We start from the raw sequence: 109799 nt of genomic DNA, 5'->3' as shown, positions 1-109799 counted from the left end.
CACCCACAAAATTGTGGAATTTACATAAAATGGAAATAGAACAAGAATGGAAGTACAGCAGCTTCATTGCTATGAGCAACATCAGCAGGAGTGTAGGAAAACATTATCATCTTTACCATCTCGTCCTCTAACCTTGCTTACAGGCAGTCTTGAGGACTGGAAGGAAAACACAGCTTGCATCCAGTTTACGTATTATTTATGCTGGACCTGCACTGTCTCAGACCTTGTACTGTTCTAACAGGAACTGTTAAGAAAGGAAAGCTCTAAAAAGGATTTAGGAACAAACAGCTGTCAGCTGGTGATGCTTAGTAAGATGTAATTAGTGACACTGGATCAGATGGGATGTGTTTAAACATTACACTTGCTTCTAAAAGCCATTGTGTATCCACAGAGAAAAGAATAAGCCACATTTCTAAGTTTACCAAATTTATAAACATACCAAAATCATTCTTCTTCTGAAGTTTCCCTGCCTTTTGCCATGACTTAGTTCAGCAGTATGGATGATATGAGAGAGCAAACTGGACTTGTATGTGCAGGTTGTGAGGAGTTACATATTTAGCTTGATTAATATTTGCTATTGCCAAAAGATATCTGACCTTTTTTGGAGGCACTCAGTTGCTACCTCTGCCTTGTAGTAAGCCTTTGCGGTCTGGAGGGTGGTGGTGACAAGTGCTCTGCCTGCCTTCCATGGAGCTCCATTCAAGCTTGGACAACAAACAGCGTTTTTCAGGTCACTGTGGTCCTTCTGCCATCTGCATTTGCACTGCCGAGATCCTGCCAAAATAATTGAGCACAAGCCCTTCCGAAGGGGGAGGATGGAGCGTGCTACCACGAACAACTCATACAGGGATCCAGAGTGAGACCCTGCTTACCCATCTTCCTCACGGAGGACTTGTATGTGTAAGTGCTTATCGATACAGAGATAATGCTTACCAATATGTATATATGCTTGTACATACAGCACTTAGATAATATGCTCTAGACCAAGGTTAAACACTGTAGAATTATAACTGACATCTTCCCTATTGCCTTAATTTGGTTCCTCATGTATGTGCAATGGAAGATAACCTTTAATTAAATGTCATTCTTTTTTTTTTTTCACAGGGATCTTGTCATATGATGAGAACAGCCATAAGAAAAAGAAGCAAGATTGGGAATTAATGAGGCTACTTGCTTCATTTCCTCCACCATGTGGGAAATGCAACTTCTGCAAAGAGCAGAGGCAGGCGACTGCAGGAGACAGGGTGTCTTTTGGACTGTTACAAAAAAAAACTCAGCCGTGTCCCCGCCGCTGCTGCAGACTTCCTCCCTGACCGTAACCACAGTTCCCCCAGTCTGCTTCACGGACAGCGGATCGACAGCTTAGACACGACAGGGCGGAAAAGAAGGGTGCGGGTCAGGATAACATGGGCCGACATCACAGTGCCGGGCAGCTTTGAAAATCGGAAAAGACTGAGTCTTTGTAAGAATAGGAAGGCACAGAAACAGGACATGGCACCCAGCAGGATTAGGTACCTATTAATATCCCAACTCTATGTGATATGATATAGTTCTTCCATGATAGAAAACTTGCATTTGGCAAAATTCCCCTTGGGACAGTTTTTAAGCTCCACTCCAACACGTGAAACACCCAAGTTTTCTGAAAGACCAGTTGATCTACTTGAAAACAAGAGAAAGTACCTCCCCGTTTTTCTACCCATTACCACCAGCACGCTAAATTACTTCATTTCTGAGCTGAGCCAAGGAGCAGCTTAGCAGCTTGTTAGAAGGAATAAACTAAAGATCTGAAAGCATCTGTGTAAGTGATCCTGACCAGGAGACCGCTGTGCATCGAGAAATCCGCCACCCGCATGGCAGCGAACAGGAGCAGCCCCAGGCCTGTGCCGCGCCGCACGTCCAGCGCGGCCTTCAGCCGGCGCCGTGCTGCACAGGTCCCTGGGCCGCGGGACAAACTCGGCCACCTCGTCTTAACAGAGGAGCCTGGGGGCTGCTCCCGCTTGGTGCCAGTGGCTGCGCTGCCCGCCTGGCCTTGCCTTTTCCTGAAAGCGCAGCGAGAAGTTCTCCTGCAAACTCCCCTTCGGAATGGAGTTTTTTTTCTTGTAAGGAAACTGTTAAATAACTTGAAGGACCGAAAAGGAGGAACCTCTCCTCGGAGGGATCTGCCACGGGAAAACCCATCTGGGGCCTGTCCGATGACGCGCAAAGGCGGGATGCCCAGTGTCTGAAGGGACAGAAGAATTTCTCACTATCTATGTTCCTCTCTCTATTCTATCTTATCAAAATGGCTACTTTATTAATGTGTTTGTTGTTGGGCCTTTCTTACTGAGATCCAGAAAGAGCCCTGCACCATCTTTCTCTCTCCATCTCTCTCCCTCTCTCTCACCTCACCATCACCCCTGGTGTAAAACATCGTCTTACACGTATTTTTTAAAAAGCTTTTTGCTGTATTGGTGGGAAACAAACTCTGACAAGAAAAAATTATCTGGAAAGCTACTAAATGCAAGTTTAGATGATACTGTCGTTTGCACCATTACATCGGTAAAGCAGATGTTCCAGTCAGGACTAGGTTAGTGGTGCATAACTTGGGTGGACAAATTCACAGAAACGATACTTACTCTGGAGAGTTTCCACCAAAAAGCCCCGGTGCTACCTGGAAAGCCACAGGTAGCATCTGTGATCAGATGCCTTTACAAGAGCCTTTTCTAGGATTTATGGGCTAAGACCTCTCAAAAGGTTATTTTGTCTTATGCAAAGATGGAGATACTTTGCCGTACAACATGTAGGGTTATGCTGCTTGGGCTTTAGGGGATGGAAGAGAGCAAGGAGGGATGTAACGCTGTTTAATGTAAATGTTTACCTTAGAGGTATAAATTAAACCAAGAGAGACCTGTGAAATGGACTGCTGTTGTTATAGAGACACAATCTCACACTGTACTTTCTCCAACGAGTGCAGAGACAGTCACCCTTCCGGGTAGTCACCCCAAAAGCCACATCTCAGCGCGGTGGGAGGCGGAAGCAGCACGCCCACCCCTTGTACTGCGGGCCGCTGAGCGAGGAGGAGCTATTTTGGGTGGGTGTTTCCCAGGCAGAGACGGCAGTGTCCCCGGAGCGGAGCCCCATCTTGCAACCCTTGGCAGGACTGGGCTGAGCACCCAGCGGGTCCTCAGGCTCACTCAGGAGTTTCAGCCTGGGCTTCTCCCCCAGGACGGCTGCCTACCCGCAGCCGGGGGACCAGGTCGCCCAGCAGCCTTCACACCTGTACGACCCCAGGGAGCCTTTAAACCTGAAACACACCTCATGCCAGGTTTATTTTTGTAAACAGTAATGTTAATGGGTTAAAATGGTTATAAAAACCTCTCTCACGAGACAAACCTATCTAGAATATGACTGTATGTCCAAAGCTGTGGCCTTGGTACCATCTGGTCAATGGTATGGTGTCACTAACTGCTGCGGTCATGGAGGCACAAGATCATGACGTTATACCTGGATGGCTCACAAACTACCTGTGCTGGCGACGGGAATGTGCATAAATAGTGAGTGCAGTGATGAGACCTGTGATTTTCACACTGATTGCCCCCTTGCTTCTATAGCCACAGCCATATACATGGCTTGGTCGCCCATGAACTGCCCCATCAACTCCTAAACATTTGCAGAAATAAAGGTCCTATGAAATGCAGAAAGATTCTTAGAAATTTGGTGCAAAAAATGTTTTTCTCTTGTGGCCACACCTTAAGCATAGAATACCCTTAGATTTAGATTTAATAAAAACCTTACTCTTGTACTTGAGACAGTGGCTTGGAAATATGACCCATTCACAGCCAGAAAAAAGGAAGGCAAAGAAAAAGCACCTCAAGCATTCTTTACAAAAGATCTTTCCAAAACCTCATCTTTACATCAGCCTCTCGATATTTTCGCAGCCTGACTCATAAAATGCTGAGTGTGTGTGGGAGAGGTAGAGTGGGAGTGAAGGGATGGCACTGCCATTTTAAAAATTATTATAAATAGATAACATGCCAACTGTCTGCATTTTACCCTCAAGACATCATTAACTGGCCAAGATTATTGCCACCATCTGTAACTAATAATGCAAAGATGCCTAATTTTGTTTCTTAAACTTAAAGGAGAGTGTTGTAAGACTTGACAGCAACACATGCAACTTGCAAGGTACGGCTCGAGTCAGGATTTTTCTAGGCAGTTTCAATGATAATTCTTTTTTTGTTTAAAATCAAGATTATGAATGCAACAATTTAAAATATGTGCTTGCATGATCATGAGCAGTCCGGATTGCAATAAAACAAAAATTTGCAGTATCATTTACTTTGCACTGTTTATACCATTTACTTCCTCTTGCTTCTGCTGAAGTGAACTGGTTTTGTTTTCCTTTCTGCAGAAGCCCAGGGCGCGTTTCTCCCCGGCTGTCACCCGCCGCCGCATCCTGCCAGCGCTCAGGCTGCAGACCACAGAGGGGAAGGTTTGACTTTTACGTCCAAATGCAAAGCCTGTTGTCTTTGGCTGTTTTGGAAATGTAAGGGAAGCATGTTGGGTACAGGCCTAAGCTTAGTGATGACAGTGGGACTATAGTTTTGCCATATTTTTAACGCTTCATTTTCTGGGCCACATACTGTTATACTTTTAAGATGAGATGAGTTCAGTAATCTCAACAAAGCTGGCAAGACCCTTACTGGGGCACATATCTATGAATGGGGTCCCGAGCATGATCAGGAGCTCTTTTTCTCGCTCTGCAAGGTATATGAGACATATAGATACAGCAAGCTGATGTGTGCTACAAACTTATGGGTCCCTTCCAACTTGAGATATTCTATGACTCTATAAACTGACAAATGTGTTTATAGAGAAGAAAACAATTCTGAGAAGTCCCACTACGGCAGTTCCGCACTATCGGGCCAGCTGGCTGGGCTTGCCCGAGTGTGATACAATACAAATGTAAGCACACAGAGCCTGCGTCATTTCCCGCAACGCAAAGTAAGACACAGGTTAGGGAATCCCACTCTTGGCTCTGAGCAAACTGTTCCACCTCGGCGTTGCTAACACGGGAGCACAGACCAACTTCCCAAGGAGCCCAAGGCACAGTTTTTACACAGTGATTTCTCTTCATCTCCCGACGTGTTTTTCAGCGCGCCGCGTGCCGTGCAGGGGGTGAGCACACAGGGCCTAGAAGCGACCTGCACTCACCTGCTGCGGGTGCTCCCAACCCCTTCCAGCCAGAACAATTTGCCAAGATGATGAAAGGTTTCTTGGTGGACTCTTAAGAAGAAAATTCCAGACATTTCTGTACAGGGCTGAGGACTACTCAGTGTCCAGTCTTCCCAGCACGGATCCTGGGGGAGTTTAGGCACAAATGTGTGCCGACGCTCTGTGGACACAAGTCTGGGACAGGCACTTTGGTGTTCAGCACAGACAAGGTGGTAATACCTCTGGGTATATAAAGGTTTGCATGATTTTAGGTTCCCAGCAAAGTTTTCCAGTCAAACCTTAGATGCTTGTGGACTTGGAGCGACCCGAGTGCCTTGCAGACGTTATGAATCACGTACTTGAACTTAGGTACTTGAATACCACCGAAGGTGGCATCATAATGCAATTATTTCCATCTTTGGATCTTGACTTCTGTGTCAACTACTACATAGTGTTGAACTCCTGCTGAACAGTGGTGAGAGTCTTCAACTGCTGTGGCCTTTGTCCTTTTTTCTTTTAAGAAAACTGAAAGCAGATTTCCAAGAAAATCATGCTGTGCTCTAAAATAAAACTTTATAAAGGAAGCTTTTTAGAACATTAGCTACAGAGACAGACCAAGGCCTCCAGACTAATGAAGACCTGGCAATAATATGTCTTCTATCACCAAAGCTTCACAAAAGACCTAATTCTGCAAGATGCAAACTTTCAGTTATTCTAACATGATCTTCTGTGGCATTTATCAGACTTAGCAAAGACCATGAAATGCAGCTCACTATATTCCCATTCAAACATAATTGTCATTTACTGCATGTTTCCCCACTGGGAAAAAATAGGCAGGTTTCGAGTACATGTCATACCAATACACATGCATAACATGCATATAGAAATACATGGTACATACTATTGTCCTCTGTGGAGAACAGCTTTAAGGATGGCAAGGTGGCCGTAAGACTCTTAGTGTCACTCAGCTTGCAGTTGTTGTGCAGGAATAACCTCCAAAAAGGAGCAAGGTCATGGACATAATGCTGCTATATTTGTGAAAACGCTGCACTGGAAAATGCCCAGGTCTGACTCCAAGCATTCCTCTGAAAGGACGTTTGATCTGGATCTGATCTGACAAGACTCTGGAGCGTGTCTGTAGATCGCACTACTCCCTCCCCAGGTACCAGCCTGGTATTTAATCTCCCCGAGTCGCTCAGGTGCTCTGGTGGAGATAAGCATAATTTGCAATGACATCTAGGCTACACCGCAAAATAACGCTTCTTCTGGTGCGTTATTCAAAACACCTGCCAGGAGGCCAGCTTCAGCTGCTTCAACATGCATCTCCAGCGCATTTGCGGCCAAAGCTGTACTCAAAGTGGCAGAACTAAACTGAGCTGCCACCCTCAGGAAAACGCAGAACAACTTCGCATTAAGCAGTTTATGTAACTAGATCTTAAATACACTGGCTTTCTAGAAACACTGTCAAGCACTTATCCTTTATCAAGCCAATAAACTTTTTTTTTTTTCCTAAAAAAAAAGGAGTACCTGGAAATATTGACGATACAGATTCCTTGAAATCATTGCACTGGAGCAACTCTTCAACCTGCTATTGATTTTCTTTGAGAATGCCATTTCAGATCAAAAAGCTGAAGGCATCTTGCCTCGAAAATCAAATCCTTAGGAGATCTAAATTTGTACGGGTGCTGGGCCTTTGAGCAAAGACAGACTGTTGTTTCTTAGCGTTCTCTGTAACATTACCAGTCTTGACTTGGATCCTGTCTGCATGTATTGGAGAGCGCTTAGCAGTTCTTTTGTCCTTGTCTTTTTCTCCAGTTCATAATAAATGCATCAAAGGGGAGAGTTTGGGTCCTTATCATAAGCTTAATGGACAGTTTCCAAAGTAAAAATTGACTGGTCTATAGGGAAGCAGAAAAAGTAACCAGAGTATTTTGACATATATCATCACCTTTTGTGTCGCAAAACAAAGTATGTCATACTGACTTTTGTCCTGACAGGTATTCAGGCTCAAATATGTCACGGGGTCATCAAAGTCATATTCTTCAATCCAGCCAAATCACCTGTTCCAAATAGCTGTGAGAACACTGAAACATATTTTTTGGTCTAGGGGTTCACTTTCTTTCAAATTGCTTTGTTCATATCTAGTTCTACCTTTTGTGTCTGACTTTGGAATTAATTTTTTTCTCGCATGTCAGAAAAAAGATCCATTACAGAGCAAATGTCCCATATTTGCTTGAGAAGGACATAAACAAGAGCACGAATTTTGCAAAATTATTGACTTTGCCAGCTTCCAAAAGAGATGCATGTTGGGGTGTTTGTTTGGGGGTTTTTTAGGTCCTTGAAACCATGATTCCCATCACACAATTATCAGACAAAGGAGTTTCAGTCAATACTGAACATGAATTAGGCTGCAGGTCGTAGACCAATCCTTTAGGAGTGTTCTTGTATACCAGGTGGAGGTAATACAAAGATACCGTTAATGGTTAGTGTTTTGATATGGAGCCATAAGGCCAGTCCTGTGGCATTCACTGGTTCATGCTGCATCATCTTAGCAAAGGCTCTGCAAGTGTTTAAACATAGAATCACAGAATCATTAAGGTTGGAAAAGACTTTTAAGATCATCAGGTCCAACCATCAACCCAACACCACCAAGTCCACTAAACCATATCCTGATGTGCCACATCTACACATTTTTTAGAACATGCTTAATAGTCACTTTGGGCTGCTGCAGTAGAAGAGAATCTCAGCCTATTTCTGAAACATCTAACCATTTTTAAGTAAAACTGCTAAGTATCAGTGGCAATATAATCAGTTTTCAGTGTTTAAGAACTTCCTATTCCTCTTACTCTTGTTCTTTCATTCAAATGCTTTTTTGTGATAAAGAAACTGAGTAAAGATAACCAACTTTGCATAGATATGAATGGCAAAAGTGATTGCTGCTACTGAGAGAAATCCCTTCAAGTGGAAAGAACATCTCCAGCAAAGTTTTGGAGGGGAGATAAGAAATGAGCAAAACACAACGTGCATTTTCAAAATTAATTCCAACATGAGAGAGGCATGGAAAAGATAGTATCGCATACGTTTCAACCCTTCTTTTGCTCAAGTTCCCACCAAAAACCTATGCTCACAAGAGAAACAGCTGTGAAGTTAAAGATGTGGCAACCCCCTGCCAGAGGTGACACCAACCTGTGCCTCAGCACCTTCACAGCTTAGTGAAAACCACTTTGAAAAGCATATTTATCTCCAGCCACAGGATTTTGCATGGAAACGGCCGAGGTGACTGCATACACTCCACTCCATCAGTTTCTCTAACAGTCCCTGCTGAAGGCATACAGTGGTAACATCTTAAACTGTACCAGCTAGATTTGCCTGGAGCTCATCTAACCTCTCTTCACGGTTCCACCATGCTCTTGGATCTTATGTAGGTGGAAACTGAATGAGCTAAGCTACTCTTTCACTAATTTCCCAGCATTATCATAGGCAGGTAACCACCCTACTGACAACTCAGGCTGCTGTCAAAGATTTTTATATCTTCCTACTTCCCATTAGTCAGGAGAATGACTTGCTATTTTGGAGTCATTGGTGCTCCTGGCTGACCTACAAACTTCCTTCAGACCCATGGTGGGTAAGGTCACGAACACATCACAGGGCACTGCTGACTGCCCTACTATTTACAAAAATAGGTAATGCCTTCCCCATAGTTAGTTTTTCTATTATTGTGTCAAGTGCTCCAGGAACTACATCTTGTGTGCAGGCCATTTGTTGTGGTAATTACTTCCTTCACAGAGGCGTGGTTCCACACATGTGAAACAACATTAGTATTTGATTTTCTCTGAAAAAAATATTTAGAAATCAGTGCTTGTATGTAACCTGAAGAAGCCTAACACAATTCTGGGGCCAGTAGACACATTAAGCATTGCACTGAGATCAAGTTCTTGGAGATCAAATTCTTGGACATACATCCTTGCTCATATTGTACCTCCTCTGCTCTCAGAAACAGAAGAAAAATAAAACTCAACTCCCCTGGGCAGTGGTACACAGTCACACGCTCCTCTGGTTGTTACAGATTTGGTTTAGTGCAAAGTTTCTCTGCTTCTTGCTACACAGTGTTCCCAGAAGCCCTGAATGCATTTATTAGCATTGTTAAGAGGATAAATCCAAAATGAGAGAGACATAAAGGCCTCTTCATAGTCCTGTCTCAGCTCCCACCCAGCACCGAGCCTTAAATTTACTGGTACCTAGGTTTTCAGGATTGGAGGCCCCTTCAACGCCTTAAAGAGCTATTGTGAACACGCACAGAAAACCATATCCTGGCTGGGACAGGCTGATGCCCTCCCGTACCAAAACTGGCACCTCCAACAACCACAAAGCGCTCGGTACCTGCCAGCACGCTCAGGCTATCCTGTGAACCCAATGACTCAGGCTGTCAACAAAATAGAGGCAGAGGAAAAAAACAGCTGTGGTGATCTGGTAACAGAGCGCTGCCTGGTCACACCCCTAATGCAGAAGGCCCGGGGCTCAGTCTTCCTTCTTTCCACCGGTGGGGTGCAGGGGTACAGGTACCTGTCAGCTCTGGAAGCAGAATAGCGGCATTCAAGTGGCAGGGTACCGGAGCCAGTAAGCTGTGCCGGGCTCCTGCGCTACTCCTCCGCTCCAGCTGGCTTGGACCCAGGCAGCTTAACTTTCTCTGCTATCACTTCCCTGCTCTCCAGATTCTGGAGCCAGCACAGGCAGAGCCGGCCGGGATCTGTGTGCACACAGGATTTAAGTTGTTTTCCTGCTGCACGAGACAGAGCAAAGAGAGACGAAAGGGGCAGCTGCTAGAATTACACAGCTTCGTGGAGATTCCGTAACTGTGCATGCATTTCCTGTATCTGGAAATAAGGAGACACTTTTCAAGCATTTTGCACTTGTAAAAGGCTGTGAGTAAAAGGAAATTCACCCATCCTGCAACTTTAAGGGTTGCAGCTGCAGCCCAGAAGCACAACGCAGTAAGCGGTTTGCTTACCCACGGCTGCTTTCCCCATGCAGCAACTCTTTCTCTCTACCACAGGGAGCACTTTTGCCTGCTAAGAAGAATTAGCAGTAAGCTAGAAAACAAATCAGGGCTTTTTTTCCTGCCCTCCCACTTTCTGTCTGGAGTGATTGAGAGAAAGTATGATTTCTGTGAGGGAAATAATCACAACCTGAAGCTGCTTGTACCATCTTCTGGTTACACTGCATGAAATCATTCAAGGAGCTCCTCACCCACTTCCTTCAAAAGCTTAAAGGACAAAACAAATGACAGCATATTACACTGCCAGAGATGAATGAGGTACATCTATCATTTGTGCCTTTTTGTGCACAACCTGGTCACTCCACAGGATGGTCATTCTTCAACTGAATCATGCTGCAAAATTATCTCTATCTCACCATCATGTTTTCTGTACAGTTACTCAACTATGTTCCTTACAGTCTGCTTTCATTTCAGATTGCAAACAAAAATGGAAACAACAGCAATAACAACTGCATCAGGTATGTGCTTTTATTTTATACTTTCATGGCACATTTTTATTTGTAAACATTAAATTACCAGTCCCTTTCTTCATATGTTGAAAATAACCACCAGACATTTGAGAGTATTACCTGAGATTTTTTTTTGGGGGGGGGAGAGGCAGGGAGTGGAGAAAGAAACGCAGGAAAGAGCAAGAGATCTGGCATCTTTTACCTTACTCATATACAGTACCATTTTAGGAAAAACTACAAAAGGGAATGCTTTCCAAAATAGGACAGTTTCCTTTTGACTATAAAGATATAGAAAATACATCAAAACACTTAGAATGATCAGCCTTATTCAGAGAATGCTGCAAGTCACTGTCTCAAACAATTCGATTAATGCATAGCTGAAACACTGCATCAGTCCTGCAGTAGCATGATATCAACGTTGTCATGAACACCTTGCAAAAGTAGCTCCCCTTGATAAGTGACGATCTTCCGTCGTTTTGCAGCCTTAAGAGTTCCCACTAGGGCTTCAAAGAGGTTGGCACACTTTTCATCAGCAAAGAGCACACCAAATTTCACGCTCACTTGTCCATCAGCATCTAAATCAAAGATATAACATGAAAACACATGCAGATTTTTTTTTTTCAGTTAGGATATTACTGGAGAAACAGTGACACGCACTCAGAACACTGAAAGTAAACCCCACGGTGTTTCCCAATTTTTTGGGGAACATATTATGAATGCTGTTGATACCTAGTAGGCAAAACTCCTGCCTCATATGACTTTCCTTTTTTTCCAGAGACTCATATCAAGGATCACATATCTGGAATGCTTATTTTTCCTGATGACTTTCTGAAACCTTTGACCAGCACAGGCTACTGAACCTCTTCAAATCATAAGGAGGAAATTAGTTTTAAATAATTAAAATGTTCAAGTATTTATTTTCAAATATTTTTTTCATTTATTAATATTTACATTTCACATTGAAAAAGGTGCAATGTGAATTCATTTCTCACACAAAGCAACAATTTTAAAATATGTGTTAAGGTTAGCTAGGCTACTACTAAAAGGCAGATGCAGTCATACAAAATGCAATATGTACATATCTATTTAGGCTTTGAAAGACAAATGAAACTGAATCAAACTGCATCAGAACTGAAATATATGAGCACGTAACATAACCACAAATTGCATTAAATATTTGTAAAGAAAGAGGAGTTCTAACAATGAAAAGCAATCTTCAGAGAAAAGGCTACCTTCTAAGGAAGTTTAAGGAAGGTTGGGACTACGCCTATAGTTCCTGGTTTAGTTTTATGCATACAGATCAATTCCTTCCAAAGAATACTATGATGAACAGAACTGAAGTGTATGAATTCTGAAGTTCAGAAGTTACCAAGGAAGGAGTGGAAGGAAAAGGTGCACCCTTCCTTGATGGCTATAGCGAGTATTGGAAGCCTAAAGAAAAGGGTAATTTTGCAGTTGATGTTAGTGGGAGCAGGATTTCAGGCCTACATCCTCTCTGCTTGCAGAGGCTTAAACGTTTAACTTCCTAACAGGACTACTTTAAAGGATGGGACATAGGGAGTACCACACAGTTCAACATTAAGTGTATATACAAGTTTTCAGGTTACCTGAGCCTGCTTAATTAAATTTGTGACATTCATAGGTTGATATAACATGACTACATCTGTTTGGTCAGAGATCTTACAATACTTACTTTTGGTTCCCAACCGCTGAATCTCCTCAACTAAAAGGCTAATTTCGTGTTCCACATTCATTGTGGTCTAAAAAGTAAAATAAATTTTGACAAAGTTATTAGGAGACCTGCAAATCCTTCATGCTGTCCCAGCCTATTCTCAGTTCATCAGGAATGTCACAGTAACCTGGAGACACATGGCTACAGGATAATCTGAGATTTCAGTCTTGAACGGATAAATAGCCTCCACATTTGAGGGGAAGTGAACAGAAACTACAACCTTGGTACATTCTAAACACAAATATAAGGAGCTGATCTCAAAATATGAAAAACGTGGGAGGGTTGGGGCATGGGGAGGGGTATGGTGTTTGTTTTAAAGAATGAGCTAGCTTAGGCTGCCACAGAATCAGAGTATCCTGGTAACGTCACAGGTCTTCAGGGGCTTTGCAATTTTCTATCAATGCCCTCAATGAAAATGGAACATCTTCCTTTAAATTCCTCTCTGGAATATGGAGTATGTGGTAGATTTGTTTTTTTAAACGACACCACAGCTTTCCACTTATTCTGTCAAGATACCACAGACATCCAGCTGGTTACAGCAGGTCTGCAGCACATGGTGCCTGAAAGGACAGCAGCTACCACAGGCCTGCTACTGAGAGCGGAACTGAACCAGAGAGAAACTACGCAAGTGTCCTAAGGCGGCCAGCATTTATTTCCATTCACAGTGATCCCAAGGGACTGCTACCGCCAAACACATCCTGTGCACCTCATCGCTGTGAAACACTGCGATTTCCACCAACGCGCCTTGCAACAGTTCAGCCATACACAACTCAGCAGATGGCAACACCACCCTCGCACAAAACACTATTTGGCTACAAAGCATCCATGGTTAATAACTGCAGGCACCTGGAAGGTGTTTCCAGCTCCACGCTCTGCAAAGCAGCGTCAACACAATGAAACCTTTAGATGTGAAACTCTTTAAGCAAGAACTGGCATCAAGGTAAGCACAAGAAGCTGGACCCCACAGAGGAAGCAAAGTGTCAAATGCCACTTCCACAGGTGTCAAGAATGCAGCCCGGAACAAAAGCTACAAAGAGAGCTTCTGGAGCTGCGCGCTGTCCGAAAGGCACTTAGTGAGCGCTGAGATAGTCTCTATTGTTCAAGAAACCAGGATTTCTGCACAGATCTGGTAAGTAAGCGGAGTTTAAAAAAATTGACATCTGGATGCACAACAAACTCTTCCTATGAGAAAAGCTTCCCCTCCTTTCTCTTATCGAGTTAAATTAGTAAGAGTGACACAGTTCCACCTCCTGACCCCTCATGATTTATCCAAGAGGCAAAAAAACCTTTGTAACAGAGTCTGATTTTCAGATCCCAAATTCACTTGCAAAAATCTGTCTTTTTAACATGCAAAATTGAGCAAGCTTAGCATCAGCATGGGTTTCAGGCAAATTCCCATCCAAACCACAGTCACATCCCTAACGCATGGTGACAACACAAGCTCAGTCGGGTGTTAAGGGACAAACACATAACATTGCAGGAGGATGCGCTGCCTCAGTACCAGCTGTGCAAAGGTGCCTGGAAATGGGAGGCAGAATTTTGATTGCCTTAGATGAATTCTACAAACTTTTAGATTTTGATAAACTGAGCGCTAAATATATTGTTACAAGTCACCGAGGAAAATATTACCCATCTACCAAAAAGCTTATGCTATCATGATTAATTTGACAAACTGCCAGTTTTAATATCGGTCATTACAACGGCATAATTAGCTTCTCTTTAAAGATGTTCCTTTAAAGGCTTTTTTACTTTAACTCTTCAAATTCACGTCAATTTAAAATCCTTTTCCCTCAAACACATACACTGCCAATCGAAACAGAAACATTTAGAATTTACAAAAAAATATTTCTACGTTATTACGCAATGCTTCTGAGCTCAGAGAACCGTGGCTATGTAAGGAGTAAGGAAGAAGGGATTCCAGGTATTTTAAGAACACTTAAACATTTACGTTACATTGTCATAACCAACTAACGTAAGTGCACGTCAACTGTTAAACTCCAGTATTTCCGATGCCAATACATTGCCGGAAGCCAACATGATTTTGCAGTACGTAGTCTGAAAACTAAATTTGTCTTTATTTACTGGAAATTCACCCGACCGTTAGCATAAATACAGCTTGCTAAGCAACCGCACCCCTTGCAAATACCGCAGATACCTGAGAAGATGGCTCCTCGGCAGGCCCGCCTTCGCGGGAGGAGCGCGGTCCCCTTCCCACCGAGGCACCCCCCGGCAGGACCTCCCCGCTCCTCCCCGGGCTCTGCCGAGGCCCAGCCGCGCCGGGGCTCCCACCGCCGCCTCCGCAGGGCGCACCGGGAAGCGGGCCTCCCCCACCCGCCGCTGCCGGCGGCTGCGCGGGCAGTGCCTCTCTCTCCCCGCAGCGGAGGGAAGGACGGCTCCCCCCGCCCGCGCCGGCTCCCGCTCCCCGCCGCTCACCCGCTGCCGTCGCCGGTCTCGCCGCGAGAGGCCGCCGCCAGCGGGAGCCGCCTGGGGCAGGCGGCGAAAGGCGGGGGCAGGGCCAGGGGGCGGGCAGCGGTTACCCGCCCTCCACCGGAGCCTCGCCCCTCTCCCGACGCTGAGCTCTTCACCGCCCCGGTGTGGCGCCTGCGGCCATTTTGGGTTCTGCTGCTGCTGGTTGCAGTAGGGGCCGCCCTGCCCTGCCCTGCCCTGCCCTGATTCCGCCCCCCGCCAGGCCCGGCTCTCTTTCGGCCCCCCGCGGAAGGCGAGCTCGGAGGCCCAGCGCTGGCCCTTGCGTGCTCAGTTGAAGGGCCATGTCGTTCTTCTCGCTCTGAGGGCCTCGCTCTGTCCCACATCAGCGACTCTGAGGTTTGTGCCCTCTGCAGCTTTCGCCAGCACACCTTGTTCATCTCGCAACAAGGGCATTGGTGAGTTCGTTAGGTAAAATGCCTTCCACAGCCAGCCCTTCAGGAACTCCCTCTCTTCCAGTAGGTGAGCTCTCAACGCAATATGCTGTGTTGCTTTGGTCACTTCTGCTACTTACCTTGCCTCATATTCTCCATCTCCACTGGCTTCCCTGGGTGACAGCATGTAACGTTCTCTCCTTTTGCCCCCCACATTTGTTTTCTCCTAGGAAAACAGTTCCCTTTCCAGAGAAAGCGAATGAGCTAGCTTAACATAATTTGCCCTCGATAAAGTCACGTTGCAGTTTATCTAATTTTTCATTCAGCGCCATGTCCTTGCACTTTACGCTGTGGAGAGAATGCAAGTTAATTTCTTCTGTCTTGCCTCTTGGTATTTGCTAGTGCTCTTGTCTCTCTCGCTTCCTCGTCACCTCACAGAAATGTTTACATCTCTCAAGGACACAGGCATTAAAGGTGAGAGCTGCGTTAACACCTACAAAGCAGTGAGCCTGCCACCAACGTGCTAGTCACAGAATCACAGAATGGTAGGGGTTGGAAGGGACCTCTGAAGATCATCTGGTCCAACCCCCCTGCCAAAGCAGGATCACCTAGGACAGGTTGCACAGGAACGCGTCCAGTTGGGTTTTGGTCTCCAGAGAAGGAGACTCCACAACCTCTTTGGGCAGCCTGTTCCAGTGCTCTGTCACCCTCACAGTAAAGATTTTCCTCACCTTGAGGTGGAACTTCCTGTGCTGCAGTTTGTGCCCATTGCCCCTCATCCTATCACTGGGCACTATTGAAAAGAGACTGGCTCCATCCTCCTGACAGCCACCCTTCAGATATTTATATAGTCAGAGGCAAGGCTTATGCTAAATGTCTCTAGAAAATTCTCACTGGCACAGCTCAAGGCATTTCTTTTCCCGGCTTTCTCTCCCACCTCCATGGCATGATGGCCATAAACGAGAGTTGGTATGAGAAGCTATTTCCAGCCCTTGCAATTAACTTTTTCATGCATTAGCTTCTGAAGGTGAGGCTGAGATACTTGCCCAGACTGTGATCTGTGCCAGTTAGGTCTGGCCATTTACTACATTCTCCCATCCCTGGTGTAAGGATGAATAAATAGCTAATGGCACCTTAAACCACTACTGCAAGCTCTGCTAGGACTCATTTGGCAGAACCTGCAGCTAGATAAATTGATTTGCACAGCGGAAATAATGCCAAAAAGATCACATTTTTATCACTCCAGGGATGTATAACTGGAGTCCAAGCCCTTTGCTTTTTTGAGGGATTTTTTTTTATGTTGGTGTTTTTATTAAAAGATTAACTTTTCCTTAGAATAATCACTATTTATCAGTAACAGAATCTTTGGTTAGACAAAAAACCTCCATGCTGCTTTCTGCTGAAGGAGCTATATATTCAGCAGGTGATAGCCTATCAAAACATTTTCCCAAACATTAGCTGTATTTATCATCAGGAAGGGGTGCTCTTTTCAAAAAATAAACCCTGATCATTAGGAAAACAAGTTAAGATTGAAAGGGCTACGTTCCTAAGTCAATAATGAAATTAATGATATTTAAATCTGTCTGAATTGAATCAAAAGCCAGTGGAGAATTCTCACGAAAATGTAGTATCTGAAGAGCATTGACGCTATGTGCATATGATGGCATATGTGCTTCTATTAAGGCACACTGCTTTTCCTAAGGTCTTTGTTTTGTTGGCCAACACAATGCTAAATAGTACAGTAAAAAGGATAGACTTTTAACGAAAATCCAAGATAAACCTTTTAAAAGAGAATCTAATTAGCATGTTAGCAAATATGGCAAATATTCCAGTTATTTAGCAGCATAGAATAAAAGTGCTTATCCTTTGTCTTTATTGTTAACAACACGCTTTCAGTTGTATCATGCACATACTCTAGATTTCTTAATCATCATAACACCATTACATTTGCACAAATAATGTAGGCCTTTGCTTTGCATAATGTGATTGTTATTATGGATAATATATGTTTGATCAAGTAATAGTTTGGGACTTACCAGACCAAAGACATTATTATGATGATGATCAAATCTATGTTAGAAATTCTTTTCTAGGTCTGTTTTGAATCATAGCCCCAAATTTACAAGAAGCAGATCAACTATACTATATATATACTATATCATCTGAGAAAGATGAACAAAAATCTGTAATTCTTTATCTTATTTTCTTTTAACTCCCTTTTTTTGAGGAATTACAATTATTTTTTTAAAATACTGTCTTTTGAAAAGGAAGTGTTAGGTACCCAAGTATTGGTCATATCAGGAACACATCAGGATATTATCGAAATATGGTATGCTTTCATTACTATTTCTTCCTTGTCATGTAATGTTAAAATAATTCTAGGTAAATAAATAATCAAAACCATCTGTTACCATGACAATTAAGAGAACCGTGATGCTACCAAAGTTTGAAAATGAGCTGGGCAGCATCAGGACTAAGTGATTGATTATGCCCTTACGGGGCAGCAGCAGGGAGCAGGAAATGTGAAAATTATGGAGATGGTGATTTTCGGTTGTTCTGCTTTCACAGAATGATATGTCAAAAAAAAAAGTAGTGCAAAATTGTCCTTTACAGGCACACAGGACAGACATGGAAATATTACTCATACATATTTCAAATCACTGGTTAAAGTCATCATTAGACTCGTAATTCATTATGCATTTTAGCTGCATTTACAAAGAGTGCTCCCCAAAAGTCATGAGATTCTGCCTTAAAACAGACTATTCTCATTTGACCTTCCTTGGCACATCACTGTACTGTTACTGTCCCCCCAGATGCACAGCTTTACATCAAGGCAGCCAAACAGAGGAATTATGCAATGCAAGATTTAAAAAACACCACAGTAGACATATTGGATCTGATCAAACAATCAATTTAACCCAACATTTTGCTTCAAGCAGTGACCAAGAGCAGGCATTTGGAAAACAGTAGAATCAACAAAAACTATCAGTTGACCCCCTGCTTTCTTTCTGGCACGTCTTGGAGCAAATAATTATTCCCTCTTCTCCTTTCTCCATCACGTTCATGCCTATAGCTCTCCCATCGCTCATCTTATTTTCAAGCTGAAGAGCCAGAGTTTTATTTAATCTCATGTAAAATGACTGCCTTTCTATTTGCTGATCTTTCTTGTTGTTCTTTATAATTTTTCAAATAATTCACTGTTCTTTTTTGGGATTGAATTAGTAGAATTGTCACCATTATTCAACACGTGGTATAGCATATACAATGACATAATGATGTTTTCTGTTTTTTTCTCACTCCTCCTAACTCCCAGTATTTTACTGGCCTTTTGGAAAAGTGCTGAGCACTATCCACAGTGGTTTCAAGAACTATTTCCAAAGTGGTAGTAATTAATTGTTCTGTTACAGGTAATTAGGATTATTTTCCCCTCCAGTGCATTACTTTGCATTTTTCAGTACCATTGGCTGTTCTACTGTGTGATTTTGAAACAGGATCACACAAACTTTGTTACCTCTTTTCCCATATCATTAATGACAGATTTGAACAACACAGGTCTCAACAGAGACTTCAATATTAATATAGAATTACTATTCACATCCACATCAAATACAGCTGTAGGTGTAATATCTTTCTTTATTAGTTTCATATAAATTTCCTTCCTAAACCTCAGGCATTTATAATGACTCACAACAGAAGTACATCATATTTTTTCCTGAAGGAAATCCTACTGAAATGGAACTGTGGATTGACATTTGTCAGAATGCATTTACTTAACATATGAAATCTTGTCATGGCAAAAGTCATTACATTAATTTATTTTTTTTAAGTGAAATGTCAAGACCTCCTGCTGGCCATGCAAAGCGTGGTTCACAGAAGTTTATAGTTGACTAAAAAACATAAGAAAATTTTATCACTGGATTAATGACAGTTAACAATCATTTAATATGATTTATAAGCATTTTTAGGGATGAACCTGTAATTTTACTAGTCTACATTCCAGGTTCTCAGCTCAAAAACCGTGCTTAAGGTGCATATTGGATCATATGAATCTGATAATCTTACCAATTACATCAAATTTATACTATATTTTGAAGTCAAGTACAGGAGCACTTTATTGGCTCCTGCATAAGGGGATGTGTATTTTTAGGGTCAAATTTATATATGAACTGCCTTTTAAGAATTCTTTTCTGGTTTCAAGATGCAATGCTGGCTCTGAAATCCAAATAAGGTTCAAATTCATAACTGATCAGACTTCATTAATTTCACTGGCACTGCACACACAAGTCTTTTGATCCTAAATCATTTGATTTCATGCTGTTTGAAACTGCAACGCAGAACAACGATCAGACTCCTAGTGCAGCATCCCACAGAGCACTGCTAATGGTCTCACCTATTGACCTAATAGCCTAGAAGGAATTTCTGTCATGGTGTAGAAGGTCAAACTGTATGCTGATTTCAAACAGTAGACAAATATCTACCAGGGAAGTACTATGAGAATATCAAATTAATTTACACTTTTAAACACACCATATGATTTAATTACAAATGATGTGCCAGTTTCCTCCTTCATCTAACATCTATTTTTTATGAATTTTCATGAATTTTTCATCTGCTAAGTTAATTGTACTTGTGAATCCCAAACTTCTATGATGACTTACCCTTTTCTATTTTTCCTTGAGGAAATTTTGTCCAAGCATCTCTGACATGTTGGAGAAGCTTAGATTTAAAAATGTAGTTAAGAAAATTAAGTACAACCATCTTCTTGTTTGATTCGCAGTTATCCTTTGTAATTGTGTTACATGTATATAAATAATACTTCTCAAGGTGTTGTGACATCGTATTTTGAAGCAAATGTTATTTTTTCTGTCAGACAAATAGCACAAATGAATCTCATTTTCCTTATGTTTACTGAAGGAAGCACAAAAGCTCTCTTGCACACAGACAAGTGTTTTCTTTGCAAACTGTTGCAGAAAATTCCCAATACACTTCCTCTGAATCCAAGTCTTCCTGACATAAGTTTAGACCAGCTTCAACTTCCTTCCGCTATTAGGAACCAGCATATTACTCCATTTTAAAAAGTTCATCTCCATTTTGAATTTAATAGAAGCTTATAAAATAATACTAGATGACATGAAAGTATGCATTTGATGGTCTGTAAATTTGGCAGAAACAATGGGGTGGGGTGATGATCCCAGAATTTATATATGTATTTCTACTCTAAAAACCAGAAATAACTGTAATTACAGTGCTAACAGGAAACAGAAATGGGAGTGGTAGTTTTATTTTTTCTTTAGACAATCAATCAGCTGCATCATAGACTAAGCAAAGTAAGTCAGTGTAGGCTGAGGAACTTCCCAGCTACACAAACAAGGTATGCATGTCCATCAGAGGGAAAAGGTACATGTGAGCACAGTATTTGGGACAAGGTACAGAGGAAATACTAGCCATTTTTCTCGGGAGTGCATTCAGGAGAGGTGGGGACTTAAAATAGAAATAAAAAACAGAACAGGGACTTATTCTCCATTATTTTACAGAGTCACATAGCTGGAGCCGTAAGAGGACAGTTGACAGAAGTCTTCTGGGTGGAGGAAAACTGGAGAAACAGTCTCTAAAACAGAGGCAACTGATCACGAGGTCAATCAGTGGATCGATCAATTCTGCCTAGCACCAGGGAGGCATGCAAAGCCAAAGGCTCCAGCCAGCCAACTTTCCCTCTTTCCTCCTGTTGAATATTTCACTTGCCAGTGGAAGCAAAGGAGAAAAGAAATCTCATGGGAGAATGTAGTGAGAGCCTAACCTCTTTTTTTTTTCTTAAAAGGGTGGATTGTGACCACTCATGCTCTAAGCCTTTAGACTTCCCTTGACCTCAGCTGACATCTTCTCAGTGCACCTTTCAGAAGAAAGACTGACCATGATGCGCAATGTTTAAAATGGCTGGTGTTACACTAGGATGTACATCAGCCATGGAAAACTGTTTGTCTGTAGATGGTAGTGAAGTAGGACTGCTGTGAACTTCATAAAGAACAATTAACAATCTCTCTGAAAAGTCAGCAGGCATGTAAGAAGTCATTGGGTAAAGTGCAGTGGCTAAGGGTTTGGGTAAGGAGTTGAAAGATCCCTAATTCTCAGTCAGACTTTTGAATTGTGTTACCTGTGCATACACCTTACGCCAGTATTCATCTCACCAGACTTTAGCCACCTGAAAGTAAGGTGTCTATTTTAAGTTAGTCACTTGACTAACTCTCTGCATGTATACATAGTTATGTCTCTATAGTAAAGAAGAGAGATAAGGACCTCACCTTCCAAAAAGCACCACTATAGAGAGAGCTTTAATAAATAGGTCAGGGATGACAACTAACTTTTAGACGACTAAAGACACATGGAACAAATAATAGTTCTTTGGTCACAGCTGTAGGCTGAGACATATAAACTAAACTACCAAGGCTGTATTGTTGACCCTATTCTATCAGTTAACCAAAGATTCCCTAAGCAAACACACAAATTATCCTCAGTATTAACAGCTTCTCACAACAGCAAATAGTCATCAATAAAGACTTGGTACGTCAGGTAATTAGTTACTACAGCTCAGAGTGTTTCCACCACAGAAGCAAACAGAAGGTGGAAAATCTAATACCTCACCAGAAGAAATGCAGGCACTTTTTCATTCACTTACTTTCTAAGGAATACACATCCTTTATTTCATTACTGGGAAATAGAGTCTGTATGTGTTCCCAAGCTAAAAACTGACAGCACAGGCTATTTTTCTCACAGGTCAGATGTGAGGAAACAGAGCCATTTCACTTCCTTCAAAATCTCTATATAAAGAGAAGAGGAAAATGGGACCAGACCTATTGTTCTTACAGTTTCCTGCCTCCTTTTTCACTATGCCTCATTCAAAAAAGCAAGGGTCTGCCCCTTTCAGTGCATCTTCTCTGTTTAGTATATTTGGATATCTAATAATGTATGAATGGTTCTTGTAGTAAGTACACAGACAATATTAGAAAAGCATTTATTTGACAAAAAGACTGTACATCAAAGGTAGCTGCTGCTGCTGTTTTTCTTTTATGTAAAATATAGTAGTTCTTCATTTACAGTGTCCTCTCTCTTCCAAGAGAATAAGATCAAACAATAAAAATAAATAACCTGCCCACAAAATCCCAATAAACTATTTTGGAGTTTCTTTTTCTCAGCTGTTTTATTACATACTCAGTCCTTCGAATGGCTGGAGTATGATGATCAAATATAAACAAGAGAAAGGTCTGAGTTACGAAGTACATTTGGCCCACTCTTGGCGAACCCTAGTCCAAGGCTTTTTGCCAGGGTTGCAACAATTCCCATTGGAATGAACAGGGAAGTCGTGCAAGATGTTTCTGCTCCCTCTCACCGACGAGCTGTTGCTGGAGATCCAGGGAGGCAAGCACGAGCTGACTGTGCGCTCCCAGCAGGCCCTGCCTTGCTGTCCAGCACTATTTCTTCCATCTATACAAGATCCTCCGCAAAGGAATTGCAGGGATCATGCCTGAGGCTCGTCCTTTATCAGTCTCTCAGCCATCTGTAAGATACCTATAAAAACAAGCAGTGCCCAGACATTTCCCAAAGCTGGCCAGGAAGAAACCTACTAGTACATCTCGCTCTGTGTTGGGAGAGGAAGAGGAGGATGAGATAACCTGCTACTTTCTGGCATCTGTTCAGGCTAGAAGATCTAGACTGCCACCTTAGCCAGGTAACAGCAGTGCTTGGAGTCCTGCAAAGGATCAGTGTTGCCTTTTATCACAACCGTTGTTTGACTGTTGGGGAGTACAGAAGAGATACCAATTCAGGACACTATCTTTCAGAGGGGTGGCTATACATTCTAGTCCCTTCCTAATTAAATTATTTTCCCTGTAAGAGAGCCAAACTGCTCTTAGCCAGAAAGAAAAGGCACGTGGGAAGAGTAATGATGCAAAGAGCTGCTTTTCTTCACCTTATATTTCACCCTCCAGTAAAAAAAAGATACACGCTTCATGCACTCCGAGTATTCTCTCCCTTCTGTCACAGACACAAATCCTGGCAAAGGACTTTGGTGGGAAGCACACACAAGGGCACACACCAGTTAACAGTTATATGAAGATAACGTGTGGACAGCAAAAGTTGCAATTGTCTCTGTATTTATGCACGTATATTAATTCCATCCTGCCAGCTTCTAATATGCTCATTTTATGATTAATTTCAAGAACTCTAAGATCTGAACCTTTTTCTAGATGGCACAGGGAGAAATAAAGTACTTGGCAATGATTCTACTTAAATTCAGAGTGCCAGAGCACTATGTAGGCTTAGCCCCAATTCTACCAAATATAGTATCTCTAAAATGACTGGAACAGAACATGATGTTTCAAAAATAAAGAAATGTAATTTCTTTAGAACATTTGAATGTGTGTTAATGTTAATTAAGTATATTTCCACTCTGCTCAAATAATAGGTTCAGTTCAAATAACATGTATTGATTTTACATTACAGGACTGTCATTAGCATTTGCTAACTGAGTCAGGCTTAGCAGGAAGTTATGATGGTAAGAGCTTTGCTTCAGGAATTATTTATACGCTAACAGGAGAACTACATCTTTCTTCTATGACATCTTCAGTCTCTTAATGCAAACAGAAGAAGTTTCAGTTCTGTGTATGTTGTATGTGTCTTACTGTCGAACTCAAAAAGCGGGGTTTCTGTGAATAGGTACAGTAGTGCAATGAAAATGCTACCATATTTCAAAATCAGTTTCTGCTCCAAGTACACTGATGTAAATGCAAAGCTATAGTCATCAATGTGATGGAATTATTGTAGCTTTTACAACAACATATGTAAGTTGGGGACATGAGGTCGGTGGCCTAAAGCTAAGTTGGGGCTTTGGCGGCAGGGGTTGGGGCCAGCTGCGAGCCGGTCCAGTTGTCCTACTGCAGAGTGTGGGGAGAGTCTGCCGGAGGTGCAGCCCCAGCCAGGGCCGACCTCATCCCATGGGACCTGCCTTTATCTGAGGCTCTGCTGTGGGGCCTGGCCGGAGCTCCAGCCCCACTGCATGGCAGCCCTGCCTGTCCCTGGCCACAGGCCGCTGGGCCAGACCTCCCAGCCCTGTCCGGTGCCCTGGCTGTGGGTAGCGGGGTGGGACTTTTGTCAGCAAAGATGGCCACTGCCCGTCTCATTGTCACGGTCGGCTCCTGGCTTCCCTTGCTCATCCCTGACAATAAACATGGGTAAAGAGATGTAACTGGAAATAGATCTTCAGAATAAGACAAGATGTTTGGAAGAAAAAAAGAAAAAGAAAAATACAAGGCAGGGGACAGAAAAAAATAACATATAAATTAGAAAGGGTGAAGAAATGAGAGTCTGTAAAACATACTAAAACAAAGCTATGTACAGAGAGAGACCTTTAATTATTAGACTCCTTCCAACAGCCACCACAGATGGCGCATATAATATCCCTCCTATACCTCACTCAAACAGAACTGTCATTATAAGCATTATTTTTAACAAAAGAAGCAGATTTGAAAGCACACTGGGGTGTTTTTGATCTAGAGGACTTCACGAAAAAGAAATAAACTAGATTATTGCTATCTTAAACAAATATAAGACACAGAGGGAGTTTTAAATTTTATTTATCTTAGCATATCAAGAGCACCCCACATCACCATGGAGAAAAAGGAAGGAATTAAAATCCTTGGGAAACTGATCTTAATGGAAAACAGCTAAAAGAACAGGCTTGAGTCCAATTCTGACCAAGAGTCAGAATCACACTGTGAAATAACAAACTGGTGAATCCAGAATGGAGAAGGTACTGAAGCACAAGGAAAAGGCAAGTTGGAGTACAAAACCCAAGACTATCAATATTGTGCAGGTCTGTATTGCTAGTGTGAGGAAGAAATATGTAGAAAGAAAGTTTAAAGGGTGAAACTAAAATCCTTGAGTAACTGATTATAACCGAAAATTTTTAAGGTAAAAAATAGTAAGATGGAAGCTAAAATATAAGTGAAATAGGAAAGGAAAGACACATTTATACACACAGATAAAAGCAATGAATAGGAAGAGGAAGGAGGGGTGAGTATGTTTGTAATATGGGAAACAGAGATGCGAAATTTTGCTTTCAGCACTTCTTCCCACATCATAACTGACAAATTCAATAATCCGCCAGCAGTTTCCTGAAGTAGCCATTAACAACCTTCCCAGATGGAGATCCATTATTCAATGGAATAATGATCCATTAGGAAGGGATAACATCCTCTTCCATCAGCAAATTACAGTGCACTTCCACATTCAGGGAGCAAGAGGAAAGTGTAAAAAGTATGAGAACAATGAGAACTGCTCAAGAATCCAGGGAGATGGGAGCTAAGGAAATAAAGGTAGTGAAGGAGGTATAAGACTGTTTTCAGACTAGCTGGGGCTTCAGTAATGGAAATCTTAGGGCTTCAAAACAAAGATAGGTATTGAGGGACTGCAAAGGTAACACAAATCATTAAGAAAAAGTAATCTGAATATAACCTTATAATACGTCAAGGCAGTTGTTACCAATTTATAAATAACTCTATGAAGAATTACATATGTTAGTGCCACAAAGTGCAAAGAGAAGTTAAACTGTCTTACTCCTCCTGACTCTATGAAACTATAGAGAATATATTTATAAAAGAGGATGTAGACACTGTCATGAATAATCTGTAAATAAATATGACAGCAAGACCAGATGGATTTATAGTTAAATGTTGAAAGGCTCTAAAAGGAGATTTAATTTCTATGAGAGACTTATTTGATAGTATCATGCAAACAGGAGACATTCTCTTCTTTTGGAAGAAACAAGGACAGTTTTAAAAGCTAAAGAGAGGTGGGATTTGACCAGCTGCTCAGGCTTTTGAGGTCCTCTCTGTTCCTCTCTGGAACCTACCAAACGCATACAGCTGTGCTGGAGTGAGGCTAGGTGCCCCCAACTTCTGAGATGCGGAGATGAAATCTCATGTAGAAATCTGCCAAAATCACAAAGGACTAAAGGTTTCTCCTTTCCAGTATCTTCTACCTGGACTTTTTTTAATCAAAAAACTTTTCCTTTAGAGGTTTTCACTTGACTGCTTAGTCCTTTCAATCAATTGATGTATTTGGATGAAAGGGGACAATTTTTAAAATACGTGCAACTTTTACAAGGACCACGATAGATATATCAAATTAAAAGCTTAACAGATAGACTGGGGAAAACCGAGCAGGTGCAATAGTGAATAATATGGAAAGGGTATCCTCCTTTGAGGAAATTTACACAGAGAAATATTATTAAATACTCCACAGATAGTAAGTGTCTCCACTAGCCAGGATCCCATACATATTTCAGTGGTGACACAACACGCCAGGGAGGCTGCTGAGAAAGAAGTTATTATTTTCGCTTACGGGACGTGCCTGCACAGAGGTGCAGGACAGACCAGAATGACCACATTGTGGTGAGTAACAACATTGCTTCATATCCACCGTTTGCTTGCTGAACACTCCTTGCAAAGGCACTCTCCTTGTACAGAAGGAAAAAATGATACCTTCCTTGTTGTTACTGTCTGATACCTGTGTGGTAGTTCTGCTTGGAAAGGATTTTTTCAATCACCATGGAAAATCTCATAGCCTTAAATGTGGGATGATCTTTTAATGGAGAAACAATCCCAGCAGGACTGGTAGAACAGAGGGTAGGTTCTTTCAAATATGGATGCCATTTTGTAGAAGGTAAAATCAGCAGCAGGTAAAGCCTGACTGTATGTCAAAACTGATGTTTTTCAAAATTGCAAGAATGTAAACATCAAAGCTGGAAAGCAGTTTTAAACCGTAACACACAGAACATGCAGAAATTTACAGAAGTATGGGTACAAACATCTGTAAAGTGGCTACATCTGCATTAAACTGTTGCTTCTATACAAAGGAAATAAGGATGCTTTTAGAAAAGCGGAACAGGGACTTCTTTTATTTGTAAGTGTTAACACCATTCTCAAAATAGTCTTCTGTCTGGCAGCGAAGTATGTACCTTCTTTTTTGAAAAGATCAGGCAGTAACAATGAAACAGCTCTAAAGCCTGAGACAGCAGGTTTCTTTAAACTTCTCCCATTCATTTCTAGCCTTAATCTACTTGTCTTTCCACCAAAGAATCAGGATAGAACAAGTTCCCATAACTGCTGATGAGCTGCAAGTCAAGGAGTATATTGACAGAGATTGTAAAACCTGCTCCACGGCATTATGTATGCGGAAGAATTTAGAAAGGCAATGATAAATAACCTTAGGGCCTTTTTTCTAAACTTGGGGAACCAGGTACAAAATGGAAAGTGGACCCAAATACATACTTTATAAGGTTGAAAGTTATTTGAAGGAGTTTTAATTAATAAAAAAAAATCTGAGCATGTAACCTACTTTAGGACAAATAAGGTAGTACACGAGACCCACTAACTGTAATAAGAACTCAGAGATTCAGAGGCGCATCAAGAACAGATAGACGCTAGACATGGCACCCCCACAACACTTGATGAAGATTAGACCCTGCATATGTGTACGAGTATTTTCAGAAATGAGTCTCAGCATGTGCAACAACTAGGTTTTAGAAACCAGTTGTAATTTCACAGCTGATAAAAGATACTGAAACCTGAGCAGTGTTTTAACTGGCATTTCCCTTAAATGAATAAAACATTACTTTTTGTTTTTTTCCCTAGCAATGGACATACATATTTCTGGTCACATATTAAGTTGTCAAAGTATTCCTTTTCTAAAAAAAAATGTTTTATTGATGTATAATTTGGCTCTGATTTCAAGAGTTGTTATGGGCAGCAAAATAACTTTGCACTTCCTTCCATCTGGGTCATTAGACTTGGCCTTCCTATAACGATGATGATTTTCTCTGACTTTGATCTCTTGAAAGGATGACTGCTGTGGTATCAATATATGTCATCTAATAGTTGCTTCACAGAAAATAAAATACAGTAAAATTAGGCACCATGTGGAGAAGAGCTTAACTCCTAGCTATTCAGAGCTCTGAATTCTAAGAAGATGCATTAAAAAGAGTGAATAAAAGGCACAATACCCCAAAAGCCACGTTAAGTTCCTCTGTTGCTCTGTTTAAATCATAATTCAAGGCAGTTAAATCAAGTTTTTCATGTACCAGAGGCTGAATCTACTATATCAAAAGTGTATCACTAACAATACATTTTGGTCGGTATTTTGCCATAAACTTTCTTCTTTGCATATCTGAACTCTGGGAAATTATGTGATACAAATATTTCCAAACCAAAAGAACTAAAATTATAGAAATATTGTTTCATTGTTTGGGTCAGTTGCACTGAAAAGTGCAAATACAGAGAAGTTAATATATCTTACAAACATGCAGGAATACTATTTTCCTCAGTTCATTCTGTAGCAAACAGCATATTCTCCAGACAAACAAAATGAATCCTCATTGAGAATCCACTGAAAAGATTTTTTTTTTTTTTAATCTCAGTAGATGCTAAGTCTGGCGTGGTGGGAACAGGTCATGTTCTGAATCCCTCCTCAGCCTGGAGGTTTGCAAGGGGCCAATCGGGGGCAAGGGAGATCCCATAGCCAAACATAGAAACATTGTACTGGAACTCTCTGAGGCAAAGATGCTTCTCCCAGATGTAGATCTTGGGAATTAGAAATTAACTTGCTACATGTCATGTCATTCTTATTCTTTCTTCTCAGTCTTTGAACTAGCACAAAGCAAGAAGGTAAGTTCATGGTACAGGAGTTGGAAATGAGACTCAACAATCTGTTTTCCAAAATAGCTGCCTGAAAGGTTTCAGAGTGGTGCTATACGCAGTGAAAAGCCCCACATATTCCCCCAAAGCATTCAACTCTCCAGTAAGCAATGACGTGACGTTTTCACAAGACATATCATGTTTTTAGTGAAATGTACAGTCATTAAACTTACTTCAGAATTGTTTGGCAGTTGGACATGTGGGAATAGTCTGTACTAGGGAACCTCCTCTCTGTGTTATTCTTTGTGTCTTGTATAAACTGTTGCAGCCAAGTGATCCGCATTAATCTCAAACGAATGCTCCTGCTGAAAAAATGCAAGTAATAAAACATCAACTCAATTAAAAGAATAAAATCTTCAGATTACTTTTATACATAAAACTAAAAAATATGCTGCAAATAAAAATATTTTGGGGTCCTTACACTAACTTATGAAGAACCTTTTAGCTACAGATTTATACATGTATTCATCTTTCAAACTCCAGTGCCCAAACTAGCATACAGTCACTGAACCTGCAGAAGCAAAAGCACTTGAACCCAATCATCTGCTAATAAGTGATTTAAAAGCCTTTTCTACAAATGGCTCTGTATAACTAATAGAATGGCAGTATGCAATTTAGGTGTGGAGGAAAGGTTTACATTCGTTTTACTTGCAGAGATACTGATGTGACAATAGCTCCAATTAAATGACCTATGATGCTAAGTTGGCCTTGTCTAAGTCTATATATAAATCTTAATAACTAGATATAATATAAAAAAGTTAATTATTTCTTCAGTATATTCTATTTTGAGGAATTTAACTAACTGAGAAATGTGATCAATCTGTGTGTTTTCATCATTAATTTCATTAAGGGTTGCAAAAGCTTGATAATGGTGTATTTCTGGGAAGATCCTTTTGTCTGTTATTTTAACTATAAGCTAACATGTCAGTGGTTTTCAGAAACTTTAGTTAGTGACAAAAGGATATACCGGGTGTTTCAAATAGCAAGGAAGATGAATCTCTGCTTTACATTCAGAACATAACTATCTTGAGGCGGAAAGGATGAGGTGCTTAAGGGAAGTAGAACAGTCGGCAACAGCAATCCAGAAAGAGAAAAATTGGAAGAGTTGTGAACGAAGGTGAAGTGGAAAAAGGGAAGAAAGGTAAATTAAAACTGAGAGGATGCTTCTAAGTATGTACTGCACTGCGACCTCAGCAGGATTTTAATCAGATTAGGTAGTCAAAAAGGGTTTAGCAGGAGACCATGGCATTCTGCACAGGCCCTTTACTCTGTCAGGGATGTTAAGATTCCCTCCAGATGCCAAAGCAGCTTGGAAGAAACTTTGTTAGTGTACTGCAGCGAGAGCCCAACGAAACACACTGAATCCAGGAAAATCCAGCCAAGAGAGACATGCAGATCGAGAGCTCTGGCTGAAGAGCTACGTGTGCTCTTGCCAGTTCTTTCTTGTGAGACTGCGGTACGGAGTTGTTACCCAGGCACTTCTTGTTGTGTGTTAGGTGGTGTAGCTGCATCAGGTATTTATGGTGGAAAGCGGCAGCATCCTGAGGAAGGCAATCATTTATAGCAGGGCCTACGTGGCAGAATGAGCGATCCTTCACCAGCTACCAGGACAACCTGCGCTGGTGGCCATCCTGCACGCCCCGCGGAAGGCAGGCTCAGGGAGCCGCTCGGCACTGCCTCGGCCTCTCACGCGACCCGCTGAGCCTCGCGGGACCAGGACGACTGCGTGGGCTGGGCTGCCGCGTATGCCCGCGTGATTTACTGGGGAGCTTCTTCAGGGGCCTGCGCACACGGCGGCCGAGGCACCTGCGCCACTATCTCCAGGAAAGAAGGGTTGCCCTGCGGGGAGTCGAGTGCCTGCGCACCGGCACTGCAAGCCCGGCACCCCAAAAAGAGCTCAAGGGGTGCCTGAGGGGAACTCCCAGCGCAGAGCCGCCGCGGCCCTGCCCGGCCCGCCGCACCCATAGGGGGCGCTGCCGCGCACGGCCGCACCGCACATCCGAGCCCCGGGCTGCCACCGATCCCCGGGCTGCCACCGATCCCGCCCCCCCCCCCCGCCGAGGTTGCCGCCGATGGCGTTGGTACCGCGTCGCAGAGAGGGGGCGGGCCTGCAGCCGGCGGGGAACGCTGTTGGCCCTTTTCCCCGCTAACCCCGCCCCCCCCGGCCAGGCGCTTCCGCCGCCGCTCACGCGGAGGGGGCCGGCTCCCCGCGGCTCTGGGCGCTCTTCCCCCGCCTCCTACTCCAGGGCGCGCGCTCGCCGGGCGGTCGGCGCAGGCGCGGGAGAAGGCGCGCAGGCGCGCCGCCGTGTGGGCGGGAGGGCGGGGCGGGTGGGCGGTTGGTGGGGGAAGGTGTGAGCAGCCGCTCGCCGCCGCTCGCGCGCGGCGGTTGGCTAGGGTGCGCGGCGGCCGGCGGCGTATTCCACCACCCCCCTGCCCCCCCCACGCCCGCCAGGGGCCGGGCGGCGCGAGTCGTCAGCCTCGCGCGCTCTCCGGTGCCGTCCCGCCGGCCGGACCGCCGCCGGTGGATGCGGGGCGGCGGCGGCGGCAGCGCCGCGCGGAGCCGGGGTGTAAGATGGAGGGCCTGACGCTGAGCGAGGCGGAGCAGCGCTACTACTGCGACCTCTTCTCCTACTGCGACACTGAGAGCACCAAGAAGGTGGCGTCCAACGGGCGGGTCCTGGAGCTCTTCCGCGCCGCGCAGCTTCCCAACGACGTGGTCATGCAGGTAGCCGTGGCGAGGCCCCGGGGGGCGGCGGGCCCGGGCACCGCCCCGCCGTTAACAGCCCGCGGGGAGATAGCCCCGTCCGGTGCTGCCGCCCCTCCCCTCCGCCGCCCTGGGCTCGGCCCTCGTCCCCTTGCCCGCCCGGCAGCCCTTTGGCGGGGGTCGTCCCGCCGGCGAGGCCGGAGCGGGACCCACCAGGAGGCTCGGGAACTATTGTCCCGTCCAGGAGCCGGCCACCTGAGCCCGGGCAGGAGGGGGAGGCTGAGCCTCTCCGGAGAGGGAAGGGGGAGCTGCTGCGCTGAGCGTGCCTGTCGCAGGCCCCCGCTTAGAGACTTGGGGGGCCTCTGGCTACAAGGCTAGGAAGAAGCTCTTGATAATCTCTGCTAGCCACGTCCAGCAGCTGGTAGGAAAGTGTCTTGGTTGCTTCGTGTCGGCAGAGGCCATCCAAAGCATGAGAACTCCAAAGCATTTTGGGGATGTGAGGGAGGTTTGTCCCGCAGTCTGCTGATGAAGACCAACACAGAAGAAGGTCTGGGTTTGTATCATTGGGTGCTGCTGACGCTAATCCATGTAAGCCGTGCAGTCTCTTTTGGACATCAGTTCCTGTCAGGTATTAACTTACCTGTAGTCATCAAAACATCTCTAACAAAGAAAAATGCAGTGCTATGAATGACACGGGCCCATACTTGCAATACGTATGTACACAGTTCTAGCACTTATTTCCTTGGCCACGTTACGTCCTTTTAGACCTGCTGCTACGTAGGTGTAGCAGTACTGTGGAGCTACCGACATAGAAAAGGGAAAGTCTGCTCTGATGTGTGTTGTGTAATTATTTGAGGAAAGTATTCCCAGGGAACCATTCTTATGAACAGCTATTTGTAATAACTTGCTGCTTCTGCAGTTCCCTCTGTCATTGTTCAATGCTTTAAAGTCCATGTAGTGTTTTGAGCTGCTGTGGGTAAAACTCTATCTAAAAAGCCATGCTGCCTGTTATGCAGTTTCATCCTCAGCCTAGGGAGATAAGCAGCTGTTTTTAACAAAGCTTTAAAGGGACTGTGGCTGGTAATACAGTACACAAATTTCATCATTCTGAAATTTAGTACCAGATTTCAGGAGAATACTTACACTTAACTAGGGTTACTGTTGATATGTTTTGGGTGCCTAAGAACAGCTTGGTTAGTTAAAATGCGTTTAAGATGAAAAAAAAAAAAGTGGGAGAGCACCAAATAAGAAATGCTTCTTACTGGTAAAACTAGTAATCTCATGTTTGATGACTTGCTAGACTGGACTTAATGGTAGCAGAGTCTGAATACTCAGCATTATGAGCGAGGTGTCTCGGGGACCGCCCACTGCTTCTTTTTGTGTGTGGCCAACCAATTTCAGAAGAATCATCCCAGTAAAGTGAATGTTTATATGTTTGTTGTGTTTAAAATCTATTTTCCATAAAACTTGTCTGGATCACTGTAAAGATAAAGTAGGCGAGTATTAGAAATTTTGCTTTATGTGGGGTTTTAGTGCAAGAACTTGGAAAGACTTGGAATTTTGAATACAAGTGGCCACAGATGATATCCTTATCTGTTGCAGAGGAGGTCAAATGTTTTCTTACTAAGTAGATCACATCTGAAGAAGATAAACTACTCGGGCATCATTACATGGATTTTAAATAAATCATCTCTAGAAGCAGACCTGGTTTATGGCTGTAGTGATCTCAAGGAAAACCTTGCCGTTAAAATGGCAAACAAGGTATTAGATTGCGTGAGGAATGAGACTATAAATAATACAAAGAAAGTCAAAATGCCCTTAGCAGTTTGACCCATTATGAGTATCTTGTGCAATCACTGTTGGTCACCTGTAAAGTACCTTGTACTTGTGAGGGAAAGAATCTAGTTGTCTGGTGATTTTATGTTCCCCTTGAAGTAGGGCTGTGCCTCAGGTTAACACAGGCGCGAATACATCGGATGGGTGTTCTTCGAAGGGAAATTGCACTTGATGCTTCGGAAGCTGTGACTATGTAACTAAAGCCTGAAGCTGATACAGATTAAGAAATAAGGAGACCCTGTGAAGCAGATGGAATTTTTTGTGCTGTGTTCTTACCTGTTCATTTGAAGCACCTGATGCTTGTGGGAAAGGAACTTGATTCAGTTACCCAATTCTTACATAATCCTGGAATGTAAGTGTAGTGCTAGCTACGTGAATGCTAAGTGCCTTCGTAGGTGTGCAAAATACAGTACAAAATTACTGCTCTTCAAACTTGCAGGGACCAAATAGTCCTGAGGAACTACCTTAGAGTTTTTCTTCTTCGGTAGTGTAGATACTTCGAATAATTCAGAATTTATTCTGTTGAAAATGAAAGTATGTGACAGTTGCATTTTTAGACCCATAACTTGTTTTGCTTGCAGATCTGTTGTTTGAAGGCTGCACACACATGCAACCTTTCCTGCAAAGAGTTACATTTATGTGAGATTTCTGTCTTGCAACACGAAAAGTTACACATATGGTTAATTGTTCCTAATCATTCTCATGTCTGCCTCTGAGGGACACTGTCAGCTGACTATTAAAGGGGAATAAATGAACATACAGGAGACTGAAACAGTTACGATTGCTGTATACAAACCATATGCTCACAAAGCAACAAAACCCTGGACAAGAGAAGCTATATGTCCACTGAATACACATATAAAACGACAGCCTTACTACCAGAACAAAAATACCACAAACTGTGTTACAACCTTGACTGCATATGTGAGAACACCAGCCTTTATTAACTCATATTTCTGCCTTTTTGTGCACATACTTGAAATAAGCATTAAGGTAGAAGATTTGCATAAAACAGTGCATAAAAGTACGTGTGTTGGGATAACAAGTCCAACTACTTCACAACAGTTACATGAGTCTTTGAATTGCTCTCAGGGTGTGGTTTCACACTGCAGCTAAACCAATCTGATGGCGAGTTGCCACTGAAAGAGATGGTTCAGTCTTTTCCCTTCACCCAGCTGTGTGCTCCTGCTGCTGCTTCTCCTTGCAAAGATGCTAGTACCTGTCTGATGCTGTTGTACGCTGGCATCAGGGGCTATGCAGGCAGAAAACTAATCACAGTTTTTTGTTGATTTTAACTTTGTATCAGCTGCTGGTGGAGTTGAATGGATGTCAGTGCTAGCACAAGGGAGGAGGCAGGAAAGCCATTTGCTGATGGAGAAGAGGAGGACTTTGCTCTTCTTAGAGCTAGTGCATATTTCAGTTGTGATCTAGCATGGATTTCATGGTGGCTTAAAACACTGGAAGCTGGAGTTGTCTTATGCTGGCACTGACATTCATTTGAACAAACAGTGAGGTGGTTCAGGGAGCTTGTTCAGCCAAAAGTTGGGGCTTTTTGTCAAGTTATTTTTCACTTGACTCAGCTGCCTGACCTCATGGCTCAGTTGCATGTGCATTGGTGTTTGTATTAGCAAGTAGTATGATGCAACACAGGTGATGCTGAGGACCTGCCATCCACCCTGTGCATGTATTTCAGAAGCTTTCCTTTGATCAAGATCTGGCCTGGTCCTGTAGACTGAATGTTAGCTGGGATTCGTTAGGGTGCACTCCTAGAGTCTACCTTCTAGGTTGGCTTCATAAGAAATAAATCTAGTTGCCTACTCTGCAGTGGCTGCACAGTATGAACCAGAGCAGTAAGGGTGATCAGGAAATTGGTTTCAAAACCACATTTCACATCTGACCTAAAATACTAATGTAGGTGTGCTATTAAGGTCAATTCTTGGTGCTTCTACTCATGGTGAAGTTGCTTGTAAAAGCTACAGTCGGCCAAAAAGCATATTGTGAAGTTCATTACTTGTGCATGGGATTAATATAATGTCCCAGTGGTTCAATTTATAGAATTCTTATTTAGGTGACCATAGGGAGTTTTATGACTGTGCACTCTTCTTTCTGATTATGAATCCTAGAAAATTCACAAGACAAGGAGCAAATCAGTTGTGCATATGATACTCATCTGAAACTAATGAGTCAAGGTTTTGAATACAAGACAAATACTCAGACAAAATCTGGCTTTAAAATACATTACTACTATAAAACAACAGATATGTGTGTATTTGCATGTACTTTCTCTAAAATGAATGAGTTGTCATCTTCAGTGTTGGCAATGTATGGCAACGTTACCTGACTTCTAATTTAGTGTTAGAAAGTCTTTGAAATGACAGATAAATCGTACAATTATGTCCAGTTTCTTCAATTACTTGCATTTAACAGGCCTGCGTTAGCCTGTTAAGAACCTGGTGTAAAGTCTATTTTTGGCTCTCGTTAGCCAATTTCAAGCTTTTTTTTATTTCTAGTAAGTCTTTACAGACAGATTAGTTTTGGTTGCTCTTGTATTGTTGATGGAAAAAATTACTGTCTCTGGTTGTCTGCCTCAACTGTCTGTCAGTTTGCTGCCTTTGTATCAAAAGTTATAAGAAAGTGCACACCTGTGATGCAGCTGCTTCATTGGAAAGTCCAGACTCTTGGCTTAAAGCCTCATTTGTCAGCTACAATTTCTGCACTGTCCAGAAAAACAGCTAAGGTGCAGGCATATGCTGCCTTCTGTTGTTCTTGGGCTGATAGTTTTTGGCAAACATAGCTAACAGAGAACATGAAATGATAGTTTCCTCAGATGCCAGAGCTCGTCTGTGGCATGCTATGTAATTATAATTGGAATTATAATCCATAGGCAGAACATGGCAAAATTAAATTGCAAGTTCTTGATTTATAATGTTGGCCTTATTGTTGAAGAATGGATGTAGAGAAAGGCATCCAAGAAACTAAAAACTTGTTCACAGTGATTTTATTGTTGCAGTTAGTGTTTCAGTGAATGTTCCTACACAAAGACTACCTGTTTATCAAACCAGTAGAATTTACTAAATGCCAACTGCAAATGGAAGCTGAGGCAGGGCATGCTTAGGATTACCTCTGTAGTGGTGATGTGCAGAAGACTCAATCTTGTTCTGGTTAATTTGCTAAATTTATTATCTTCTCAGATAATAAGTGGTGGGGTAAGAAGTTAGAATGCCTTATACACTGCAAAACCCATGCCTGCCTTGCAGCAATTTTGATTTGGAGTGCATTTAAAAATACATAGCACTCTCAGATCTTTAAAAAAAATGTACACTGTGTAAAAGTTTTTCCTCTCCTAATACTGACCATTACCAATCTGCAAAGAAGTCCAAATTTAAAAAAGAAATCACAGCCCATATATTTTGGGTTATTTTATATTTTAAAGCTTACAGCTTTCCTACATGACACTTTAAAACAAAATTAGTATAGATTTCTTCTGAGGCAATATTCATAACAGGTCATTATTAAGGCATTATTCCAGTGTAGAAATGTACAACTATAGCATTTTTCGTATGCATTCTTAACATTTTGTTAGCCTGAGCACCATGAAGTTGATGAGTCTGTAGCCTTCTAGGATTATAATCATATGTAATTTATATATAACATTTATATGTAATATTTATGTATTTAAAGGACATTTGTACATACATTATGCTGTATCTCAGTTCTTGTTTAGGAAATAAGGATTGTTATAAATCTGTTCTAAATACAAACAGTGCCTGGATCTGCAGTTAAAAATATCCAATTTGTGAATTACTATTTTTTTCCCTTCAAATGTTACTGTAATAGAGTGTTTTTCTTTCCTTTCAGCCGAGCAGTGGGATAGTTTTGTTTCTCTGTAATGAAGAGATATATAAGCAGTCTACTTTCTGTTAGTGCCAGAAATGGCTCTTACTCTGCTTTGTATCCTGTGAACTGCGCTCTGAGTTTTCTGCATAATTCTGGTAAAAGTGTTTACTTTAATGATGTTACCTTCACTGAGACTATAGTGGTCTGCAAATTGTTTTCTCTTTACAGTTAATTAGTTTGAGTAGTCTCATATCTCAGCAGCATTTAGTCAGAGAATAGTAATTGGTTTTGAAACGAAAGGCAGGACGTTAATGGCAAAACTTTAGGAGTGTAGATTAGGTCTGTTAGACTTGTATTTGTTTTCAGCTGATTTCTCAGTGTAATTAAGTGGCATTCATACTGTATAGTCACTTATATAGTAAATAATTCCTTCATAATTCCATGTGCCAGCACAGCACTCGGCTAATTTCAAGTATCACAGCTCAGCTTTGTTTGAAAACAGTTCATTTTTTTTTTTCTTTTTAAATGTGCTGTGAGATGACAGCAGAGATGATTAATATCCATTCTGACATGACTGGATAGAATTCTAAAATTATTCAGAAATATCAGGGCATTTGGAAAATTCAGCTGTCTTAGAATCAAGTTAGCTGCACAAACCTATGTATACTAATCTTGATCTTTTTCCTGTAAAGCCGATTCTTTTGTATTAGAAATTGTGAGCACTTCACTGTCTGTGAAAAATTGCGAACATGCCTTAGTCTAATCTTCAATAAATATTACTGCAGATACTGTGAAATTATAGGACTTTGCTGGCAGTCTCTATGACTTTTCAATTGTATTTGCTAGCTTTCAAAACATTAGTCCTTACAGACAAGTTACAGCCTATTAGGTCATAGATATTTGCCATTTAGATCAGTCCTTCTTGTAGAATTCCTGGACTTCATATTGGAGTTCTGCTCTTTGCTTAAATGAGTTTGAAGTCAGAAATGAGTGTGGGAGCAGTATGTTGAGTATCAGATTTTTCTTGCTGGAGTTCCAGTAACGATTTGTGTAAGAATATATTTCCCACTTGTTCTTTTTCCTTTATTGTTTCTTGAGACCACAGGGATACTACTAATCCAGCAGTGTCATTCTTTCTGAACTAACTTACAGAGTTGGTGACCGTGTTTGTGACTTGCTTGTTTTTCCAACTGAGGTTGGTATCTAAAGAGTTGAATTATCCCCTGTACTTGTTATACAAAAAACAATGCATTAAAACTTGGGCATGCCTGTCTGTGTATAGGGACTGTGTTTTGACAGGTTAAAGGACTTGTAAAAGATGAGTCTGACCTGAATTTCTGGAATGATTGACTTCTGACATGTAACATGCTCCTGAATTATGGTAACAGAGCAATTAATAGACTTAGTTTCAAATACATCTTTCAACTTCAGTAATCCCCAAAAAAGGGTGACCAGGACTGAACTGTGTAAAATTTAGCATTAGATGCTAATTTAGTCCTGCTTCAGACTATTAGTTGTAAACTTTGTAGAAAGTCTGTTCTTACCGCAGTAGTGCATACGACTTGGGGTTTTTTTATTAATGTCTTAAATCATTTAAGACCTAGTGTTAGCAGCTGTATTCTGAGTCTCAAATGTAGCTCTGTAAATGTGAAGTTTTTAGAATTTTAAACTCTAATAGAGTCTGTTTAAACTCTAATAGATGCATTGTTAAGGCTTGTAAAGGCCTTACTGGGAGGAGAGCAGTGCAAAGCTAAACGACCAATTAACACTGGTCGGATTGATACTCAGAGGAAAACAGGTTGAGATGGACAAGCAGCATGAATAGGCACAGTAGCTTCAGGTAGACTTGTATGGAAGTGCTCAGGAATAACAAGACGGCACCTGAGCAGTCCTATTTGTCTAGGCCACAGCACGGCCCCTAATTCTGGGTTCAGTGAATGCTTTAATCTTCATTTTGCATTAGCAAAAAGCCAGAAGCTTGTGTTCATTTTTTGAGGCTTTTGTGTCTTACATTTGTTCTGGCATAGTGTTGAAAGGCGATGTGATAAAAGATGATGTGTGGAGAAAATACTAAAATCAAAGAAGCAAGAAAATAATTAGCAAGGAATATCAGTCACTGGAATGCCTCAGTTATAAAGGAGGTCTGAAAGGAATCAAAATGTCAATATAAATGCTGCTCTCTTCAGTATTTAGCACTTCAGTAGAAATTTTGCAGGAAAAAATATTCAACTTAATGCTGCATGGCTGGAGCATCCGCAATTAGAACATCCATGTGACCTCCCTTGCACTATGTTATTGGAGTAATAATCTGAAATACTAAATGTATTATTGCTGTGAAATATCTCTGCCTGCTGAAGCTAGATGCTTTCTTGTTGCTTATATGGATACTTTCGCTGCTGCTGTTTGTTCCAGAAAATATAATCACTTGAGTGTTGTAGAATCATCCTGGAGTCTCAAATCATCACAGACTGGCTCAGGCATTGAGTGGTCTTGCTAAAGTATGTTTCTTCATCTCCCATTGCTTAAACTCTTCATGGCACCACTAGGAGAAAGGAGACACCCTTGTTTTGAGGGGAATTCTTAGCAGCCTGATACATGAATATACCTTTCCCTTCTAAGGAGGGTTTCTTTGGGCAAGGCAAGTTGGAGTTGCACGTGATATTCTGTTTCAGTTGCCTCATTTCAACCTTTTATTTTCCTCTTAAATGCCAAGCACGCAACTTTCTTGAGGCTGCAGCCTTTAAAAGAAGTTTAGTGTCAGACGAACAAACTATTGCTGCCAGCCACATGTTCCCATGTATCTTGTGGCTGCTGAGGTGTTCATTGCTTGTACAGGAGACAGGTTCAGTTTAATAAAAGAGCAGATAACAAACATGGCGGCTTTTTCCTGGCTTACCGAGTGGAGTAATCATACTGTGTGATCAGAGAGATGAGCAATAGTTAGTGCTCAGGGATGGGGAACTGTGCAGCTGAGAGCACAGGAGGGAGGAGCTATTTAGGTTAAGCAGTAATATAAAATTGCATAGGAGGAGGAGACAGGTATGTCGAATATCTCCTTTTAAAAGAACCTCTCTTTATGCATCAAGAATTAAAAATGGTTCTTGTAGGTCCTCAGGCTGTCTTTTGCTACTTCAGGTTTTTTTTATTTCCAGTTCTTCTTGCTGCTTTATTACCATTACTTCTTGTAAAATGCCTTTCTCATGAGCACTTACTCTGCCAGAAGAACAGCAGTAGAAAGAATCTTAATGCAAGCAAAGAGCAACTCTGCCGTGAGGTCTTCCAGCTATGACTTTTTACTTGGGAGGATAGTAGTTGCTTTGTAAGTGAGTGTTCATCTGGCTGTCTGTATTTTCCTTTGTTGGTGCTATTGAACATGTGAGAGAGGAATATGCATATTTATTCTGTCCTCTTTTTGAGGGTGTTTGGCAACAGTTTGCTTGAGTTATAGTCGAGTAGAACAGTCTATGGCTCTAGATCTTTGGAGAAATGGCCCCTCTAAATCAGTATCTTGAACTTTTTTGTAGTTACATGTAGGGTGCATCTGCCTCATCTTTGTGGTGGTTACCATGTACTACCACATCAAAAAGGGAACCACTGACCTGTAGAGAGCTGTGGGGCTCTGCAGGTTAAGATTCATGTGTATGGCTTGTAACAGCTTTTGCAGGAACTGCTAGCAAGACCACAAACTTGGATTGCAAATAGAAAAATCAAAGCTACTACATTAGAGAATGTCTTTAAGTGAGGCTAGTCCACCATGTGCATACGTGCTACCAGGAACAATACGAGATGCTGCATACCACTTTTTGGAATGGGTTGAAGTCAAATAACCTAAAATATAACTTGTTCAAAAAGTACTACAGTAGGTGAAAATTCTGTGGGGTTGTGTTTTTGGTGTGTATGGTGTTCACTTGTTAAGGTATGTAGTTATTATGTGCATCTGTCATAAATCAGAGTTTTAAATTTTCAGTGCTTTTTGTCTGCTGCTTTTTTATTAACAGAGTGAAAGCATCACTCCCAAGTCTGCCAGCCCTTACTTAGGGGGAGTGGACATCCTTGTAAAACAGATCCTGAAGTACAGGGGAAGAATCATTCCTCTGAGGCTTAAAATACTGGGTCACTTTCTGACCAGCTAATTAACTTCTTTATTTCTGATGTGATTAATTCTGAAATTTCATTAGATTGAAATGTATGTTTGAACCTGAAATGACCTGTGGAATGCGACAGCTTAGTTCTAAGTATCTATAGAGAATTAATTGTCAGAGATGATGAGTAGTTTTTTCTTCCAGTTAGTGTTTTAGCAGTCTGCTTCCACTGTGGATTACATGCAGTGTGAAAATCAAGAGCCGAGGAGTATTAAGAGAGGCTCAGACAGTAGGAGACTCTAAATAGTTCATTGCCAGAGAGCGTGTGTTGTCTTGGAAGCTCTCCAATACTATTGGTTTTATTTCTTTAAAGGCCTGTGTTCTGGAGCCAGGTTTGTGGCACTGACTGAGATCCGTCTTCATGGAATGGTCAGTAAGACTTAAAAGGAAGACTTCACTATTCATTATGCAACGAAGTACCACAATGTCCCAAATACACCCTGTGTCTGGAAATTCTTAGTATCAACTAATTAAGTATATTTACTACTATGCTTCTTCAGTACCTAATAAGATAAATGTATGTATTAGAGGTAATATTATATTTGCTGTTCAGCACATGAACATTGCCTACCTCACACTAACTGAAATAGATATAGCAGTTTGTGATATTCTTCATAAATGCACTTTGCAAATGATCTTCAGATACATTTAAGATTGTTTAAATGTTTGCCACTATACTGCTAATAGTGCTGAAACACAGAATTCAGAGCAATACTTGGACTGTTTCTTTTAATGACATGTTTTTTTTCCTGTCTCAAATTTTTTTTGTGTGCCACTATGTGCCAGGGTTTGTGGCGCCTTGTGGAGAACTAGGTCAGAGACTTAACTTGGTTAAAAATAACTCCTCAAAAGAAGGATCTTTGTCAGTTCTCTGTGTTGTTCTTGCTATGCAGTGCTGTCAACAGCTGTTGTGTCTGATAAGCTACCTGTTAAGTGAGACTTTTCTGAAGAAAAGTTAAAAATTCTTGATGAATAACTGATCAATATTGCTTTGTCCAGTTGACGATGAGAGACTGTAGGTAGAATACTGTGTCAGGCTGTGGTCTGCAATTAGTGAGACAGATGGAGATAAGTGACAGGAATTGATCTGTTGAACAGTGGTTGCAGAATAACAAGATTAGAAGGTAACAAATTGTGAGGAAAGAAATGTATTCAATCTAGGGAAAAAAAGACACAAAAGAGGTTTTCATAGATCCTTGATATGTGGTGATGATCAGGCTTTTTTCTGGTACAATAGCAATGATTAGGAAATACTTTTTTCAGCTTCTCTTTTACATCCCCAGATTACACTGTAGAGATGTGGTTAATTTTTGTTGTAGCTGAGGTAGATTACATGAATTCAGGAGAGCATCTTTGTAGGACAGCATATTCTAGTACCGAATTTGAGGCTGTATTTCAATACTTTTAATTTGGAAAACATCCCATCATATCTGTTTAAATTTGCAAAGAGCTTTATAATTCTCATCAATTAATTGCTGCATATGGGATATGACAGAAATAACATTGTTGACATGGTAATGTTTTTAATTTTAAACAGTGAATCAAAATCCCTCTGTAATCATAGCTACATTTTTATTAACCTAAAACTGAATGCAGATTATTCTTAATTTTTAAGTTTTTAAGTAATAAGTAAACCATTAGCTTTTTTTTAACGTGTTGCTTCCTTTTCATTAAAAGATTATTGCCAATATGTACAGTAAAACTCATTCTGGAGCGCAAGTATATTCATATGGTCTGGTTTAACTCAAGTTTGTATCAAATATTGTAAAATTAATGTGAAAAATTGTTTTGCACCTCTGGTCCATGGGTTATATGATGATGTTCCTGGTGACTGTTTAATTTAAATATAAGAGAAAACTTTCTTATTGTAAGGGTGATCAAAGACTGGAAGAGGTTCCTCAGAGACATGGAGTCTCGCTCCTTGGATATACTCAAAATCCAACTGGGCATGGTCCTAAGCAACCTGCTGTAGCTGAGCCTGCTTTGAGCAGCAGGAGTGGAATGGATGATCTGCAGAGGACCTTTCCAAGCTCAACTATTCTGTGGTTCTATGTAGGGTTTCTTTGTGTTTATTGATTAAAAAAAGTCTTACACCAACAATACAAAAATGAAAATTCCTGCCAAGTCACAGTAGGACTACTAGAATACCTCAAATTAAGAATGTGTTAATAAAATCAAGACCAAAATGTATATTCTGAATCCCAGTTCTTTTTTCTTGCTTTGTATTGATACATCTTTTAAAATTTTCAAGTGGATGAACTTGGGCTGATGTCCTAGTTCAGATGAGGCGATACAAAAGGTCCTTTGGGTTTGTCTGCTTCCCTCTCCTGTCAGCATACATGTGTGTTGTAACTTCCAGCCTTCAAAAGTTACCTTGAAGTCTTGCTTCTTACCACTCTTCGGTATGGAACAGTAGGTACTTTAGTAATGCTCTCCAAGCAGATAAAAATATTTTATCTTTACTATGTAGGTGGCATTGCATGTTGCTTCATTTATTGTTTTACCATCGAAGTCATTCCTGCTTAAATACTGTTGTACTATGCATGAATAAAGCTTACAGATAATGGGCTTGATTTGCCTTGTAGAAGAACCTGGGGGCAGAGGGACTCTGATATTCTGGAAGACTCTCTCACAGGGAGATTTTCTGAGTTCTGGAAAGTGTGTTTCACCATGTTTGGTAGAGATGTGATTGGTTCCACTTCACTTGGAATTTTTAAAGGTTCTCAAGTCTTATGTTTTTTGGTTCACAAACCTTTCCAAGTTCAAGGACCTCTTATGTGAAACCTGTAAGAGTTCTAGAAGGTATGTGTTTGAAACAGTGCCCTTTGTCAACATAGTGTCCTGTGCACGTCCAATCTGCGCCAACTCCTGATATTGTTGATGATGCTGTTACTTTGCAGTATGATGAATGAGTGTGCAGTTTCCTAATTTGCAGCTACTGCACTGAGGTTTCTTCTTTTGAGTCATGTGGTTCAGTTGCTGCTATGTGAAAATGCAGTTGACTTTCTCAGTTGGAACTTGCCTGCAAGCAGGGCTCCTCTGCCCTTCAGAAATCTCCCTGCTGAAAGCTGGGAAATCTTTCAGGACAGCTTTCTCTAAGCCCAATAACAGTCCATTCCAGTAATTACGAAATGAGTAGATGTGTCAAGAGACTAGATGTGCCAAACAGGAAACTTAGGACTGAGCTCTGGTGGGAAGGGTGAGGAGAGAAATTAGTGCCCATGGATGTAGATGAGGCTGGGATTGCTGACTTCTCTTCATTGATTTTCACAGACAAGGTCTCATGGACCTTTGTGCCTGGAGATGGGATTGAAGGAGGAGAGAAACTAGTATTAGTTAAAGAAGATTGATGGCTGTCTTGAGAAATACCAAGTTCATGGGATTAGATGGGATGCTTCTGAGGGTGCTGAGAGAGCTAGCTAATGTCATTGCAAGTCAACTTTCTCTTTGAATAGTTGTGGAGATCAGGGATGGGCCACAATGACTGGAGAAAAACATGCTGCAGCCAGCTTCAGGAAGGGCAGGAAGGTTGATTTGGGGAACTGCAGGCTAGTCAACTACAGTTTGATCCCTGAGAAATTGTGGAGCAAGTCTGCTTGCAAGCCATTTCTAGGCATATGAAGGTGACAACAGTAATTAGGATTGGCAAGCATGGATTTACCATGTACTTGTCAACCAGATTGTCTGCTGTGATAGAAAGACCTGAACTGTGGTTAAGGAGAGAAAAGCAGTGATGTCATCTACCTTGACTTCAACAAGGTTTTCACCATTGGGTCCAAGAGCATCTTTATGTCTCATTTGGAACATTACAGTCTAGATGAGACTGCTGGGTAGATAAAAAGATAGTCTGGATCATTGAGCTTGGAGAGGCTGATTTGGGACGTGTCGTGCTTATCTTATCAATGGCCTGGCACAAGCGGGACTGCATCCTCAGCAAGTTTGTAGGCCTTTGATGTGGAAGGGTGTGCAGTCAGTATGTTTGAATATGACTGCTGTCTGGAGGGATCAAAATTTCTCAAAGTTAGTAACAAAAGACAAAACCACCTTTCTGTTATATAGAACACCAGGGGAAGAACAGGGAATAAAATAACACCAATTCTTTGTTGTATTTCTTAAATGAAACAGCATCTGTGGCATTATTTGGAGAACCTGAAGTTCTGCGTTCTCCTTCAATGCTGAAATCCATGCATATGTGTGGATACTTCTTTGTGTTCTGAATGAATGCTTTAAAGGTTTGTTTTATAAGTTAAAAGTTGAACGATAGCAAGCCTGTGGCAGAAAAGGCTGGAAGGTGTCATTTGCAATTGTCTAGTTTTTTCACTTCTTATAAATTTTAACCTTGTTGAAATTCTTCAGGTAAAAATTTGGGGGCAGACCATTTCTCTAACTTCAGTAACACTCAATTTTGTCTGAGAATTATTTGCAAATCTTCATTTTGTGTTTCTGCATGACATCTGACTATAATACTAAAAATGTTGAATGTTATTCCTTTTCTGTCACAGTTACTGAAGGCAAACACAGTAGAGCTGCTAATGGAATAGCTAATTGACCTCTGTACCAGGGAAGATTATGGAGCGGTTGGTCTTGAGAGTGCTCACAGGGCATCTGCAGGACAACCAAAGGATCAGGCCCAGCCAGCATGGGTTCATGAAAGGCAGGTCCTGCTTGACCAACCTGATCTCCTTCTGTGACCAGGTGACCTGCCTAGTGGATGAGGGAAAGGCAGTGGACGTTGTCTACCTGGACTTTAGTAAAGCCTTTGACAGCGTCTCCCACAGCATTCTCCTGGAGAAACTGGCGGCTCGTGGCTTAGACGGGTTTACTCTTCGCTGGGTGAGGAACTGGCTGGATGGCCGAGCCCAGAGAGTTGTGGTGAACGGCGTTAAATCCGGCTGGTGGCCGGTCACAAGTGGTGTTCCCCAGGGCTCGGTTCTGGGGCCGGTCTTATTCAATATCTTTATTGATGATCTGGATGAGGGAATTGAGTGCTCCCTCAGTAAGTTTGCAGATGACACCAAGCTGGGTGGGAGTGTTGATCTGCTGGAGGGCAGGAGGGCTCTGCAGAGGGATCTGGACAGGCTGGATCGATGGGCAGAGGCCAACTGTATGAGGTTTAATAAGGCCAAGTGCAGGGTCCTGCACTTTGGCCACAACAACCCCATGCAATGCTACAGGCTTGGGGAGGAGTGGCTGGAGAGCAGCCCGGCGGAAAGGGACCTGGGGGTGCTGGTTGACAGCCGGCTGAATATGAGCCGGCAGTGTGCCCAGGTGGCCAAGAAGGCCAACAGCGTCCTGGCCTGTATCAGGAATAGTGTGGCCAGCAGGAGTAGGGAAGTGATTGTGCCCCTGTACTCGGCACTGGTGAGGCCGCACCTTGAATCCTGTGTTCAGTTTTGGGCCCCTCACTACAAGAAGGATGTTGAGGTGCTGGAGCGTGTCCAGAGAAGGGCAACGAAGCTGGTGAGGGGTCTGGAGCACAAGTCTTATGAGGAGCGGCTGAGGGAACTGGGGTTGTTTAGTCTGGAGAAGAGGAGGCTGAGAGGAGACCTTATCGCTCTCTCCAACTCCCTGAAAGGGGGTTGTGGCGATGAGGGTGTTGGTCTCTTCTCCCAAGTAACTAGTGATAGGACAAGAGGAAATGGCCTCAAGTTGCGCCAGGGGAGGTTTAGATTGGATATTAGGAAAAATTTCTTCACTGAGAGGGTGGTCAGGCATTGGAACAGGCTGCCCAGGGAGGTGGTGGAGTCGCCATCTCTGGAAGTGTTCAAAAAACGTGTGGATGTGGCGCTTCAGGACATGGTTTAGGGGACATGGTGGTGCTGGATTAATGGTTGGACTTGATGATCTTAAAGGTCCTTTCCAACCTAGTGATTCTGTGTGATTCTGTGTGAATCATGGCATAGGATATTTATGATGTGCTTTCTTGGTGTTTGGGGGGGCGGTGTTTTTTGTTTTTTAAAGGAGCATGACCCCAGTTACTCTCTCTTACTCTATCTCACATCAACTCTGTAGAACCTCTAAAGCCTAGGTGAAATAAAAGGTGGATAATTGGGGAAAAAATCAAGTTTTAGACTTGGTGCTCTTGTTGGTTGTGAGGAATCACATACTCTGACTCATGTCACATAGTATTTAGAGATTGCATGTGAAATTATTACTGAAAGTTGGTATATAGAAACTTGGTAAGAGCATTTAATGCAAGGCATGCTGCTCTTTAATGTATGAATCACCTCTGTAGAGCAGTTTGTGTTTTAAGTTTCTTTGTACGAGTAACTGTGTTTTGTTTCAGATTATGGAACTCTGCGGTGCAACAAGACTTGGCTATTTTGGAAGAAGTCAATTTTACATTGCTTTGAAACTTGTTGCTGTGGCCCAATCTGGTCTCCCTCTAAGAGTGGAAAGCTTAAATACAGGTAAATCACAGGATTGGGGGGGGGGGAATTGAGTTGCTAAGCAGAATTATTATACTTGGCTCACAGGTTCTTGTAGAGTAACCTTGTAAGTTAGTGTGGTATGTCTATGCATGTTGTGGAGAGACTATGAGGGAGTGTATTCTGCCTAGGCAAGAAGTATGAGGTGAAATACCTTAGTCTTATTGAATAAGTATGATGATCATTGTAGGGTAAATGAACAACTGCTACTGACTATTGTGTAGGTCCAAGTTCATTCTATAGATTACTAATGTGACAACTTGCATGCTATATCCTCTGAATAAAATACTAATAGGACTAATGTGAATTGGAAGGAAAAGAAGAATGCAACATTTGCAGGCTTTTGTAGTTGCTGAGTTTATGAAGCCTTGATTGCAACAAATGACAGGTCATCTTTTCTAAAGTCACGTTTGTTCGCACTTGACTTGACAGTTTTCCCCCTTCTTAGCCCAAATATGAGGATTAGTGGTTTCAGATTTCTAGTGAAAAACCTGACCTGTTTTAAGTCTGTTATCAACCAAAACCTGTTATCCTACTCTTCAAAGGTCAGCTGTGGTGTGGGTAGTGAAATAGGAACAGGAGAAAGACTCATTCTAAGCACATGGTTCAGAACAGCAGAAAGAGCTTTGATATGAAGTTCTACTGTAGCCTTCTGAGTGACTTAAGTGGATCCATGTCTATGTTGCTCTGTGAGATGAAGAGAGACTTAGGAAGATGAAGTAGTGAGTTTCATGCCACCATAGCTCTTTGCAACATAGTATACAGCTCACAGCTTAGATCTTTGGAGCACAGCTTTGCTGTAAGGTGACTTCCCTAGTAGATTTTACATCCGTAGAATACATGTTACAATATAATTATATGCTAGTAATTAAAAGAAAGCTTGGAATTTTTTTTGTGTCTAAGGGATATGGATTAATCAGAGTAGGTAAGGAGACTATGTTAATTATCTGATAGGACTGAAGTATTTGACAAAGCTATAAAAAAAAGAAAGGAATCATTGTGTATACTTTTATGGTTATGTTTATTCTAGGCTGGTACAAAGAGACTATACTGCTTTCATGGGTTTTTTGTAGCTTTTTGAAAAAGTGCATGGTTTCAGCCAATGTTTTGCTAGTATTCAAGTTCCTTTCTGCTCATAAGCCACCCTATGTTTATAAACACATTTATTTAGTTTTCCTGATGAGTGTTCCCAAATCTAAAGCTTCAGCAAGTTGTTAGCAGAATGCCCTAGAATTAGAAAGTTGGAAAAGGAACCTTTGACTCTTAATATCCGATAGAACTGGAATTTGATACAACAATTGTGTGATTTCTTATCAAATGCTTGTTGAAGAAGGCAAAGACTAAAATGTGTGTATGTAGCTTTTTCTGGGGTTTTTATATGCTTGATTTTATTTTAATACAAGATACCTTGATTGGAAGGAGTTTTCCTATTAAAAAAAAATATTGGAAGAAATTTGAAGGAAACAATTGAAGTGAAGGTACAGATTTAATTCCAAAATATAAAATATGTTGCTGTAAAATTAGCAACCATTGGAACTTCTGTAATGGAATACATTTCCTTGATTCATTACAATAGTAGAAATACTTGTAATGGTTTCTAGACTTCTAGGAATAAGTTTCTGTGACTGGTTCCAAGCCTACTAAATACAAGTACAATTGACAGAACATTTATTTTTACCCTAACTGTTTTTAGCTTTGGTTGTCTGTTGCCTTGGTTGCAGTGGTTCCAGTCCTGTCTATGAAGTTCCTGCTCCTACGATGATTCAAGTGTTGTTGTAGCAGCTATTAAATGGCTAAAATACAGCAGGCTGCTGACTCATAAAATGATTCTGAGCTTGGGTTCCTTTCCTTTGAAAACTAGTGTTTAGCAGCCTGGCCAGCTTGGTTCTGCCCACAGCTTGTATCCAAGAGGTCTTGAAGAGGAACTGTTAGAGCCATCCCAAACTAAACCATATATTCTTTCTCTCTTCAAAGTAAAACATTTAAAATTAGTTAAAGGTTATGTTGTAGGGTATCTACTTCTTAGCCCTGCATTCTATGCATGTTTTAACCAATGATTAAATGTTATTCACTCTTTTATCTTGGTATTTTCTCTCACCTTTCATTCTTGTTTCATTTGCTCTTTGGTTCACTGTGTGTCTTTTAAGTAGACAGAAAGCTTGCTTTTATGTAAGTTGCGGAGTGGAGACTAAAGTCAAATTTTGAGTACTAAGTCCATGCAACACAAGTGTCATCCAGTTGATTCTTAGTTAACGAAGTGCTTTTTTGATTACTCAGATGTGCAGTGTAGTAAAAACACTGGCTTTAGTTATTATACTATAAGCCTCTAAAGCTGTTGCTCCTTTGCTGCCCTGAAAATTTTCCTTCCAGGAAGCTAAAAATTGAGAAATTAATGAGCAGTGTTTATTTCAACGGAATGTTTATTTTCTAAGTATAGAATACAGTTTTTGGTGGAAGAAAATGTTAACAAGGATGTGGGCATAAAAAGTACAGAGAATTTCCTAATTTATCTCTATCAAGATTTAATTCCATTCATAACAGCGATCACACTTATAATTGAGGTATTTCTGAATGGTAACAAATGTAGTGTTAAAATGAGGGGTTTTTTTCTGCTGTTATGGGGAAAAGACAGAGCAAAACTAATTATCTGGTCTTGTTTTTAAAGAAGTACTTTGTGTTCCTTCTGAGCACTCTGTATTATTTTGTGAAATAGTGCTAGGTATCTCATGCTGAAGTGTTGTGTTGGAGCAACCGATTGCATGGACTTCCCCTGTATCAGCTGGACGTTCTAGTGTTTATTCCCTGTTTTGCAAGCAGACAAATTTTCGCTTGTCTGCAATGACTTTTTCACTTTTTGGCTGTCTGTAGCGTACTGTTTAGCTACGTGAGTAACTTTCCTAGTGCGACATGAGGTACAATGCTAATGTGAAAATGGGCATCTAGGAATGAGGAAAGCATCAGGAATTGCTTTAACAGTTTCCATGTGATGGGTAACCACAAATTTAGCAAAGAGGCTGTGTTGCATGCTCCTTCCCTGTGATGAAAGCTGTTTGGCATGTTGAGTTATGCATAGTGACAGAGGTTTAAATCAAGAATTTATGTTCTTACTGAAGTGTTGTTCTTTGATGCTGGCTGGATACATAATGGTGTCTATAGTTGTTGAATACTATGGATTCAGATGACACTCTTAAAGTACAAATCAGTTTAATGTTTATGTAATGAACACAAAACATAAACATAAATGTTTTATGTAATAAACTGTATGTGATTTCACTTCATATTTTAATACACTTGTTAGTACCACTGACTCATTTTTTTCAATAACAAAAGTAATTGATGTAAGCAGTCAACAAGATAAATTAAATGTGAACCATGCTTGTAAATTGTTTTGTGTTGGAAAAATTATTTCCAAGTAAGCTGTACAGCAAATCTGCAATTTATTTTTAATCATAGTGGACTAGTAAGAAAAGTTGTGGTTGGGATTCAGAAAAGTGGTAGAAATCTTGCAGAGAAACATTGAAGACTTATGTAGCATCATTTTTATATTAGACTACTCTGAACCATGGTACAACTACTCTGAACCATGGTACATAAAGCTAAGGACCTCCTAGCATTTTGTAGAAACTTTGCTTCATAGTCATTTGTAACAAAGTGGAATGTTCCCAGTTGTATCCCAGTAAAACAGCTAATTTAGGTTCTATTGTAGAAAGGTGTACACAGATGTGTTTAAACAATAGTTGCCATTTTTGCAATAAGACTAAATTATATTATCTGTTATAAATATAAACATGACATCAGCTAACTAAAAGATGATGTTGAATATACTGCAGTATTTTAACATTTGTTTTGCTGATGAACCATTCTGTATGAAGACTCTCTAATTTTATATATGTGCTAGAAATGGTAGATATATTTTGAAAATCACACTTCAATCATTAAATGTTGTCAAAACTAAGAAAAAATGAGCTAAATCCAGATTATTTGATTGCTACTGCATTTAATGCAGAGTTCTAGTGCAAAACTGTTAAGTAGCTCTGTGAAGTCCTCTTTGTATACCAAAACCAGAACTTTGGTAGCAGAATTGTGAAGTATAATGCAGAAAGGGTATTTGCTTTTTCCAGCTGGCAGATGTTAGCTCGACTATAGCAGCAGTCTCAGTCTTTAGGTAATTGAGGCGTGTGTGAAATTTTAACTACAAAATAGAACTGCATTTTTATTTTTAAGCATCATACTTCTGTATAGTTAATGGCCTGCTCTCTTTTTTAACAGTAAAGGACCTCCCTCTTCCCAGATTTGTTGTGTCAAAGAATGAACAAGAATCAAGACACACAGCCTTGTATTCTTCAGATGCTGATAACCCAGCTTCATATTCAGGTGTGATTCCTCCTCCACCTGGCAGGATACAAGTCAAAAAAGGCTCTGTGAGCCATGATGCAGTTCAGCAACGTACATCAGCTGATCAACAGGTAAACTAACTTAACAGATTAAATGGGACTCTTAACTCTTTGCTGCATAGGTGTCAGTTTGATAGGGCTTCTAAGTTTTGTTGCTTTCAATATAGTTTCTTTTTAAAAAAAAAAAAACACAATTGTTCTGGTGTATATTATACCAGACTACCACATACACTTCTGAAATAGTTGCATATAGGAGACACTTTTTTATGAAGTCTTATAACCTGTGTTTAAAATTTTGGTGATAATGGACAAAGAATTGAGACAGAAAAAATTGATGCATAAGGTATGATGCGTAAGGTATGACTGTGATATAATGGTCATTGGAACAGTGATACTGAATGCCATGGAAGACTGGATTTCTATTCCTTCAACATCCTCCAATACCTTTACATCTGAAATACTTGTTTTAGAAAAAAATTTTTAAAGCCTCACAGTTACTTTTCTCTGCCTTACATTTTATTGTTAAGTAGAGGCAATGAGAATCAGAAATAAGACAGAAGTTTTCACATAGCTTTTTATTGTGTTCTAATAGTGAGAAAACTGATATCCTTTTGTTCACTGGTTTTCATCTTCAGCTACAGGATATCTGAATAAATGAAAACTGTAAAGGCTTGTAACTCTGTGCCTCCTCATAATTCCTTGGTTTTTTTATAGTCTTTACACACTCTCTCCATGGGGAAATCTTTTCCGATTGTCTTTACTACAAGCAAGAACACTTGAGTGCAGTTTTACTGGGTGTATGTGTGTCTGTGCATAACTGTTGAATGACCTGGTTTTTTCCCCTTTGAATGTTCTTTTCTGGGCTTGTTTTGTAAAGAATCGAGGAACTTACAAACATCCTTTAATCTCTCTGGGAATCAAGGAATCACTTGTAAACATTTATTAGTTTCTCTGGGAATAACCCAGACTGATCCAATATAAAGAAAAAGCAAATTAGCAGAGGCCATCCATAATCAGTATCTGGCTGCCAACTGTATCCAGTTCTCCCAAACTGGAGATGGGGACTGTAATGAAAGAAGGGCTGGCAGTAGATGTGAAGACAGCTTGTCATTGTCTGGTTTTGGTTAGGTGTGTTTGAGAGAGCTCCCAAGCACTTCATAAAGAAATCAAGTCGTTGTTCTTGATCTGATGATGGGATTTTAGTTTGGTTGAAGTAGTGTTTTGTATGCTGCCATCATGGTGTTGAGTTTATTTAGTGAACAGCTGTAATTTGATACAGGAATCTGTACTGGTGTAACTTTAAAGTAACAAAAAAAATCTGGTGTTTGAGGTCTTAAAGTTCTAGATAGAGCAGCCACATGTTCACAAAGGTGTATAAGCATCCAAATTTCATTTCTCTGGCTGTTAGAAGCAGCTTGGTATATCTTTCACAGAAGGCTGTATGGGATCATCAGAGTAAAGAAATTCTGTGTATAAGTCCTTTGAGAGATCTGTCCCAGAAAACAGACTTGGAGCAAATGTAACAGACAACACAGCATTGAGTCCAGCAGTTTTAAGCTGTATTCATGGTCTAGAACATCAGGGAATTGTTGTCTGATTTTGTACGCTTTGTAAAACTGCATTTGCTATGGCTAATTCTACATTTCTGACTGTACAATGAATCCATTCAAGCAGCCTTCTTGTCCCAGTCTAATATTTATTGATTCGGACACTATGTGAGAAACAAACTGAGAATTTGAACCCCCTTAGGCTGAGAAAAGGGCTTGATCCCAGGTTTCTCACTTAACCACTTAAATACTCTTAATTGGGTTATTTTCCAAAAGACGGATACAGTTTTTAGCCATGTTTTTGTAGAAAATGCTTATCTAATTGTCTTTACCTGGGGATACCACTCAGATTTATAAAATCTAGAAAGAGGTTCAGATTGTGAATCCTCATTGTATGCCATCTCTTTCAGTGATGAGAATGAGAAGGGCTGAAGTCTGAGAAGTAAATTCCAACATGTCATTTTCCTGTGGATCACTGTTCTTTCTGGAGGAATTTAAATGTCAAAGTCAATCTTGGCTATTTCACTCTTAGAGCTTGTCATGTAGCTGTTAGATACTCCATTAGTGCATTTGGGTTTTAATTGAATTTTTTGGGTTTTTTTTTCCTTAAACTGTTTACTGGCTTTGGTAATGTGCCTGGCACTTCAAAATACATCGATTTCATAAAATAGTCTGTCTGAAATATTATTTATATGAAATCATAAGATATCTTAATTTTCATCTTTGAAAATCATGTTCAAAGGTGCATTCATGTGCAGCTTTCCACATTGGTGAGATTTGTCATGCACAGGTTAATATCTAATAATTACAAATAATTTATGTAAAAGAATTTAACTTAGAGTATTGTCTACTGAAATGTCCTAGCTGAAACTATTTCTTTATCAATGCATTATTTTGGCAGTACTCGATGAGCTTTACTCAGAGGCAGGGCATCAGGAAATAGTGATAGATTGTGTTTCCAAAGAGTAGCAATAAATGAGTTCCTCTTTTAAACTAAGCTTGAGCTAAGTTCAGTAACGTCATTTTTCTATCTCTAGCCATTTTTGTGGTGGCATTTTTAGTTTATAGTATCTGAATATTATGTAAGTGTAGCACTGGCTGGAAGTTTCTATCTTTTTAATATTGCTAGTGTTAATAGATGATGACTGAAGTCATGCCCAGCTGTCATGGAAGCTGCAGAACTGATTCTAGGAGTCCAGCCAAATAGTGCAAGATGCCTTTACTCACTAGACAGCATGTTGACTGCACATCCTGGTGGATATAAAAACATTGGGGGAAAATATCTTTTTTCTGCTGGCATAATTTCTTCTTCCTAAATAACAGAGGCTAAGTAGATTGGAACGCTTCTGCTGACAATGTTGTATATATATGAGCACTTTTGTTGACATACATATGTTAACCACAGTGTATATACCTATCTCTATGCCTTGCTAGTAGCAGCTATGCTGTTTAAAATGTTAATTTAGGCCAATCTTGATAATCTAGATTCTCTTGAGTTCTTCAGTTCTTTCTTTTTGAAAAGAAATCCTCCTAACAGAATTAGGAGCTGTCATTGTAGATAGAAGCTTTTTTTAATTTCTGTTTTTTTTAAAAGGAAAAAGATGACATACTGAAAGCAGTTTCTTAAAAGAAGCAGCAACATTGAGATTAGGAAGTATTTTCTGTCTTCTGAAATTTGCTTACAAGTGATTAAATGTTCTCAATATCAATCTGTTAGTTATTGCCTTTGGATGTTTTGCGTTTTGCTGTTAAAGACAAAAAGCAAATACTTTTTTTAGTGTCTTTAAGTGTGATCCAGGTATTGATGAGGTACTGCTTTAGGATACTTCCACCTGGCTTGCCAGCTTTTCCAGGAAAGGGGGGTAGCTAGTTGAGGCTCTAACAGCTGAAAAACATGTATGTGGCAAATGCTCATAGACTGAACCTTGCTATATTGGGTGAAAATAAAAGGTATGTGTATTAAGCATAATACTGGCACTCTAGATTATATAGATTTATTGCTATATCAGTGCAGCATTAGGAGGGGACAGCTCAAATTTGGCACCTGTAGCAGTCAAAATGTGATAATCTTAACTTTTTTTAAGTGTGTGAGTTGTATGACTTTCTTTTAAGGTTTTGCCGGTAGTCTATTTCTGTTTGCTTTTGTTTTGTAGGTTGAACAGGTAATTCCAGGTAAAATATACCTGGTATCAATGAAATTGTTTAGGAGCACAGAGCTCGAAAAGACCTCTTGTGTCATGGAGTCTAACACTCTATTATCATGAGAAACTGTATTAGATAATGAGTTTTTAAAATAATCAGGGTTCTCCCTTGAAACTGCAACCTTTTATCCACACTGGCCATGTTGAGGAAAACTATTCCAGAGCCTTGGTAGGGATATAATGGAATATTTGTGGGAATATGGTGGCCATTCCCACCTAACTTTACTCAGATCAGGTAATACCTGTTCTTTTAACAGCTTGGTCCTTAGTATTTGCAGCAGAACACACCAGTATGTACTTAGAAAACCATTGTATTCCCCTCTAGTTTTCTTTTGCTTGACAAAAGAATTCATAGTCTCAGTTTTGTCTCATAAAGTAGTTATAACAATCCTTATAATCTTTCTCTGTCACTGATCCCATTTGAATTTGTTCTTAGTGAAAATATTTCACTAAATTTGTATTTCTTGTTCCAAACGAGATCTCACCTGTATTAATATTATTTTGTAGGGTACTTCCCTGCTTCTGCTTGATATATATCTCACCTTATATACCTAAGCACCTGTGAATAAAGCAAATCTGTCATATTTGAGATATTGTAGTGGTCTAATAGTTGACCTGTGCATCCAGTCTTCTTTTTTTGATTCTCATTATGCACTTTGGTGTTCATTTCCACTATGCAAAAAACTGTATTTTCTATTTAAAAACTTGATAGTTTACTGTTACTTATGTCCTGAAAGGAATCCTTCTGTCTGATGCCGCCTTACATTTGTTGTCAGAATTCATCAGCATGCTATTTAGTGTGCATAAACAGTTACCTAAGTATTAAATTAGGTCAATCCCCAAATCGGTCACTCAGGAGCATAATTAGAAACTTCCCTTCAATCCCATAGTTCTCATTCTAATACAGTCCAGCCTTGCTCCTTCTGTAGCCAGTTTTTTGCACCTTAGATTCTTGTATTAATCTCCCCATTGTTGGAATTATCTTGTATGACACCACACTGAATTATGCTGAGGTTCAGGTTAAATGTAGTGCAGTTCCTTCCTAGAAAATCACAAAAATAGTATCAGCCAACTTAAGTGAAATTTCCCATGTTGTGATTGATCCCTTTTCCATTTGTCTCTTATGTTTTTAATTATTTTATTCAAAACCTAGTCTAAAATCTTTCAAACTGTTGAGGTTGGACTAAGAAGAGTGTGTAATTGGCTGAACCACACCTCCCCTGTCTAAAAATGTGTAGTGCTACTTGTGGAGAAATTCACATTGAACCTTGGACTATTTTGTTCTTCGGTATGAGTGGTAGTTGATCACAAAAACATGGATTCTGCAATGCAATTACCATCTGTAGCATAATCTTTCTTCATGATGGATCTGTTCCCTGACTCTTATACAGGCTGTGTGGTATCAGGACCTTGATCACAACACCCTTAGAGCTACCCTTCGGATACCATGACTGGCTTCATTGTCTCCTGAATTCTCCTTAAGAGGCTTTCTTCTGGCCTGAGGTGTGAGATCCAGGAAAAGGTTTATAATCTCATTTGACTCATGTATGCTTGCAATGCCCTTTTGAGGTTGAGATCCCTCCAGAGTTGCTTTAGGGCAGTGTTGTGTTGCCTTACACCAGTTTGTTTGACTTATGTTCACTAAGGTTCTTCTCTTAGAGCCATATCACCTATTTTAATGAACATGCTATTTATAGTAATTGCTGTCAGTCAAAAAAAGTCCAGGTTCTGAGTCCTTCATAGTGTCTTGTTTTTGTAATTCCAGTTTGAAAGAAATCATGCCTTTTTACAACTTCTTTAAATGTAATTTTTTTAAATTAAGATGGATTACTTAATTTTTGTGTTAGCTATAACCTTATTTTTTGATTAGTTAATTGAGAATAATGTTCTCAGCAGTTTGATTTAACATGATAATGTTCAATAGTTATTAACTATCTATGTCAATATGCTTTTATTTAGATCTGTTTTTTGGAATAATTTAAAGAGGAGAATAAATATCTTAAGATAATTAAAACCAGAAAATTGTAGTTGCTGTGACTTCTATTGAGGTTTGTTTGGAGAAAAATTAAAAGCTAGTGTTTTAAATGTTTAAATGTAATTGCAGTGCTACAACAGCTTATCAAAATAAGATTTTAATAATACCTGATCTAATAAATGTCAATTTTATTCACCCATTGCAAACTGTAGCTGGTATATCAAAGTTCCCAAAGAGATTAGGTAGGTAACTTCTGTTAAAGTTGGTGAAAATAAAAATCGCGGAGTTATCAGTAACCCAAATTAGGCAAACTATTGCAGTTGTTACATGTTAGGATTTTGAAGAGCATTTAAGTTCTGTACCCTAATACACTCAGAAAAATCTGATCCTGGATACTTTAGGCTTTCAAAAACAGTTTATTAATAGATTGGACAGATGAAAGTGAACAATTCTGCTGCTGCAGCTGCAACATATGTTCTCAAAACACTCTCAGTTTATGAGTGTATGTTGCAGTTCAGGAACGGAGGTGGTTTTAGTGAACATGTTGTCTCTGTTTAATAAAATGTGAAGCTCAGTGCAAAATTGAAGTGGAAATTTTGTACAACAAGCCATAGTTTTTAGGCATGAGTATATGAAAATGATAGCTTCTGGCCCACTGGAAAGGCAGATACATAGTTGATGTTAACCTCTATATAAGGGGTGAATGAACCTGTATGTAATCACAGTTTCAATATATCCCTACTCATGTTTTTCCCATGACTGCTTTTGAATTCAAGTCAATGTTTCTACAGTCTTGCCTCCTCCCCAGTCATTTCTGGCTTGCATCTTCCTTCTTTACACTTGTGTTGAGCCATCAGTATTTTTGCCTATGCCATTTTATATACATACACACAGAGAGACATGTATTTGTGTGTGTATATAAATATATATATTTAAAAAAAAATAGTTAAGGAGTTAGCTCTCGTAAGCTTCTGGTAAGCTGGATCAATGAATGCCATGAGTGGTATATGAGAGTGACTGGGATTGTACAGCAGAAAGATAGTGCCAGAGTAATGCCATCTAAATTTGGTTTAAACTGTTTTGGGAATGTGTGTCTTGTAATGATGGTAAAGCTGAAGATGTGGCTTGTCCTTCTTTCGGAAGCTTTTTGACATTACAATTGGTGACATGCTTTTGCTGTTTAATAATTTCGGAGTCTGTAAGCTGAAGCTCCAAACCAATTGTGAGAAATCTGTAAATGTTCAGAATTCTGATCTAAAGTTGACTGGACCATTGAGAACAAAGTTAATTATTTATTGTGCTTGTACTTCTGATGATCTGATTACCATTATTATGTGCTTTACAGGATCACATGAACCACATGTAAAGTAAACATTTAAAAGAATTGAAGTTGAGGATCATATTTACAATTTCCTCCTATGCCTTGAGCATAAGGCTAAATGTTAGATGAAGGCTTACTGAATAATGACAGTTGTCAGCTTCATTAGGGCAAGGCTGCTTCATGAGGACTATGTGTCAAGAGTTTTAATGTTCATGTGCAGTTACTAGAGGTAGTGAGTGGTTTCCTTTAGGTAGACTATCATACATTTGTCTGCCTCAGGTTTTCTTCTGTGTCTTTCTGGACCTCATGACTTATCAGAATAAGAGTACTGGAGTAAATGAATAGTGTCTGTGATGAAGCATAGCTTTCCCTAGGTTTACTCATGGTATTTTGTCTAAAAATTCAAGTATCCTTCAAATCTTTTTTGATAAAAGATGGCTTGTATAAAAGCCAACGGAAGAGGAAGCTTTTCATCAATTTCAGTATGCATCATCGTGGTTCTCCTAGCACCTGTTGCACTATGCTAAGCAGACTAACCATTCAACCTCAGCTCTAGCTTCCAGCCTGCAAGTGGCACTCTGGATACCCTCACTCCTTCCCCTCTTGCCCCCATGTACCTGTAAGGTTAAGAATGTACTGTCAACTAAAATAAATTCCTTGTCAAGTAAGATGCTAAGAGGAGGAATCTTCAGGGAAATTTCAGGAACGCATGTAACTGCAACAAAAAATTTTCAACTGGTGGAGGTACAGGGGAAAAACAGTGACTTTGAGCAGCAATCAGCTAGTCCCTGAATTAAAAGTTGAAGTGAATTAGTACTGTTCCCAGCCGCTTTGTAGTACTCTTTGCCAATATACATGGGCATCATTTAAATGCTTTGAATGGAAAGTTCAAAATCTTGCGGCCTAGGAACTTCTTTAAAGAAACATGGCTCAATGATCAGAACTTTCAGAAAATACCTCAGTTGCAGAATCAACCAGGCTGGCCCAGGAAATATGAAAATCAGAGCCCCAGGGGGGGCGTGGGGAGGGGAAGTGGAAGTGTATATCAGCATGTTAGAAAGTAACCAGTCATCATGGCCTAAAACTTTTTTGTTAGGATGCATGTAGTTTTAGTATGTACCTTGCGTGGAGAAAAGCTTGTTCATGGCACTTTCTCATTGACTTTTAGACTTTTGCAGATGTAATATTGATTAGAAAGCATAATGACCTTATTATTAATAATAATGACCCTATTATTAGAATGCATAATGACCTCAGCAAAGTAAACCAATACTGTTTTGGGAATCATGTGGATGCCTACAGTCAGTCTGGCTGTTGGTACTTTGATAGTATGTTAACAAGTTGTTAACATAGAGTACCAAACTTCTTTTTTGTTTACTACTGAAATGTTTTGAGGTTTTTGGCTTTGTTTTTACTTTTCAGGAGACTCGGAGTTTAAGCTTTGCTTTCGTGTTGTACTTGTTTTCACTAATACAGTTTAGTTCACATTGGGATATCTGGCAAACAGGAATTTCAAAAGATCTAGATATAGGGAGGAAATTACTTTCTACTATATAAGTACTTTGTACAGTATAAGATTTTTTTTTTCTTTGTATTTTGTTTGAAATTGAATAATCTGGTAATCTGAATGTCTCATGAGAACTGATTCCAGGTAGAAGTTGCATGTGTGATTCTCTGTTTTCCTATCTGTTCAAGGAAAATGTAGTACAATATGGGATTCAAGAGAAGCTTGAGCCTTAACATCAGGGCAGAACTACCTTGTAATTTATACAGTAGAGAACTATGTTCTAGATAGCGTCATTCTTTGAAAAAATTACATCTATGTTTTTACATACTAAAAAAATGTGGCCTGTCTAGTGATTTTATTTTTCAGTGTTTAGCTCTGGTTTGTTTTTTAAAAGAAAATATCTGATTGTGAATCGGTGAAAATTAGGTGTGATGATAAGTTGTACAGTAAGTAATCTTTTCTTTTGAGACCTGGGTTCAAATGTAACTTTTATCACAAGTGAAAGTGAGTCTTATAATCTAAGCATCCTTTGTATCTAAGTCATTTAACTTGGCACTGCTGTTGTCTCAAGAATGCCAAGTTAAAAATATGTTAGCTTAAATTGTTTGCAGTGAATGTGTCCAGTTCCAGTCATACTGTACCTGACTTCTCCTGTTCCCTCATTTTAATAAGTACTTAAATTTTCACTCTCTAAAATGAGCCTTTAACTGCAGTGATGGTTGTTCCTAGAAATGATGGATTTAGATAGGCTTCTATGTATTTAGTTGTTAGTAAAAAAACTTAAAAGGTTCCTTTGTTTTATTAGGAGTCCACATCTCCAGTTGTTTCACCACAGCAATCCCCACCAACCTCTCCACATACATGGAGGAAGCACAACCGCCATCCCAGCGGAGGGAATAATGAACGACCTCTTGCTGGACCTGGGCCTTTTTGGGCTCCATTTAGTGAAGCACAACCAGGTATAAATGTCTTCTGTTACGCTTCAGCTGTAACCCAAAGTTGTAGAATTCTTCAATAAGTGTATTAAATGAGTTTAGGACAGTTTATCTTTGTATTTTCTGATCATGGAAACTTTCTTGCAGATTCAAATGTTCATGAGTATGGCAGTACTGTGGAATCTGTGGTCTTGCATATGGCGGATCCATTTCTTAGTGTGGTATGGGAAATGCTTAGAGTTTGGAGGGAGGGGAAGAGAGTATGAAAGTTTCCCAGTGGAAAGTTTTTTCTAATACAAAATTGACATCCTATTGAAATTGTGCAGGAACTGTCAGTATACCCAAAAGCATGGGGAGTTTAAGGGGAAGCAGCAGATACTGTATTGGTTGTTTGAATTATGTTTCTGGTAGATTAGACTAGTTGTCAGAAAAGCTAATACTCTTAACTTTTTTTTTTTTGCTTTCTTTAAAGTTTATGTAAACATAACTGAAGCTACTGTATGTCCAGACTGTCAAGGTAGAACCACTTGCTTCAGTACAGTTTTTCATCTTTTATTGTTCTTCATCTAACATGAAGACCCTCCCTGTTGTTGTATCGCTGTGCTCAGATTTAAAAAGCTTTCCCCCTTAATATCTCATATTTCAAAAAGTTCTGTTTTCTGATATCTGATAGACTTAATAAATTCGGGAATAGTAGAGCAATTCTAATTCAGATTCTGGTTTTGATGATACTGCTAAATAATATGTTGTATTTTGTAGGCTGTACTTTTAGATTGAACTGGTTGGTTTATTTTGGTTGTGATATTGCAAAATTGATCTGTTACCTTTCAATTTATCCTCATTCTGTAGTTACAAGCATCTGTGGAGGACCAGGGATTCTGTTGTTAGAATTGGTTGGATAAGGAAATAAAACTTAATTTAGAAGTGAAATGGGTGGTATGCAGAACTTCATGCCAGTGTCCTGAATGTTGTTTGCTAGTAAATACCAGTCAATTCAGAATGAAGTAAAGATTTTTAGTCTGCTTGTTGTATATGTAATCACTTCTAAGTGTTCGGTGCAGGCATTGTGATTTCTTGACTTTTTTTCTTGCACAGTTCAGTTGATTTGCTTTTCTTGCAAGCTGAAATACAAGTTTGTCTGGTAGCTGATTTCTAACTTATAAAGTCAAGGACTCCAGGAAAGTATGCAAACTATTCCTACTGGTGAAGAGCTTAATATTGTCCTCTTAAAAATAAAGTTGTAATACCATGTTAACATTTCAGTTTGGCAATGCTTTCCCTGTGATGTCTAATGGATAAATTTTTCAGTAGTAGTTTGAAAATATTTCTGAACTAGCTCAATACTCATCAGTTATATTCCATACTGAAACACATTCATAATGTGTTTAAAGTAATTTGGAGATTCTGTTATAGAAAGATTGTCTGTTCTGCCAATGCTGAGGATAGAGTGGGTTTTCATATATTTAACAAATTCTCATCCTGATTCACTGTGGGTGATTCTTTTGCACTGCAGATGTTAATTATGCCTTTGAATTTCAGCTGTTATAGACAGTTTGTCATTCTTTTTTCCCTCTCTTGAGCCTACTTTTTAAGGACAGTATTTTGTAGAAAAATGGTTTTCTGCTGACATTTAGGTAGAACCAGATAGACTATTGGTTACTTTTTAAAAAATCAGTGCTACAAGCTCATCTTGATTCTGATGCAAGATGTTCTTGAGAAACTAGGTAATTTGCAAATACATGGTATTAGTTCAGTAGGATATAAGGCAGGGCTATGCCATTTCACTTGTGATCCAAGAAAAATAAGAACCCAGGTCTGTCTACCTGTATTTCATATTCTGTGAAACATTGTTTGAGGGTAATGGGGTTGTCAACTGAAAGCATGGAACCTCAACTGTGAAAATGTTTCTGATGGCTCTAATAAGTAGCATGTTGCCTTAAACCAAAGGGATAAAAATAAAAACATAATTTTTTTTGTTTGGGAAAAGATGTGTTTAAACAGGAAGAGTCTGGCTTATGCATAGTAAAGACACTCCAGTGCATCACCACACTCTCACCATGAACAAAATTAAATAGTGCTTTCTGTATCGAATTGGGCTGTAGCATAATTATTATCTAATGACTCAGTTGTTGTTTTTAAAAACATTAAACCTTGTCTTGTATCAGCAGTCTTAAGCATAACTTTTAACTCTAGTTCTCAATTTCTTGAGGAAGAAGACCTGTTCTTATTTCAACAGCGCAAAAGAATTTGGATTTCAAAATTTTTTTTGCCACTCTGTTGTCCCCGGTAATTCTGTTAGGATAGTGTTAGTGATGCTTCATAAGTAGGTGGACTCTGAGGCACTGTCATGACTAACTCAGTGTGCTTATACATAAGTGACCTGAAATCAGAAGCCAAGGCTTGTTACCATCTTTCTTCAAGTCTTTTTGTAAAAAGAGTCCCAAAGGGTGCATGTATTTTTACCTTAACATCAGGAGTTAAAAGTTGCGGTGACATATGTTGATCACCTGTGTAGAATGAAGTTCAGGTCTCATCCTTAAATGTCTGAGTCAATTCTATTAAAACCTAGTCTCTCAAGTTGTCCAGATGTCTTTGATTTAACAGTTTAAGTTAAAGCTGTTAAAAAATCATGTTGTTATGTCTCAGTTCTGGCTTGCATCTCTGATCTCTTTAACATTTCTTCTAGATTAGTCTTCAGTGGATGACTGAACCCTTTGTAGGAAACAAAATTGTATATGAGATGAGACCCTCCTATTTCTGTAGTTACAAGAAAAAAAATACTTCATACTTTTACCTTTTCAGCTCATTTTGCAGTACAGCTTCGGCTGCTAGAAGGATTTTGACTGTGACAAACTTGGGAGAAAGAACCCCTTTCCCACTTCAAATGATAGTTGAGTGGCATGTCAGAGTAGGGGCTAGAAACTATTTTTTATTACCTTGTAGTCTGTTTGTACTGGAAGCAAAGCAGAGGGTTTCTGTTGGTAGTATCCAAATAATGATTTCAAACCAGTAAAAAAACCTTGAGGTTTTCTGTTCAGTCATAGGACCTCTGTTAGCTTTCCTTGGCATTACATCAGAGTTCTGATTTGATGTCTGAACATGTATGAGAACTTGCAGCCCTAAGCCATGCTTCTTTCTTTTTCTCATTGGGAGAGATTTTGCTGCATTTCATGAAATCAAGGACCAGAAAACTTCATGAATAGACGTGGAACATTCTTACTGTGCGAACAGTTCACTTCCATCTTTAGAGTCCTGAGATATTTACTGTCCTTGCAGGGAACTGAGTAGTCCTTTGTCTCCTACTTACTGCTTCAATAATTAATCAATTATAATTAGCCTTGTTACAAATTAAAGATTATTCTTACCTGGACATGATTATTCAGGGAGGGAAGATTGCCAAAATTGTACTCACCTTCTGGTTTTCTTTCACCACAAATTGGTGGTAAGGAGAGCTCTTGTTAGTTTACAGTTAGTTGAAAATTTAGTTCTCTGTAAGTAAACCCCACATTTTTATGATTATTGAAAAGTACAAGCTACTCTGATGTTATCTCAATAGACCATTTCTTATATTTGTAGCTTAAAGTGAGGGGGTAAGTTTTCTTCCACAGGAAATAAGATCATTTTCCAGAAGTTATCAATGTGTTGGTAAGCTAGTCAAGCTAGAGGAGAAGGATATAGAGCAGCCACAGGAATTCAAGTTAGGTCTTCATACTAAACATAGTGCATTAGACTTCAGCCAGTTAAAATCTGATAACTGTTCTTAGGCCTGCTCTCCATTCAGAGTGCCGTTAATGGTGTTCTCACTGATGAAAATGCACATAGACCATTGAAGGTTGTTTCTTTACAGTTTGAAATCGTAAAAAAATAAAAATACACTGATTTTTTTTTTTCCTGAGTCTTCTCTCTGACCCAGTTTCTTCCACCTTCCCTTCTACTTCAGTGTTCCTCATCTCATTTTGTAGTTTGAGAAGCAAGTGAGGGGAGACTATCTCTAATTAAAATGTCAGATAGATGTAGTTTTAATGATTGAGAATTGAGTTATTGGCTGGTGGCAGCCCGTGAGTATGTGTGTAGATCCAGGTGTCCACAGTTACTAGTAAAGTAATCTTTTTCCTGTGTTCTCCAGCCTTCCCATCCTGTGTCCTAAAATGTTGCAACGCAGAGTGAATAACAGGGACAGTAAAGCAGGACTAATCTTGTTGGGATGACTGGAACAGAGGAGAAAGGAAACAGTTTTTGTAATGCTTGTAAAGTACTTGGAAGGTATGACAACTTGGTGCTACTGGCATCTCCAGTGCTGTAAATTACTGCTTTGGAAGAGGTGCTGTGCTAAGCAGGGTACAAATTGAACTGTACTAAGACAAACTGTTGGGATAAGTAAAGGCAGAGTAAATGTATATAAGGTTAGTGGTAATAATGTCAGTGTCTGAGGGGCAGAGAAGGGGAGAGCCATCAAAAGTAAAATTTGTGTGGCATATCCCTAGGAGGGACGGGGAGAGCTTGTCTGCATCTTACAGTCTGTTAGCCCTGTGCTGAGAGACACCAGGTGGAGAGAGACTGAGCTTTTCTGCACATTTCATTCTAGTGTTTTATAGTTAGGCCTGCTGAAGAAGAACTCCAAGGCAGAAAGCTTTGTCAAACTTATTGCCTTTATTCTCAGCAATTTTGGATAAAGTCACCAGAAGCTCCAGGCCACATCAGGAGCTCCCAGAAGTGGAGGACAAATTTGGGAACAAAAGGAGTAGTTAATAGTGGCTTCTTATCCTAGTAAAGTTAACTTCAACCCACCCCCAAAAAACCACAAAACCAACACCAAACACCCTCCCTTTGTATTATTCTCATATTTTTATGAAAATCAGAAATAATGTAAACTATAAATTTTGTGTATTTAACTTATCTCCTCTTTCAAAAATCTTTTTCCCTCTGGAAATCTCAATTTTTACTCTCTGTAATACAAGATTAAATGTGCTGTGCACAATTATGGCTATTGTACATAGGAGAAGAACAAAGATAAACCAGTTCTAAGCATTTATCTCATTATTTTCTCCTAGGAAAAAGGTAATTTATGAAATTAAAGTATTTGTGTGCTGCCAGATATTAAATAGCAATTTTGTATACTGACGATGTTACTTGTCGCTTTAGATGTTAGCCCTCAGCATGCCTCACTGGTTCTCAGATTTCATTCACTGTTTACTGCAGATGGTATACTAGTAGTTTCATCAGTCTGAAGAACCTGAAATTGTTGATATTTGTCAGCTTCATAAATAGATTACCTACAGATAAATGGACTTCTCATAGCAATATTTTTAGTCAGCATCTTGACAATAAATTATTGGAGTTTATTGTGTCAATTTAGATCTTAGTGTCAGGATTAAAATTATGACATTAATGTCATATTTCTTGTTTGTGTGTTGTGTGGAGGGCTTACAGATAAAAGGGAATCTGCTTCTGCAGATGAGGCAGAAATTCCTATCTAAGTATGACTAACATATTTCAAGAGAAAGCATTTAGTTGTGCAAGAGAGTAAAGTAACCGGTTTCACAACTACTGTTTAGATTTAGGGAGTTTGGCATTTCTTTTAGGAGTCAAGGAGTAGAATGGATTCCTAGGATTCTTACAGACTTGTTCTAGATGGATTGTTTTCCTTCTAATCAGAGTTCCTTAAATTTTTAATTTGAACTGCAATTTAAGAGACTTCTGAGGGTTTGTACATAGGGCAGTGGGTGGCCAGATCTTTCTATAGCTGCTTCATGGTTCTATTAAGACATTGAACATCAGCAGTACTTCAGAAGTAAATTATAACAAGGCACTGGGTGAATCTCAATTATTGTGTTCCAGATAGTTAATACATAGCAGATGTCAGCACTCTATATGGATGCCTTTTATTATTCTTGGACTGTTTTTAGGCAGCTGAGTTAAGTTAGTCTAGAAATAATTTAGAAATAAAAATTTATGTGCCTTTAAGAAGACTGATTCTTAAGAGGAATTTCCAAGGCTTTGTTCTTTGGCAAACTAAAATCTAAAAAAGGAAAAAAAAAAAAAAATAGTTGCATGCTAAATCGTATGCCACTGTTAAATAGCTGTTTGTCCATACAAGTGTTGCTCATTTCAATTCAGTGAAAATGTGGAGAATTAACTCATTCAAAACCCATTAAATGGCTAAAACACAATTTACATTTCGCACATGTTGCAATAAGCTTGTTCCTCACTTCTGTCTCTTTAGTACAGACTTAAGCTGACCTAATGTAAAAATCTATAGGAGTGAGTTGTCAGGAGGTGAGCTTTTTCACCTTGATGCAATTTGGTTTTATTTTCTTACACACTTGTAGAATGGTGATCTCCCTAACAGGAGCATGTGTTTCAGGATTTTTTTTTTTTGACTGCTTTCCATATCCATAGTTCTTACTCAGTTTTCAAAGTTGTCTTTTGAAAAGAAAATGTTTTTTCTACTTTCAGGCTCATCTACTTCTAGTGATCCCATATGGTCTGGCCATTCACCACCACCCCATCAAGAAAATTGGGTCAGTTTTGCAGATACCCCACCAACCAGTGCTCTTTTAGCCATGCATCCTGCTTCTGTCCAGGTGTGACACTTTATTGGTATTTGATTTGCTTCATTCAGATTGATGTTGCAATCCTTTTTTTTTTCTTTATAATCTTCATTGCAGATGTTTACTGTGTATCTGTTCTGTAGTCTGTTCAGTGCTGTTTACCCAACAGATACTTGTTTCATTGAGTTGACTTCATTTGGAATGATAACAGAAAGCTTCTAATTTAAAAAATGTCAACAATTATGACTTTTGCGTTTAGCTTTTTTGCATATGTGACATACTTTTTTTCCTGCTTACATACCTGCAGTCATTTCTATCCATATGTATCAGTGTGCAAAAATACCCTGTCATTATCCTTAGATGCAATCTGTTGACAGTTTCCTGCAGTTTTTAAACTACTGCAAGATTTAACTATGCTTTATTTTTTGAAGGCAAGAAGTTGAGAATTCATAGAAGTGTTTTAGGTAGATAATACTGAGGAAAAATATTTCATTTCAGGACCAGACAACAGTACGAACTGTAGCATCAGCTACAACAACAAATGAAATTCGTAGGCAATCAAGTAGTTATGATGACCCCTGGAAAATAACTGATGAACAAAGGCAGTATTATGTTAATCAGTTTAAAACCATTCAACCTGATCTTAATGGATTTATACCAGGTAAGTTACTCTTTAAAAAAAAAAATATAATTGTGGGTGCAGCAGTTCTGTTACAAAGACTTTGTTGTTTACTTAGGTTTGCATACCGTTTTGAAGAAAGTTCTGCATTTTACTGATAATGTTTGAGTAAAGTCCAGTTTAATTCAAGAAAGGACTTGAAACCCAATTGCCTTTTTCCTGTATTTAACCCTAGTAATTAGTGCCATTTTCCCCAAAACCTTTGCTAAATAGCTCATCTCCTGTACCATAACTCTAAGTCTTCTAATGATTTAACTTGCTTTAAAAACTAAAAATGGTTGTTGTAATTTTTCAGGATCTGCAGCTAAAGAATTTTTCACTAAGTCAAAACTACCTATTCTTGAACTTTCTCATATTTGGTAAGTGTGATGTGTCTTTATTTGGGATAATTATTTAGGAAGCTGACAGCTATCTGGCAGTCATCATAACCTAATAGAAGGTGCTATTAAGTGAAACTTCACTTGTAATCTAGTATGTTCAGTCCCACTCACATTCATGCCAATATTATTGGGCTTTAATGGGTCTAGGCTGGCACTATTTACAAGGCATTTTGGGCTTTTGAAGAAATTTCAAACACTTCAGAGTAAGAAGTAATTTATTTGAGGTTTTTATTGTTAGATGCATTTAAATCTAAATAATTGATTCCTTGTCTATATTTATTCAAGTCTAAGTTTAAATGAAATCTACATATGCGAATATTTTTTAATGCACATAGTGGGATTTGATGACAGATCTAGCTTTGACTTGGTACAAAGCTTGTATTTCATTATATTCTAGTATTCATGCTGCATCATTGCTTGTTATCATTAAGTGGCTTACCTTGGCAGATTTGATCTTTCTTTCAGTGTAATGATTTCTAATTCAGGTATTTTCCCATTTAAAAGAAATCACGTTGCCTCAGCACTATTGCTTCTTTAGTATACTTTGCCAAAAATCTGAGGCAAATAGTATTGTGTAGTACTGTCGTAAATGAGTTAAAAACCTGGAGAGATAAAAATGGGTTTAAATTAATGGAATTAATTAATAATCTTTAAGCTCTAAGAACATTGTTAATGAAGGCTCATCTTCTTTGAAGAATAAAGCAAGTAGAGCTAATATGAAGTGTTTAAGAGGGTAAAATGAACTATAAACTGTATTCTTTGATCTTCCAAGTAGTACAACAGAAGTATGTCTCTTGGAAATAAAATAACCTTAAAAAATGTATTTATACTAAGCTTTCATTTTTAGGGAGCTCTCAGATTTTGATAAAGATGGTGCACTGACATTGGATGAGTTCTGTGCTGCGTTTCATCTGGTAGTTGCTAGAAAGAATGGGTATGATTTGCCAGAAAAGTTACCTGAAAGTTTAATGCCCAAACTGATTGATTTGGAAGACCCGACGGGTAAGACATGCTTCAACACAAATTTCACAATTTTCAAATGATGGTGTAGTTAAGGTTACAGTATATCAGCAGACAGTAATGGGTTTGTATGAGCATAACACATTAGTCAGTATGAAGTAAAGCAATGTGCAATTTTTAGAAGTCTTAATCATTGCTCAGAGCTAGTCTGAGAACATACATATTTCTGTACAGGGAGATGTTATTTAGGAACAGTACACATATTGACTATTACATTTAGAAATACTGCCTGCGTCCTTTAAGGGTTAAGGAAAACAGGATTGTCACAGTATGGATTTTATTCATGATCATCTATTGTGTTCCGAATTCCCAATCCAGTTATACTTCAAACTTGTTTTCAAATGAATATGCTTCTGTTCAGCCTCATTTCTGAAAATATGGCATGAGTTTCCAAGTCTTGAAGTTACTTAGAAAATATTCCCAGATTCAGTGCAGGATGTTTGAAAGTGCAGATTTTAATTTTTTTCATTCTAATCCTTACTTGACAGCAGGATTTATTCTCCATTACTTTGGCATCTAGTCTTTATGTGCATAGTGCTTTACCTTTGAATGCTCCCAGATAAACCATTGAATGTATGAGTTCTGCTTGTTAATATGTGCCAAAAACTCAGCCCCATAACTGAAAAGCAAACTACTGTTCCATGTAAAAGTGGTGTTTAAAAACAGGATGCTTCTGGCCGTCACTTTTTTATTTTATAACAGATAAAAGAAACGGAATATTCCAAAACTGCTTTAGATTACTTTTTAACAAGCAGTCTGTTCTTGGAAAGTCAGGTTCTTGCAGAACCTGTGGGTTCACAGGTACTATGATTTCCTAGAATTTTTTTTTACTAAATACTTTGAAGGGGATCTCTTCATACTGTGTTTGTAGGATGTCAGAGACTTCCATCTGACAATTATTGACAAGTTCTTAAACTAGATACTGTGGCTCTTACTACCTCTGCTTTAATAATTAAACCATTTTTTGTGGCAGTAGCTTGGATCCTCAAAGAACTATTTCGAACAGCAGTCAGCTGCAAGTGAAGTGTCTTCAGTATGAGTAAGCATTTCACTATGACTAAGACGTTCATAAGAAATGCCTACAATTAATTGTGTGAATACCAAGCAAATGTCTAAAACCTATCCATTCTGTCTATTTTTGTGTTAAGGTGATGGCCAAGCAAAAATCTTGATAGGAAATGGAGTAAAATTTGTTGTACAAAACATCATTAGTTTAAAAAAAAACAAAAACAAAAACAAACAAACAAAAAAAAACCCAACCAAAAAAAAAACCACCCAAAAAACCCGCCACCGACAGTTTTATCTATAACTGATCTGCTGCTGCTTTTATTGGTAAAAGATTTCAAGGCTTTCATTGTTTAACTGAAGTTGTCTGGAAACTTTATAAATTGGACATTAACCAAAAAGTGCTATGTGTGTGTTTATTGTTCTTATTTTATAGGCAACTGTGTTAATATAAAACTTTGTGCCTTATTTTCATGAGGTACAAAATGGTCTTTAAACTTGAGGGAAAACTACTTTTTAAAGTAGTAAAAAAAAAAAAAATTCCTTCTGGTATTAAAGAGAAGCTACCCTGTCTTAGTGAATGTTAAAAGGTTACCATGCTGTGTAAGCTGTTCTTCAATTAAAAAAAAAAGTTCTTATTGATACTTGATTCTGCTGTTACTAATAGCTACAATGAAAAGTGATGGTTCATGTAAACTTGTTGAGTTTTATCCTATTAACTAGATTGGGGGGGCAGTATTAGAAATAGCAAATGCTTTCTAGCACCTAGCATAATTTATCACCAGAACTTGTATGTTGAATAAGAGACTTCAGTTAAGTCAGTAGCCTCCTATAGTTTTACTTGTAGTTACAACAGTCCAAATCTCCAGTATATGTTTACTATCTTAATCTAAATTAAAAGCTACAGGGCTATGTGCAGACTAATGTGCATGTTAAATTACATGGGGTTCAACTTAAGGACTGTAAATCAGCCTAGGAAGATCAACCAGTTAAATTTGTGTAATAATTTTTTCTTTTTAGTTCCCCTAAAAGCTGTACTTCAATAAAGCTTGCTTCCAGCAGCATTCTCAGAAATAGAAACTGTAAAGTATGGCAGCAGATTGTCTTTTTGAGTGCACCTTTTTTCATGGGATACAACTTTCTCACAGACAGACATTGTTAGGTGTGATCTTCTGCAGACTGAAGCCTCAATGTGAATAACATACTTTCAAACTGTTCAAGAAAGTGAATTACTTGAATGTCTTTTTAAACCAATGTGCAAGATGGTTAATAACTATTTCAAAAGTATTAACAAGATCCTTATTAATTCTGTCCTTCTGTTAAAAACTTTCCCTTTGATCTTCCACGCTTCTGCTCTGTGCTTGAAACTTGCTGTCTCTTTCCATTTTGACTTTTGAACTAGTGACCAGCAGAAAGAAAAGTAACAGGATTCCCAGCACCCTCTGTCTCTGTTCAGACAGAGGGAGGGAAGAACTCTTGTGGTTGACCTACTCTGGCAGCTTCTACTGCATCAGCTGCTGTGAACCTGTTATGTCCCAAACCCATTAATATATTGGTCTTGTCTTATATTTGGGTTCATGAGCAGGGATATGTATTTCTCACATGACATAGACCTATTGTATAATAGAGCATTTATATAGTTGGTCATTTTTCTGGTGTAACATTACGCCCCTACAGAATTTTAATAGGGAAAAAAATGTTGAATGAGGTGCTAATATCTTTCTGCTGACTAGGGAGACAAATGAGGTGGTTTAAGTTCTTAGAATAATGTGGTAATTCTACAACAGATTTGAATGGTTTTAGTGTTTTGAATTGGGTAGTGTACTTCAAAGAATTATTTGGATTGCAGCGGCTCCACTTCAGATTTAATATTGTGCTGTGATATTTGTAGATAGATAATGTCAGTTCTTCAGAATGAGCAAGATCTGTCTGTGTAAGAACAGTCTGTAGAAGAAAAACTGCAGTGAATGAAAATGGGAGCATGAAGTCAGGCAGTTGTACAAATACTTCTCTAAGTGCTTATGCATTTATTTTATTAATTGAATACTGTTGATAGCATCTGTATCTGTCTTGGCAGAATTTATGATCTGCAGCTGAAAAGAGTATTAGTCTCACCTCTTATAAATGTGAGACCACATTCTATGATGTAAATAAATGTGAATATTTTCCTTTAAACTCAATTGTATCTCAGTAAAAGCTACCAACCCTTCACAGAAAAGCAAAACTTGCTTTGAGTTTTGTAAATTTGTTTTTTGTTTGGGCTGTTGCAACAATGCAATTTCTTTGTAAGAAAAAGAATCTACCATGCTTCGTGTCTTACACAACTTAATTACTCTAACACCTGAAGTTTTCCATAGGTGTCTTATGCATGTTTTTTGTAGATACCTGCAAAATTCCTTGAATTATAGGTAGCTGTGTAGCCTATCCACAGCAATTTTCAGCCTTACCTTTTGATCTTTTGTATAACACTAGTCGTTAGTTCAGTTATCTTGTGTACCCTTATTGACATGAGAATTTTGAGTCATTTTTAACTCATTAGAAAATTTCTATTCATATTACACTTCAGAACAATTGATGTGCAATATGCATTCCCAAAATATTACCACTGACATATTATTTGTTTTCAATGACCACAGCATGTCACCTTGACTATTTGGTGACATCATTGCGCCTGTAAATATCAGCTTGATGTAGCCTATTTTTATTGCCAGATGCTTTTTGACTGTAGCAGGTATTAGATGCATTTTCTTTCTTAAATAATTTGTAAAGCCATTTTCCCTAAACGACAGTAGTACAAGATGCTAAGTGCTGGGCACTATTTTGGGAACATTGAGTCTCAACCTGATACCTGGCTATTTACAGGAAGTACAAGACCTTTGAAATTTTTGAGGTACTGGTTTCTGTGCGTGCCTTTTCTCATGTCAGTAGCACCTCAGCCTCCCCTGGCCTCAAGATGGGACAATTAATTCCTTTCTGGACTTCAATGTTTTGGCTATTCTTCTTAGGCTGTGCCTCTTGCTGTCCCCAACAGCACTTTGGAGACAATAATGGATTGTTGTTGGTTTTCAAAGGTGCAGTTGGTCACTGTTGACTATTCAAGAGTTTCCAGTTCAAACTTTTTGTTGCTGCTAGTTTTACACCACCACCCACACATGCCTCCCCCACTCCCGCAAGCTACACGGCTTAGTTTGACACTGGATTTGTTATGAGTTTCTTCTGAATGGAAGACCACAGACAGAATATTGAGCTTTTGTAGCAGGAGAGCAGGCTACAGAGTTCAGCTCTTCAGGAGCCTGCAACCAGTCTTTTTTTATAAATTCTAATCAATGTTTGGTATGGTGTATCACACATTCTTGTGGCAGTAGTCTTCAATCACATATCAATCAAACAGTCCTTTTAAATGATAATTTAATTAAGCCATCTTTCATCTTGAGCAGTATTTTGTCTTGTTAGTTTTAATTCTTTGGACTGCAAACATCTTGTTAATATGTGTAGCTACTTATCAGTCACTCTTTCAACTGTTCGTGTTACATTATATGTTTGTAATCTGAACTTCAAGGCATTGCTTTAGCTTGTATTGTAGTATCTAAGCAAAACAGAAGTACTGCGGGATTTTACTGTGTTATGTGGAATGCTTCATCTGTTCAGGTTTTTGTTCTGTTCAAACTAGAAGAGAATTGGGTAAAGTAAAAGTGTGCTGCATCATGAAAATTTGTACAACTCTAAAGGAGTGTTTCTGCAAGGGATGTTCTTTGGGGAATAATCTAAGGGAATGGTTTTCATCTCTATTTCCATATTTTTGGTTTGTGTTTGCATTGATATACTGGTTTTGCTGTAGCCTTTCATTATAAGGAGGTACTCTGTAAGATAAGTTTTTTGGTGGTGGATTTGATGTAATAAACATTATTGTGAAGTTATTTTCTCGTCATATAAGAAGGAATTACTCTTACTTCTACATGTAATCAAAATCTTAATGTAATTTAAAACCCAGAGTACTGGGAGATAGTATGGTACAGAGTCATCTTCAAAGTCCATTTTTTTTATAAAGATCCTCAAAATAAGAGTAGCATCAGCTAAATAGCGTATTTGACTTGAATGAGTGTTTTTTGTCTGCTGCTTAGTATTTACTTGGAAAAGATGAAACCAAAGGGTACTTTGCAGTTTCCATGAGATGTGAGCAGCTCTTCTGAGAATAAACTGAGTGCAATTCATTATTTTGGTTTATAGTGATTCCTGTCATTTCAGAAGTCGGGGAACAGACTGGTGAGGTAGGTTACTCCAGCTCTCCCGCAGAAGCACCTCCAAGCAAGTCTCCATCAATGCCATCCCTAAACCAGACCTGGCCAGAATTGAATCAGAGCAGTGAGGTTAGCACTTTTATTTAAGAGTTATTTCATTGCCAGTCAATAACTAAATTGTGTATGCATCCATAATTCATAATAAATGGACTGTTGATCACAAATTGTGAAACAGTTCAGCAGGACAGTAGACACAGGAAGGTTCTACACATGTTAAAATGCAAAAAAGGTAATGTTTTCCTTCTGATATTTCTGTCTCATTGTGAGATGACCTACTGTTTAAAATGTTGTCATTAATGGTACTTAAACTTTATATTAGTCATAAAATGACCTCTCATAATTTATTAGAGAAGTTGTATTCATTCTTAAATTTTTTCTTTTAGGGTGGGCTTTTGTTTGGGTTTTTTTTTTGTTACCTCTGAAGGGCTTTTATAGTCACCACTTTTGGAAAACTTCAAAATAAATTTCTGATGGATCTGGACCCTGAGACTTATTTCTGGAGATGATTTTGCCATGAAATATAAAATATCTCACCAATAATGTAGATAAGTCATTGCTCTGGGTTTGTTTCAGAAGCAAAGACTCAAAGTTGAATCTGAACCAACTGCTGGCTAAATTTATTTCAAATTTAAATTTTCGCTGTTATGTGCTGCTGCTTTATCATCCTTTACCAAACATGTTTGCTATATAAGCAGTCAAACCAATTGAATAAGATAATTGCACTAGTGGAACAAAGTTAATGAAAATTCTCTATCAGTCAAAATCTTGTCTTACAAAACTGATTTTGTCCATTCAGGTAGATAATTTGGTATTTCCTTTCTGAAAATCTGCTAAAACTTTCAGAGGTTTGGCAAAGTTGTCACACTAAATATACTACCAGATACTAACTATACTAAAATAAGAATTGAACATTTATTAAATGTTGGGAGTTTTTTGTTCTAACACAAAGGAATTTCTGATTTTTAGCTACATTGCTGTGCACGCTTCCTCCTCCTCGGCATTTTCTTTTCAGCATGAGTCAGGTCAAAGTCCTCAAGGTTTTAACACCATGAAAAACTTTCAAGTATTACTGCAGGCACCAGTCTAATTGTTTCCTTTTTGAACCTCTTACAACTGTCATAAAAAAATTAATTGCTTGAAAAAGCTATGCATCTTTGGATCATTTGCCTTTTCAGACAGTTTCATCCCAGTTAGTTTCAAAACTGTTGGTTACTCTGTTCTATCCAGCTCATAGTTGATTTTTAGACTCCAGTTGCCAGGCTCAGTTACTGTAAGCTCACAAGTATGGACCAAAGCATCTATTTCAAACTTTAGAATAAAAACCACCATGAAAATCCACCTAACTCTGGATGCTACATGCTTTGCATTTTCCTGTGTTCACTCATCACTTCCTTCTTACTTCAGACATCCTTTTCATCCAGTCTCAAGGCTGAGCACTTAGGCTTTTCAATTCTTTTTAGGCTCTCAGAACTATTAAATTTTTGTTGAAAACAAAAAAAATCTAGTGTCATATGGTCATATTAGCATTGACACACCTGTGGAGATCTGCTTTTGAGTTCACAACTGTTACACCTTGTTGCAAATGTCTTGGTGTTCTTTTAGTAACAGTTCAGGTTGTTTTGAGTTTTAGTTTTTAGTAATCAGCCTTTTGAAAGTATTTTTGAAATATTTTTGCAAGTCTAGAAAACACATATTTTAGTTTCAGCTAGTGGGATTTTTATCCTAGCTAATCAGTTGTACTGTCAATGCTCTTAAATCTTGCACAGAGTTTGAGATAGAGTCCAGTAGATCCTTAATATATGTAGCTTTCTATTAACCAGGGGATTAGCAGTCACTAGCTTCTGGTAGTAGTTCAGGATGCAGCACAAATGGGATATTCCTCAGAGCAGTCAGGAGGTGTTGGTGTTCATTTGTCTGTGGCCAGCTAGGGAATTGGAGGACAAGTAATAAATGTCCTGCAGTTTGGCTTCAGAGGAGTAGAAAAAGAGGTAAATTCAGCATCCATCTCTTAAAAAAAAAATAACATTTTAGTATTGATCTTAAATGTAATATAGATGTTGTATGCCTTTATGGAAGTCTTGAAAAATTAAGAAACAATATTTCTGTAGTCAAACAGTCTGTTTGCCAGTCTTAAAGGTAGCTTTAAAGCCACTGGGCAAAAAAATTTTTAAAGGGTAGTGGTAGTCCTAAAATAAACATTAATCCATGTTTCATAAAAATGGGAGGCTGTGTAAACACAAGAGGCTAAATCAGGGGAAAGGCTAGCAGAGTTTGGCTATTAAGTTTCTGATTTAGTAAAAACTGTGTCAATCAACATGCTTGTTTAGCTCCAAACTACTTGCAGTGCTGCCCCTTATGAAGGGATGGAGTGATGAGAGATGAGCTGTTTAATACAGGAAGTGGGACAGAGCGGTTAGGAAGGAGAAATGTTACATCCTTACTAAAAATGTTTTGTTAGATTCTGTCCATGAAGGTTGGTAGTTTTGTGTGTTTAAACCAAACAAAAATACCACCAAAAAAAAGGCATATGTACAGTATCCCATAATCTTTGCCTTAATTTAACGCTTGAAAAGAAGGAATAAGGCTCTGACTCTACCAGGAGCAGCACCATGCATGAAAGCAGTTACAAATCTAATTGATCTTTTCCTGAATTTAATTTCAACTGATCGAAAACATTTATTTAGGAATTTCCATAAAGAGTTACTTCTGAAATAACTGTTTTAGTCTAGGTTCACATACAGGCCATTTGCTGAATATAGTTTGGTGTAGAGGAGTGCATGAGATTAGGTTGACTAGCACCATATAGTTCGTCCTCTCTCTTCTGGAATCATTTACATTGATTTGCCCATAGAGGTGGGACAAGAATATTGATTTGTTTGTCACAACTATACTAACATAATTTTGGTCAAATTTTCTGAGCACTAAAAAAATTGTATTTGTAACTTTTGTTGTAGTGTTTGAAACTGGCTTAATATTTACTTGTTATTTTACCAAAATATAACAAGTTTAGCATTCCTGTTGTGATTTGTAATCTGGTTTCTGGATCACAGAATAATCTTATGTACTTTCGTGCTTTGATCCAGTTGTGGCTGTAGCTTGACTTACTAGGACTAGCATGAGGACTCTTGACAACCATGTATTGATACGGCATGCCTATATCTTATAAAATTGTTCAGAGATTGACTTATTTGCTTTTGGCAATGAACAGTATGTTTGAATTTAATTCTTTGCCTTGTCAGTGATTTAGACTTGTAAAAATACACTTTTACAGCATAGAATCACTTCTCAGGGGTTGCACTGGCAAGCTGAACTCGTGTAATTGGAGTACTCTGCTCAGTGTTCATGAGTCTGGGATTTTGTAAGAAAATCAGCATTTATGAAATACCTTTGAAACTCAGCAGCTACAAAGCTGAGGAGCCTTTCTGTGGATTTTACTATTGCACATACACACAACATGTGGCGCTGATTTTATCTTTGCAATATTTGAATGGCTTAACCAGTTTTTTTACCTGTATGATTTTCATTGGCGAACAGGACCTCTGAAGGTACTTCGGTGTTGACTGTGCACCTGTATCTTCATTATGAAATGTGAATTAAAGATTAATACTGGCAGATAACAAACTTGGTTGCTTAGCAGTCTCAGACTGAAATAAAAATACTTAATGTGTATTAGTATGCTTTCCAAGTCAAGTACTGTCCAGTGCAAATATAGTACTTCCCAGTGCAACCTCCGAACTACTATGCTAAATCTCCTCAGTGATCTTTTACTCCCATCCTTCTCATCATGCTGACTTCTCTCCTCTGTCTGTTCAGCAGTGGGAGACATTTAGCGAACGCTCTTCAAGCTCACAAACTCTGACCCAATTTGATTCTAACATTGCACCAGCTGATCCTGTAAGTCAATCACTTAGCTTGCTTGTTTGAAATTAATTTTATTAACACTGAATTTCCATTCATTGTATTTAGCTGTTATGCATGATTCCATGGACTGCTTTTTGGGGAATGGTGGCAGGCTTCTTAATTTTTTTGCTTGTTTTAGGAATATAAATTTTCTAGTATTGCTCATGTTTAAGATCTGAGTGCAGAGAATGTTTTTTTTCCCTTGACTGATGTGATGCAACACTGCTATCAAAGCCTGTATCACACAAAGTATTTAAGCATAATGTTTTTTTGAAATTATTTATAAGTTAATGCAAAGGCCCCTCAGTGATAAATCAGTCCTGTTTTAGATTTCGTCTTTAGTGGTTTGGTTTTTTTCAAGTTGCAAAGCTTGATTTGCACAAAATTCTAGGAGCTGACAATGCCAACTTCACTGAAAAAAGTGCTGGGCTTTAATGGGCATGGTGAAAACAGGAGTATGAAATACCAAGTTACTTATTAATAAGGCTTTTAGTATTTCTCCAGCTAAACCTGTGCTGTTCTAATGCTTTACTCAGTGAGGAGTGCTCTGAAGGATTATGTTGTTAAATATCTTGCCAAGTTTGGGAGCTAGAAGTTCACTACAGTGTTTCAAGTTCTGCTGGTTTTAAACTTCACAGCATGTGACATTGAAGCAGCTCTGAAATGCATTAAAATTACTTCAGTATTTAGCTTCTGCTTTCATCCTGCTTTTCTTACGGATTTAATTACCACTGTTAGTGTCCATTTTAATTTATTAATTACAGTGTTAGTGCCCATTTGATTATATAACAAAATATAATAGGTGTACATAATACGTATTTAATTGCTTTTAGTATTAAACAGGTCGCTTCTGAAAATATATAATACATAAATATACATATATTTTAAATACATTGGCACTCCACTCTGAGTTAACACTGATGTTTATATGGAAGTAGCATTTCTAGATGCTGGAAGCTAGAATTCAAGCTGCACTCTTCCCTGTGCTCAGAATTGCCCTTAGTAAACATTCAAAACAAATGAAAATGTCATACTTAGATGAAAAAGGGCTGTTTTTCACTTTGATAGAGACTTTTTTGGTTTACATGTACTGAATTTTTATGTTTTAATGAAGTAAACACAATGGAAATCAGTTTATAGTTGTTTCTTACTGTGTATGGTTGCTTGACAGTAAAGAGCTATCACAGTCTTATTTCCATAATAAGATAGTAATTTATTCTTACACATAATTAGTAAATGACGGAAATCTGAAGTTTGAAATTTTTTCCCATATGTTGGTAATCTAAAAAGTAGAACAGTGATATATGGAAAACTCATATACAGCCTTATACGTGTGTGTTTGTGCATGTGTGTGTATATAAACAGAAATTCAGCAGAAATACAAAAAATATACTGGGAGATCACATCCTTGATTCGTTTTCTTACAATGCTTGTGGTTGAGAAAAATTTTAAAGAATGATGATCATCTTTGATGCTTGCTGAGGTAACAGATTTGGGGAATAGATATTTCAGAGTCTTTATTTTCATACGAAAGTAAGAACAAATCACAGCAAATTTTCAGTAGCAGTGTGCAGACTTCTGATTTTAGCAGTCTCAACAGTGATGCAAAGGACTGATTTATTGAACAACTTCTGCTTTTCCAAAGGACGAAATCGGCTTTCTCAAGCAGTTGTTAATAACTAACTAAAGAGTAAATTCATAGACCAGTTCTTTTCTCTTTTTATTGGAAAAGCATCTGCTTTGGAGGTAAAAGTGGAAAGAGTAAAACAGTACATCATCCCCTGGTATGGGAACATAATTTGCCTATTGTAAGTGAAAGTTGGTAACATGTTAAGTTGTTTTGTGTAAAATTAGATTAATGATCTGAATTAATACATTATATAAAAATCCATTTAATCATTTGAGACATTTTTGTAGTCGCTGCACATTAGATTACAGCAGAGGACTGAAGTAGCTGCAGCAAGAGTGGAAAAAGAAGCAATATATTTTAAAGGGATAACTATTCCTAAAAGCCTGGTGCAACAAGAATGTTTGAGCTGTGACTAGGAAGTGGTTTTAAAATTTTATATTTGCAACAAGAGTAGTGCAAGTCAGTTTAAACAGTTTTAGAAGATACTAATATAAATATATTATGCTTGGTGAAACGGATCTTCTTGAGTAGTCAGAACAGATTACATTTCTGATACAAGGGTAGTTTTGAAACTTATTATTATTTCTAGGGACAGAATATAATCTGGGATTTTTTTTTTCTGTCATTGTCCCACCCATTCATGTATTCTGAATATAGATGACGGTGAAAAAACCTCAGACAGCTATGTCCATATTTTTAGGTTACTTGTGTACAACCATAAAAGTTTTGAGATTTTTTTAAGCTATCTACACTTAAGCTCCAAACCAGATGGAAACGGCTGTCTGGAAAGTACATTAAAATGGAGTCCCTTGTCTGAACTACAAAGAAAATGCCTAAGTGTGTATGGTCAATGCCTATCTAGAGATATTTTCCATAGGGTTATTATCCTAAGGTTTAGAAGATTTTACTATTTTCAAGACTCCTAAAAAGTACCTATTTTGTAGAGAATTACTCATACTATTTAAAGAAGCCATAACTTTCTGAGGCATCATAAGTAAAAGCCAACGAGTGGGGTTTTGAAATTGTTTCGTTGGGGTTTTTTGGTTGTTTGTTTTTTTGAAGATGCACTTAAAGTAACAGATATGCCAGGAGTATGCCAGATATGGTAGAAAACTGGTAAAATTAGGGTTCAATTTACAACGTGGTTATCTATAGAAATATTTCTAGTGCCATTTTAAAGCAGTATGCTACGTTACACCTTATAAATGGTTAGAGAAATTCCAGCTTATAGATCTTTGGTTTTATGGGTATATTCAATTCCCTGGAACTGTGTAAAAAAAAAAAAAAAAAAAAAAAATTAAATTTATGAAATTTTGTTTGGAAATGACATTTCACATGGTGCCAGAGACTCTTAATAGAAAAATTTAAAGCTAGATGAATGTCACTGAACTCTGATCTCCTCCACAGGACACTGCAATTGTGCACCCAGTTCCCATAAGAATGACTCCAAGCAAAATCCACATGCAGGAAATGGAGCTTAAAAGAACTGGAAGTGGTAGGATATTTTCTCTTGCTAACGAGAAATGTTTTGTACAATTAGAGTTGGCTTTGCTTCCTTAAACCTGCTGACTTTTTTCTTCTCCTTGGATGAATATATCTGCAGTTGTAACCAGCATAATTAATGAGATTATCTGAGTTAAGAATTAGAGTACTGCTCAGATAGGTGCAGAGTTTGAATTGGCCATTTGTTACAATGAGGATTTCACTGTGTATAGGAAGGAGATCATTGCTTGGAGTTGTTCAGGAGCATCATGATATAGATTTGATTTGGGCCTCCAGGAGAATGTCTAATTTTCTTTATTAAATACTGAAGGAGTCTGTGAAGATGGAGAACATAGCCTGTGTCAATAAAGTTTGTTCTACTGTGGTCAGAAACACTGAATTTATTATTTTGAAACCTGACAGCATTTGGGAGTATTGGCAGGCCTGTTTTTTAATGCTCTGGTCAATAATAAGGAAGGCGGTTTGATAACTTTCCTTGAGGAACAGTGGCGTCTCAATTTATAGGTGTGTCCAAATATGACAATATTTCCTAAAGACATGTAACTTCATGCACAGTCTTCTGCATATGAGAATAAACAAGTATCCACAACACATTTCTTTTAACATTTCCCTGGCCTTGTAGGTAAGTAAAGATTCCCAACTCTTAACTGAGAAATAGAAACAAGACTATTACAGTATAAAACTTCAAAGTTAAAATAATTAATGCACCAAGTGTTAAAACGCAGCAATTTTAGTTTTGAGTGCAGCACTTCAGATAAGGACAGAAAAGTAATGTAAAGCTTTGGCATCAGAAATAAAGGCTCATATGAATACCTTTGTTTATTTAGACTTGTTTTTCCATCTAGATCATGCTAACCCTACTAGCCCACTACTTGTGAAACCACCTGACCTCCCAGAAGAAAACAAAATGAGTTCATCTGTAAAATTTACAGCTGGAAATACAGTTAGTAAGTATCAAAGTACTTTCTGATCTCATTTTTTATGTTACACAAATGTAGAGCTGATACATTCTTCAGTGAATGAAAACTTGCTAGATGGGACAAGTTTATCTCATTTTAGAGCTTCTGCTAAGATAAAGACATTTCTGATATGAGGTATATATTAGAAGTAGTAATTAAGAAAGTTCTACTGATGTCACTGGAGATGTTTTCCTGCCATATGTGCTCAGAAACAGTTCATTTTTGTTAGCTCTTTTCCATCTTCCTGTTTTCTTTTTTAACCTTGGGAGCTGATCTATTGACCACAAATTTTTTAGGCTCATCTGTTTTAGCTACTAAGAAAATGTAGTAGACTCTAGATTTATTTTTTAGGTACAGCTTTTCAACTGTTTATTTGCTTCTAATAGCCTTTTTGATTTTCAGTATCTCCTGTGTCGAAAACATTTTGCATATTTTGATTTGATTAGTCCTTGGTTTTAAGAACATCTGTTTCTGAAACAACACTTCCAAACCAACAATATATATTTAAAAAACAAACAAACAAAAACAAACAAAAAACCCTGAACAAAACCCACTTAGAAAAGTACTTGCCTAAATTAAGATTGAGACTCCCTATTCTCAGACAAATTCTGGCACAGCTAAACAAAAACAAGCAACTAAAGCAAACTGAAAAATTAGTCCAGCCCAACAGCACAAGGAATTGCACTATCAACATTGTCTGTGATTTAGCATAGATGGTGCTCAGATACTTGAATAGCGTATGACACTAAAGAACATTAAGAAATGTAATTACCAAGGTAGAAGTCTGCACAAAAAAGAACCCTGTTAGATTTGTAGTGTGTTTTTAAGCATCAGAAACTCATTTTCTAGAGTTAGCTTGTGTTAAATTACTTCTTCAGGGTTCACCTGAAGGTGTTAACGATCCAAATTACTTACAATATTGACAAGAGCCATTTCTTCAGAAAAAAAATGGACATCCCATGATACTACAGTTTGAGATACTACAGGGTGGCTTTGTTACACTGCAATGAGGTTTGTTTTATTTCACTATATTCTTCCTCCAAGGGAAGAATACTTCTTGGTATAATTACAGTTCCAGGCCCTTTTTCAAAGGTTAAGCTATACTCAGATAAGGAAAAGGGAGTACAGAAGGGTGCTCAGGATTTAGATCCTGCATATAGTAATAGTTTCCCCATTAACAGACCATGTGTGCTCATTCTTTCTTTTGCATAAGACGACTACTCTGATTGAAAAGACAGACAGGCTCAAGACATTGCTCAGAACGAAGAATGCCACTTAAACAGTTCATGAGGAAAGCAAAACATATTGTAAAAAGGCACTTTCTAAATGACTCCTATATTATAAACCAACCAAAATACTTCTGTCTTAATAATGCAAAGGACTCAAGTAACCAGTTCTTCAAACCTTGTTTTTACTGAAGAAATGTTCCCAGCTTAAAGAAAACAACAACAACAACAAAAAAAAAAATCTGAGAAACAGACTCCAGAGTCAGTTCAGGCTACCTATAATCTGGGACCTCTCTCAATATTAGGCAAGTAGACTAATCAAATTGTTTACTGTCCATATGTCTTTGAAATTGGTTTAGAAATATTCTTCTGTTATCAGTGTAAACCCAGTAGTTTTGTACTGAAATTATGTAAAACTCTTTGGTCCGGAAGAGCTTATGTTTTCCTCTTTAGAAGTGTGATTACGTGAATTCTTGTTTAGCTAGGTTATACGACATCCCAGGTTGCTTGAGAAATATACCCAGTACTAGAGATGGTTAGATTGGAGAGAGTTTCATTTACCACATAACCAACATCTGCTTAAAACTTAATTTTCTTACTTCAACCCTGAAAACTGAAATGTCATCTCATGGTAGACATTCCAATTTCTGCTTTGTCAGAGGACGTGTGTATAGATACCTATTGTAGTTTAGCTCCAGCTGGCAACTAAGCACCATGCAGCTGCTCACTCACTCCCCCTTCCCCAGTGGGATGGGGGAGAGAATTAGAAAAAAATTCGTGGGTTGAGATAAAAACAGTTTAATAAGACAGAAAGAGAGAAGGAAACAACAATGATAACAACACTAATAATACCGACAAAGGAATGCACAAGAACAAGTGATGCCCAACACAGCAATTGCTCACCACCTGGCGATTGATAGCCCATCCCTGAGCAGCGATTCCTGCACCCCGACTAACTCCAGTTTATATACTGACCATGACGTCATATGGTGTGGAATATCTCTTTGGCCAGCCTGGGTCAGCTGTCCTGGCTGTGTCCCCTCCCGGCTTCCTGTGCACCCGTAGCCTTCTTGCTAGCAGCCCAGCACAAGAAGCTGGACCGTCCTTGACTCCTTAGCAACAACCCAAAACATCAGCACGTTATCAACAGTTTCTCATCCCAAATCCAAAACGTAGTCTTACACTAACTTCTGTGATGAAAACCAGCTCTGTCCTGGCTGAAACCAGGACAATACCATTTTTTAATTCTCTAGCCCTCGTTGAATAGACACACACCTGTAAAATAACTTCTAATCTGAAATAAACTTGAAATTAGGTATTCTTCAGCTGACTGTACATGGTAAAGGTCTTAAGCCAACTTCATTAGATTAATGTACCTGCAGTTTTAAGGCAGGGGGCGAGGGAGGAAGTAACAGGTGAACTGTTGCTGAACAGGAAAATCATCTCTGCAGGATTCTTGTCTCTGGGTCCAGGCTGATGTGTCTTAACACTTCTGAAAACTTTAGTGTGCTAAAAGGTTAAAGTAATGCCTTGAGACTGGGCAATTCATAAAAATCTTGACGTTCTTGAATAGAGTTTTACTCTTCAATGATAACTAATCAGGTGAGTTTCATTGCTCCAGTGACTTTCCACCTTTAATTGTGCTTTACTGGGTGCTCTGGAATCATACCTTGTAATAAACTATTGTGAGATCCACTTTTCTGTCTGCATTCATTCCACACATCTTGTGATTTTGGTGAGACTCCTCATTTCTGGGGGAAAAAACCTAGAGCTTTGCACAGCTTTTAAGGGTAAGGGTGTCTTTAAGGAAACTGTCTACATGATGCTGTAATAGCATCTTTCATTTTTATGGGTTGCCTTAACAAAAAGCTGAACGTTTTTAAAAAGGTTTAGTCCAAAACAGAGCTGAGTACTAGCCTTGAAGATACAGAAGTTACAGTAGTAGCAAAGCTACTGAGTTCAGTAGATATCTGTAGATATCTTTTCCTTTTTCTGACTTCTAAGGTTGATGACAATCCTTCAGCACTTATAAAATCAAGCATGTCCTACTCCTTGCTTTTTTTGTTTTTCTTGGATATCCTTTACTCTTGTTGGCTAGATTGTTGAAGTGATAGAATGTCAAGTGTTTAAAAACTATTGCTTATGAAACTTACATTTTGTATTTTAAATACAACATTATTGTCATTGTTTATTCTTCAGTACATCCCAGTAGTAACCAACAACTCAATCTTGGGCAAGGTGAGTTGATTTGTATTGGATCCTTCAATTATTCAGACTAGAGGATTTTGAATCCTGCCCACATGATACCTTACAGGGAAGCAATACAAGCACATAAACCTTTATAAAAAGTAAAAGTTAAAATTGGATATTTGAAATTATATATTACCTGTGACTGCTAGGGTATATTAATGATGCAAACCAAATATTAAACTTTTTACTTTCTTTTACCAGCAGATGGTTACAGCAGTTCAGACTCCTACGCTTCAGATCCGGAGCAAATTGGAAGCACTGTAACGCGGCAACGGTCAGTAGAGTAGCAACTGAAAAAAATAAATAAAGGGTGTTTAAAGAAGCCTGTTCTGTGCTTATGGTTGTTTGACAACTAGCTTGTAAAATGATGGCTAAATAGATTCTTAACTTTAACTCTCAGGAACCTGGGGCAGTCTGTTTTCTAAAGCATTAACAATGTATGCTATTCCTGTTAATGTGTAAAGTGAAAATGCAAAAAATAACATAGCCTAAAATGTTGTTTGGGATTGGCCAATCAAACGTAACTCCACGTTCAGTCAGAAATCTTGATAAAGACTTTCTCCTTAAACACAAGGGAATGTAAGCACAGGAAATGATGTTACTTGAAACCAATTTTTTGCTTTTTAAAAAATATCCATTAGGAATTAATGGAGAAGGACCTTGGGGCTTTGTAGCATAAAAGAAGAATAAAACATAAATTAGAAATGTCACGGCAGTAACTCAACCTCTTTTAATAAGTGGCTTTTATAAAATGAAGGGCAGTTATATGCCCAATATAAATTAAGGGTTTGGAGGAAGCTATGCAAGCACATAACCAACTGCATCGTTTGACATAAGAGAATGTGCTGTACTAGCTGGTACTAATTGTTCCTGTTTAAATCTGCTCAAATAGGATTAAAAACCAGCTATGCCATTAACCATCTTACAATCAGTTTCACAGGTAAGTTTCAAACCAAAAATAATTAGGGTGCCATCAATAGCAAAGAAAGATTTGCAGTTGTCTCTTCAGTACAGCAGCTTGAAAACTTCTTTCCTCTGTTCTTACTCAATGGCAAATCTGATTGTCTATCCTGCTTCTATGTATGTTTTTGTACTATCTGGAGCACAAGTCTTATGAGGAGCGGCTGAGGGAACTGGGGTTGTTCAGTCTGAAGAAAAGGAGGCTGAGAGGAGACCTTATCGCTCTCTACAACTACCTGAAAAGGGTTTGTGGCGATGAGGGTGTTGGTCTCTTCTCCCAAGTAACTAGTGATAGGACAAGAGGAAATGGCCTCAAGTTGCGCCAGGGGAGGTTTAGATTGGATATGAGGAAAAATTTCTTCACTGAGAGGGTGGTCAGGCATTGGAACAGGCTGCCCAGGGAGGTGGTGGAGTCGCCATCTCTGGAAGTGTTCAAAAAACGAATGGATGTGGCACTTCAGGACATGGTTTAGGGGACATGGTGGCACTGGATTAATGGTTGGACTTGATGATCTTGAAGGTCCTTTCCAACCTAGTGATTCTGTGATGATGGTTTCAACATGTTCATTTCATCTCTGATTTTTGGGTTGGGTTCTCTTGCTCAACTTGTGTAGATGAGTGAACCTTTCTGATGAGTTGCCGTTTTATGGCACAGGTAGCTTCTGTCCAGATCTGGCAGTGTCCACCCAGGGAGTTTTTCTCCCACTTCTTCTTTTACTTCCTTCCACTGATATCTCTTCTACAAATTGCAACTTTATCTACAGAGATGACATTGTCCTTAACCCTACCATTAGTCCAGAGTACTTTTTGTATTTTCAAAAAGCAAAGACTGACAAGGCTATGTCAGATAATGATACTTCAGGAGTGTCCTTAAGCCACTTTCTGCTTTTTTTTATCCTACTTGCACCTTTTATACTAGACTAGCTAAAGGGATGACCCTAGGAGTCAATGTAATTAGATTTGTATTTCACCACCTGGGGGGTGAGATGGTATTATAGAAGCATTGTCCTGGAGAGTATATTAAGGAAGCAGATCTTTCTATTGTGATAACTCAGTTTTCTGTCTGGACTTACACATCCAGGAATTAATAGGTTTGGTGTAAAACTTGGGTACCTCTTACCTCTCCTAGTTACAGAAAAGTTTTATCACTTATGAGTTCAGTAAAAGAATATCTGTATTTATGTCAGTGATTCAGTAAATCTGTCTTGCTCAAATTGGACTAGTTTGGAAGTTTCTGCAAAGCCGTTTTTAAGTGGAAGCTGTACAACAATCCTGTGTACAAGAAATCCTACTTGGAAATCCTACTTTAGGATTTTCCTTTGGAAATCCTAAAATGGCATTTAAGTGTGTACTTCAGCCTTCTAACCTTTCTGCGTGTGCTCGATGAACTTACAACAGGTATCCACTAGATGGTGCTCCGACCTAGGATGAGTTAAAATTTCTGAAGCTGCTATCGAGTATATAGATTTGTAAAATTGTAAGGCAGAGAATTAAATAGCTGTCTTGTACACAGAGATATATCCTTAAGCTCATTATACCTGGGGGCATATCCAGCAGAAACTTAGTTCTTTGTCAGTGATATTGAATGTAACCTGTTTAAAACCTAATCAGGATGTTGACAATGTCTTGCATACTTTGCAAATTATAGTGACTACTATCTGGATGGAATTGCCATATTAGGATTCTCTAATCCTGAACTACCATGGTTTGGGATGTGTATCAAGCTATTGGTTTCCCAAAGATAAATTATGATAATGTAAGAATAATTTGTATAACAGAGATTTTTGTGAATAGAAATATAAAAACAATCGTGAAATTGAAGAATACCAGAAGTTTAAAACTGATTTTGCAGTCTTCAAAATCAATGGCAATCAGGCTCTTTCCATGTGTCAAACTTTATTTTTTATTTGCATACTATGAAGACCTTTGGAATTTTAGTTCTGTTGTAGCTGCCCGAAATCACTACAGAGCTTATATGTTTTGCAGATCACATTCAGGAACATCTCCAGATAACGCTGCTCCGCCGCCACCCCCTCCAAGGCCTCATCCTTCTCATTCTCGATCATCATCTTTAGATATGAACCGATCCTTTTCAGTTACCCCAGGTAGATCTACTGTGTTCCTAGTGTGTATTATTTTTCAGCACATATATTCCTGAAGCAGACAATTTTTTTTCCTTCTGATAAAAGATGTAGAGTGTGTTTTTAAAACACTGCTTCTGAATTAAAAAGCTGAAAATGTTGTCACTCCTCCTGTTTGTATTAAAATCTGTACTCCACTCTAAATAGATAATTTAGAAGTAAATTCTGAATGCTGGCATTGTAGTCCTTTAGATTAATGTGGGAAGCAAAGTCAGGAAATAACATTTTGGTAGTGCACCCACATGCAATGAATTGCATCTGCCAGTAAATTTTCAAGAGGAGTACTTTTGGTATCAGAGGTATTGGAGACAGGTGTTAAGTATTTCACTTCAGAGGAAATGATTAAAGGTCACTTCTGATGCTCTGCGTAAGGGTTTTGATTGTACTTCTGACTTCTCAGTACTTTTCAACTCAGGATCACAAAGTATGAGAAAATGTTAAGAGTGTGTAATGAGGGTGAAAGAAAAAATGTGTAAGATCGAAAAGTATGACCATGTCTGTACTTAGAGCTGGAACAAAGGATAAGATCCATGTTCCGATTCCCTGATTTGTCTGTTTGCAAATTTGAAAGGAGATGACATTACAATTATGGTTCTCAACATGACAGGTTACTATGTAGGCAAAATGCAGAATTTCTTCATGTTGACAAGTCAAAAAATTAGGTAGCACTGTAATGTGAAGAGTAACAATCTTGGCCAAACACGATGCCTCTTTTACAGGACAGCAACAGGCTGGAGTTGTTGCCTATCCCCCTGCAGTGCCTCCAAGACCACAGCCTTCACAGGTGATGTTGTCACTTTTGAAAAGTCATATTCCTAACTTGTTGCATCATTTTTCTCTAACTCAGAATTTTAACTTATCTCTGAAATGAACAGTATTGCTTGGTATTTCTTGAAACTGCCAGGATGTGAATGATGGCAAAACCTAGACTATAGCCAAATGTTAGCCTTTCCTGAATAAAGAGTTGCTTCTGGTGGAACCATGGGAAGGGATTAAAGTAGAGATTGAGGACGAATGAGTGGCTCTGGAGCTCTGAGTTGTAAGAAAGAGAGAAGTTACTTTCACATTTCTTTGCCTGTCCCTGTATAGCTAATAGGCCATAACACAGGCTGTGAGTGCAATCTTTCAAAGTTTTGCAAAGTGTTTGTCTTCCATGTCTGGCCAGGGTATAGTTTTACATAACATTTCTTCTCCCAAAAGAAGTGGTCCCTTTTCTTCCTTTGTCATAGGCTTGGTGATCTTTGCAGTCCTGGTCTGAGTCACTTCAGTCAGCTGATTTGGTAGAAAACAAATTCTGGAAAAGTTGTTTTTTCTTTGTCTCAATCAGCTGAATCCTTCAACTGCTGTGCAGATCTGACATGGGACAGATAAAATTGCTTGTCAGGTTTTTTTTCAGAAGCAGCTACTTGTTAGACTTAAGCAACTGAGGTCAGTCAATGGATCCAGGAATCATCTGCAAGGAAAGAGGGTACAATGACAGACGTATTCCATACAGTGTGAGCACATGTTTGTGGAACTAAACTAAAAATCTGTATCAAGTCTGACAGAGCCACACTGGACTGTGTGACAGCAGAAACATCTACTGGCCAACGAGTCTAGATAGTCCTGTGGTGCATCCATCTTTGGTCTCATTCTCTGGATAATAACGCATTTGATTGAACTTCCTTTTCCCTTAAATATTTCTCTGTTTTTGTAAACACAGAGTGGTCTGTCTTTTTCGTATCTAGGATGAGATGCACTTTGTCTACTGACAGGACATAAATCTTTGTCCACTAGAAAGGCAAATAATCTTTAACGTTCTGTCACAAACCGTTGTTTGGCAAGATTCTTTGCATCAGAGAACTATGTTAAGAACAATGTCACTAAATATTTTTGTGATTTTTATTGCAGGGTGCGGGTCCTCATATGCATCGTCCAGTAGATGCTGAAGGCCTAATAGCTCATACCAGTACCTCACCTCAACAAATACCAGAACAGCCAAATTTTGCAGACTTCAGCCAGTTTGAGGCATTTGCTGTTTCAGGTGTAAACAAAGAGGAGGAAGATGAAATTGAAACACACTCAGAAGTCTTGCAGGTGAGCAGAAGTTAAGATCTTGTCAATTGCTTAATACCACCAACAGTTATGAGACTGTTAAAACCTGCTTCTGCTGTTTGAACTCAGTGGGGGTTTTTTAATGGTGTCCCAATCCATTGCTAGAAAGCAATTACATTAGACACTGCTACACTTAGTAACTGCCAAACACCTAGGCAGAGAAATTCTTTTCTTCTCAGTTCTTGATTGTAATTTAAAAGACTTTGTACTTATTAGCATGTATGTGCACACACATAATTGTGTTGGTGCATTTAATGTTTAGAATAGGCAAAACTTTTCTTGTGCTCACTCTTGCCAGCCTTCCAAATGACTTACTGGTAAGTTTTAAAGTAGTCTGTCTTAATAAATGGGATGACTATTAATATTTGTATACATTTGCTAAGACTCCAGTAATTTGGTTTTGTTCAAAGCCATTGGACAAACAGCTAAAGTGAATAGAGCTCGGGCATCCTTCTGTAATAGATCATTGGAGACATTTACAAAGCCTTGTTTCCCACTACAAACACAGGACTTAAACCCTGAGGCTTCCAAACTTTTATTCCTATTAATGTGACAGTAGCTTACTGCTATTACATGAATTACTTCATGTTTTCCTTTCATAATTTGTGGCCTTCATCCAGACTGTAAGTTCTCTGGGGCACTTCTGCATCCTCAGTTGCAAAAGTACCTGTGGTGCTTTAAAGTTCTGCCAACTATCAGCAGCATGTTCTTGCTTCTCTTAATCAGGAAGGTCAGTGATGTAGAATCATTTAAGCATGCTCCATGTACCTCATTGCCAAATCAGCTATGTTAGCTTAAGCTGCTACTGAAAACTGCTTAAGTTAACCTTGCTGATTGTTTTGCATTGATGTGGATGGGGAACAGTTGCATTGTGTTCCACTGGAGGGATTAACCTTTGGCAGTACCAGATAAATAATGGTGGTAAAGTAATAGCAGAAACAGCTGTAACAGTTCATCATTAGGCCACAGCCTCTTTTGTACTATATGGTACCTTATAACATTGGGGATTTGACTTTATTCAGAGGTCTTCCAACATGCAGAGTATAGTGCTTGAGAGCAGAGTACTTGCAAGCAACTATTTTGTCTTTTTTTAATAGTGATTTTAGACGCTATATTGAATCTTAATTTCTGTATCAAAAGACAGGTTTGACTATTGATTCTGGAAGTACAGCTTTTTACTATGTGCCTCTTCTGTAAGCTGCTCCTAGGCCAAAACAGTGTTTGTGACCAGTGTATAAAACTTAAGTGGTTTTGCTCCAAAGCAGGTGATGTTGTATTCCAGCTTGTGTTTCTAAAGAAGACTTGAACTGGAATTTTAGGTGTTAACTGTATTCATGTATCAGAAACACAGCATACTTCTATTTATTCCAACTGTTGCTGAATGAAATATTTGTTAAGAAGTAGTTTTCTAAACATAGCTTATATCCCCTTAGGTTGAAAAGCCCTCTGATTCTGCAAGTTCTCTTAGAGTTGCCAAAGCAGATGGAAGAGTTGAAGACAAAGCACCTGCTAATGTCCCCACTAGCGCGGTATGCAAAGTACACTTGGAAGGAGAGTGCAGTTGTCTGATGCATATGAAATTATACAACTGTTTTGATTTGCAACAGCAACTTTACACACTTCCACTTGAACCCAGTTTTCTTAGGTCCAATATGTGCTTGCAGTAGGTGCATGTATAGTGAATTTGTGCATCAGAAGATGTTCATGACTAGCTTTATTCTCGAGATAGCAGGAAATTAAGATACTTGTAAGTGTTCAAATTTTTGAAACAGAGCAAAACTTTTAGTGCAGCACTGGGTTAACAGTAGCTTTTTTGTTACAATCACATAGTTAATGGGGGAGAAAGCATGCTCTGAGATGTTGTGTATTTGCAATTGTCAGTTGTACCCTGGTGTTTCTGCTTGCACAGTTGTTTGTCAGTTTGTAGCAACTTACTGCCCTTTCACCGCGAGGGGCGGGGGATTTAGTACTTTTCCAGACCATACAAGAATGCAGCTAGGTGTCCCATCAGAAAATAGGTTGTAAATTCAGTTAGCTCAGCTGGTTTTAAGAATATGTAACACAAATTACCAGGTTATAATCAAAGTAGAAATGCAGTTTGTGAGAATTAATAGGGTGTGTTTTCCTTTTCAGGGTAAAGGCACTACCCCACTTGCTCCACCACCAAAGCCTATTCGCAGAAGATTAAAATCGGAAGATGAGCTAAGACCTGAAGCTGAGGAACATACACAGAAAACAGGTGTCATAGCTGCTGTTCTTGCTTCACAGCCATCTATTCCTAGGTAACCCAAGAAGTGTATAAATACATCTGTTATTGGGAAGTTTACATTTAAACAGCATACACACTTTCTGTTCTAGCAGTTGCAAACAATTTCAATGTGTTTGATTAATTTAACAGTTTAAAGGGTGTTGGTTTTTAAACAAGATTGTCCCAAAGCCTCTACTACTGAGAGACCTTTTAGACATCTTGAATTTTTTAACTTCTGCAAGTATGTGGAAATAAGTGTTGGAAGTATTAAGATGTAGCATTTGATTTTAAATAATGATCATTATGAACAGTCCAAAATGTATAGTCTTTGTGTCTTAGGATGAAAGTAGACTGTTACATTAGTCACTTTGAGGTAAATGAATGTGGTACAGTCTGTTGGGACTTCAGAAAATTGATTATGACAAGTTTTTAATATGTGCTTGGTTGAAACCAAGTATATGTGGCTTCCATGCAAACAAACAAGGTTAATGGAGCCAGGCAGAAGAGGGAAAATGTAACAGTGTAACAAGTTAAGAAAATATGAGAAGAGGATTCTGCTCATTTTAAGAGGGACTGTAAATGAGATGTTCAGCTAAGCGACGAAACGACTTATTACAATACTTCTAATATATTCTCAGATCAGTGGGGAAAGACAAGAAGGCAATTCAGGCATCAATCAGACGTAACAAAGAAACCAACACTGTTTTGGCCAGATTGAATAGTGAACTACAGCAGCAACTAAAGGTAATTCCATAATCTTTGTCTGTTTAAGAGAAGAGCATGGGAGGGCAAGATGTTAGTAAGGCACAGTAACAGGCATCTCTGCAAACCAATGATATACATAGCAGATGATATTGATATAAAATATTTAGTTGTTTTTATACATCATAGAATGTACCTAGGTGTGACAAGCTTTGTGAAATTCCAAAGGATGCTTTTACTACTACAAAACATGTTTTTTCAATGTATTTTCTTTCAGCTATACTAAAAATAAAAAAGCAGAAATCTTAACTTAGTATTAATAATTCGGGATAGCTGTTGTGGTCATCAGATACTTTAAAAACAGTACTGAGAAGAGCAGCTGAAGTGGCCTGCTTTCTGAAGGAAAAAGTAAACCTTAAAGTCTTAATAATTATAAATATTTTTAAACAAATATAATGTTCTTAAGCTGCAAGTTTTGTATTCCAGATTAAGAGTAGTCATTTGTTTATCTAGGTCAGCTATTATTGTCTTGGATTTATCTGTGGGCAACATCTTAACATCTTTCTCTTGACATCTTTCTTACCTTAAGATATCTGATTTTAATTATCAAGTTAATTAAAAAAAATCTTAAATGTAAATATGAATTAATGTGGTATTGTCTAGACTGGAAAACAGGCCATTTTAAAAACTATCAAGCCTGAATTTCACTTGTTACTCTTTATGAGAGTCAAGGTGTGTAAAATTCACATAAAAGGAAAAACTGGGGAAAAAAATTGCAAGTTTCAAATCCCTTAACTGAGATCAGAGCTTTTACCCCCTTAACATTTTAGACCTCTCTTGAAAATATTATACTTGGGTTTGTACCCACCACAACTTTGTGGTCTTGGGTGATTTCAAAGGAATGAAGTATATTAAATGGCTTCACCTTTGAGCAAGGTATTGATTTTCATTTATGAGTAATCACTAGCTAGCCAGTCTTCTATTCAGATTATGGGAACAGTTCTCCCAGATTCTAGAAGAGACGTGGATGTTAGTTCTCAAAACTGAAGCTGATATTTACCGGTTTTGATTGTGTGAGGAAGTTTTTAATATTCATTCTCTGTGGGCAGTCAGTAGAAAAATCTTTCTTTTGTAGGATGTTCTTGAAGAGAGAATCTCCCTGGAAGTCCAACTGGAACAACTTCGACCCTTCTCTCACCTCTAAGCCTACTGCCGTTAACTGTGAATTTACTAATTTTGAAAGGGGTATTGGTTTCAAAGCCTATTTAAAGATCCATGCATCTAGCTCAGTGCACTGTATTCTACATTAAATGTTGTGGTTCTGTTTTGTCAATTTGTCCACTTTTGTATTTAAGTATTTTAATTTCAGTACAGAGAAAAAAACTTTCCTTGAATGTGATACTGCCTCTCACATCATTTTCTGTGGGCATCTGTGATCTTTGTTGGACTTGAGTTTGCAGAGTTTGTCGCCAAAATTTCCAACTGGAATTTTTTACTGTTTTTTTTTCCCATTGCAACATCTTTGCAGAAGAGGATTGCTAATCAGTTGACTTTAAACTTTAAGCACATAAACTTTTCTTTTGCTATGGCATTTATTTTATTGTGCAGAAAAGAGAAAAACTAGTAATCTGTCATCAGCCAGTGTTACTTCCCAAGCTGCCTTTCACAATTGGAAAGTTGTTCACGATTCTAGAAAGCCTGCCTCTTTGCAATAAACCAACTTATTCAGGTTGACAGAGTTCTTGCAGGCTGTTTGCCATATCAACTGGATTTGATTTTTGTGTTTGTGTTGCATACATTATAGAGTATGTAACCACAGATTGCCAGGTGTTCACATTTTATCCATTCATGATCCTGATTCAGCCGCATGCATATAAAGATTTATGGTACAATCAGTAGTCTGTCAAACAGGCCTTTCTCAGTCCTCCCTTTTGTGAAAAGAGTTGGGTGTAAATCCCCAACATGTTAATTACACATTACCTAAGCACCACTTTTAATTGCATGTTTCACACATTACCTTTTTAATAACAGATCACATCCACCAGTCTTCACTATAACAAACTGTATTGTCAAGTAATGTGTCAATACCTCTATGAACTTCTAATTCCCAGCAAAAAAAAATAAAAACAAAAATTGAACAGTTTGCTGCTTAGGAATTTTGGGGTACCTTCTGTCATCTTGTTTCCAGGCCTTATTTTTCTGGCATATAGACAGGCTTCACTATTAACAGAGTTCCCTGAGTGTATCCTGCTATTCAGGTTGATGTACTGTATTAGGATTTGTTGTATATTGTATGATACACACCTTTTGATCTCATATGTAAATTTGCATTAATTGCTGACTAACAGCAGATATTCTATTTAATGGCTTCTTCTGGCTGTGGGATCATAGATGTTTAACTGCATGGATGTATCTCTGCAGAATCAGAACTAGCAATTGTGTGATTTTTACACCAATAAAACAGCACAATATTTTAATTTTGTTGATTCATCTTTACCTGGGAATTGAAACTCATTCAAAGTGGGGAGGGTTTTGTTACAGGTCTGCAGGGAATTTTTTGTAATTTTTTGGCATGTACAAGAAACAGTTGATCATAATCCCTTGACCATTTTCTTCCCTCATTTTTCAGCTGTTGGTCTGAAGTGATCAAATTCTCTTGGTAATCTGTGGCTCTACTCCTTTTGTATACTCTTATAAGCAAATTTAATGTAGCTATAACTTCTAAAAAGTAAATGCTAGCACTGACCTGGGTCAAAGAAATGTATAGTTCTTTAGTCTTCATTTCTGGTTTGATTTCCTTAAAGAGTACCTTTGAAAATTAAAACTAAATGGATCGCCTGTTAGCAGTCCTTAGCCTCGCGGTCTCACTCCTGTGCTTAAATGAAATTCTCTTAATATCTGCTTCACTTACAAAAGGATAGCTCAAGTAAGATTTTTCCACTGGATATGCTGTTTGTTAAGGTGAAAAAGAATTATTTTTCTTTTTTGTTACCATATACGGATTGGATAATTACAGTTAATTTTTATTACTATAACTATTCCAACATTTTTTCAAATGTCATGGAAGTGTTGCAGATGGCTTATGTGTATAATCCAAAGCAAGATTCCCTGGTAAGAAAGGCATGAATGGCGTAGTTGCATGAAAAGATACTTTCTATTTGCTTGTTAATGAATTAAGAAGTGATAGCTAAATGGGCACAAAGGTTATATATAAATTACATTTCAGCTATGTCTTGCCAACTAGTAGATAAAGTGCAAGACTTTGACTTGAAAAAATAAGATATAACCAGGGAAATGCAAAGAAAAAAAACCCAAAACAAAACCCAAAACAAAACTAAAAAACTTCAAAGATGATGGACTAATCAATTCTATTATAACTGCCAAGTAGCAAGAACAGTGTTTAAAGAAGTTGGGAAAAATGGGTCACTTACTGTAGTCAAAGACTGTTGATTTCAAGCCAACTGTATCTTGTCCATAGTTTATTTTAAAGTTAAAATTACATTTTAAAAATAGAACTATTTTCATATTAATATTTAAGTATTAAACCTATGTTTATAACAGCAGGATTCTTAACTCGGAATTTAACGTTTTAAACTTAAATGTAAAAAGCCTCTTGCATTCAAATGTGACATGTACATATGATTTTCTGTAACATCCATATCTTTTTAGCAAAATGACAAGTTAGTGTCTCAGGTGAAGAACTTGGGCAACCTGAACGTTTTTGTGTCTTGACAACAAGTCTATTTTTAAGAATTTTCATGGATTATTTTTAATGCATCATTCAGTACATTTTAAACCAGTTTTTCATAATCAGAAGAGCTTCTAACTGAAAAATTACTTGTATGTCTTAAAGAACATCGCTGCCACAATGACATTCAGAAGTTACCTCAGTTAGTAGTGTAACCCAACTTTAATCCCTTATAAAATTATTTCCTTGTCTTCTCCATTTGTTTGATCTTGATTCAGCTACTTGATGCATTCTTTTTTTATGAACTTAGATTGTAAACCCTTTGGGGCAAGGAATTCTGTACCATACCAGAGATGTGCTCTCTGTATTGCAAGTATACATGTAGACTACTAAATAATATGGAGTGTGATTCATGTGCCCAGCTAGGATGGATGGACAGCAGCATGCTTTTCTGAAACACCTGCAAAATGTTTTTCTTTGGACTTTGTGATTGGCGGAGTGTCTCTTTTCTCATTTGACTTGCATTGCCTTTGTTTCTCCTACTAATGTGCCTCTTTCGTCATTCCGCTTGCTTTGGATTTGCTTTTTTCTCCATTCATTGCCTATCTTTGGAGTGCAGAGAAGGTTTCTAAACTGCGAAGGTAAAAAGCTGAAAAGCCACTTTTTTGCGTAGTATTTTACATCCACCCAACGTAATCTAGTATTTTGAATTTTGTTGTACTTCACATGCCCCTCATTTTACTTGCAATTTGTATAGTACATGAACTAGAGGCACTCATTACTGAAAATGTCTTATGTCAACTTTAAGTTGAGGTTATAAAAACTTAAAACTAAAGAAAATAAATCTGCAGCAGTGTTTCTTGTGTGAGATGTCTCTGTCCCTTATGGATGGGGTGTGCTGTGTTTCCACTCTACATTTAGGGCAAAGTTGAGTTACTCTCCTGGGTTCAGCTATGCACAGAGTTTGTCTCTCAGTGGAACTTTGTGGATTACCTAGTCCGAATCACTTATCACTTTTTCTTAAAAGAAAAAAATAAAATGAAATGACTGTCTCCTGACTCAGTCTTAGTTTCTAGTAGAATGTAATTTCATGAAATGGTAATATGTTATAAAAACACATTACTCCCAAGTAAGTAATAACAATGCAATTCTTACTCTGTATGGAAGATTAAAAAATAACTTGTGTGTTTTAAACATATTTACATGCTTAAGCTGCTTAAATACTTTACAAAGCAGTCCATGTGCAGTTGAGTATTCAGGTTTATACTCCCAAAGTTCCATTCTTTGGGACATGCGACTTAATTTCATAAGCAGAATTCTAGCATGTTTTGCCATGCATATTGGTGTACTAATGATTTATAACACAGCTTTCTAGAAAAGAACACATGAAAACCAAGGACTTTATTCTCTAATAGCAAAAAAATTTTGAGTTAAATGTGAGAAACAGCACTTTAAATTGGGATTGTCTGCAAGGAGCCTGTTGTCTTTGGTATCCATTCAACAGGCAAATAAGGAGGACTAGCCTTGGAAGAATGGTTGCATATTGGGACAGGAGGCATTAAATCAGTTATTTGCCCTGACAGGGAGCTCGGGGAGTGGCGAGGGGAATAAGCATTACAACGGTTGCTATAAACTGTGAACGCTTGTGTATGTGAACACTTGTTCGGGGCTTCTGAAGGTCTAGCGTATGTCATCGGCTGTGCTGGACTCAGCAAAAAGTTACGCATGGTAGGTAGCTTCAGCAATATGTGATTTCTCAGCAGGTGTTGAAGGAAATACTTTTGGGAACCCCTATGGTACCCTGAGTATGTTTCATTAAACTGCTGTGGAATTCAGCACTTTGTACCAAGTGCTGTTGTGCCTTATTTTGCAGATCATCTTGAACTGCCAGAAAGCTTGAGTTCAGTCTAAGTATTAAAATAGTGTGTATTTCAAGAAAAAGATTATGAAAGGAATTTATAGGAAGTTGTAATTCAATGCATTCTATCAGAAAATGCAGAAGTGATGTGCCTCCAGCTTCACCGGGTCTCTTCTGTTCTGTATCGCTGCCTTTGGAAGAGGAGTGCTGCGATTTACAGCAAACCCTTCTCCTAGAGCTTCAATCCATTGTCTTTCGCTGCCCTCATGAAGGAACTTAGTCACCTGCTTTCTGATCAGAAGGAACCAAGAGGTCCTCTTGCAGTAGAAGGGTACTTAAAAGGAATATATTCCTTGGTTTGCTCTGCATAAAGTAGTGCTGAAGGCAAGAAAATTCCCATGGAAAAGCAGTATTAATTCACGTGTCATTTTAGCAAAATTAAGAGGCTGGTCATTTTGATGGATTTCATGGTTTCTGACAAGTTGCTTCCATAGGTGGACTGGCTAACCAAGAATCGTGCTAAAATCTCTCAGAACTTTTCATGCCAAAAGATTCAAATGTTATTTTGTGAATAGTTTTTTATTCTTTTCTTCTGTAGCCTTTTCAAATAATGGAATCCTCTGAAGTTTTAAAACTTTCTTTTTGCGAATAGCTGTGCCTGTAGAATAGTAGGAAAGTTCTTGTTCCACTTGTGGAAAACAATTTTATCCATTGACTTAAGTGAGGTTGCATTTCAACTGTCACAACTTACGACTGTCCTGGTCTTAATTAAAACAAAGTGAGTACTGCCAAAAATTGAACCGATACGATGTTGATTCCAAGCTAGAATTCTGGGTTTAATATTTTGATAAAGATGGCATTATGAGATGTTATTTTATGTATTGTTTTATATTTGTGTCCTCACGCTTTAAAGTCAACAGCAAGGAGAAGAGAAAAATAGGGGCAAATCGATTGAATGTTGGATCCAAAGGAAGCTTGCAACTGTGTGTGTCAGTATCTGTAGATGTCCAACTTGGGTATGTGATACTATGTTCTTAATTATAAGTCTGAAAACTTACTTACTAGTCTGTTTAAATTAGGTAGGAATGCAGTTGAGATTTGCAGTGATAGGCTCTTGCATAACAGCATATGATTTTATGCTGTTTCCATGTGTTTGGATGACCAGCTGGTAATTTCAAAATTAACTTACTGAGTGAGCCTTTAAGTGAATTTCTGTGTACTCACTCGGGCGTATAAATTTACCAATAGCCATGTGAAGTTTTGTGTGCATGCAGCTTGCTTTCTGAGCAAGTCCGTACTTTATGTGCGTTCACGAAACCTTAAGGTGAAAGTACAGCCTGATGCAAACTCGTAGTAGTACAGTACATCTAGTTGCCGTGGAGTTGCATGAAGTTAATAGTCTTGATACAAAATTCATTCTTGTTTCGTCTGGATTTAGAATCTGCTTGTGGTTGCCTTCAGAAAATTTCAGTCCTGACATGGGATCTCGTGGAATCAAACCTTCATTCAAACAAACTCTTCTGTCAAGCAAGCTGTGAGAAGCTCCTTTTCATCTCCAGCACGATAAATGTGGACTTCTGTTGTCGATCTCAACTTTACTCTGCAAACTACTGAGTCTGCAGGATAAAGCATGTTGCTGAAGAAGCTTGTACATGCTTGAAGGGGTAGACTGAACTAAATTTGTCTGGGCTGACTTTACTCTGGAAATGTTTCTCTCAGAACATCTAAGATCTGCCTAGATTTCAAGTAAGAACAGAAGAAATTATTATCCTGCAAATCTTAAGCCAAGTTAGTTGAGTTTTTTAAACTTTTTAAAACTAGTTTTACTAATTTAAAAACTTTTCCAGCCTACTTCCTCTTTCTAGACTGGTGCTTAGCATATGTTTGTAGTATTAAGACTAATTATTCTTTTTCATGCAGGAGTTGGGAGCTAACCCAGTGAGGTTTCCGGTTTTGTTGTTAAGATCCTCAGGATTGCTACAAATTCAAGATATTTTATAAATGTACAGCTTTCATCTCAAACCTTGTTTGATTTGGTAGCCTGTTCGGCCCCTTGCTGCTCTTCTGAAAGTATTAAGATGCTTCTAATTTTCTAACTGTACAAAGTAAAAAAAAAAAAAAGACTTTTGCAACTAGATTGCATATTCTTTCTTGTAAAACCAGTTGAAGTAGGTCTGCCAAGGTTACATTTAGAACCAGCTGAACTGCTAACTTTTAAAACTAAAGTAAGAAATGCATGCTTTTTTCTTGTACTTTCTGTGGGGTTTTTTATTTTGCTTTAAATTAGGTTGAAAATCCTGACAAACTCAAACAATTTTTATTTGTTGCAATGGCAGTCTGAAGGGTTTTAACCTGGAATGCTGATTTTCGTTTTCTTCTAACATACCCCTATCTTCTTTCACAGGTGCATTGCAATTTTAAGGGTTGCATATAAATGTTTCTTGCATTGGCACATGCTTAACTGCTAGACTGTATTTGTTCTAGTAGTTTGAAATTTTCAGTCTTTTCAGTATTTTGGCATTTGGCTTAGTGCTGCAATATTGCATTCAAAAGGGTGGTCAGATTATTTGCAAACTACTCTTCTTTTTCTTTCTTTTTTTCCTTTTTTTTTTCTTTTTTTTTTTCCCCCTCTTTTCATTTGCTCTTGTGGTGGGTTGACCCTGGCTGGATGCCAGATGCCCACCAAAGCTGCTCTGTCACTCCCCTCCTCAGCGTGACAGGGGAGAGAAGGTATGACAAGAAGTTTGTGGGTCGAGATCAGGGCAGGGAGAGATCACTCACTAATTACCATCATGGGCAAAACAGACTCAACTTGGGGAAAAATTAATTTGATTTATTACACATCAAATCAGAGTATGATGATTAAAAGTAAAACCAAATCCTAAAACACCTTCCCCCCACCCCTCCCTGCTTCATGGACTCAACTTCATTCCCAAATTCTCTACCTCCTCCCTGCCAGTGGCACAGGGGTCGGGGAAATGGGGGTTGTGGTCAGTTCATCACATGTTGTCTCTGCTGCTCCTTCCTCCTCAGGGAGAGGACTCCTCACACTCTTCCCCTGCTCCAGCGTGGGGTCCCTCCCATGGGAGACAGTCCTCCATGAACTTCTCCAACGTGGGTCCTTCCCACGGGCTGCAGTTCTTCACAAACTGCTCCAGCCTGGGTCCCTTCCCCGTGGTGCCGTCCTTCAGGAACAGGCTGCTCCAGCCTGGGTCCCCCGCGGAGTCACAAGTCCTGCCAGCAACCCTGCTCCAGCCTGGGCTCCACGGGGCCACAGGTCCTGCCAGGAGCCTGCTCCAGCATGGGCTTCCCATAGGGTCACAGACTCCTTTGGGCATCCCCCTGCTCTGGCAGGGGGTCCTCCCTGGGCTGCAGGTGGAGATCTGCTCCCCCATAGAGCTCCCTGGGCTGCAGGGGCACAGCCGGCCCCACCAGGGTCTTCACCGGGGCTGCCGGGGAATCTCTGCTCCGGTGCCTGGAGCATCTCCTGCCCCTTCTTCTTCACTGACCTGGGGGTCTGCAGCGTTGTTTCTCCCACGTATTCTCGCTCCTCTCTCTGGCTGCAATTGCTGTTGCCATTTTTTTCCCCTTCTTACCTCTGCTCTCCCAGCGGCGCTACCACCATCGCTGATGGGCTCAGCCTTGGCCAGCGGTGGGTCCATCTTGGAGCCGGCTGGCACTGGCTCTGCCGGCCACAGGGGAAGCTTCTGGCAGCTCCTCACAGAAGCCACCCCTACAGACCCCCTGCTATCAAAACCTTGCCACACAAACCCAATACAGCTCTGGTCCCAGTCTTCCAGTTTGTGGGAAAGCTTAATTTGTTCTCGGTTGTTTCATGTTCTGGTTTTGTTTTAATGCTATTAAAGACGTATATGTTGGAGGTCTCATACTAATCTTGGCATTTCTAAATAGGAAGGGGAAATTTATGATGTGTTACAATGATTAACTTTTTAAGATTCAAAATTTAGATCCAATGTCAGCCATTAGAAATCTCACACAGGGGTTTTTTTTTACTGAAAATAGATTTACAGCTCTCATGGAAGTGTGCCACAAGTCTCTGTGTAAAGCCTTATTTCAGCAAAGTTCAGTGCTAATATGGAAATCTGCCACGTCGGGTCTCATTGCAGGATCAGAGCTGCGGTCATTTCTGATATATTTGAGCTCTCAACTTGTGTTGTCTTTTGCTCCTACAGATTTTCATTAAAGAAAAGAAAACCAAACACCTTCCAGGGATAGGGGTGTGAAAAGCCAGCAGCAGGAGCACAACTGGGGTAGGGGCTCCCAGCTCAGTCCAGTGCCCCAGACAGCGCTACGGCTTCCAGTCACTTGAGATGATGGACGTTAACTCGGCAGCACTTGTGGGCAGATACCTGCTTGCCCATCTCGGTTGCGGGGGCACACTTAGCCAGCTGTATGGATCGTGATTATCAGAGAGATGGCTTGAACATTGACATGGCTTTGGATGCTGCTTTCTGTGGAATAAAATCAACTTTCTTCACCATTTCCAGTGTCTGCACGTGGCTTTTAACACTTGCAAGCAGCTCCCTGGCAAGCTTGGTTCATGCGTCTGCTGTGTCTTCACCCCAGAATCTGAGTGAGTTGTTTCAGACAGCAATGTCAAAACAGAAGGTGTGTGGCTGGTGGAGGCTTAGAACAATACACTAAGTGGATAAAATAGAGTAATGCTTCACACGGTTTGAGAAGAAAAAGATTTTTTTTTTTTAACACTTGCATAATTGTAAAACAGGAGGGTAACAGCCTCCTAACTGAAAAGTTGTCCTGCAGTTATTCAGCTACAATTATCCCTTTTATGCAGAGATCCTGAAAAAAGTTGGTGTTCTTTACTAAGTAAATACAGGGCAACTTGTCAAATCAACAACCTAAAATTGAGTTTAAAACTGTATAGCAGCCCTTACCATCGTGAAATATTTTTATTAAAACATTTTAAATTTTGTTGTAGGCTAGATCAGAAGGTGTAGTGAAAATGTCATGTTAATGGTGTTTGAAGAAAAGTGCATTTTCTGTGCTCCTGCATGGAGCAGGACTTTTCACTCTGAGGCTGAATAAAATTTTGGCGCTGTTTACTCAGTAGTGTTAAATTTCTGTAGTGTTGGGGCCCGACAGCTGAAATGCAGTACCACCTCCAGTCTCATTTTGTTCTGGGGACGGTTTAAACAATGAAATGACTTAAACACCACCTTTTTTTCTGCTCTATAATATCTATAGATTTTTTTTCTTTTGATCGGAGAACAAGAATAACAAATAATTAAAGGCAAGGATTATTTGTTATTAAAAGTACACAAATCAAAATTATGTACTTATTGAGGCATTCAGCTCTGAATTCTGCTTACAAATTCCAAAATAAAAATGGTCTCCAGACACCTGCTTAGCAAAAAGTAGCACTTGCTACAGAAATACTGGTATGTGCGTTTCTATGTCTATTTTTCTGGTTGTTTTAATCTTTTAGCATTCATATAGTAAGCTGCAGCTTAAATACAGAGAAAATAATGTAAAAGAATTTCACTCCTTATAGACCATATCTGGTGATTTACATGTTCTTATTCATCCTGCGGTTAGTCCTGCAATTCAGAGATATCTTCTGTCACATGTCTGAGAATTAAATAGAAACCTTTTTGCATTTGAGTAGGAAATACACTGTATAAAGTATTTACTCGCATGAAACTTTAAAAATTATTCATTGGTCTAGCTACTATAGTTTCTGTCAACCTTTTTGACTGGCAGAAGTCTTAACTATACGTATGTCTTACAATGATTACGATTATAAAGATTCTGGTAAAAGCTTTTAAAGTAAGTACTAGCAATGCAGTCAAACTTACTGCAGTAACAAACTCTTGAGAAAATGCTTTTAAAGGCTTTACATCGCCAGCCGTAGGTGTCTGAATTCATCCTGCGTGCCAGCTTTTGGTGACAAGCAGCAAACTCGGCTCGTGTATCTTCATGCTTCCTTTTCTTCTGAGAGCCCAAGGGCAATCTGTGTTTCTCTGGCACTGCTCAGATGGGAGCAGTGTTTTTTCTGACGGAGGTGGGAATGGGTACAATGTCATACTGATGAGAGCGCGGTGCACCTGAAGGCATGGACCCAGTCACGCTCCATGCAGGGACAATTTCTGAGCTCTGTGTATATAATTATTGTATAGTAGGGAAAAAAAGCAAGTACTAATTGGTTTTCTTTATTAGCCAACAATAAGGTGACTGCTTTATCCACAAATGTGTCAATGTGATACTTAGTTGGATTAATCACGCAGTCCTTATCCCAGTACTGTACATAGGGACTTCTACGTGTTGTTTGTGTTGAAGGGTTCATAAAGCAGAGCTGTGCTCATCCACTTTCTTTATCTATTTGCCTGTGTTAAAAGTGCTTGATGAGGCTTTAACAACTTGCAGATTCCTACTAAAAACTAAAAGGAAATGAGTTAAGTTGTAAGAGCTAAGCTAGTAACACTGTTCTTTTCAAAAAAACATTCCCTATTAATAGTCAGACTGTCTATTTTGGGACTTAGAAAACTAAAGTATTTCAAGCAGTTGTTTGATTCATCAAAAACAGACAATGCAAAAACTGTTTTATAAACCTCACTTTGGGTCAAAATTAAAAAATCAACCTAAAAATTACCAAAACTAAACTGAATCTTTAGAGAACCAAGTAGCATTGTAAGGATCTGCAATTATTCCAGAATATGTGAGACTTGCTTAAACAAATTGTAAAGTACACTGTTATTACAGGAAATTAATATTTATTCTATTAAATGTAGTCAGCTTTAATTCTTTAGTAAGTGCTGTACAAAGTGTGTCACTTTTTCAAAACCAGCTGAGAAAGATCATTAGAAGTATTAATTTAAAGCTGACTTTCTTGGCTGTAGCTCATGAACTGCAGCTTTCATTTTTATTCTTCAGGATGCAGACATCATGCACCTAGCCCCAGAACAAGACCATCAGTCAAGGGATACACCGGGAGTATGCCATTCACTGGGGAGCGGGCAGGTGCCTTTCTGAATGTTTAATCATGTTGGTAGTTTTAAGAGGAAAAATCTGAGTTTGCTTGCACAGGAATTCAGGCTCAGTTTTACTTAAGGCCTTTTGTACAGAAAAACAGTGAGAACTGCCTGTTGAGAATTCCTGGCTCTCTGCTTGTCTCCCAGTTTGGCAACATAAGCTCTAGTGCTACTCTGGCTGGAGTCTTGATCTTTGTACTTGGTCAGTCTGACCAGAAGAAAAAACTTTGTAAGCAATAGCAGGCAGTCTGTGCAAGTAGTTTCTGTATTCAGCAGCTACTTACCGCAAGGCACTGCTAATCAGGGTTCCAGTCTAGGGAGAAGAAGCATGCCTTGCTATCAGAGCCAGGGACAATCATCTAACTATACACATTGTGTAAATACATATAGCACAACAAAGTTGTTAATGTGAGAACAGATACCAAAATGTCCCTTTGGTCAGTGGGGGTCAGCTCTCCTGGCTGTGTCCTCTCCCAGCCTTTTGCCCGTGCCCAGCCCCACTTGCTGGGGCGAGCCGTGGGGAGCCTTTGCCACCTGCTCTAGATTTCCATTGCATCGCTGTAGCGGCACCACTTTCCGTGCGCTCACGGTGTCTGTGTCCACACTGGTGGTGGGAAGTGGTGTCCCTACAGCGATGCAATGGAACATCTAGAGTAGGCGAGACCAAAGCATGATGTATGGACTCTGCAAGGGACTCTACAATGGCATTGTTGGGTTCCCTCCTTCTAGCATACTCCTACTGTTGCAAAAACATTTCTTTTACAGAGTTAAACAACTGAAATGAGCTGGAGGTTGCAGACAAAAAATAATTTCCCTGATACTGTCATGCTAGAGAAGGAGCTGTTTTACCGTTTGCATCTTTTTAATATTTTTCAAATTCTGTATGAAGACAGTTCTTACCAGCCTAAACAGATATCCATGCAAAGCAGGTGTGATGATCACGTTGAAGTGTTGGATAGTAACGAGGAACAACTTCCAATCCTTACTCTATTTGAGGGTGTCCCATTTTTACGCACCTTTCAAAATGACACAGAACGTTCCTAATTTAGTAGTGAAACTTAAAAAATGAAACTGGAGGATTTTGAAAATACATGCTGTAGAGTTGTTTTTCAAGCAAATGCCTGATAGAGTCAATGCTTTAAAAATCTCCCACTGTTATACCCTGCTGTTATTTGTTAAGACTTTTTCCCTAGGGAGAACGAGTGAAGAGTCAGCAGCACCCCAGTGTGCAAGGTTACAGCCCTGCCAGGCTGGGTTTTTTTTCCAGCACGCACAATTTTGGAATGTTTCTGAAGCCCTACCCAGAGAGACCCTTTGGGGGGGTGCTGGTTCTACCCCCGATCCAGCTCACCAGCAGTTCTTTGGCTACATATGTTTACAGAAGTAATAGTGTGTTCTGTTGTAACATGTTTTTCATTTGCTATTGAAGACTCAACTTTTCTGGCAGAAAAAGCAACTTCATTACCTAATAATGCAGGATTGCAGATTTATAAACTTAGGCCGTTCAGCCACTGTTTATTTTTATACCATGTCTTGGTGGGTTTGACAGCAAAGAAAGACTTTTCCAATGCTGTTGCCATATGGGGAGCAGGGAGTTTAAAAACGTGTGTTTGATGTTTGTAAAGTACAAATTACTGGTAATCCTCTTCCTTGTAAATCCCCACTTGGCACACTTTCATCTTCTCCCAAGGTAGATTTAGCCCAAGGGGCTACAACTTTCAAATGTGCGTGGCAAAAATTAAGAAATGGCTATCAAGTTTTCCATTTCAGACCAGCAACCGCTTGAGTGCTAGGCTGCGAGGGGACCGCTGTTTTTTGTTTGTATGCCCTTCTGAAT

At 39.0% G+C, this 109799-nt stretch overlaps 2 protein-coding genes across 3 annotated transcripts; one reads left to right on the top strand and one right to left on the bottom strand.

The window, feature by feature from the left end:
• Positions 1-11088: 11088 nt before the first annotated feature.
• On the bottom strand, positions 11089-12452 carry ABRACL (ABRA C-terminal like; the record flags this gene model as incomplete). Its single annotated transcript, XM_081997710.1, has 2 exons — positions 11089-11273; positions 12392-12452. The coding sequence occupies 2 exons, from the start codon at positions 12450-12452 to the stop codon at positions 11089-11091; spliced, it is 246 nt and encodes an 81-aa protein (XP_081853836.1).
• A 19153-nt stretch (positions 12453-31605) lies between these two features.
• REPS1 (RALBP1 associated Eps domain containing 1) lies at positions 31606-96610 on the top strand (the record flags this gene model as incomplete). Of its 2 annotated transcripts, XM_081997023.1 has the most annotated exons (20): positions 31606-31758; positions 47839-47962; positions 52250-52446; positions 61731-61884; positions 68317-68444; positions 68910-69072; positions 69386-69449; positions 70318-70472; positions 75741-75862; positions 79607-79687; positions 82731-82818; positions 83672-83773; positions 87463-87535; positions 90208-90326; positions 91082-91146; positions 92253-92438; positions 93890-93985; positions 94590-94738; positions 95343-95448; positions 96542-96610. In XM_081997023.1, the coding sequence occupies 20 exons, from the start codon at positions 31606-31608 to the stop codon at positions 96608-96610; spliced, it is 2394 nt and encodes a 797-aa protein (XP_081853149.1). The 2 variants fall into 2 exon arrangements, with proteins under 2 accessions (XP_081853149.1, XP_081853150.1); XM_081997024.1 differs by lacking the exons at positions 79607-79687; positions 93890-93985.
• Positions 96611-109799: the final 13189 nt, after the last annotated feature.

The sequence above is a fragment of the Phaethon aethereus genome (genome assembly GCF_964289735.1).
Source record: "Phaethon aethereus genome assembly, chromosome: 3".
NCBI lineage: Eukaryota > Metazoa > Chordata > Aves > Phaethontiformes > Phaethontidae > Phaethon > Phaethon aethereus.
This window is presented reverse-complemented; position numbering and strand designations above follow the sequence as displayed.